The sequence below is a fragment of the Lynx canadensis genome, chromosome D1, assembly GCF_007474595.2.
Source record: "Lynx canadensis isolate LIC74 chromosome D1, mLynCan4.pri.v2, whole genome shotgun sequence".
Lineage (NCBI taxonomy): Eukaryota > Metazoa > Chordata > Mammalia > Carnivora > Felidae > Lynx > Lynx canadensis.
The window spans coordinates 9,424,572-9,562,823 of NC_044312.2; the positions used below are offsets into that span (position 1 = coordinate 9,424,572).

Here is a 138,252-nt window from a genome sequence, read left to right on the forward strand (position 1 = left end):
ACTGAACACCCCCTTTGCAGAGTGGAACTTCTCAGCAGAGCCCCTGCCCCGACCCAAGCGAAAATTTCCCTCAGAATCCCTTCACCCTTGTGAATCGCCAAATAAACATCTCTCCAGAGAAGGGCTTCTCTTATGGGGGTCCCACGTGGTATTTATGTCCATCTTCTTACAACTCTTAATGAGGGCAGGGCTCTGGACACAGCCTGAGTAATTTCTCTACTTCAGAAACCCTCAAAGTATAGCCGCGGGTCACAAAGATGAAACACAATTGTGTACACAGAAATCTGTCTGGGAAGCCGAAGGTAATTAACTCGGCTTTTTAGGCTTCAGAATCCCAACCTCAAACATTTCTGTTGTCCTCCTCCAGGCGCTCCCATTATTAGAGACTAAAATTGAAATGAAGCATCTTCTCTTTCCCATGACATTATAATTAATGGGGAAAAGGGAAATGATGTTAGTGGGCTAAGGTCTCCTTCACTTGCATCGTCGCCGCTGTTATTCATGGGGAAATGAGAAGAACTCAGTGAAAGAATTTTACTGTGGGACAGACCTAATAGCTGCACAGGGGCTAGTTCGAGGGACATCCAAAAGACCATCCAACTAAAACTAACGCCCTTTCTGCTCGACCACAGGGACTAAAATTGTCAGCATTCATTTCCAGCAAGTCACTTGCTTGCCTCTGAAAACTCACAGAGATATTACCTGAGCGGGGTGACCAGCCACCGTCACATCAGGAGAACATGCTATTTATCGGATTAGCCAGCCAGTCAGTTAAAAAGGTCCTACAGGATGGGGCACCCGGGTGGTCAGTCAGTTAAGCCTCTGACTCTTGATCCCGGCTCAGGGCATGATCTTACAGTTCGTGAGTTCAAGTCCCGTGTCGGGCTCTACACTGACAGTATGGAGCCATTTTGGGATTCTCTCTCTCTGCCTCTACCCTGCTCCCAATCTCTCTCTCTCTCTCTCTCAAATAAATAGGTAAACTTAAAAAAAAAGATCCTACAGGAATGAGTCATGGGAGGTCCTGCTTAGATGAAGGTGATGATGGCAGTGATAGCAATGATATCGTTAGTGATGACGGCGAAGATTGTGGTGGTGACAGTGATGTGGGGGTATGGGCAGTAGAGCTGATAATGACAGAAAGACACCCCTTTGAAAAACATGTAATGTGCCAGTCACTCTGATGAGCACGCTGCAGTTAATTGTTCCATTTCCGCCTCACATTCACTTTTATATATCCGTCTTATAGACGAGAAAAACAAAAGCCGAAAGAGATTAAGCGGCTTGCCCAAAGTCGCCCAGCTAAGGGAAGGGGCTGCAGCCCACCAAAGATTCAAGATGGTGCCCTAGATGGGACACCCTACATTCCCAGAGTAGGAAGCTTTCCCAGGTCCCTGCGGAGGTAAGAGCACACCAAGAAAGGAGTAGAGGGCAGGGCATCGACAGACTTAATCCCTTGGCCTCAAGTCCCCTCTGTTCACATCTTTAGGACAGTTATTCTTCAGGGAGAACAGTCAAACTGCCTTCTCTAGCATCTCTGTTGAAAAAAATCATAGGAAAGGACAGAGTCACATCTTGATGAACATGGTGTGAGCTGCTGGGTGAAAAATGTTCTTTGCGTGGAATTTTCTTCTCTGAGAAGCAAAGACAGGTTACCCATGCTGGGTACAATGTCCCTAAAAAACTTAGAACTTTGAGGGAAAAAAAAAAAAAGAGCTAGGGCATGAAGGTCACACAATTCGCGACATGTTCCATTCACCTCCCACTGTTTTGTTGGCAATACTGAACAATTTTGTGTTACATCACACTGTTACCTAACGGTATTGTTTTGTCATCTTAATCTGTTGTCTCATCTGTCTGATCTTTCCGAACAGACTTCTAACTTTTTGTGAATGGAGACCATAAAGAATCTTGTTTCTTTTATGCATCATGCCCCCTTGCCCCTGCACAGTGTGGGCGTGATGTAGGTGCCTAATGAATTTGGGTGATGTGCTTAATTGAGCACCTCCCTTGCTGCCAGAGTCAGCTACCGGGGACTCTGATGGACGCTGCGGTGTCAGAACCCAGACAGTTGGGTGAGATGATCTGGCCTCCCTACAAGAACAAAGATGACTCTCTTGATTTTTTTCTGCAAGCGCCAGGCAAGCTTTGCCAGGTTTGGTCTCTGAAGAGACTCAAGACAGTTCTCCAAGAAGTAGATTTTGCTCATTCTGAAGAATGGCCCAATATCCTCTGTGCCCAAGACTTTCCCTGTTCAGGGAGCAGGGAGGATTACCTGAGATCGTGGATGGAGGCAGGCTTTACCAGTGCACATGCTCCCATTCGCCTTAACCGCTCGGCTGTTAAGAGCACAGATTTGGAGCCGATCTGCATCCAGATGCCAGTTGTGCTCCTTGCTAGCTGTGTGACTTTGGACAACTTATTTAACTTCTCTGTGCCTCAGTTTTTCATCTTTAAAATGGATACAATACTCCCACTTGTCTCATAAGACTGTTGTGAGCTAACTATATATAAAGCACTTAGGAGCGTTCCTGGGGGCACCCTGGTGGCTCACTCAGTTAAGCTCCGACTTCGGCTCCAGTCATGATCTCACGGTTTGTGGGTTCGAGCCGCGCATCGGCCTCCATGCTGACAGCTTAGAGCCTGGAGCCCGCTTTGAGTTCTGTGTCCCCCTCTCTCTGTCCCTCCCCCACTCACATTCAGTCTCTCTCTCTCTCTCTCTCAAAAATAAATAAACATTTAAAAAAATGTTAAAAAAAAAAAAAAAGGAGAGTTCCTGGCATATAGCAAGTGCTGTATGTAGGTTAGATGCTATTACTGCTATTATTTTTATTTATTATCATCATTATTAAAGCATTTGCAGATCTAAGATATCTTCACCACTGTCACAACGTATGATGTTTCACTTTCTCCCAACAAACCCATGAGACACATTCTACTGTTATCCTCCTGTAGATAAGAGGAAATTTAAGATCAGAAGATGTAAGCGTTCACCATCTGTGCTCATTTCAATGCACCATTCTTGTCTCTCGACGACGGTGCAGTTAATAACCTTCAGGTGACAATCGGGCCCCATCCTGACTAGAGCGGGGCAGGGGCAGATGGCTCAGAACAGGCTGTTTCCCAAACAGACTGTGTCCTCGGCTGGCATCCCAAGGATCCTCTCTCTCTATTGTTTGCCCACCACATGATTAAACCCATGCTTGTGCCCAACACCTTACCTCTACTGACTTTTCCAATAGAGTCCCTAACTGCAAAGTGAACATCTATCTTTCTTATTCTAATTGGCTTCGTGGCCATTTCGTCTCATTACACCATGCCTGTATACTCTAAGTGATTTTCCCTGTTGCCAGGCTCAGAGAGAGCCTGTTTAGTTGGGTTCCAAATGAGCAGGAGGCTTGGGCTTTGGACACCTGGGTACCAGGAAGCCAGTGTCCTCCCTTTTGAGCTCTTAGCTACGGAGGGCATGTTCGCAGAAGGCCTCTGCTTGCACAGGCACTCCGAGACCACTGCCAAACTGGCGCAAGACGCTGGAAGGCTACAAAAATGCACCTGCCACGGGCAATGGAGACCCAGAGCCCAGGGATGGATACAAAGTGCACGTTGTAATATATGGTGTCTGCGCGTGATGAGGATTTAAGAAGTTGGTTGTTATAATTATTACTATTAATACTATTATTATCATATTATATCATTTATTTGCCTACTATTAAACATATAGTAAATCCATAGTATATACTACATATAGACTAGAGAACATATACTATATAGTTACACTCCATAAGTATATAACATAAATAGCACATGGCCTACATATAGCATATTATTATATTTACTTCTATTAAAGGAACTAGATATTATTATTATAATACGCTATAGTGACACCAAGGAGAAAGTGATTATATCGAGCATAATTTGTTCAGGAAACATGCTTGTAATCCAAAGAACTCGTACATCAAAGCGAATTTCGAAAACCATGGGCTCCGTTGTGATCATGTGACATTCAGCAGCATGTAGCACTCATATATTTTTTTTTAATGTTTATTTATTTTTGAGAGCGACAGAGAGAGCACGAGCAGGGGAGGAGCAGAGAGAGAGGGAGACACGGAATCGGAAGCAGGCCCCAGGCTCTAAGCTGTCAGCACAGAGCCCGACGCAGGGCTCGAACCCAGGAACTGTGAGATCATGACCGGAGCTGAAGCAGGTGCTTAACCGACTGAGCCACCCAGGCACTCCACGTACTACTCATTTTGCAAGACATTGCTCATTTATCAAGTTAAACTTTATTTTTTTTATGTTTATTTTTGAGAGAGAGAGAGTGAGAGCATGAGGGGATGAGGGACAGAGAGAGGGAGACAGAATCTGAAGCAGGCCCCAGGCTCTAAGCTGTCAGCACAGAGCCCCACACAGGGCTTGAACTCACAAGACGAAAGATCACGACCTGACCTGAAGTCAGACTCTTGACCGACTGAGCCACCCAGGCGCCCCATCAGGTTAAAATTTATTAGAAATGTTTGCTCATCTCGTGGAACACTCACAGAACAAGTTCCTTGCAATCCAAGGTTTTACTGTAGGTATGAAACGGCAGAACAGTCACTATTTTTGAAGTCTCACAATATGCTAGAGCTTTCACAAGCATTATTGCTACAACCGTCATAAAATCCCATGCATGGAGAATTGCCTCATTTTGGATGAGACAACGAATCCTTTCGGAGAGGGTAAGTGATGTGCACCACAGGTCACGGTGGGACCGAGATTCGCACCGGGGTCGGACTGCCTCCAGAGCACAAGGTCCCCAGTGGGGAGCCCGACAAAGAGCCTGGGAAAAGAATGGCCGGGACAATAGCCCAGAGGCAGCCGCAGGCACCTTCTGAAAGCCGGAAGGACAGAGTCCATCCCCAAGCCTGCGGAGGAAGGCTCTGGCAGTGGGAGCAGATGCCAGCAGGTACGATCGGTGTCTGGTAGAAGATAGAACCAGAGCCTTCCGAGAGCACGGCCCAGGTGGCTCTGAATCCAGTTGAGACAATTAGTCCCTCTGACATCACAGCGGGGCATGTGCGGAGGTGGCCCCGGCCAAGCCTTGCGGCCCTGCTCTGGGACCCCCCACCCCCGCCCTCCCCCAGCTCCCCGAGCCGCGGAGCTGTGCTGTCCTGTCCCGTCATTCAGTGAAATGTCAGTGTGGGAGCAAACCGAGAGCAAACGTGTCTTTCATTTGCCAATTAGTCACTTACCACCTGTAACTGTTCTTGGGTGTGATGTGCGGGCACGTGCTCTACATTATTTAACCTCGCCTTGATCTGGACTTGGTGCCCCCGCTCGAGTTTCGGTAAGTTCCACGTGGGGCAGGACTGTCTTCTATTCAACTGGATGCCCCGGAGCACGAGGCAGACACACTCCTGGTGATGGAGGGCCTGCTCCAGAGAAGGGAAGCAGCCCGGCCCCTCCCCGGTCGGTGGAGACGGCACCTGGGGCCGAGGTGACTGGTTCTGATCCCGGCCGTGCTTCCCCACCCGGCCGTGCTTCCCCACCGGGGCTCAGGGAATCCCTGCCCTGCCTCGCCCTCCCCTTCTGCCTCTGTGAGAAAGGGCAGCGGCACCACACGTGGGCGTGGGCGTCTGGTGTGAAGACGTTGGGTGAGTGACTGTTTGCTCTGTTGTTTTCCTGCCCTTTCCTGACGAGATAAGATCTGGACAGGCTTGCGGTTCTCTCCCACCGACCCTCAAAGGCAACACAGAAACCAAGCTCCCATTTCTCAGCCGCCTCCCCCCAATCACACCCCATTTCAATATCTGTAATGAGATCCGGGTCACTTGAAAGCAGCAGCAGAGAAAAACACAGAGCAAGATCAATGCCTCTGCGCTTCCCTTTCTTCTCGGAAGGTGGAAGGTCTCCGGGCAAAAGTGATTTGCATGGGCCTGCAGCTCCTCTCGCCTCTGCTCAGCACCTCAGAGGGAGACTCCAACTGGAGGTTGCTAGTGAAGGCCACATTCCCCAGCCCTAAGTGGGGGGGGGGGGGGGGGGGGAGCGGGGGGTGCTTAAAGGAGAACTAAGTGTGCAAGTCTTCCAGGAGCCTGGGAAGAGGGATCAGCCTGCCTTGGAGAGACAGGAGAGTGGAAAGTCACATATCCTCAGAGAAACAGCTGAAGAGCGGAAAGGGCGATGTGCACAAGCCCTGTGTGCCAGCTGGCTCCCAAATGGGATGCCAGTCGCAGGATGCCCTACGTAGGCTGACGCCTCTAGAGCCCCGCCTTGCAGAGCAGAATGCGGAGTTAGCCCCCCTCGCTAAAACCCTGTGGCCAGGTTCCTGTGGCCAGGTTGCTGACCCTCTGTGTGTCTTGCCAGCCGGAGACAACAGAAGCCTTCCCTCCACTCCTCTTCAGACTCCCTTTACTTATAAGCTGGCCGCTGGTCACACCAGTCACTAGGATGCTGAAGTTCACTGAGAAATCCGGGAAAGTGAGCATAAAAGATAGCACTGCACAGAGAGGACTCGAAAGGACAGAGGGGAAAAGAATTAGACATCTCTTCTTTGTTTTAAAAAGAATCATGTCCTTCTGGCCTTAGGTCCCAGAGGTCAGAGGGCAGGAGGAGACAGGGAGGTGGGAGAAAAGAAAGAGGTGGGGTGAGACAGAGAGACAGAGTTTGGGATTCCTTTGGATCTCTGGTGTTCAAAATAGCAGGTATTCGAAAAGGAGGCGAGTATGGCTTAAGGTCCCGTAGGACTTAGCAATGGCCTCTCTGAATGACCAGCCCGACAGACTCCCGAGACACGTCCACATTAAACAAGGAAGAAAATCTGGCCTCCAAGATGAAGTCTGGCTGGTTGCAGAGGGGAAGAGGCAGATGTAGCAGTCCCAGGGGGCTGAGGGTAGGGGAAGGGGTAGGGCTGGGGGACACACAGAGGATCCAGAGGCCCGAAGGATCCTCTTTTGGAATGTGGCAGCTCCTTTGCCGTTAAGCTTCGGGATACTTTTCATCCTGGGCACTCTAGAATGTCCAGCTGTTAAGAGATGGGCCTGGAGGGTGTGGGGGCGGGATCGCTGGGGTATTGCTGATGGTGTAGCCTGGTGGGGGGAATGGGGTTGTATAGACCGAGTTTATATAGCTTTCATCAGTTCTTTTCCTGGATCCTAGATGGAAAGAACTGAGTCTCTCTCTCTCTCTCTTGCCCCGTCTTGGATATATCATTATATTTAATCCTAGATAATATGTGCCCCTTACTTGGAGTCCCCATACATGCATACCCCAGGCCTCAGAGGACACTAGCTTCCTGAGGTCAGGTCAGAAGAACAGACCTGAGAAGCTACGAGCCATGCCAGTGCCATGGAATAATTTGGGGCCCTTGCAGTAAATCCAGAGCAAGCCTTGGGCTCTAATTCAGTATCCATGCCTCCCCCCATGTACAGCCTGGAACCCCCAGAAGGGACAGAAAGGACTTCCCCGTGGCAGGACAGGGCGACCATTAAGAGCACAGGCTTTAGGGTCAGAGCTCCTGGATTTGTATTCTGGCCCCACCATGTACTTGGTGACCTTGAGAAAGCCATTTGACTTCTCTGGGTCTCATTTTCTCAAATGTAGAAAGGGAACAATAACGATCCTTGGTAGGACTACATGAGACATTGTGCCTAGCACAACATCTATCTGAGCAGATAAAATGCTCAATAAATAACAGTCATCCTTATTATTTTTATCATCATTATTATTGTGTCCCCCCGGATGAGTAGCCTCGCTGGGCCCGCGGTAGCTCTCGCAGAGGAGGCTCTCAGGGAAGCCAGGGCCCCCGCATTTCCCTAGTCCCCGTGAGCTCTTGAAGGGGGCCGGAGTGCCCAGGTTCACCGTATGTTAGCTTAACCCGGAGGGGACTCAAAGCCCGGTGCAGCCCAAGGGTTTGGACAGAATTTGGTGGCAAACTTGATTGTCGGAGTTGTACTGGCTCTGCCTGAAGGGTTAAAAATGATGTTAACCCGCCGTTCTGACTCGCTTTCTGCCAGTCACTGCTTCGCATGGCCGCCTCTGCCTCTCTTCCTCTTCCTCTTCCTGTGCTCTCTTTGCTGATCTGGACTCAGCCTGGTATTCTTGTCACAAGGTCATCTCCCAGGTGAGCTCAGCTCGGGCGGGCGTGAAACAAAACAGCTCATCTGAAGGCAGCGCGCCGTCTGCACAGGGAGGGGGACAGCCCTCCACACTGTCCTGACCTCTCCCAAGGAGGCTCTTTAAGTTCCCTGTTGCAAAGCCGGGCGGAAAGGGTTTTAGCCTAAGCTCTTGAAACCCTCGGACAGGACGCGTGCGCTGCCCCTGATTTGGGTGCTGGGTGGTCCATCTAGGGGTCAACCGTCAGCCTTAAAAGATGTCTGGGCCCAATTTGTTTTCAAAAGCCTTGTGTGTTTGTTATTTTTTCAACTTCGGTTTTAGATCAGTTTGGGTGTTCTCCAAAGGAGAGCCACGCCGATTTGGCAAGCGACCACTCTCTCTCCCACGCTCTCCTCCCTGCACCCAGGCGTCTCGAATCCCTGCTGCGCCAGCTGCCGCGTCGTGCATCTGAGGCCTTTTCATGTTCGTGGGCCGCGGCTCGTATTTTATAAACACACGGTCAGTTTACACTGCCTGGGAACTTAGGGGCTTTCCTCTCTCCGGGAAACAGCTGTGAGGAGCTTGACCAACCTTGGCTTTGTGGAGAGCGAGGCATCGCCTCTGATCATGCACGTGGGGCAGGTGCCCTGGCCGGGTTCCCGTTGTTATGCCTGAGGATTCTCCCAGAAATGCTGAGGAGGGGAGTTCATTACGCTCTCCTCGCCCACTTCGAGTGACTCTGCATGCTATAGAACCCTGTACGTGTTCATCTTCACTTGTCTGCCAGTAGTACCTTCTAGCATCTGTGACAGGGAGGTCACAGAATCACAGAATCGTAAAGCTGGAAGGGACTTTGAGAGCGTCAACCATCCAGGGGACAAGTAAGTAGGTGAGTACTTACTATGCGCAAAGCACTGTGCCGGTTCCATGGGTGAAGGAAAGTGAGCAAGACCAAGTCTCTGCCTTCCTAGAGCAACAGACTTTCTGCTCAGCCGCCACCTCCATGAAGCCTTCCGTCACCTCCCCAGGCCAACTCAGGTTGTCTTACTGTGTAGTCCCACATCCCTCTGCTGACCACTCTCAGGGCACCTGCCCCGCTGCAGTCAAATGGCCTTTGTGACTTCCTTCCCCATAGAATGTGCGCTTCTAGTGGACAGGACCTGCCATGCTGGGTGACAATGAGATCCCGCAGTTTGTGTCACAAGGGAAACAATGGACGAAGAGACACGCTTCGTGTATTGGCCACCAGTGATGGTAGTTACTTGGCTAACCACCTAAACAAGATGAGGTTAGTGGCTGCCTGAAGAAGGCAGAACTGGAGAAGACAGAGGGACACCAGCAATGTTTTTTTTTTTTAATTTAATTTAATTTTTATTTTTTTAAATGTTTGTTTATTTCGAGAGAGCCAGAGAAGGAGAGAGAGAATCCCAACCAGGCTCCCCGCTGCCAGCACAGAGCCCAACACAGGGCTCAAACTCGCAAACCAGGAGATCGTGACCTCAGCCGGAATCAAGGGTCAGATGTCTAACCAGTGGAGCCACCCAGGCGCCCCACACCACCAGTAATCTCGAGAGTCCAAGAGAAAATGGTCAAAATGGGATCATCTAATCTACTAGCCCCTTGGCCCTTCTGCACACCTTCTCTGTTATTGCTGGAAGAGGCTGTGTTAGTTGGCTAGGGCAGCCGTAACAAAGTCCCACAGACTGTATGGTTTAAACAATGGGAGTTTATTTTCCCGCAACACTGGGGGTAGGCATCTAAGAACAGAAATGTCGATAGGATTGGTATCTTCTCAGGGTTGCTTTGCTTGTCTTGCAGACAACCACCTTCTCCTCTGTCTTCATGTGGTCTTTTCTCCATGCCTGTCTGTGTCCACATCTCCACTTATAAGGACACCGGCCATACTGGATTAGGGCTCATCTATATGACCTCATTTGTACCTTAATTACCTTTTAAAAGACTCAATTTCCAAATACAGAGCTATGCTGAGGTACCGATCGCTAAGATTTCATATGAATGTGTGGGCAGAGGGTGGGGTGTGATTCAGCCCATAACCAATGTCAACACTGGTGCTCACAGATGTGCCAGAGAGTTCCTGACAAAAGCCATAGCCAATCAGTCCGGGGGCTAAGAAGTAAGCCTGTGACTCCCTCCCTCCTTGGGTGACTTTACAACCCTGGGGGCTCAAAGCTTCATCTATCACTTTGACCAGATGTAAACATTTTACCGCCTCCATCTTTAAGTTTTTTTTAACATTTTTTTGTTCTTGAGAGACAGAGTACGAGTTCGAGTCAGGGAGAGGCAGAGAGAGGGAGACAGAAGGTCCAAGGCAGGCTCTGTGCTGTGCGTGCAGAGCCTGATGTGGGGCTCAAACTCAGGAACCGCAAGATCATAACCTGAGCTGAAATCAAGAGTCGGATACTTAACCAACGGAGCCACCCAAGTGCCCCATGACCTCCGTCCCTTACATGTGCCCCCCCATCCCTTCCCCTCCCCATGGCATTGGTGCTACCTGAGGCTTCTGTATTTGAGCCAAGGGCAAGAGTAGTGTCAATGTGGAGGAAATAGAGAAACAGATTCCCCCGGGGACTAGGATGGAAAATGACATCAATAGAGGCAATTTCCAAGGGAACCTACTGGCTCGCTTCCCGAGCTCATAAGCAGAATCAGAAAAAAGGTCCAAATGCCCTGGCTAGATGGAGGACAGCCAAGCCACCAACAAGTACCAGCGGCGGATCGCTGACTGCCAGCCAGGGCCGTGTGCTGCTAGACAGGAACCAAGATGGAGTAGAGAGAAAGGCCTGGCAGCAGGGCGACCTTCCCCTCAATGTTGCCCTTGCCCTTGGCTTGTGCAAGGCTGTAAGTCCTCAGCAGCCGCGGTTCCCAGGGTTTTTCTTTACTCTTGGGTGCCAGTCGGCTGGAACATCCCATTGGAAAAGGGTACAGGATGCGAGCTTCCAGATGAACCGACTCATTGTAACCACACTTGGCTTAGCCGGGCTGCAGCATGCCAAGAGGGCAAGGGGGATGCTGCTGATTCAGCACAGGCCCGGCGAGGGAGTGGCTGGGGGCGGAGCATGAGCAGGGCACACAGGTAGAGAGTGGCCTTGAGGCTCTGTGCGCTCAGCCGGCAAGCTGTAGTCCCGCTCTCTAGAGAAAGGGGAGTCTCCAGGCCGGCTCCTCGGCTGCCTCTGAGCCAGCTCTCAAGGTACAAAGTTCCGGAGGACTTGCAAAAGCAGAGGTGGACTGCTTCAGGAAGTATGCAGGCTTCTTCTGAAACCATCCCAACCAGTCCAGATGACCTGCTCCTTGATCTCCACGTGAAACCGCATCGAGCGCAGGGGGACCATGCTAAGAGACTCTGCTTCACTTGGAGAGAGCCGCGTGTTTCACACAAAGACCAGAAGCTAAGCATCTCGAGAAAGAAGACAGTGGGCGTGGTAGGGAATGGACCTTAGCTTAGCAGAGAGTCCGGGGGAGATCAAACAAGAGGAGTGAGACCAGTGATGACCTCACGAGAACTCAAAAGTCCCAGGAGCTGCGCGGAGAACTTCAGCCCAGCTGTGGTTCTCCCCTTCGGTCGATAAGAACACAGAACAGTATCCATACAGTCTGAGACAGCAGCCTGGCCGCTAGAAGGTGGGAGGGATTCCACTGGCAACCTGGTGACCCCATTTATTCTCTCATTCGGCTCTTGTTTGTTGAGTATCTACTTTCTGCCAGGGACTCGATGGGTGGTAAACAAGAGAAACTCCCAGCGCTCTCCTTATGAAGCTTACATTCTACAAGAGGGAGAAGAAAATAATCAGTCACACGATGCGAAATGTTTATAATTGTAGCAAATGAGACCAAGAGCTTTGAGACTGATCTGGGCAGTCTGGGAAGGCTTCCTCGGAAGCCACACCTAGGCTGGGCTCTGAAGGATGGGTGGGAATTGCCTAGATAAAAGGATGGGTTAGGGATAGGGGAGAATATGCCGGGGGGGGGGGGGGTAGGGGGTGGGGGAGGAGTGCAATATATGTAAAGGCCTTGAGATTGGAAAGAGTCCTTAGGCCTCCCCTCTCACCTTGTGTTGACTTGAAATTGTGTTGGGTCCCTCATAATCTGAAAACTCTAATCTGGACAGTTCAAGAGGTTACTGTGCTTCTAGTGAGCAGAGATAGCCGACTGATTTGCAAAGATCAAGTTTAGGTCTGCACCTGTGTGGGCAGAAGGGCGGGACGTCCCTGTGGGCTCCCATGTAGGCCACGAGTCAAATGGGGCCAGACCACTCAGCTTGCAAAGCTAAGGCGCAGGACCTACAGGGCACAGAAGCGGCTGGGATCAGCCTCTCTCCATCTCTGAAGCTTGGTGGTTCACTGCAAATTTCATCACAAACAGAAAGACAGCCCCTTCTCCATTCACCCAAAGGGAATCTCTGATCCCTCCGTCTGGTAGGATTCCCCCTAAACTGCCCCAAGCCAGCAGATCTGGTCTCTGACCCCAAGGAGGAGGGATACAGAGAAGATCCTTCCAGTACCAGAGACCTTCAGAAAAAAAGTACAGCAAATCCTCCCCTACCTCTAAGCCAGCTGTCCTCCCTGACACCCCAATCTCAACCTCGATCTTTTTTTAATTAATTAATTTAAGTTTTAATGTTTGAAGGAGAGAGAGAGAGAGAATGAGTGGGGGGAGGGAGACAGAATCTGAAGCAGGCTCCAGGCTCTGACATGGGGCTCACTCATGAACCGTGAGATCGTGACCTGAGCCGAAGTCAGACGCTTAACTGAGCCTCTCAGAGCCCCTCAACCTTGATCTTAATGCCGTCACAAAGACGTGTCTCACAAGTTACCACTAAGGGTAGAGCAGTTCTGGATGAGGCCACACTGCCCCACTTAAGCCGGGCTTCCTCCCCACTTGCCCATGAGAAATGGTCCCCAGCCCCACTCCTGCTCAAACATCTAGACGCACACCACACAGTCTCATCTCACACACGTGCAAGGCTGATGACAAACCTAATGTCCCGTCCTCGGGCTTCCCAGGGTCTCAGCACAGAACAGAGATGGAGAAATGGCTGTAGCCTCCTGCGAGAGGGGCAAGACCAGTCCATCTGAGCGTCAGACCCTCTGAGGGAGGTGGACGTCCCTGCTGCTCACCCCCACCACCTGGAGAGTCCTAGGCACACATCTGTCCCCTTAAGTGCTCAAAGCCACCCCAGGCCCTGGAAGGAAGGAGGCCACCCTTACCTTATCTTCCCCTCTTCCCAGTCTGAGGCTAGGAGCCTCATTTAGAACCTTCCTGCCTTTGGGTGCAGCTGATAAGCCAGGGCCAGGCCAGCTTCATGAGGGCTGCTCAGTGAGCAGAGAGACCCGGGCACCCACAGAGGGCACACTCGGGAGCTCCGGGAACCATGTTGGGCCCCCTTGTGGCCAGTTCCCCACAGGCGGCCCTGTGGGAGGGAACGGGGAGGGAGGGCAATTCTAGCAGCTTCGGTCTTAGTGAAGCCACACCCTCCAGCCCTTCTTCGTTAAGACACCCTAAGTTGGGATATTTGTGCGTTTTCTTTGTGTGCTTAACCCAAGCACCCTTCTAACCCCTGGGCACCAGGCACAGTGGATTTCCACTTCTTTTTCTGCTGGGGCTCTCGCAGCCCACAACTCTTGACCTAGCTGCTTTTCAGTACCTGTCTACCGAAGACAGCGCCCTTGGCCTCCTCGAGCCCCTCCTCAGACCCCCAGGCAGACCCTCACCCCAGCTGCGGCAAGAGGACGCACCACAGTGACAGAGCTCCCCCTACTGACAGCTCGCCGCGGTGCCGGGCCCGGGAAGGCTTTATGGGATGCCTCTCTGTCTAGTCACTGTGCTGTGAAATCAGGATCTGGAAATATCTTCCGCTCCCCCTCCACCTGCCACTCCCGAGTGAGGCGGCTTGATCTGGGAGATCTGGAGAAGCAGAGCCCTTGTATCACTGCCAAGGATCCGCAGACAACACAGAACTTGAAGCAGAACTTGAAATGACACCCAGGACAGGCCGCTAATCCAGCACTGGGCCAGACTGACGGGACGTGTTCCAGAGTCCTCTCTGTGCCAGCCTCAGAGAGTCATGTGTGTGCCAGGCGACTCAATTAAGTGCCCACACTGTCTGCCCCCCAGAGAGCTGGTCAAACCCTTCCCAAAGGAATTCTTAGACACCACTCATCTCTCACAGCACAGGGAGCTGAACAGAAGCCGACAACTTCTGGGACTGTCGATGTCGATGAAGTGAGTGACAGCGTAATACATGGTTCTCGAAGTACCATGACACTCATTATGTCACTTCATCCTCAGCAATGCCACTGCAACACCCCCCTCCCCATAAAGCAGATGCCACCATCCAATGAGGAAATTGAGGTGTAGAGAGATGAGGTGACATGCGGGGGTAAAAGCTCAGCTCCTCCTCTCTGATGTCACTTTCCTGAGGGGGAGGGACACTGGGGACCAGGAACGTTCTCAGGCAGGGGCTCCTTTCCCTCCCCAAGCACTAAGTTCACCATAGCAACCCTCCCCAGATCTTCACAAAACAGGCAAAGGGAATTCGCACAGGCTCATGGATGTGACGGGTTTCTGCTGTCTGACCATCCCTAGGAAACGCCTCTTTGAAAGGATCCGAGAAAGCAGTCAGCTGAGGAAATGGCGGGAGGTCCTCATGGGTTAAACTTCAGGGCGTCTCCCGTCCACAGCTCAGGTGTCTACAACCCTCTGCTTCAGAGCTTGGCATGGGATCCACCTTGATGTGATTTCTGCTGTAAAACAACAAATGCTAATTTGTGCACATTTATTAGAGTTAATTAACCCCAGCAGCAGTAGCATAAATGGATGCTAATTGGCCTCCAAGTCATTCCTCGTCATTAAAGCTGTATGTCCATGTGGTTACAAATCAAACAGGCTTGCAGATAAGATATGGATATTCATTTATTAATTCAATACATTTGACTCAGCACATCCAGGAGAAGACACTGTATTAGGTGCTTCAAAAGATGAATAAAAAACGATCCCTGCCCTCAAGTAACTCAAACCTTAGTAAAGAAAGACATGAGAAGTCTTCAAATAAAGGCGAACAATGCCAAGTGCCCCAGGAGAGTAAGAACTGGCATGGAGTCTCTCTGAGGAATCATTGAGGGCTTCCTGAAGGAGGTGAGATTTGGCCTGGGCCTTGGGAAGTGGGTAGGAGTAGAATAAACAGAAATGGTGTCACCTTCATTCCAGGGAGAGTATGTGCAATGGTGAAGGGGGGGATGGGGAAGGAAGGCTGTTCTTTGGGAGCAGTGAGGGTTCCTGGTAGGCAGCAGTATTTTGGGTGTAGGGAAGTAGTTTACAAGCATCGTTGAGGCCTTGCTGCGTGCCAGGGCCTATGTGCTATTTGTAGGCTCTGTGCAGAGTACAGGGATACACCAGTAGACAAAACACACAAGGTCCCTGCCCTCGCAGGGCTTAAAGTGCCCCCACACACAAGAATAAGGCCAAAAATGAAGACTAGAGAACCCCCAGTGTCACCCTTCTTAAATAGTTCCAGGATTTTCAGGTTGGCACTGGGGAGCCAGTGACAGTGTATAATATTGCAAGTTCATGATAAGAGCCTTTGGGAAGAGCAATCTAGCCCCAGAGTACAAAGCAAATTTAAGAAGAAAGAGGAAACATTGGAAGTCCAACTGGGCAGCTAGTGCATTAACTTAGATGAGAAATAATGATCGAAACCAGGGCAACAAGTAAGAAGGGAAATAAAGGCATGAGTGGAAGCAATACCACCCAGGTAGACTATACTCAGTTTGGAAACCGACTGGATATAGAAAGCGGGGCAAGAAAAGTAGCAAACTCACCGGGGCTGTGCATCCTGGGTGACTTAGAGAATGTTGGTGCCATCATCCAAGACCAGGGGGTCAAGAGGAGAGTGTTGGGATGGGAAAGAAAGGATGAGTTACTCTGAGTTACGCCCAGTGTTGCCCACCTATGAGGCGAGGGGTGTTCCATGCAAAGAGAGATGGGAGAAGCCAGGAAGCCAGGAAGGAGGGGTCAGTGGGAAGGAAAAGTAAATGAAAAAATAGCAAAAGAGGGCCAGATATGAGCAGTTACATCTCTCCAAGACCCTACCACCCCTTGTTCTCTGTTCATGCCACCAAAGCTCTTTGGAAAGACTCTCTTCTAAAAGCCATAGCCTCTCCTCCAGGAGACCACACAATAGAGAATATACCAGAAATATGTGTGACATATGTGGTGGGGATATCAAAGGGAATTTGAATTCTAGTGGTGATGGGCAAACAAGGGTCTCCATCTTCAATGTCCCCAGTGGCTCTAATACTTTATCTTAGTTTCTTCTTTGATAATGGTTCTCCCTCCATTCTCAGAGACCCTAACTCCTGGTCTAGAGATCCTGATTCATTGGTTTTCCCATGACCCCAAGAGCCCAGGCTGGGCTGAATACCAGATGATGACCACCACTGGCACCAGAAGGACCAGATCAGAAGTCGCTCTCTTGGCCGGCACCCAGGCCTCCTCACCTACCTCCCCTGTGTCACAGTACATCAGAGGCAGGCAGGCCCAGGCAGGTCTGGCACAGAGGCTCCCAGGTTGGGGCGGGAAAGTTGACATCTTCTCAGAGTTTACACAAAGTGCATGTGCCCTCACAGAACATGTCCTCTGGGACCTCACAGGGACTCTGAGTGCCATGATCGGGACATTCCTCGGGCTTGAAGCAGCCAGATGCAAACATCTTCAGTTCGCAATCCCACCACCAAAGTCTCAAAGACAGAAGGAAAGCCAACTTCCCACAAAGGAGTTGATTTACTTGGGAACCAAGAATTCCCTCAGTGGCAGAGTTTCTCCATGAATGCATAAGCAAAGCCACTGCTGCTTCCATTTTTCCATTGGAACATCTCTTTTCTCTATAACCCCGTTAAACAAACCCCAGCAAGTGGAGCTACTAAGTTGAAAGATCATTACCAAATGATCAGTTCCCTACTGGTCTCCAGCCCTGGAGTTTAGAAGAAACATGAGATCCATTCACAAAAAGATTATCCTCTTTCTGGAGAAATCCAGCCACACCACAGACCTCTCTGAGCTGTGAAACTGAGCAGGAGCCTCCAAGAGAGGTCGAGAGAGAGAAAGGGTCCACAGCAGGCAAGGAGAATAATCATCACTCACCTTGGCATTGCCAGTAACCCAGATGTCGGACCTCTGCTCCTCGCTCACAAAAGGGCTGCTCTTATCTCATCCAGGCAATATATGGCTAATTCCACAAAAAGGACAGAAGAATGAAAGGGATTTTTTTTCTAATAAATATTCTTTTGCAGCTAATCCGCCCGCCCTTTGTAACTGTCAGGCTTCGAGGGGCTGGCAGGAAGCCCATCAGATAAGAAATGCAGCTGTGCCCAGGGAAACGTGAGAAGAGGAGCAGGTTAATAAACACGAAAAACATGTTTGGTAACCGTGTCTGAGGGGAGTCCTCAGAGAGAGACCCTGACAGCTCGGGGACCCTGAAACCAGTGCCACCCAGCGACTGTGGCTACCCCATGGGGATAGGGGTCAGACGTGTGAGCCCCGAAGGCCGGCCGCTGAGCCTGCTTTCCTGAGCCTTCCTGAGTCAGCTCAATGGAAAATGGCAACAGAGTGACAGAGTTGCCGATCAGGAGGCACGTGCTTTTGGTGTCCCCCGCCCCCAGCATTAGAGGACACTCGAGCCCTGCAGGGAGGCAGCCCCCGCCTGTCGTGTGCTCCCCACCTGCTCTGTGACGGTCCCCTGGCAAGCAGCACCCTCTGAAGATGGAGCCGTAGTGGGAGGGGTTTGGCAGGACAGGTGACCAGGCACACGCATGGGTAAGATGGGGATATCAGGACAGAAAACGTCTGACTTAGGTTGTCCCAAAAACCCTGGGTCTGGGAGGAACGACACTGTATGCAACGGAAACACCAGTCTTCCGGGCTCGGTGGTATGGTGGGGACCGTTACCCAGATGGAAGAGGAGGAAATTGAAGGAATGGAGTTCTTCGTGTACACCTCCTCACCTTTCTCCGGTCTCTCATCATCATCATCAGTGATTACTCTAAAGGAAGATCTCCCCCAAACCAGCCCTCGGGATTTCTTCAAACCCCACCATGTGGTTCCTGAAGCCTTCCCTTGCATCCCTGTCCCGTGAGCCTACACCGCCTCTGCCAACCTACAGAATGTTCCAGAGCCTCCGACCGGAGGTCCAGCTCCTCTCCCCAGAAGGAGCTGGGGACTGCACGCTTGGGCTCCACAGTCACCACACGGAGGGCAATAGACCAGAGAGGAGACTTGGGGAGAATCGTCGGGCAAAATTAACCTTCGGTTCAGGGGCCCAGAGCCCTGGGACACAAAGTCTAACGTTACGTCCTTTTTTTGACTCCCCTCAGCTATGCAGCGGTTGCGGCCTCTTCGGCTACTCCTAGCCCCCCGCCATCAGCTGTCTGGAGAGATTCGGGAGAAGCGGGAGTGCAGGCACTCACTCCACTGCCTGAGAAGCCAGTGAGAGAGAGTCAGCCCGAGACACAGACAGCTCCGAGGCGGCTAGACTCTGACACCCAAGAAGAAGGTGCCAGGGTCCAAGGAAGAGTAGGTCCGGCGACAGACCGCTAAACAACTAAGCAAAACTACAGTCACTGTACCAGACCAGTCACCACGTTCCAGGGACTGTTCTCAACCCTTCCTAACACAGATTTGTCCTGTCTTCACAGAGACCTACTTATTTTTACTGAGGTAAAAGTCACACAACATAAAACCCGCCATTTTAACCACGTTCAAGCGTGCGATTACGTAACTGCCAGTGCATCCACATCTCGCTGTTTAATCCGGAACATTTTTATCACCCAGAAAGAAACCCGGGACCCTTCAAGCCATCACTCACGAGACCATACTTCTGAGGTAGCACCCTCTATTGACGACGTCTAACATCGTGCTCTCAGGAGCGAGACCTGCTTACAGTCCGGCCAGCATTGCAGAGCAGGTACCAGAAGGGGAACTGGTTGCTAAGAGGCACATTACTCCAAGTTCACACGTGAGGAAATAGAGCACGGGAGGTTGAGTAACTTGCTCCGGGCCACGCAGTAGCCCGTGAAGTCCAGCTCTGTGACTCCAAAACGAGGCAGACGCTCTTGTCTGGAGGGGAAAGCCTGGGAAGAAAGGTGCTTCATAGCTTCTCGATGATAAATAGTGCAGATAAGTTTCCTCGGAATTTGCTGACCCAGACCTGAATAGGAAAAAGGGACGTTTATGGGGCTTTGAACCAGGAAATGGAATGGAAGCACTCAAGAAGGTAATCAGCCTATGAAGTGCATTAGCCAGAAGAGACACACGCCCACCTACTTAGACCAAGAATTTCAGTAGCAAATAATAAGCATCTGCTGAACCGGGTGCCGTGAGAGGCATAATGGAGGGTACAAGGAAGCAACTGTCCAACTCCAACTGTCCTTTGGCTGGTCCCGGTTACTGTGTCATACACATCACTCTCCTCTGTTCCAATCCTGATGTACATCCCACTGCCCTTAGACATTCCTGAGTCTTTCCTGGCTCTATGCCGTTGTTGTTCTGTGAGTTTTTGTCATTTGTTGTTTGTTTTCCAACTACAGAGCATTCTCCCCTCCCTCTAATTATCTGAGCCTCACCCCTTCTGATTAGCAGAGGCGTCGGTGAGCTCTTTTCTCCCAAAGCAGAAAGCACCTACTAACAACAGTAGCACTTAGGGAGCGATGCTGGGCTATGCTGAGAACTCCTCAGTGTATGCCCTCACTTAATCCTCACCAGAGAACCCAGATGAGGAAACTGAGGTCCGGAGAAGTCAAGTAACTGACTCCAAGTCCCACAAGCACAAAGTGACAGACTCAAGATTAGAGGTCCGGTCTTTGTGATTCCAGAACCTAATCTCTTAACCACCCTATTAATGGGCCGCTCAACTGGGTGTGCCCATCACAATGCAGCCTTTCGTCATAAGAAGCCAACATCGTCTCCTACTCACTCCACACATCCTGGCCTTTCCTTCCTACCAGACTACAAGCACCTTGAGGGCAGGCACTGTGACATAGCTCCGCACAGTGCCTGAACTAAATGTATAGATTAGTTTCCTTCTTCTCTGTGTTTCCATAGTGTCTGTGTCAGCACTGACATGGTTCCATATTCAGAAGCAGAAATTAATGGACTTGTCTGAAAGGGGAAACCATCCTTGTACCTTCACCCAGAGAACAAAGGATTATGGGTTTCAGTATTGTAGTCAGAGGTGAGGAGGGGTTGGAGGAGTACGGGGCAAGAGCTACATACATATTGCTTAGAGGCTGACCTAGAGCCCAAGTTGAGTGTTAATGTCAGCCAACTGGTAATAACAACTTCCATTTTGGGGGGCCCCCAATACTTGTCGGTCCCTGCACTGAACCCTGAATTTACAGTATCTCACGAGTCCCCATTCCAAGCCTGCAAGGTAGTTACTGCTAGTATCACTGCCTTATCGATGAAGAAATCAAGACTCAGAGAAGGAACTTTCCTAAAGGTTCATAGATGCTAAATGGTAGACTTGGAATTTGAGCCCAGGCCTTTCTTATTCCAAAACCGGAACGGAGGGGAGATGCCCCAAACCTATTTAGGGAACAGCACCTCTCACCTAACTTCAAACATTCCAACTTTTCATATTATCAAATATACACTTTTTATAAACAAATGTCAATTGATTTGCATAAGATATGGCCCCTGCTGTCCAGAAGCTAACAATTTAGACAAGACGACAGATGAAGGGAGAGAAGTGGCATGGGGGACAGTCACCAGGGCTGGACGACGACGAAATGGGCTGCCTCGTGACAGGAGTAGAGAAGAATCATGCGGAGTTAGGTGAGCATGACTGCCAAGGTTCCTTCCAGCACTCGTACTCCATGATCCCGTTCATCAGCCCACCGTCAGCTGGAGATGTAAGAACCTGGCTCCAGCCAAGGTCAGAGCTGAGGACACATACTTGATAGCCATCGGCATGAAAAGTACTAGATGCTGCCACAAAGAATGCCTGGGATTCCTAACGGAGGACACATAGAGGGATCAGAACAGAAAGCCAGAGAACTGAGCAAGAAGGAACCCAGAGTTAGAGCCAAGGGGACTCTGTCAAAGAGGTCCCAAGGAAAATGTACCACCAAGTTAGTCAAAGGGATGCAGCGAGACAAAGGATGGCTCAGGGCGAACCAGTAAGCGCTTACGAGTACCCACTATTCATCTGATGTTCTATTCGTTCAACAAATATTCATTGAGTATGACTGGTGCCAGGCACTGTTCCCAGAGTGGGGGAGAGGGCAGTGATCACACAGGTAAATCCTGGCTCTCGGGGCACTGACACTCTTGGAGAATGCTTATGAGTAAGACGCTTCATTGTGTGGCGGCATGAAAGAATGTAAATCATGGCTTCCCTGCCCAAATCACTCATAGCTGGGCTATGGATACTAAACAAACACATGACAATCTACCTTGCGATCCAATATTTAAGAGTAAGGAAAATAAAAGACATGAGAGAAACTAGCAAGTCAAGTAAAGTTTCGTTCCACCAGGTAGAAGAGATATGAACACGTTGGGGGCAGGGGAACGTCTTAGCCAAATTTAATTATATATCGCTTCATGCTATTTAAAAACTTAAACTGGGAGACTCGGTCGGGTGAGCATCTGACTTCGGCTCAGATCATGATCTCATGGTTTGTGAGTTAGAGCCCCCACGTCGCGCTCTGTGCTGACAAGCTCAGAGCCTGGAGCCTGCTTCGGATTCTGTGTCTCCCTCTCTCTCTCTCTGCACCCCCGGCTGCTCGTGCTCTCTCTCTCTCAAAAATAAACATTAAAAAACTTATAAATAAATAAATAAATAAATAAATACAAATGTAAGCTTTGATATTCCTCAGAAATAGAACCTGATTGCTTCTGTTTCTCAAGTAATACACCTGTCTCTCCCAGAAGTAGTTCTAGAAGCCCTGTCATCGCAGCTGGGCCAAACCAGGCAGACTCTGCCCAGGAGGGGAGACAGGAAGGAGATGATACCTAGAACTCATCCACAAACCAGCATTTATTGTTGGCAATGGGCCACAGGATATAAAATGGTCATAAAAATGCACATCAAAGACAGAAGGGATTTTAAAGATCATCCAGTCTGAGTTTCTTACTCTACTAGCGAAGAAATTGAGGTATGAGGACATGAAACGGTTCGTCTGTGGTGAAAAGTAGCACTGGCACACTCGAATCCAAGCTTCCTAGATCCCTCTTCCTCCAGATCAAAAAGGACCATGCAATCAAGCGGCACGAGGAGGCAGGGAATCTCCGAGGCCCTCCGAGGCCCAAGCCCTGCACACTATCTGTATCCAACCCCCCTCACCTGTCGCTCTCCCTGCCTCGCATTCCAGGGAGAATTCCCTGGAAAGCATTCCATCAGGCGTTCCAGCTCTGGCTGCAAAACGAGAGGACCTCACCTGGCAGATCTGTACGGTTCAGATCTCACCTGCTCCTGGGACTCTCCAGGGAGATGCAACTCAGAAAGACTGGTGCACATTTGCCCAGGACTGTCTGGTTCTGACCAGAGCTCTGGACGATAGCAGCACAAGCCTTGGAAGATCCAAAACCCATCTCAGGTCCTCAAAGCACAGACGGGGACACCAGGACACAGACAATGGCAAAAGACCTCTTTGGTTGTTCTCTTTGCTGGAACGTACCAGCACCAGCACCACCCGGTGCCGGGACAGAAACCCATCAACCCAGCAGCCCAGCCCCAGCCTTCACTGGGATAAGGAAAGCGCCGAGCCCTACTCTGCTCTCCAGAGCTCAGACCTGGGATGAGAAAAACATTCAAGGGTCATGTTGGAGAACACAGGGCCTCCTTGGGGGTAGGCGGGACAGGGTGATGGGACTGGACCACCACCGGTGGCATGGGGAAGAAGGGCTCTTATTTCCCTGGAGGCTGCACCCTGCCCTGGGGAGGGCAGCTCCCCAGAAATGACACTTGAGGACCTGGCTTGGGGCCACAAGGGTATACAGCTTGGGGTTTTATTTCCCCTTTATAATGGAGGCAGGCAAGGAAAGGAATTCTTTGGCTGAGTAACATAATACTTCTGGGTCCAGCCCACCAGGCTTGGCCCTGGGAAGAACAAACAAGCTGCCCGCCCTGTCCCAACAGGTTTGTGGACACCGGCCTCAGCTGCCACTCACTGTGCTGAGGTGTGGATGCCGGGGAAAGGGAGGCAACCGATGCCCAGGATAGCGAGGATGTTGGGGAAGCTCTGTAGTCCGGTCTCACCCCCTGGCAAGGCCAGGGCCCAACGCTTAATGCCACCAAGCCGTCACATGTGACTCTGTACCCCACCCCCAGCTCACTTCCCACTTTCCTCACTGACCCAGGTCCCCGAACCCAGCCAGTCCGCGGCTTCTTCCCCGTGAGCAGAGGGACATCCCAAATACCACCTGCCCCGGGCTAGAGGTCTCCCCCACCGATGTGCATGTGTGCTGGGTGTCACAAGGCAGCAGCCATCACCTGTGGTGCAAATGGTCAGCCAAAGAGGTAACATATGAATAACAATCCATATTCCTGCATCTTCAGTGTTTTATAAAGTTGCTTTTCACAGATATGATGCCCATTCTCCCAGCAACTTGCTAAGTTAGGTATTTTTATCATCTCCCCATTTTACAGGTAGGAAAGCAAGAGGCTCAGAGACATATTCATTCAGCAGAGGGGCAAAGTCGGGCCATGAACCCCCAGGTACTTAATTCTGCATCTCCTGCTGCGAACCTCCAGCCCCCCCTCCCCCCCCCCCCACCGGGGCAGGTTATATCTAACTCTAGCTTTGCAACACCGCTCTTCGAACCCTGAATGAAGGAGAGAGGCTCTCACCTGGCTGCCTGCTGCCTGCACCGCTGGGCAGAGTCCCCGGCCCGCCCCCCGCAGGTGCCCTCTCGCCTCTCCCGCCCGCCCTCCCTGCCACCCTCCAGGCGGGCGCCCTCCTCGCGCTGTTTGTTTTCCGGAGCGTTTCCGTTGGCGCGAATGTGGGTGTTTGTTGTATTTCTCCCACAGATGGCAGACAGCGCGCCCTCCCCATCGTCACCCCACCCCAAGGGCTGTGTGGACAGCAGTCCCAGCAGAGCAGAACAAAAGCCTAGCAGGTGAACAGCCCCGTCTGCCGGTGTCTTTTATCCAACCCAAGTCCAGACAATATCTTTACAAAATTCTTTTCAACTCCTCCTTCATCTGGGGGCTCTTCCTGCCTGGCTTCCTGCCTGGCTCCTGCCTGGAGCCCCCCAGTAGTTCCCCCACCCTCGCAGAAACATCTGCTCCTCTGATGGGGCAGAGGACACACAGTTCCGAAGAGCAATTTGGTTTGAGTTTGGTTCTTTTTGGTGGGGGGGGCAAAGGGAGTCACACATCCTTTACAATCCCTCAGAACCCAAGAACCCCATGCTCTCAGAAACCTCCAACAAAAGGAGAGGACTGTACTTTGTGGAAGGTAGAAGATAATTCTCATCCTCCGGAGCTCAGATCTCCTCTCAGCAGAAGGGCCCAGTGACTCTCAGCTTCTGACTGCTCCTGAGAGGTCCCCCGAGAGGCCGGTGCTCGGATGGGACTGGAGTGGAGGGTGCTGGAAAGGGTTGGGCATCTCTCTTTCCAAAGCTAATATTTATCATTCCCAAATCTCAGGGCAAAGGGGTCACACATCCTTTACAATCCCTCAGAACCCAAGAACCCCATGCTCTCAGAAACCTCCAACAAAAGGAGAGGACTGTACTTTGTGGAAGGTAGAAGATAATTCTCATCCTCTGGAGCTCAGATCTCCTCTCAGCAGAAGGGCCCAGTGACTCTCAGCTTCTGACTGCTCCTGAGAGGTCCCCCGAGAGGCCGGTGCTCGGATGGGACTGGAGTGGAGGGTGCTGGAAAGGGTTGGGCATCTCTCTTTCCAAAGCTAATATTTATCATTCCCAAATCTCAGTGCTCCCATCTGGCCCCAAGAGCTGTGCTCCACTGAGGACTGGTTCCTGTCCCTCCAGAAATACCGTAGAGAGAGGACGGCAAGCCTCTGAATGTTCTTGCTGCCCATAACGAGATTACAGCTCCAATGGCGTGTGCCTGCGGCCATGCCTTGCACCCCTATCCCCACTCAGCAATTCAGAAAAGCAGGCTAGGGGGCACCTGGGTGGCTCAGTCAATGAAGCATCCAACATTGGCCCAGGTCGTGATCTCATGGTTAATGACTTCAGGTCCTGCATCGGGCTCTCTGCTGTGAGCACAGAGCCCACTTCAGATCCTCTGTCTCCCCTCTCTCTCTCCCCCTCCCCTGCTGTCTGTCTCTCTAAAACAAATAAACATTTAAAAAAAGAAAGACAAGAAAAGCGGGCTAGGTGCCTCAGCTTTCATCCTGTGGTCTCCTACCTGCTTCTACCATGCTATTCAATTTCTCGATTGACAGCTTGACCACCCAGGCTCCCGGGGTTTGCTTTCCAGCCTCGGTCACGTTCCTGGGTGACCTCTATCAGCAATGCATCTTGCACGATAAGCCAAGAGCTTACCTCGCTATATCCTCATGCTCAGCTCAGACCTGCAGGACCCCAGCCAGGCCCACAGCCTCTCAGGAGGAGGGTACTGATGACTGTCACCCCCGGCCTCTGCTGGGCAGCATTGTATGCCCACCTGGAATAGACCCTTGGAGACTCCAAGCTGACTGTGCTCTCATGGACCCAGAAGCAGCTGAAGACTTTGCTCAGGAAAAAAGTTAAGGGGGTGCTGCTGTACCCACAGAGCCATCAGGAGGTAGGGCTCAGAAGTCTCTGGGGCCACCCCCTGGTGGTTCCGCAGTTCCACAGATGCTGGCCCAGGGTCCCAGACTCCCTAGATCTGTCTGTGGGTTAGACTGCTGACTCCAATTTGTGCAGGCCAAATTTTAACACAAAAAGGAACTTGGGCCCAGTATGCAGAAGCTGGTTTGGCCAGTTCCTAGGGACACTATGTGACCCCGTGCACATTGCCACGCTGCACCCTATGCTTTCCTATATGGATCCCTTGGCCCGCACAGCCCCCTGCCCCTTGCCTGCCTGGCCTCCAGACCTTCAAGGGCTGGCTCATGGAATCCCTCCCTCATTCTTCCTAATTGAGGCATTTTTTTTTTCCAGAACTTTCCAAATTCCCACAGGTATTTTAGTTATCTGGGTACACATCTTATCTGTAAACTCCTGAACAACACAGCTATCTTACTCATCTCTGTTCTCACCAACCACTACCCTCTCCCCAACCCCAACACCCAGCCTTGTAACTGGCACAGAGCAAACATGAAACATTTTCTGGATCAATGAATCCAGGATAATCCCAAGTTCTTCCAACTGACCACTAGGGATCCTGGCTAGTGGTTGACACAGGAACACAATGATAGAAACAAGAAAGAAGGAAAGAAAGAAAGAAAGAGGAAAAGAAACCCAAAATATGTCCCCATCTTCTTGGCAATCATATATATATATATATATATATATATATATATATATATATTACTCTGAGTTTCAAAAGAGAAAATATCCAGGTATTATGGTCAGAGGGACCCTGGATATAAGGACATCCCTCATCCAAGGTGCACCTGGCTGGCTCAGTTGGTTGAGCATTCGACTCCTGCTCAGCTCATGATCTCATGGCTCATGAGTTCGAGCCCCATGTCAGGCTCTGTGCTGACAGCTCAGAGCCTGGAGTCTGCTTTGGATTCTGTGTCTCCCTCTCTCTCTGCCCCTCCTCCGCTCATTCTCTGTCTGTCTCTGTCTCTCAAAAAAAAAAAAACAAAACAACAAAACAACAAAAAAAAAACCATACCCCATTCTCACTGAACATTGCCCTGAATTTCTAGCATATGTTCCTAGTAGCACTTCTATTCCTACATGTCTATCCAACCATCAGAAACCTCTGAATGACATAGCAAACACTTGTTCGAAACCTCAAGTTGCTGAACTTGAGGGAGAATGGGCTTCCCCTGCCTGCAGTGTTGGCTGGGCGCTGTCTGGTCAGCACGTGTGATCGCCCCCTCTCCCACCCACTCCTGCTCTGGAAGGGCAGCTAAGCCTCTGTGGTCAGGACCCCAGTGAGGCCTCCAGTGATTTGCATAGAATCACACACAATGCCGGGCACAACAAAGCCACTCCACACAGCAGAGCCCGCTCAGCTGAGTTTAAGGTTTAATCTCCTTAATACAAAAGTTTCTGCTTTGCTTCGGACCAGTTCTGGGATTCTTGCTCATGATGCTAAACAAATAATCACCCTTTATGCCCCTCTGGAGGCTCTGCCCTGTGCATTGTGGCCGCACAGACCCCGGTTGTTGTGGTTTACGGGCTAGGCCTGCACCTGCACTGTTGGTGTGAGATCACCAGGCTCCTAGTGGTGCTCTTTATTTTTTTTTTTTTCAACGTTTATTTATTTTTGGGACAGAGAGAGACAGAGCATGAACGGGGGAGGGGCAGAGAGAGAGGGAGACACAGAATCGGAAACAGGCTCCAGGCTCTGAGTCATCAGCCCAGAGCCTGACGCGGGGCTCGAACTCACGGACCGCGAGATCGTGACCTGGCTGAAGTCGGACGCTTAACCGACTGCGCCACCCAGGCGCCCCCCTAGTGGTGCTCTTTAAAGGGAGCCGAGCGCAACAGCGGGAGGCAGAGCCAGGGAGAGGGCACCAGCCCAGGGGCTGCTTGAACCCCTGGGCCAGACACCGGCTCTAGGCTTCCCATACTGCATGGTCCCCTTTTCTTCCCCTCCCTGGCCAGTTTTCCAACCTACTTCGACACTTCAGCACTAGGGGTATCATATGGCTAGCCCAAGCAGAGAGCCTCCAGGATACCATTTTTCGAAGAGATGCTCAGGACCTTTAGTCTCGGCCATGTCATTTTGAGAATGAACCATGACCCCTGTCTCTTATATTGATGCAGGATTTGGAAGCTGATCATCAGAGAGGTGGCCTAGATAGGGGCACCCTTGGCTGTCTCGGTTCCCTGTTGCTGTGTAACAACCCCAAAGCTGGAAGCATAAAACAACGATCATTTTTATTACGACTCACAGTGTTGGAATCTAGAAATTTGCTTCGGGCTCAACTAGGCGATTCTGCTGCCCTCTGTGGCATCAGTGGGGGTTACTCTGAGGTAGTCAGCTGGAGAAGAGGCTGATGTGGGAGTCAAATGATTCTTCATGTTCAGGTCTTAAGCCTTAGTAGGTGCAGCTGGAAGGCTTGGCTTGGCTGGGACTGGTGACCAAAGGGCGTACTCGTGGCCTCTCCAGCATGGCTGTCTCAACATAGTAAGACTCCTTACATAGCAGAGCAAGCCTCCCAGATAGAATGTTCCAAAAGAACTACATGGGAGCTGCAAGGCTTCAGAGAGCTTGGGCTCAGAAATCCCAGCATCTCACTCCTGCCACATCTTATTGGTCGAGCAAATTCAAGAGGAGGGATCGTGCAGACATCTTTAACGTCTCCTTGTCAGGAGCCGCCAACCCCACCAGGAACACTGTCCCGGGCACGAAGGCTGCACAGCCTCGCCTTGCAAATAGAACTTCACGGTTACCAGGCTGCGCACCCCAGCTGCTGGCATCATTCTCACTCTTTCTCCCAGAGACTCAGGCAAACATCCCACCCCTGGCCCCAGTGCTGACCCGCTGCTTAGTCTGTCCTCCACCTGTCTTGGCTGCTGGCGGGACCTCTGGGGTTTTTTGGCTGCTGCCAGACCTAGAGCTGTCTTTTTCCGGTTTTTGTTCGCAGACGGCTTCAGATGGGAGATACGGAAGTGTGAGTCCATTTTTGCTGAGGCAAACATGCTACCACAAGATGGGATGGCGGGGAGGGGGGGTAATGCTCCAGACCTGAAGTCCTGCCTGGCCCTTGGAGAATAGCTCCAGCAGCAAGTCCCTGCTGAGGGAACGGCTTGTCTCTGTGTCACTGCTCTAAGGCTCTCTGGGAGTCCGAGGCGGGCCCCAGGGGTGTGGGGGGCGAGGAGAATGGGGGAAGGGGCAGTTTTCTATCTGTCGCACCACCTAGGCACTGAGTCACATCGACACCAAGCAACACCTGGTCAGACAGGCTCCAGCAGACCCATCTGGCCGGAACCAGATGCCCTCTACCCGGCTCCCGGCTGGGAACGGCAGGTGTCTCTGGCAGGTCGGTCTTTGCTCCAGGAGCAAGGGTGTAGGTCACTTAGACTAACACCACACACAGGTCTTTTTCATTTTCTTCATTAATGTGTTGCAAATGCAATTTTGAAATACTGAAGCCACACAAAAAAGAACAAGGAATGCAAAAACAAACAGTCGCGCAAGCGCCCCCAACTTAAGAAATAAAATGTTACCAACACTGTGGAAGCTCTCCACGCCACAGATATTTTCAGGGGGAGAGGAGGGTCCGCGGGCTTAGGGAAACAACCATGGGCACCGCCCATCCCCCTATCCCCCACTCCTGACAGAGTTTATTAAAACATCTGGATGGATTTTAAAGAGAATGAGTGTGTAACAGTGGACCAGCATATTCTTCCTTCTTTGAAACCTGGCAATAAAGAAAAAAAAACAAAAATAACTTCCCCCACCCCCCAAAAAGGGAAGAGGGAGAAGCATTGATGGAGAAGAAGGAAGGTTGGCATCAGCAATTGCTGCTCTATCCAAACGAGGACCGCTCTTTGGAGCCCCAGTCAAGGTAGATTTGATAAGAGTCTGCAAATAGATTATAGAGAATGTAGACCCTTCCTTCAACCCTGAGCTCAGAGACTTCCCAGGTCCCATAGTCCGAATTAGGAACTAGTTCCTTAGGGGTTCCTCAGAAATTGGCTATATGTCTCTATGTCCATCTAGCTCCCACACTTGACCATAAACTCCATGACTGTACATTAACATTTTTGATCTCCCATGAAGTTCTTGTGCAGAGTCAGGACTCTGTTATTGGCTTGAATGTATAATTAATTCTTAGGAAACCTCTGTGGTTGATGGGCAGGGGAAAGGAGACCTAACAGAAAAGGGAAGGAAAAGTGGCTGAAAAATAAGAGTCTAGAGTGCACCAGGCCTTGGTTTCTATTCCCATTCCTTCCTAAAAGGAACCAGGGCTCCTGGGAGAAATGGCTGATTCTGAGACTGGGGAAGGAAATGTACAAGATGAGCCCCAGGCATCTAATAGTGCCGGAAAATAAGGAAATGCTTTAAGAAAACAAAACCCACAATGATGGATTATGTCAAAGGACTCAGGAGCCAGCTGAAAGAACTCCCAATGGCTAACATTGGGTCGTTTGGAGGGAAAAAAAAAAGCTTTCAATATCCACGAGTCCATTCTGACCTAAGTAAACAATTGAATAAATAAGTAGGGGAGAAAAGGCACATCTCCCAGGAAGAAGAATTCCGTATACTTTGTGTAGATGCTCCACCATCAAGGAAGTGGAACATGGTTCTCCCATCCCCTCCAAGGAACATACTAAGGAAAGAAGAAAAACAAGAACAACTTGCCAGTGGAGAAAACCTGACAAACATGCCCTCAGCCAGGTGGCCAAGGTCAACATCAACTGTGATACTTCATGGCCATGGTATGCACTCTTGATGTGAAGTGAAGTACACATCACTCCACCCCTGTGAGCGTCCTCCCTCAAATCCATAATTCCAGCCTAATTATTAGAAAAACATCTGACAAATCCCAATGGAGGGACAATCCCCAACGTACCTGATGAGTCCTCAAAACCACCAGGGTCATCAAAAAGCAAGAAAAGTCTGAGAAACAGTCACAACCGAGAGGATCCTAAGGAGACCTGACAAATATAATATGGGATGCTGGAACAGAAAGGGACATTTGACTATAAAAAAACAAAGAAACAAACAAACTAACTAAGGAAATCTGAACAAAGTATGGACTTTAATTAACAATAATGTATTGGTGTATTTGTTCCGACAAATACATCATATTAGTGCAAGATGTTAATAATAGGGGAGACTAGATGTGGGGTATATGAGAACTCTCTACATGTCTTTGCCATTTTTCTCTAAGTCTCAAACTGTTCTAAAAATTTCAGGAAAAATCAGCATCTTCCAGGAAACAAACAAACAAACTTGAGTAAAACTGTAAAAACAGAGGGGAAAAAAAATAAGAGATAGAAAGGGCTTCAGAATCATGGAAGTGAAGAAGTCCCCAACCTGTCAGAACCAGTGAGGAATCAGGTAAAATCTAACTCCAGCTAGATCTAGAAAGATCTAGACCAGCTGAGGGACACTGTGGGGGGGGGGGGGCTCAGAGAAGGTAGCTTTAGGAGTCAGTGAACAGGGAAGTCGTAGAGTTCAGGGACATAGTACAAGAACCCGAGAGCAACAAATACAGACCAACTATCAAAGAGTGTGGTCTTTAGGGATAGACAAAAACCACAAGATTTGTCATGAGTACCAAGAAGAATGGTGCATATCAAAGCTCCTTACAAACTTTGCTAATTAAAGCCTGGTGACCACCGCCATATCTTAGCTTATGCGAAATGCAGAATCCTGGGCCACACCCCAGATCACCTATAGTACTGAATCAATCATTCAATACCAAGAAAACACATCACCCAATTTAAGAATGGGCAAAGAACCTGAATGAACATTTCTCAAAAAGAAGACCGGTATGTGAAAGGATGCTCTACATCACTAATCATCAGGGGAATGCAAATCAAAACCACAGTGAGACATCACCTCATACCTGTTACAATGGCTGTCATCAAAAAGACAAAAGATAAGTGTTGGTGAGGATGTGGAGAAAAGCGAACCCTTGTACACTGTTGGTGAAAATGTAAATTGATACGGACATTATGGAAAACAGTATGGAGTTTCCTCAAAAAATTAAAAATAGAACTACCATAGGACCCAGCAATCCTACTTCTGGGTATTCACCCAAAGGAAATGAAGTCAGTATGTTGAAGAGACATCTACGCTCCCGTGTTCATTGTAGCTTCATTCACAACAGTCAAGACCTGGAAACAACCCAAGCATCCTTCAGTGGATGATGAATGGATAAAGAAGATGTGGTAAGTACGTATGATGGAAGATTATTCAGTCGTGAGAAAGAAGGAAATCCTCACAATTGTAACAACATGGATGAATCTGGAAGACATTTAGCTAAGTGAAAGGAGCTAGAGAGAGGAAGATAAATAGGGTATTATCCCACTTATATATGGAATCTAAAAAAAAAAAAAGTTTAACCCATGGAAGCAGAGACTAGAAGTGTGGTTACGGGAGCAGGAAGGTGGGGGAAATAGGAAGTTTGGGCAAAATGATAGAAAGTTGCCGTTACATAAGATGAATAAGTCTACAGAGCTAACATACAACATGACGACTATAGCTAACAATACTATATTAACTACTGGACGTATGCTGAGAGAGTTGACTCCAGGTGCTCTCCTCACACACACAAAAAAGAAATTATAACTATGTGAGAAGTGATAGTTAGCTTGACGGTAGAAATCATGTCACAATACATATGTATATCAAATCATCATGTTTTACACTGTGAATATATACAATTTCCATGTTTTAAATGCATATATAAAAGAGAAAACATGAATGCAAATTAAATTAAAATTAAAAGAATTCCAAGCGACTGGCAGAAACAGCAAAATGTTAGGAGAATGATAACATTACACAGATGTTAATATTAATTTCCGCCAGAATAACTAAGATACTGATGCTAATTTACACAAACGTACACACACGTACACACACACATCCTCCATCGCAGCTACGTTTCCTCTTCTCTCTCCATTCAACCCACCACTGCCAACACCACCATTTCCTGCAAGATCATAGTGCCACCTTCTGGAAAGACTAGAGAGGGATGACGGAGCCGCTCAGGAGAACAGAGCAGATGACAGAGGTGATGTGCAGGGCAGGGGGGTCTCGAGGACCTCGCAGGGAAGGGGCTTTGCCAGAAGATGCCACCCTGGGCCGTCCACCATGGCAATCACTGGCCGCGTAGGGCCACTGAGCACTTGAAATGGGGCTAGTCCTAGCTGAGATACGCTGTAAATATAAAGCGGTTCCAAAGACTTACTATTGAAAAAAAGAATGTAAAATTTCATATTAGGAATTGTTATACTGATTCGGTGTTGAGGTTATATTTTAATACGTTAGGTTAAATAAAATATGTTATTAAAACTAACTTCACTTGTTTCTTCTCAGTTTTATAATGTGGCTACTGGGACACTTGAGATGACATATGTGACTTGCTTTCTATCTATATTGGACAGTACGGCTGTAAGCTGTGTTTTACAGAATATAGATTCCCAGGGATCTGAATGTCCTCTGCCTCAGGTACGTCTCTGAGGAGCCTCTGACCCTGCAGCTCGGTAATTCTCCTTCGGACCTCAGCTCCGCAAACGGCATCCGGTTCACGTAGGTATCAGCAGCCCCAGGAAAGAGCCTGGTACAGAGTAAGTGCGCACGAAATCCCTGCAGAACGAGCGAATAAATGTAGAAGTGAGTGAAGTGCCATCGAGGAGAGGGACAGCTTGTCTTGAATGGGTGCATCTCTTTTTAGAGGCAACCAAGTCACAAAGTCATTCAGAGTAAAATTTGGTGAATTAGGTGCGACAAATCAAACCAGATACATATGTATTATTTTCAAAGCCAAAGCCTGATTACAAAGTCATGCAACAAATTTTCTTAAGGCTCTCCCGACCCAGTACTCCTCAAACTTGGAGGCAGAGGTCTTACTTACGAGCTGGGTGGCCTAGAAAGTTCCAGAGTCCCAGGTCCCTTTCTTTTGCAGCCACACCTTAGCCATTAGAACGTGCTTCTGTTACACTTTATAGCTCTCCAAGCACTTCCTCACCTGTTAGCTTGATCGATTTTCAAAGCCAAGCAGTATTATTTATTATCACTTTTTTCCAAGTGATAAGTTAACTGACTATCTAATTTCCGAAGATAATTAACAACGAGGCCAGGCCCACACCTGGTTCACGGTTGTTCTCAGGGCTCACTGCCCGTTTTACACTTTCCAGGTATTTTGCATTTGCATATTCTTTTCTTTTAAGTTGGTTTAAGTTTATTTATTTATTTTGAGAGAGGCAGAGAGAGCATGAGTGGGGGAGGGGTGCAGAGAGAGGGGAGAGGGAGCACCGTTAGTGCGTAGAGCCCGTTGCAGGGCTCGAAACCTCAAAACCGTGAGATCATGACCTGAGCCGAAATCAAGTCAGATGTTTAACCGACTGAGCCGCCCAGGCTCCCCACTGTATGCATATTCTTTAAGAGCTTTTGACGGGATGTGTGAATCTGTTAAAACTTTGCATCTTACTGGCCCCAGTCTTCTTATCTGTAAAGTGAGAGGATAAAATTAAATAATCTCTAAGGTCTTTTCTAACGCTAAAATCATGTGGATCTCTGAAACTTGGCTGTACGTGCACCAAAGACAGAAGCCTGCGTCTCATTCGCCTTGCATTTTTCCTGCAGGATTTTACATAGGGAGAGTGCTTAAGTGAGGCGGACTGGCTTTGCCTTGCCCAAGGAGGAAGCTGGAACATCCTTTGTTCTCACTGAGCCCACTTCTTTTTTTCTTAATTTTTCTCACGTTCATTGATTTAAAGAGACAGAGACAGAGCATGAGCAGGGGTGGAGCATAGAGAGGAGAGAGAATCCCAAGCAGGCTCCATGCTGTCAGCGCAGAGCCCAACACTGGGCTTGATCTCACAAACTGCGAGATGATGACCTGAGCCAAAATCAAGAGCTGGATGCTTCAACGACTGAGCTACCCATGTGCCCCTGAGCCCCGTTCTGCGCGCGCGCGCGCGCACACACACACACACACACACACACCACCAGTTGCCCTAGGAAGGAAAAGGCCTATGGAGAAACAGATAAGAGGATATCTCATATCTGAGCTGTCTGGGCCAAAGGCGCCCAGAGGATCCGTATCTCAAATTTCATCTTCATGAAGTATTCAGCGAGTGCTCCCTGGAGCCTCTGTGAGCGGGGTTTCTCTCTGCAGGCAGATCCCTGTGCCCAGATCTCTCTGTACCTCTCCCATCCCTATCTCGTCCTCTCCCAGTGTTGCTGTCACTGGGTCTTTGCTGCGTCCCACCCAGCACTGGTCTTCGTCGGTGTCTTTCTCTGTGTGCATCTTCCTCCAACCTGCATGTCTGCCTCTCTCCCTGCCACCACCGCCCCTGCCCAGGAGGTGGGGGTCCTACCCTTTGGCACCCCAGGGACATGGGCCCGCGTGGCTCTCTTCTGCTTTACCTTCCAGAACGCCATGTGCCTCGGCAGGGAGAATCCTCAGGACTGTGGGAACCAGACGTCCAGTGCAGAAGAGGCGCACCAACCAGGGTGCCCAGAGGGTAGGGTGTGGGGCTGAATTTGCACCGGAAGACTTGGGGATACAGTTAAGGAGTGGGGAAAGAAAAACAGCTATGAGGGGAGATGTTGGCTTACAAAACACCTGGGCCGGGGGGCGGGGGGGCAGAAGCCCCGAGTGGGGAAAGAGAATAGTCGGGTGTTTACCTGGAGCCTCTGGGGGGAGTCACCTGCGGACCGGCCGCTCCTGGAAGGTAAGTCTTAGCGCTGACTGCCGTGCACCCATCCCCCTACAGGTAGGCTCTGCCCTGGCCCACCACCTGCCCCCTGTCCCCCTGGAACTTTCCTCTCCAGAGAAGGTCCCCACAACACCCCCCTCTGCCACCTCTGCCCTCGAGGATTCTTCAACCCCTGGCCCGGCCAAGATGCCTGTTTTCCCTGTGGTTCGGAGGCCACCCAGCCGGAGGAGGGCAAGGACACGTGTGTCTGCCTGGGGCCTGGCCGAGTGTTCCAGGTACGTTTTCTGGCGGTGGGACCCAAGGACGCGCTGCATTTCCAGGACTGTTTTGGTCAAGTTCAGCTTCGGTGTAACCTGACCAGGGTTAGCTCACATTTCCAAGTGACGTGGGGTAAGATGGCCAGGCAAATACAGGCTGCCCACTTACACCTGAATTTCAGATAAATTAGATAATTGCTTAGCATAACGTGTCTCAAAAATTGAATGAGACATACTTATACTAAAAATGTATTTCTTGTTTATTCGAAATTCAAATTCAATGGGGTGTGCTATATTTTTACTCACTAAATCTGGTAACCCTACTTAGAGGAAAGGGTAGAGTTGTCCTCCATCATGACCACTCCCAAATTACACACCCTGACCCAGATCTTTCCCCTCGAACTTTCCCTGTAAGCCAACAAATAACACACGTGAATCCTTCCTTTCCTGAAATTCCCAAATCTTTTTGACCCAAGTGTTAGCACCAGCTGGACCCTAACCAGCATGAGCCGGTAGCCTTCCCCTGTCACCTGACGCCTCTCCAGCCCTGGTGAACCTTTTATTCCCCTCCCCCGCCTTTACCTTCTGGCCCATCTCAGGCAGTGTCACGGCCAAAGGGGTGGTTCACCACAACCAGGTAGCAACCAGCCATCCCTCCCTCCGCAACCCACAGCCCAGCGATGGGCAGTGCCCCTGCCCTCCAGGCTACCAAGATGTTGGAGAGCCAAGGGGCTGTGTCCAGCGGGAGCCTAAGAACTGCAAAGATGGGGCCACCTGGAACCAGGAGGGGTTGTGTTTGACCAAGGACCAGTGGAGCCACCACTGTGCCCACGAGGTAGGAGGGGTCTATATAGCACACCCCCAGCTCTCCTGGCCCTTCAGCCGACAGTTCACATGCCCAGTCCCCTAGCCTCTGGGCTCATTCCACTCCCCCATCTATGGAAACATGGACACCTGTGCTCTATGCTCTAAAGCTGGAGAGTTGGGGGGACCCTCCCCCAGAGAGGTGTCCCTAAGAAGGTTGAGTCTCTGTGCAGGTGTGTGCCACACCAGGAGATGCCCACGGCTATGACGCAGGCCTGGGGCTCTGTCGGTGCTGGGGACAACGCTCAAGTGGAATGTGTGGTGCCCTGTGCCTAGAGGGACAGAGACACGCCCTGCAGCTCAGTTGCTCTGATGGCATCCCGCAGGTCTCCATCACTGAAGGCGCCGGGAGCCAGGTACAGTGCCCGAGGCCCAGCCCCAACGCTGAGCAGAGACCCAAGGAGCCAGCGCTCGTGGCCTCTGCTTCCTCAGAAGGGGCGTGTGTGACACGCCTGTGCACAGGGTCCTGGCACCTACTCACTGAACCCCATCGTAGGCACAACGTCTAGTGCCAGAGCAAAGGCCCCAGCATTGATTTAATTTCATCCTGCAAAGCTCCTTGAAGAAGTGATTTGTTCATGAAGGAGGGGGAACTATCTCGGGAATCTTCCCACGTGGGTGAGGGATAGCATCCAGATGAGACGTTCTCAGATCACTGGCACCGCATCCTCCCTCCATCCCTATCAGGACGCGGACAGGGCTCGGGGGAGGCCCTGTGCTTGCCCCACCTCCCCGTGGGGCCGCTGTGTCACTCACCAGGTCTTACGGGAAGACCTGACATTAGGCCTCCTCGTTCCCAGGAATTTTACCTCCTGGACAGGCCTTCCCCACCTCGTGCTGTGGGCCATCCGTGCAACTTGGACCAAAGGCAGAAGCCCATCCCTCTGTATGTGGTCAGGATGGACGGTAAGACCACTGCACAGGGGGAGGCCACAGGCTCAGGACCGCACATGGGCGATCCTCGCCCTTTTCCATGGCTCCCTCGGGCAGAAGCTGCAAGGTGACACCCCACGAGGTGATCCCTCGACTTTTAGAAAGTTGAACCCAACCACGTTCGAAGCAGGAATGGACAGTTTCTGTTGTATCCATGTGCTAGGCCCTGCGCGTTGAGGGAGATCCCTGCCTTGTTCTAGGGACTGGGTTCCTGGGCCTGATCAGACCAGGTCGTGCGCTCCTGCGTTCCCTCGGCCTGCTCGTCAGGGATCCCAGGCCCCCAGGACACGATGCAGGTGAGCAGCGCGCCTGACACTTTGTTGGGTCTCCTCTCCCGTTTCCACCGGCAAGAATCTGCCTAAACCTGACTGTTATTCTTCACGTTCTGTACCTTGCTTGCCCAGAAAATTCTAGGGAAGGACATCTGACCTCCTCTTGGTCAATGAGCCTCAACTCCACACGCCGTGGGGATCTGCCGCCCCCAGAGCCAGGCATCCGAAACCCCACCGTCTGCCTCCAGATCAATGATACGCTTGCCTTCCTGGTGACCCGTGAGCATTACCCCGAGTATGACCTGTGAGTGTCCAGAGAACACAGCCCTGCCACCATCGAAGTATTGGAGATGAGACGCTCCTATGCCCGTAGCAGCCTCCAAGAGACAACATACCGCCTCCTTTCTCTGTCCCCAGGGGCCACTTCTACAACACACTGGGGGGATTTGACTGGGGGCGCCTCCGGGCGCTCGCTGAGGAGTCCCAGCTCCAAGATCAAGAACGCTACCTCTTTCTACAGCAGTTCCAGGAGCCTGGGGTCTATGTCTTTCGTCTGAGCAGCAACAGGCATCGGAAGATGGTTTGTCTGTGATGGTTTGCCTCATTTAAGACCCTAGCCCATCATTTCCCCCTTGCCTTAAAAAATACTGCTTCATAATCATCGCAGACAGATCCCCAAGGAAGGAGATGCCCAGGTTGTCCCTATCAAAGCTTCAGGCTCCCACAGTGCTAACAGATAATTCTGGGGGTGCCAAGCGTTCACTCCAACATGTGACGTATAAGGAGGGGAAGATCGTGAGGATGAAAATAGCCCAGGTGTCCAGACATCTCTCCCAGCCCCCTGCTTCATTTCCCCTCCTCCACTCCCCCCTCTTTCATCCTGAAGGCACATACCCCGAGCCCATCTACACAGGCTTGTACCCGTGTGACCTGCATATGAGGCCACCACCGATCCAGGTGCACTGACTTGGTCACACACAGAATTTAGCATCTCATCCTGTCTGCGCAGCTCCTAAGAGGCTGTGCTGACCTTGCCCCAGAACGTGCAGACAGCTGCTCAGTTGCTTCCTGTGAATTCGTGTCCTGGGAAAAACTCAGATTCTGCTCCCCTGAGGTATGCACAAAGATCTGGACTATTTGGTTCGTGCTGACAGGCCTGGGGTCCCGCTCCGTCCCCTTGCCAGTCTCTGGCAGACAGTTGGACAAAGGCTGAACAGATTTCTTTCTGCCCAGTACGTCCGCACCCTCCCGCCAGGGGGCCGGTGCTTTGGAGAAGGGCCCTTCGCCTCCACGACTCCTGGGTATCTCATCCAAACTGGCATTGCCAAGATCCCCAGGCCCCCAAAGAGGTCTGACTGGCCGGAAGTCCTGGGGGAGATTGTCCTGCTCCTCGGGTTCTGCCTGCTTCTGTCGGTGAGTAAAATGGACAAGTGACCTCTGAGCCAGCGGGCAAGACTGCCTCTCCAATTCCACAGAAGTGGGTCTTCAGGTGCCCCTTTTGCGGTAGGCATAATAGCTGCTAAGGTGCAAAAGTGACAAAGGCACAGCCTCAGGCCTCTAGTGATCAAAGTTCCATCAGGAGAACATAGACAAGGAAACAAGTGAATGTCAGGAAACATTAGGGCACTATAATGAAAGCGTGTCCAGGGTGCCCGGCTGCACGAAGGAAGGAGGTGACTGTCCCCCCGTGGGTCAGGATAGACTTGTCAAGAGGTGATTCCTGAAAGAGGCTTGAAACATGAGACGTGGAAGAATGCGGTCCCTGTAGGAGAAAAGGGGTTGGTGAGCTGAGGGCTGGGAGAGTAATGGGCTAGGGAGGAGGGGTAGGGATGAGGGCGGGAGTATTATGTGTGAAGGCGCAGGGGCATGAAACAACATCCACCTGCTCAGGGAGCCAAACACGGGGGTGCAAGCACAGAGATGAGGCTGAAGCTGGGAGAGACCAGAGAGACCGCATGGTCCCATGGGCCCTGCTGGGCAGTGGGGACTCATTAAACCTTTTGAGCAAGAGAAAAACTCTGGTGAGACTTTTATTTTTAGTCCAGCGATGGGGTGAAAGATAGAGATGATTTAGGGAGGAAAACCACAAAGAGAGAGACTGTTGGAATAGTCCAAACAAGAGAAGATGAGGCACTCCCTAAGTGTGGCTGAGCAGGGACCTCGCTCCTCCCAGTCGTCAAAGAAGATGCTTCCCCCCGTCCTTCGCATGACCACATTATATACCATGTAGATTCAGTGTCACCGCCTGAGCTGGGCCAGGAAGGCCACTCCCAGCCCCACCTTCAGGAAGCATCAGCAAGGATACAACCTGGATGCCTACGTTTCCCCAAGACCTGGGATGACATTGGTGAGGAGGGGCCCATCACACCAAGACTCTGATACCCCCAGGGTTGGCGGAGATTACGGTGAGTGACGGAAGTGCCAGAATCCCAGAAGTGTCCCCAAACCCAATTGGCCAGATCCTGCTTCCTTTTCCCATGTTCCTAGGTTACTCAGTGTTCCCTTCTCCTCCATTCATTTATTCATTTGCTCCGTAAATATTTATCGAACGCCTATCGTATGCCAGACACTGCCTGATTCTAGAAGTGCACAGTGTGAAGGGGGGTAAGGACATCCAAATAAAAGCTTTCCAAAAGAAAAGTAACGTAACCACGTACAAAGTGCCCAAGTTAGAAAATTCTACCTAGAGGAGCAATTTGCAGAAGGCATTGATGCGTCACGCTGAGGTGTTTCACCTTCTACCCTTGCTACTCAAAGTATGGTCCTCAGATAGCAGCCCTGGAATTTGTTTGTTCCTCTCCAACTTAAATATGGTTATGAATTACCTGGGGATCTTCTCCTGCAATGGGTCAGAGATGGAACCTACAATTCTGCTTTGCAGTTTTTTAATTTATTTTGAGAGAGACCGAGAGAGCGCTAGTGGGGGTGGGGCAGAGAGAGAGGGAGAATCTCAAGCCTGCTCCGCGCTGACGCTGTGGGGCTCGAACTCAGGAAGCTGTGAGATCATGACCTGAGCCAAAATCAAGAGTTGAATGCTTACCCAACGGAGCCACCCAGGCACCCCTAGAATTCTGCATATTTAACAGGGTCCTCAGTAGAGCTGGAGCTGCTGGTACAAGGACCACACTTTTAGCCGCAAGACTATGTCTAGACCATTGACGGTCGGCAGGAAGAAGACACAGTGGAGATCTGCAGGGAGCCTCATCTTCGCCTTTCAGGATAATCTTGTTTCCCTTCCCCTGACAGGGGGGCGCTGGGAGGCTGAGGAGCAGGTAGACCTGGAGCGGTTTGACCCAGAACGTTTCTTTGCGATCCTGCTCAGGCAGTCTGTGTCCGTGACAACCAAACTCGGCCAGACCAAGGAAGAGGTAAGTGGGAGCAGCTGGAGAAGTGAGTGGGGCTGGAGACGCATCTCAGAAGGGAGCTAGTTGCAGGGTGTAGGACCTGAAGAAATCCTCCATCTACCCATAAGGAATCAGGAAAAAGAGGAAAGTATAAGGGAAGGGAGGCAGAAGATTTCAGATTGAATTTAGGGCTGATTTTACGAGATCTGGGGGGCCTCAGATCAGTGATAGGGAATCTATTAGGGCCACTTCTGGAGCCTCTCCGATCCCCATCCCAGGTCCTCGGTTGCCCAACTGGCATGAACAAATTCAGGCCGGTGGGTGACGGGCGTTGGGAGCAAAACAGAGCACACTTGTAGTCCAAGCATCTTAACTGGGCCAGCGGTCTGTGCGTGCCCGGACCTGCCTGGGCTGGTCTTCACCATTCCTTCTGAGGGTCTCCGGGCCGTGGCGCCCCTCCACCAACGGGCAGCAGAGGGCGCTGTGATCAAAGCAATGAAAGCGATCGCGTGGCTTCTGGAGCAAGTTCACAGGTGAACTCCGCCCTCTCGCACAGCTCAAACTCCTGTGCCTCAGACTCCTGAGTGAAGCCCGTTCTCTCCGGCAGCTGTGGGGTGCTGAGCGTCGCATCCCAGCCTCTACTGGCCGGCTTCTGGGGAGCCCCTCGAGCGAGCTGCAGCAGGTTGGGATGCGTTCACAACTTCCCGCCCGGTCCCTGTGCCCAAATGTGACTCTTGGTCTCCCTGAGCCCCGGCTCTAATCCTCCCTCCCCCCCACACCGCCCCCCCCACGCCCCCTCCAGCCTACCTTCTCCCCGCCCCGTGACCCCTCTCCAACTGCCCCAGGGCTCTTAGCCCCACCCCACCCGCCACCCCTGGGGCTTTGTCACCCCTTTGCCACTGCTGCGGGGCCTGCCCAGAATGTTCTGGAGCAAGCTGGGTGTCCGACCCCTGGGCTGCTGTCCCTGGCGTCTGCAGCCCTGCGGGCAAGCAGGCAGTGTTGTCTCTGACCCCAGGCTGCTGAGGCTGCTGCCAGGGCCGCGGAGGAGGAGGCGGGGCGCAGGGGGCGCCTAGCGGGCCCCTACGCAGCAAGCCTTAGTCACCAGCTGAGGCTCCTCCGCCAAGACCTCCGTGCCAGGCAGGAGCAGTGGGCCTCCTTCTGCTCGGCGCTGATGGCAGCTCGGCGGCTGCTGAAGGCACAGGCGGGCTCCAGGCCCGCCAAGTCCTCCCAGGCCGGGCCCAACCCCGAAGGGTGTGTATCCACTGAGGCTGAGGCAGGCGTGATGAGATCTGGCTTAGGGGAGGAGCGAGGGTGGCTTCGCGGGGTCCCGAGCCGGCCACGCCGCCGACGTGTCCTTTCTCCATCCCAAACTGCGCTTCCCCTTATAGGCCTCCCCCTGTGGCCCTGCAGGGAAACCCCCCAGCTGGACGCCGTGCTGAGCCGCCTGTCCCAGGCTGTGCTGCAGGAGGGCCACCGCCTGAAGGCCTGGGGCGTCCTGGGCACCGGCACTGGGGCAGAGCTGCTGCGGCCAGGTGCGTCCCGCTCGGCGTCTGGCAGGGCTCCCCAGGAAACGTGGCGCTGCGTTCAGGGCAGCAGGCCCCGCAGAAACGTGGTCCCTCCCCTAAGACACCCGGCAAGGGAGGAGGGGAGGAGAAGGGCATAGCAAAGTGGAAACCCCCAAAGTTGGGAGGGACTTCCTGTGCGGTGCCCCGGGCAAACGGCTGTGCCGCAGAAAGAGTCTCAGAAATGGGAAGGACAGAGGAGGAAACCAGCAAAACTACCACAAAGCGAAGCTTTACATCTAAGGGAGCACTTCTTGAGAGCACAAGCCTGACACATGGGTGCAAGAGGCCGCATTTGGAAAATGCTGGACTTCTGGAAGTGAAGGGTGGGAAAAGGATCCTCTTGGGTTCTCTGTGGGCACTCCGAGTTCAGGGAGTCCCCAGCCCCATCAGGTCACCCCACAGGCTGTCAAGACCATTTTCCCAGGGTCCTCCCGGGCACTGCCAGCCTGCAATACGATGCTATCGCAATGTCACGTCTTCAGTGGGAGAGCATGCCCCGCACTCAGCAAAAGACAAGATCCCCTGCCCTCTGGGAGCACTTGCTGTTGGGCTGTGCATGGGGTTCTTACCAACTCCTTCCAGGCACCAGCCCAGGGAGCCCCCAACCCGCCCCCTTGGCCTCACACCCAGGGCTGAGCTGTTGTTTGACTTCCCGCAGCCTCAGCAGGCCCTCAAGGGGGCGCCGACGACATCCGTGTGAATCCAGTCACCAAGCTGATGGTCCCCGGCCCCAACTGTGCAATGCTTCCGGCCAGTGGCCATGCAGGGTCCATACCTCCTGGCTACTTCGTCCACCCTGACACCGGGAGGGTGCTGCCTGAAGCTGGAAACCTGGGGTACGATCTGCAGGGAGCTACCCTGGTGCCCACCACTGACTTCGGTTCCGGTGAGACCCTGACCATTACGTAGCACCCGCCCGCCCAGCCCAGGTCTGCTGGTGCCCTCTGGAATGAACCCCCAGGGGGCACGGGGCAGGGAGCAGGGCTCTGTCCTTGCACGGTGGGGTGTGATGACGAGCAGAGCAGTAAACGCCTCCTCCCCCTCCTCATTTGAGCATTGTGGCTGCAGAGGGTGCCAGTTGCAGAGGGCAGCTCGGTGAAAGAAGGCTCTGCAGGGCTGGGGCAGGGAGGCCGACATGCCAAGAGGACCAACACCTCCCTGTCTCCCTGTCCAGGTGGCGTCCGAACGTCAGAGGCTGCCGTCCTCCCCTATGTGCCCTACCCGACCTGCCCCACCACAGGCTCCCCTCCAACCGCCCGCCTGCCCGTCCTGCAGCCACGAAGGACGTCACAGATGGGGGCTGTCATGACAGACCCTGCAACTGGCATCGAGGTGCCCGTGCTGGCTGTGACCCTGCACCCTCAGACGAGGCAGTGGCTCGCTCTTGGGGGCACATACTGCAACCCTCTCACCAGGACCTTGGCCCCTCTAGAGCTGGGGGGCCCCATGGAGGATCCAGTCACTGGAGGCATCTCGCCAATCCTGGGAGTCGGGTTGGATGAAGACACAGGTGTCCTGTCAGCCTCAGTGCTGTGCTCCCAGCCTCTCCTGTCCGCCCTTGGCCTCCCGTTCCCCCTGCACCCTCCGTGCTCCGGTCCAGGCTGCAAACTCCACCCCAAACCCCTCTTTCCACCCTTCCTCCTCACTCTGCTCTTACCCCACCTTCGTTCTGCATCCCGGCTTCGCTGGCCCTTCCCCGTCTCCAGCGCGGTGTCCAGGGGGGAAAGAGACCCGAGCTGGCTCTGCAGTAAAAGTAAGGGGAGGTTTTCAACCAAGAAGGGGCATTTGCTCCTCCCACCACCTCTCTACCCCTCGGCCCTCTCCCCTTCCCCCATCGTCTAGTCCCCCACGCCTGTCGCTTACTGTGTGCAGGCCCCGGCTCTCCTTCATTCCTCATATCCCTGCATCTCCGCTCAGACCCCCTTCTACCTCACCCTCTGGGGTTCCAGGTCAGGTGCTTGCCCTGGGCGGGCTGCGAGACGCCTCGGGGAACCTTATGCTGCCTGGCGACAGCTTCGAGGAGCCACTGAGCAGGAAGACAGTCCGGCTCCAGGGAGCTGCGCGACAGGAGGGCAGGACAGTGCCCCACACGGGAGGATCACAGGCCCTGCTGGATGCCAACGTGCTGGTGGCCCAGAGGCGAGTGCTTGCTGTGCTGCGCAGCTACCAGGAGAGGCCAGGGTCAAGGATGCAGGGGCCTCTGGAGGCTGCCATCAAGGACATGAGACAGGCACTGGCCTTGAGTCTGCACCATGTCCTGCAGCAGGCTCGGAGACTAGAGCGGCAGCTGGAGACAGCAGGTGGCATCGCGGCCGGCGGAGGAAGGCTAGGTACCTGTTCACCTAGACCTAGCTCTCAGGCCCTGAAACCCCAGGCCCAGGCTGACCGGGTGCTTGGATACTCTCATCTCATTAGCTCAGGGACAGGACTGCAGCCTCACAGGTCAGGTACACACGGGACCAAGGGAAGAGAGAAGGGATGTGATGACCCCATGAACGCTCGGCTTGAAATCTGCCCTCTCTCGCCAACCCTGCTGGGTCTTACGTTATGTTTGTAAAGTGTATATTCTCTCGTTATGTCACAGGGCTCCCAACACCATAATGTGTTATAACACGCACTTTGCACTGAGGAGTCTGGGCGGTTCAGGGAGTTTAGTGACTTGACCAACCAGGGTCCTACAGCTAGTGAGCTGCACAGCCAGGCCTGGGTCCTTGCCTCCCCTCTCTCCCTTATTCAACCATAACCTCCAGCTTCCCATTCATAAACTCGGGAAAGGAGTCACCCCTGCCTCCACCTCCCCTCTACCTCTCCTAATACGAGGACGAGGATGGGCAAGGAAAGGAAGTAGGAGGGACATCTTCCTGGAGCTTATCTCACTCATTCTTTCTAGAAGCTTCTGCCCATGATGTGACAGAAAAGAACCAGGGTGTGGGGACAGAACTGAGTTGAGTTTGAAGCTCTGCCCCACCATTTATTAACTCTCTGACTTAGTTTGGGCAAGTTACTAAACCTCACTCTGCTTCTGTTTTAACATCTTTAAAATGAAAATAAAAATAGTATATACTTCAGAGCTAGTCGTACACCCAAACAAAATGTAATATATGTGGACTTCCTAGCTCAGATTTCTGGTATATAGAGAGTGCTCACGAATATTTGTTTCCTTCTTTTATCTTTTTAGTGTGGCCTGGAAATTGTTCTCAGTTTCTCAAAAGTCCTGTCGTCACTCACTTTCTTCATTCTGAATTCAAAATGCTAAGCTGGGCCCCAAAGGAAACAAATGCAGTCTTTCTAGGGAAGCCTCTATGGTCAGCGTCAGGGATATAGCTCTTTGAGCCTGGAACTTGACCCTCCACTCCCCTTCTCTGCCCCCTCCCCTTGTCTTAGGAACGATGTGCTATCCAGGGACAGAGCTGTGGGTCCCAGCCCTCTATGGGATGGAGATCCCAGACCCTGAGGGCTCGGGGCTCATGGTGCCCATCCTGGGCATGGAGACTGATAGGAATTCTGGTGACCCCACACCCCTGGCGGGTTCGATGGAAGATGCGGATGGCAAAGGTAGGAGGGAACTGGGGGCCTGCGAAAGCCCCAGGGGGATCTGGAATGTGACTTAGCCCCGGGAAAGAAAACCCTGGAAAGCTCAGGAGGGGTACCCCCAACCCATTTGCTCAGGAACCACAGAATAGGGCCATTCCGATGCCTCCACTAGGGCTACTGGGACCCAAAATAAAGTGCTCAGAGATTCCAGAACCCCAGGACCACAGGTCATTTATCCCCCACCGAGAAAACTGGGTCCTTTCCAAAACCAGCACTTCAGAACCTCACCCTCAGGGTCTGTGGTCTCCAGGAAGCTCTCCAGTCCAGATCAGAACCTCTCAAAGGGCAAAAAGGGTTCTAAGGGCTCCTTTGGTTCCATTCCAGCCTTGTCTACCTCTTTCAATGACCACCCCTCCCTTCTTTCCCTCTTTCCCACAGGTCTTGTCCCAATCTCGATTGGGGCTCAAGCCATAGACCCCTTGACTGGGGAACCTGGTCCTGTCATTGGTGCTCAGACAGATCCCTGTTCCGGAGTGGTGGTGCCCATTGTCCAGATGCTGGAGGCCCTACCTCGGGGAGTGAGTGACCCCAGGCTGGTATGTAGGAGCAGTTTATGCTGTAATATGCGGCTGCGTATTAAATACCCTCTATGTTCCAGGCACAGTGTTGGGTGTTGAGATACAAAAATACTAAACAGGGCTCCTACCCTCAGGAAACTGGCCTGCCATGGCTTCCCACCATGATCATGGTTTGTAAGGGTGTTAAGGGAGCATTTAGCAGGGGGCATCTAAATCACATGGAGGAGAGCTCAAGGAAAGCTTCCCTAGAAGGCAACACTTGGGCTGAAACCATGAGTCAGAAATGGCCCCAGCGGCCAGCAAGCCCAAGGGTGGCCAGTGCGAGACCACAACATTTCCAGGAGAGTAAGGGAGGTGTTGGGGCCAAGGCAGCAGGGGAGGCCAGTGAGGAAGGGAGGAAACAAATCACAAATAACCCTGGGTGCCTGGCTGAGGCCCAGAGATACGACTTTATCGTGAAAGCCATGGGGAGCCACTGAAGGTTTCTAAGTAGACATGTGATATGATCAGATACGAATATTCTTAAGACTCTTAAATTTGGAAAACTTGGCACGACACAAAAAGAAAATAAATTACTCGTAATCCTACATTTTTTAATGTATGTAAATGAAGAAGCACGAGATCCCTCTTCCTCATTCCTGTTATCCCATCTGCCATCAGTAGCCCCCCACTCAGACACTACTCCCCTCACCCCCGTCTCCCACAAAATGCAGCCACTATTAACAGGTTGGCATACCTCCTTCCAGACATCTTTATGTGTGGGCGTGTGTACATATAGTCAGCATTCTAGAAAGTTCCCTCTGGCAGCAGTGCAGAGGATGGATGGGAACAGGGCCAGGCTAGAGCAGGAACCCCGTCGGGAGGTTATTGCAATAATTCAGCCCTTGGCAGGCCTCCACGAAAATGGAAATAACTTAGGGTCCTCCTGTTATGTTCTCAGCCTAGTGCATTTAAGGAACAAAGATGGATATGCTGTAAAAGATTCTCGCTAGAAGCCAAGACATTTTAATTGTAGCCCCGACTCACAGTTTCCCAGATGAGTATAAAGGGGTGATAGGAGGGGATGAGAATTTCCTGCTGTCATGCACCCACCTGCCCTGGCCTCCCAAGAGGAAGGTGGGAACAGGGGGCCAGGTGGCTCCAGAGAATCCGGGCATTGGAAGGAGCGAGAAGGAGACTGGGAACTTGAAGAAGGCACTTGGTTATGACTTTTCCGTCTACAACCAAGTCGACCGCCCCGCTAAGCTCAGTCATGGACACCCGGGGGTGAGGGAGGCCCGTGTCTGGAGAAGCTCGGGGTCATCAGCCAGACCTCAGGCCACGAGGAAAAACCAAGTGCGAGCCTAAAACAAGCCGGATGTTGCAGCTGGACGCCCTGGAGAAGGAGCTGAGAGCCCGGGAGCAGTACTGGCACCGCCGGGAGCAAGAAGAGGTGCGTCTAGCGGAACACCTGGGGCACCTGAGCCAGGAGCTCCTCTCCGTTCCGGGCAAAGATGCCCAGCGACAGGTGAGGCCCAGAGGTGCCACTTCATGGTCCCCACACAGACCTTTACCCAGACGACGACACAGGTTTCTTTTGTAAGTGTGGAGCCTTTGTCACGCCTGCTGACAGAAAACACGGAACCCATGGCAGGGCAGTCAGAGGCCTGGGATCCTTGGCTCCAGGCCCTAGACTCTGGTCACCCCTAAGCGTCTCAGGACAGAGGAGGAGGAGGAGAAGGAAGAAGAGGAGGAGGGGGAAGGGCCAGCATGAGGGGGCCCAGCCCAGAGCTCCTGCCTTCCTCTCGAGGCCTCTTTCTGTGCGCTTCCTGCCCTGTGTAGCTGAGGGCTGCCGAGGAGGCCTGTGCTGCGCTGGAGTCCTGCCACCTGCAGGAGACTCAGAGGAGAGCCAGAGCCCTGAGCATGCAGAGTGGCCCAGAGCGGGGCCTGCTCTCTCGAGGTGGGACAGCATCCCCTGGGCCCAGATCCCCAGGGCAGAAGTCTCGGGAGTGGGGAGCCCCTCCTGCCCTCTGAATGTGCTCACCTCCCGGGCTCCCAGCCAGGCCCTGGCTCGGACCTGGCAGGTGCAGTAAACCACTGTGTCTTTTCTTCTCCCTGTCCCCAGACATGGCTGCCGCTACATGGCTCTTCTCTCTGCCCCTTGCAGCAGACAGAGAGGAGGGGGAGCAGGAGGCACAGGTGGCGCTAGGCCTGCAGAGAGTCCTGCAGAGTTTGGGACACGCAGCAGAGAAGCTGGGGCAAGCGGTGCGCCGGCTGCGGGGCCAGGAGGAGGAGACGTGGCTACAGCAGAGTAGGGGTCAGCGCCCCCAGATCTGGAACCGTCTCAGGAAGGTGAGGCTCGGAGGCTGATGAGGGGACCCATGTACAATGCGCGCATCCTCCTATGTCGCGAGATGCGGTTCTTCGGGGCGACGTAATACTCAGGGATGGGGGTGCCCTGAGGAGAAGTGGACGGGCTGGGAGGGGAACAAGAAGAGAGAGAAAAGCTCTGTTTTCATTCGGGCGTCTCATTTCCTGTGCTCTAGGTGGTTCGGCATCTCTCTGATGAGTTTCAGGAGGTGGTAAGGGAGAGACAGAGCTTTCTCGATCGAGCCCTCGGTCACTTACAGTACCAACGGGAGCTTAGCCGCCTCCACCTCTTGCACACCCAGGTACGGACTCTGGACTCGGCCAAGGAGATCTGCATGTCCAATTTGGTGGGGGCTTCAGCGAGAAGCTCCCAAAGCAGCCACATGGGACAGGTGGGAACCCTGCACGGAACCAGGTGCTGACTATTTTGTCCTAGATTGTTGCCTCAGGAGCCCCTGCGTGTTTGGAGAATTACCCTGGAGACAGATTCTATGGAACAGTCACGGCTTCTCTAAGGGACCAGGCTGCTGCCTGCCCACTCTTGATCCCCTTCCTGAAGAGCCTCACTGCAGCGCTAGTGGGGGCTCAAGGTTATGGTCCAGGACCAGAGGATCAGGGGCCAGGAACAGGTAAGGCTGGTCACTGGCCCAGCATTCATTTCTGCTGCCAATGTTGGCCATGTTTTGGTAAGTTCTAATAAACCATTAGGGCTTCTGGCACTGTAAGGGTGTGGTCACAGTACGTTCTTCAGGAGGAATACAGAGAAACCCAACGTGTTAGTTATATATCGCTGTTACCACAGACTCCCAGAAAATTCTGTGGCTCAAAACCACAAACATTTTTTATTTCACAGTTACTGTGGGTCACGAATCTGGGTGCAGTTTAGCTGGGGGCCAGTGCCTCAGGGTCTCATACAGGCTGCATCAAGGTGTTGGGCCAGAGATGCGGTCATCTCAAGGTTCACCTGGGGAATCAATTCCCTGCCACCTGGACTTCACAGGACAGCTCACAACATGGCAGCTGGCCTCCTTCAGAGCAAGCAAGTGGGAAGGGGCAAAAAAAAAAAAAAAAAAAAAAAAAATGGAAGCCACAGTCTTTCTGTATCCTGATCTCATTACTTGAGCCATATTTGATTCATTAGAAATGAATCACTAGGTCCAACCCACACTCGACCAGAGGGGATAACACAAGGGGGTGGATACACATAGGGGAATCGGGGGCCATCTTACAGGCCACCTGTCACTTGTAACACTACATCTGGCTCTTTCTCATTTAGCCCCAGTCCTGTGCTCTTACTGCAACAACTACCCCCCGTCTCTGTGCAGATACAGATAAAGGTGACATCGCGTGGACCTCACCAGTCTTTTCTACCCTGAAGAAAGTAGACATCTGGTCCCAAGCCCGCAAGGAGGAAGCTGAACTACAAGCACAACTGCGTCACCAACAAGGTAACCTCCTTTCCCTGTAGCCCCTGCTTGGAACTTTCATGGCGCACTGAATGTGTTCGATGGTGTGACCCCAGGGACTGGGAATGTCAAAATCTTGCGTCACCGATTATCCCTTTCCCCTCGCCCCCAACCTAAGATTCCTAAGAGATTTTTCTGTATAAGGAATAACAAATAGGAGTCAGAGTTCCACTGTAATCCTAATATGGTCAGTTTCAAAAGGGAATTCCTAAAGGCCTTCTATCTTTCCACTAAACACTGAATCTAAATCTTGGGACTTTACCCCATGCTGGCCAGCCACATGTTACAAGGAGTTAATGGAAAGTGTGAGACGCGGGGAGATAGGCAGAAGACAAAGAAAAGGAAGACCTTGCACCAAAAAGGGACTCCAGATCACTTTACCAATACCACCCCTTGACATTTGCAGTCAAAAAAAAATGGCTGGCCTTGCCCTGAAGAATTAGATCTGTTTCAATCCACTCAGTGCCCAAGTGGAAGAGGATTAAGAGGAGATACCGTACGCCTTTCAGTTGACCACAATGCAAGCCATTAGTCAACGCAGTTCCATAAACATCCTTGAATTTGACCAGGGATCTGCAAACTATGGCCGGCAGGCCAATTCCAGCCAGCTCTCTGTTTTTGTGTGACCCACGAGCTAAAGATAGTTTTACATTTGTAAATGATTGGGGTGGGGGAAGTCAAAAGAAGAATAACATGTGTACGGAGGGCTTTGCAATTTGTCATGCGCTCTCCTCACTCTTTGGATACGTTAGCTCCTTTAATCTCTACACCAACCCAGTAAAGTAGGTACTTTTACTCATTTCATAGAGAGGGAAGCTGAGGCGTCCCAATAGGTCCAGTGAGTTGTCAAAAATCAAGGAGTTCAGCTGGAATTCAGTCCCGCGCAGCCTGTGCTCTTAACCTCCCTACCCATGTGGACAATTATCCAACGCTGCAAAGGCACTGCCAAAAGGGGGTGCAGGCGGTATATGGTGGTGAGTTCCCAGGAGGACACATCACTGCGTTTCAGAGAAGGGAGGGAAGGCGCCATGGGAGAGGGAGGCCCCACTTCCAGCACAGCGATGGGAACGCTGAATTTGAACCCCAGTTTTGCCTCTTGGCCAGCAATGCCTAAAATGCTTATTTTTTTGGACCCTTTACAGAAAATGTTTGCTGACCCAGAACTCGACTAATTAATTAATTCCCCCTCCTTTGGGGGGAAAACTAAGAAGAGTGTGAACAGAGAAGTGGCTTCTCACCCACACTTCAACCTCCATTGTCTTACGATGGTATTGACTTTGTGATGTTGAAAGCAATTTTTCATGCATTGTCTTATTTACACCTCGTAACCCAAACTCTAATTCTGTAAGATGGCGAAAGATTATTAACGTATGTTTTATAGATGAAAGAGCTGATGTTCAAAGAAGTTTAGTGTCTTTCCCAGGGTCTTCCAAAACCTGGACCAGAACCCAGGTCTTCTAGCTACTAGCCCAGGATTCTTTGCTATGCCATGCTACCCAAGCTTTTTTCATTGTCTTCTCAAAAATAAAAAGATCATACAAAATGCTTAAACACCCAAGGCCCATTAGAGACAATCTGTGAGGAAGTAAGATTATTTTGTTAATAGAGCTAGCATTTACTGAGTGCTTGCTATGTACCAGTCCCAGTTCTGAGTACATTACATTTAGTGCTCCAAACAACCCTATGAAACACGTAGAAGAAAATCGGTTGCCATCCTCTCCAGACCCTCATCTTTTTGTTGTTGTTCTGGGCACCTCTGTTCCTATTGACTGAGGCTCACTTGCTTTTCCATGAAAATGGGTAGGAGGATCCAAGGCACAGTGTACGTACGTATCTGGCATGGGTGGATGGACCGATCGATGCAAATACACCTTTTCCTAAGCTGAATTGTGTTGTTGTTGCCCTTACTAAAATCATCACTGTACAGAAAAATCAGTGGAATCGTTACTGTGTTCTCTTTACCTCTGTAGCCTCAGAAAACTGTTTGCAGGATGTCCCGAAACCTCAGATAATGCTGAAGGAAGAGCTTATCGCTGTGCAAGCCACAGACCTTTCTGCCAGGGAGTTTGTGGTTTACCAGTATGGCCTCTCCATCCTGGACCTTCTCACCCCCCAGCTTCAGGTAAATCTGGTTTCCTGCCTGTCTATGGAGCAATCATCATGCAGCCAAGAAGGTCAAGGTGACCATGAAGGAGGCTTTCAGGTGGTAGATATACCTTAGGATTAAGCAGCTGGAACAGAGTACTTAGTAATCTCTCTTTTAAGGGGACTGATAGAAGTCATTTTACCAATCTACAGTCCAATGTCTCAAATGATGGTGAGGAGAATCAATTAAGTACTTTGTACATGCCAGAAAATGTTCTAATACCTTGCATGAAATAACTCATTTAATCACGAAAACCCTCTGCCATACTATTATTTTTTTCTCATGTTTTTGTTCAAGTATAATTAACATACAGTGTTATATTAGTTTCAGGTACACAAACAATGTAGTGATTCAACAATTCTCTACATGACTCAGTGCTCATCATGCTAAGTGTACTCTTAATCCCCTTCACCAATTTTCCCCATCCCCACCACCACCTCCCCTCTGGCAACTACCAGTTTGTTCACTATATTTAAGAATTTGGTTTCTGGGGCGCCTGGGTGGCTCAGTCGGTTAAGCTTCTAACTTCAGGTGATGTCATGATCTCGCAGTTGGTGGATTCAAGCTCAGAGCCTGGAGCCTGCTTCCGATTCTGTGTCTCCCTCTCTCTCTGCCCTCCCCTGCTTGCACTTTGTCTCTCTCTCAAAAATAAATAAACATTAGAAAATTTTTTAAAAAAGAATTTGGTTTTTTTGTCTCCTCATTGTTCATTGTTTTGTTTCTTAAACTCCACATATGAGTTAAATCATATGGTGTTTGTCTGTCTGACTTACTTCACTTAGCATAATGCTCTCTAGGTCCTTCTATGTTGTCACAGCAAGATTTCATTCTTTTTTATGGCTAAGTAATATTCCATGATATAGATATATAGATATAGATATAGATGTAGATGTAGATATAGATGTAGATATAGATACAAACATAGATACAGGCATCTATCTATAACTATGTCTATATCTACCACATCTCTTTTATCTAGTCATCTATTGATGGACACTTGGGTTGCTTCAGTATCTTGGCTTATTATAAATAATGTTGCAAGAAACATAGGGGTGCGTATATTTTCTCAAATCACCATTTTCATTTTCTTTGTGTAAAAATCCAGTAGTGGAATTACTGGGTCATATGGTAATTGTATTTTTTTAATGTTTGTTTATTTATTTTGAGAGAGAGCAAGAGAGTGTGTGATCAGGGGAGGGACAGAGAGAGAGGGAGAGGCAGAGAGAATCCCAAGCAGGCACCACGCTCGGTGCAGAGCCTGATGCAGAACTCGATCCCACGCCGCTGGGATCATGACCTGAGCTGAAAGCAAAAGTCAGACGCTTAACCAACTGAGCCACACGGGCACCCTGGTAATTGTATTTTTAATTTCTTGAGGAACCTCCATATTGTTTTCCACAGTGGATGCACCTGTTTGCATTCCCGCCAGTGGTGCACAAGGATTCCTTTTCTCTGTGTCCTTGTCAACATTTGTTATTTATGTTTTTTTTATTTTAGCCATTCTGACAGGTGTGAGGTGGTAACTCGTTGTGGTTTTGATTTGCATTTTCTGGAGGATGAATGATGTTGAGCATCTTTTCATGTGTCTCTTTGGCATCTGTATGTCTTCTTTGGAGAAAATGTCTATTCATGTCCTCTACCCATTTTTAATCAGATTGTGTGTGTGTGTGTGTGTATGTGTGTGTGTGTGTGTGTGTGTGTGTGTGTATGTGTTTGGTGTTGAGTTGTAATGAGTTCTTTATATATTTTGGATATTAACCCCTGATCAGATATATCATTTGCAAATATCTTGTCCCATTCAGTAGGTTGCCTTTTTGTTTTGTTGATGGCTTCCTTCACTGTGCAAAAGCTTTTTATTTTGGTGTAATCCCAATAGTTTCATTTTACTTTTGTTTTCCTTGCCCTAGGAGACATATGTAGAAAAAGGTTTCTATGGCAAACATCAAGGAAATTACTGCCTATGTTTTCTTCTAGGAGTTTTGTGGTTTCAGGTCTCACATTTAGATCTTTAGCCCATTTTGACTTTATTTTTGTGTATGGTATAAGAAAGTGGTCCATTTTCATTCTTCAACATAAGTTGTCCAGTTTTCCAAACACCATTTGTTAAAGAAGCCTTTTCCAATTTTATATTCTTACCTCCTTTGTCATAGATTAATTGACCATAAGAGTATGCGTTTATTTCTGGACTCTCTGTTCCATTCCATTGATCTATGTGTCTCTTTTTATGCCAGTACCACACTGTTTTGATTACTACGGTTTTGTAGTACATCTTGAAATCTGGAACTGTGATACTTCCAGCATTGTTTTTCTTTTTCAAAATTGCTTTGGCTATTTGAGGTCTCTTGTGGCTCCATAGAGTTTTTAGGATTATTCATGCTAGCTCTGTGAAAAATACTATTGGCATTTTGATAGGGATTGCATTAAGTCTGTAGATTGCTTTGGGTAATATGGACATTATAGCAATATTAGTTCTTCTAATCCATAAGCATGGAATATCTTTCCATTTGTTTGTGTCATCTTCAATTTCCTTCATCAGTGTTCTATAATTATCAGAGTACATATCTTTCACTTCCTTGGTTAAGTTCATTCCTAAGTATTTTACTATTTTCAGTGTAATTGTAAATGGGATTGTTTTCTTAATTTCTCTTTACACTACTTCATTATTAGTTATAGAAATGGAACACATTTCTGTATATTAATTTTGTATCCTGTGACTTTACTGAACTCATGCATCAGTTTTAATAGTTTTTTGGTGGAGTCTTTCGGGTTTTCCATATATAGTATCATGTCACCTGCAAATAGTGAAAGTTTTCCTTCTTCCTTACCAATTGGGATACCTTTATTGCTTTTTCTGGTCTGATTGCTGTGGCTAAAATTTTCAGTGCTATGTGGAATAAAAGTGGTGGGAGTGTATATCCTTGTCTTGTTCCTGATTATAGAGGAAAAGCTCCCAGTTTTTCACCACTGAGTATGCCGTTCGCTGTGAGCTTTTTATATACAGCCTTTATTATGTTGAGGTATGTTTCCTCTAACCTACTTTGTTGAGGATTTTTATCATGAATGGATGTTGTACTTTTCCAAAGCTTTTTCTGCATCTATTGAGATGATCATACGGTTTTTATCCTTTTTTTGTTCATGTGATATATCATGTTGATTGATTTGTGAATATTGAACCACACTTGGCACCCCTGGAATAAATCTCACTTGGTTGTAGTGAGTGATTTTTTTAATGTATTGTTGGATTCAGTTTGATAATATTTTCATGAGGATGTTTGCATCTATGTTCATCAGAGACATTGGCATATAGTTTTTTGGGGGGAAGAGTTGTAGACATTTTTTCTGGTATTGGTATCAGGATAAGGCTGGCCTCATAGAATGAATTTGGAGGTTTTCCTTCCTCTTATATCTTTTGAAATAGTGTGAGAATAGGTGTTGCCTCTTCTTTAAATGGTAGAATCCATGTGTGAAGCCATCTGGTCTTGGACTTTTGTTTGTTGGGAGTTTTTTTTTTTTAATTATTACTGATTCAATTTGATTGCTAGTAATCAGTCTGTTAAAATTTTCTATTTGTTCCTGTTGAAGTTTTGGAAGGTTATATGTTTTTAGTCATTTATCCATTTCTTCTAGGTTGTCCAATTTGTGGGCATGTAATTTTTCATAATATTCTCTTACAATCCTTCGTATTTCTGTGGTGTAGGTTGTTGCTTCCCCTCCTTTATTTATTTGAGTCATTTCTTCCTCCTTCCCTCCCTCTTCATCTCTGTATATTTTTATGAGCCTGGCTAAAGTTTTATCAATTTTATTGATCTTTTCAAAGAACCAGATCCTTGGTTCATTGATCTGTTCTAATTTTTTAGTCTCTATTTCATTTATTTATACTCTAATATTTATTATTTCCTTACTTCCACTGGCTTTGGGCTTTGTTTGTTATTCTTTTTAAAGCTCCTTTATTTGTAAGGTTAGGTTGTTTGAGATTTTTCTTGGTTCTTGAGTGAGGCCTGTATTGCTATAGTCCTTCCTTTTACAACAGCTTTTGCTGCATTCCAAAGATTTGGGACCATTGTGTTTTCATTTTCATTTGTCTCCATATTTTTTTAAATTTTTTCTTTTATGTGCTGGTTGACTCATTTATTGTTTAGCAGCATGTTATTTCGCCTCCATATAGTTGTGTTCTTTCCAGATTTTTTCTTGTGATTGACTTCTAGTTTCATACCATTGTGGTCAGAAAATATTCATTCTATGATTTCAGTCTTTTTTAATTTTTTGAGACTTGTTTTGTGGCTTTAACATGTGATCTGTTGGGGAAAATGTTCCATTTGCTCTTGAAAAGAATCTGTATTCCATTGTGTTGGGATGAAATATTCTGAATGTATCTGTTAGATCCATCTGGTCCAATGTGTCATGCAAAGCCACTGTATCCTTGTTGATCTTCTGTCTAGGTGATCTATCCATTGATGTAAGTGGGGTGGTAAAGTCCTCTACTACTACTGTATTACTTACTATTGATTTTTTCCTTTATGTCTGTTAATAGTTGCTTTATGTATTTTGGTGCTTTCATATTGGGTGCATAAATGTTTACAGTTGTCATATATCCTGGTTGGATTATTCCTTTTATCATTAGGTAGTATTCTTCTTTGTCTCATGTTATAGTTTTTGTTTTAACATCTATTTTGTCCAAAAGAAGTATTACTACCTTAGTTTTCTTTTTGCTTCCATTTGCATGATAAATGTTTTTCCATACCTTCACTTTCAATCTATGTCTTTAGGTCAAAGTGAGTCTCTTGTAGGCAGCATATAGATGGGTCTTGCTTTTTATCCATTCAGTCACCCCATGTCTTTTGATTGGTGCGGTTGGTCCATTTACATTCAAACTAATTATTGAGGGTATACAAGTAGCTGTGTTCCCTGCCAGAACGTCCAAAGTAATTATTGATAAGTATGTACTTTTGCCATTTTGTTACTTGTTTTATGATTGTTGTGTAGTTCTTCTCTGTTCCTTTCTTCTCTTACTCTCTTCCTTTGTGGTTTGGTGGCTTTCTTTGGTGATGTGCTTAGACTCCTTCCTCTTCATTTTTTGCTTATCTATTATAGGTTTTTGATTTGTGAATACTCTTAGGTTGATATATAGCATCCTATGTATATAGAAGTCCATATTAGGTTGATGATCACTTAAGTTTGAACCTATTCTAAAAGCACTAAAATTTTACCTCCCTCCTCCACATCTTATCTATATGATGCCGTACTTTACATCCTTTTACTTTGTGAACACTGGGACTGATTTTTATAGATAGAATAGATTTTACTGCTCTTGTGCTTTAACCTCCATACCAGTTTTATAAGTGATTAATCTATTTTTATTATGTTTGTATTTACCTTGTATTTACCTGTGCAATTTTTTCTTTGCTAGTTTTTTTACTCCTGATTGTGGCCTTTTCTTTCCACTCAAAGAATTCCTTTTAATGTTTGTGGTAAGGCTCATTTAGCGGTTATGAACTCCCTTTACTTTTGTCTTTCTGGGAGACTGTTTATCTGTCCTTCTTTATGAATTATAGCATAGCTGGATAGAATATTCTTTGTTGCAGGCTTTTCCTTTTTAGCCCTTTGAATATATCCTGCCACTCCCTTCTGGCCTGCAAAGCTTCTGCTGAAAGATCCACTCATACATAGCCTTATGGGGTTACCCTTGTTAGGTAATGCTTTTATTTTCTCTTGCTGCTTTTATTTTCTCTTGCTGTTTTCCATCTTAATTAGGATGTGTCTTGGTGTAGACTTCCTTGGACTGATTTCACTGGGGGCTTTCTTTGCCCCCTGGGTCTGGATATCTGTGTCCTTTCCCATCTCAGGGACATTTTCAGCTATTATTTCTTCTAATAAGTTTTCTGTCCTCTGTCTCTCTGTCTTGTCCTGCATCCTCTGATCTGTTCTTGATTTCTTCTGGTGGATTTTTAATTTCAGTTACTGAGTTATTTTTCTATTATTGGTTCTTTTTTTAATTATCTATTTGTTGAAGGTCTCACTGAGATCCTCCACTGTTTTCTCATGTCCAGTAAGTATCTTTACGACCATTCCTTTGAATTCTCTATCAGGCACATTGCTTATTTTCATTTCATTGAGCTCTTTGCTGTGGTTTTTGTCCTGTTCTTTCATTTGGAATATACTCCTCTGTCTCTTCATTTCGTCTAACTTTGTGTTTTGTTCCTATGTATTAGGAAAGTCAGCTAAGTCTCCTGCTCTTAAAAGTAGGGGCCACATGAAGAAGAGGTCCTCTAGTGCCCTAAAGTAAAATGCCCCCTGTTTAGCAGACCAGATGCTTCAGCGGTATCTCCTGTGTATGCGGTGTGCACCCTACTCTTGTGACTGAGATGTGTTTGCCTTCAGTCCATTCAGCTGCAATGACCCACTTTGCCTGTTGTGGACAGGGTTTGGTCCCTGTACTCTTAAGGGGCTAGTCTGGGGCCGCTTTGGGCTTATAGTTGTATCAGACCAGATGCCTGCCCTCAGCTCATTTGCCAAGGCTTTAGTCACCCTTAACTGTAGGGTGTGTTCCCTGTGTTGTCCTTGAGAGGCTTTTGTTGGTGAGACCTGCAGTCAGACCAGGTGTCTGCCCCCCGTCCCTCTGTTAGGGTTGCAGTGACTCTGAACTACAGGGCTCTCTCCTCGTCCTGCCCACTGTGAGATTTTGCTGGTAGGTGGGATTAGCAGTCATTTGAGACGTCTGCTCCCAACCCTTTGCTGGGGCTGCAGTTGAACTGGTGTGTGGTTTTCTCCCCGTTTCACTGGGGGTTTCGTTCCCAACCAGGTCCCCACCCCTCCTACCGTTTTGGATGTGGCCTCCTCTCTATGACTAACTGTGAAGAGTCTGTCCTACCAGTCTTCAGGTCATTTTCTGGGTCAGTTGCATTGATATGGCTATTATCTAAGTGTATCAGCAGGATGAGGTGAGCTTAGGGTCCTCCTACTCTGTCATCTTCCCAGGCTCCTATATCTATTTTTTTTCTCTCATTTTAAAAATAAGGTGGGAAAATACAAAGTGGTTGAGTTAACTTACCCAACATCACACAACCAAAAGGGTAGAGCCAGGTGAGGACTCAAGCAGCATTCTTCACAACCCCCATGCCTGACTGCCACCCTCGAGTTAGAAAAGTAGTAAGTTAATGCTTATAATTAGCATAAATATCGAACACAGAAATACTCTTTCCACTTTCCTTTAGTGTATACTGAATCTCCTTATCCTGTTACACTTTAAATTGATGTTCCAACGCATTTACTTCCCATTAATTTGGTTGGTGCTACGGAGCTGAGCCGCATGAGAATTTTTTAGCAAGAGGATGGGTTTGGGTTTGGGTTTTATTTGTTTCTTATTCTTTTCAGGTTCCTGAAATCACCCTGCAGATTGCTTCTCATCTGCCTGCCATGGAAGCCTCAGACAATGCCTTCGAAGGCTCCTTCTTCTTTCAGGTGCTGCAAATTCAGCCCCAGAGGCGGGTTTGTAAAATTCTAGGGTCTAAAGAGATAGAAGCAAAAAGAACAAACACTATAAAAACATTTTTCTCTCTCGAGTCCTGACATACTTTATCCCTCTTGGTCATAAGTCATTTAGTAAGACATAATAAATGTCACCACGTAAAAGCTTTCTCTTAATTAGTGAAATGAGTATGTCCCGGCTTGTGTCCAGAGAGAGAATCATAATGGCTTTGTGCCTGTTGATGAATCTCTGTCGTCAAAGTCGGTGGTTCCAGACTGGTGTTTCCCATAAGGGTCATGGTTCCAGCCTCTGCAAATCCTGCACCATCAGCATCTTTCCGCAGGAAGGGATCGAAATTGTTCTTGTGCTTACAGTACCTCCAATATGTAGGATTGGCAGTGCCTTGGTGGTAGCCCTAAGCCAGTATACACAGACCTGAAACACTGATAACGGTTCATTGGTAAACAGTGATTGTGAGAGGGGGCACTGCTAACCAATGCTAGAGGACTAGGATGTGGGTCACACTTGACCACTCGATTGTTGGGAAAGTTAATTAAGACCAAAATAACTCCCACACTGTACCCTCCAGGCATCATTTCACTTGATCCTCAAAGCTATCTATGAAGTAGGCAAGAATTTAATCCCATTTTACTGATGGGGAAACAAACTCAGGATTCACCGACTACTGGAGTACTGTGTGTCCAGCATTTGGCCACGTGCCTTACGTGCATTATCTCATTTACAGCTTACAACAACCCAACCCTATTGGGCGACTACTCTTGTGACCTCCATTTTATGAGTTAAGATATTGAGACCCATTGAGGCCAAGTGATTTTCCCAAGCTCACAGTGTTATCAAGAGTTTAAACTCAAGTCCAGGTGTATTAGAACACCAAACTCGTTGTTTAACCACTATTCTGAGCTGTCCCCAGAGCTCATTCCAGAACCAGATCTCAAGACTATCTGACTCCAAATTACTTAATGCTTTTTCCAAGCCAACCTATTGCCTGAACAAGGGAGTTATTTCAAGTCAATTAGACAAGAGAGGATATTTCAGAACCCGATTACAATAAAGGCATGAAAGACAAAGTCAGAGAGCCCTGTCAGGCACTGATTCTCAAACTGAGGTCCTTGGACCTCGTGCATCAACCACCTGGGGAGCTGGGTAAAAATGGAGATGCCAAGGTTTTTCCTAAACCAGCCAATAGAACCAGACATTCTGGGGTGGGCCCCCAGAATAGTATCACTCCCTTGCGATTCGAACATGATTTATTCCGGGAGTTGAACTAAAGCAATAGTTTTTACCTCATCATCAGTAAATTTCCATTAAGCCTGGGGAGTCTCTGACTTTATGATTCCAAAAGTTAATTTAGACCACATGAAAGTAGGAAAAGAAAGAGGTAGTGGAGATGTTCCCTGAGGTTGATATCTCCGTATTTGGGTATCTCCTCTACTAAGAGCGCTGAAAACATACTGTTTGTTGGGAGAGAGTCTTTGGCATCTGTGGGAAGCTTCATTCTGCTGCTGATCTACTGCCTGGCCCACATCGCTGCCAAGGACTTCCACCAGGACTCAGACCCTGCCTTTCTGAGGTCATTTTACAAGGTATTTCTAAAATGCACCGGATTCTTTGCTTCTCTCCCAGAATGACGGATTTGTTAAGCTGTGCGACATTTCAAAGCTACTTAGGTCCCATTGTTGGCCTCTGGTTCCTACTGCCTGGCCAGGAGGAAGGTTTTCCTGGTCTAATTTCCTGTGGTGTCCTATAACAAAATGCGTGTACCACTCTGTAAAAACTCAAAAAGAAGTGGCCTTCCTATGAGAATGGCATCACAGCTTTCTTGGCTATTCCCTTGCCAACACATAAGCCTCACCAGAATTGCAAATGACAGTAATAACCCACGGTAAGGGCAAGTGAAGATGATGGGTATCAAACCCCATCTTTCTTTCAGCTATTATTTTGAAGCTGCATAATAGTCATTATCTAGAATGGAACTGATTTGGCCCCCCTCACCTTTTCCTTGACCAGGGCTTGCAGGCTTATTTCAGGGAAGCATTCTCTATGGCGCTGCAAATGTCAGCGGTTTCCTGGGACGGTAAGCTTGACCGAAGCATAAGTGCTATTCTGCTGGAAGAGCAGCCCGTCTCTGAGAGAGGAAGAGATCTTCTCTCGAAACTCATTGAAAGGAAGTGTGAGTCTCACTTGGAGCCAGAGTCATCAGAAGAGGTAACCAACTTCAACTGGTGTAGCACATGTTGGTTAAAGATCGACTTCTTCATGGACTAAAGGCCTCGGTGTCCGACCTGTTCAGATATTTCTGGCCTCCCCTGGTGGTACACTGCCTTGACACCCAGGCCGCTCCTCAAACCACATACCACAATATATTTTTTAATCCTGTGCCCTGCCAGGCGGACAGTAGGTATCTGGCTGTTTGAGTTCGGGGATTGCTAATGTGGCCCCATAGTTACTTAACTCATATCCCACTAACCTATTTATCAATTTGCAGAATTCCATCTTTAAAACTACGGTGACTCAGTGACTAAATTTAGATGCCCAGGTGATGGCTTTTTTACCCAACTTGCAGTGTGCTCTTTTCTATGCAAGCCTGATAATGGTATTCTTAATACTGTGTTATTTAAAGTGCTTTTATGAGAATACCATCGTATTTAACTATTAAAAATATCACAAAGTTTAAATCTGGGATCTTGAAATTGTTATCCTTCATGAAAGATCAGTTCACTCTTGAGTTGCATCTTTTTTCACATTATTTATATAAACGTTTATAAATTTCGAAGCATTTTTATGTATATGTTCTCTCATATATTCTCTCTCAGCCAGCAATCCTGCAGAATAGGTAGCAGACATATTTTTAGTCACATTTTGAATTCAAGGAGAGATTAAGCAATTTGCCCCAAATCATGAAGCTATTAGTAGTGGCAGACCTGAGATCAGATGCTCGATCTCCTGACTCCTAGTAAATGTTCCATATACACCTATCTATGATCAGATCCCCATTAGTTACCAATCAGAGATTTATTTTGTGCTCGTTGATGGTGATGGTGACAGTGGTCATCCAGACTCCAGAATCAATCACACCCTAGCCCCCAGAGACCCCAGAGAATGCTCAGTTCTCTCTCTGCATTCAGCACCAGCATCTGACACATCTGATTCCTTCCTTGTCCTCAGTACAATCTTGGCTTGGCTCCAAGGACCCCAGAGTCCTCTGGTTTGCCTCTACCTGTGTGGCCGCTCCTTCTCAGTCTCCTTTGCTCGTCCTGCCTCTTCTCCCTAGGCTGTTCATGTTGGAGGGCCAGGATTTATTCCTGTCCTCTTCTCTTCTCTGTCTATATTCGCTCCCCTTAGGGATCTCAGCCCATCTTCAAGCTTCAAATCCCAACCATATGTCAAGGAATCTCAAATTTTTTATCTCCAGCCCCGCCCAACTCACTAACTCAACTCAACTGATTATGGGCCGTCTCCACTTCCGGGTCTAAGAAGCATCTCAAATTCATTATGCCCCCAATCTGTCTTCCGTCCAAACCTCCCCTACTAGAAACCTTCCCGATCGCCGTTGGTGGCAACTGTATTCTTCTGGTTTCTTAGGCCAAAGTCTTCCTTGAAACCTCTCTGTTACAAACACCCTGTAACTAATCCATCAGGAAATCCTGTCGCTCTACCTTCAGAGTATATTCATAATAGGACCACATCTCGTTGCCTACAGTGCTACCAGCGTGGTGCAAGCCCACGTCATCTCACCTGGATTACTGTAATACTTACTAACTGGTCCCCCCTTCCGACCTTGCCTCTCCTCAGTCTACTCTCAGCACATTGGTCAGAGTGATCCTTTTCAAATGACAATGGATCTGTTTAAAATCCTGCCGTGGCTCCCCATCTCACTTAGCGTCAAAGCCGAGGAAACCAAGTCCCCTTCTCTCTCACGGCCTCACTTGCTACTCTTCCCCTTGGTCACTCACCTCCAAACTACACTTTCCTCCTTGCTGTTCTTTACGCACACCAGGTGCACTGCCCTCTGCCTGCAGCGGCACTGGTTCTCAACCAGGAGCAGTTTTATACCCCACAGGACATTTGGCAATGTCTGGAGACATTTCTGATTATCATGCTCCAGGAAGGGGGCTACTGTAATTAACTAGTGGAGAGAGGCCAGGGATGCCACTGAACAGCCTGCAATACATAGGACAGTCCCCACCACAAAGTATTATCCATCCCCAAATGTCAGTAGTGCTGAGGTTGAGAGACACTGGTCTATGGAGTTAGAGCATGCCCAACTCCCTCACCTCTTCCAGGACTTTGTTCAAGTGTCACCTTCTCAGTGAGTGCCGCTCTGACCAGCCCATCTTCATCTGCAACCCTCTTTTCTCCTGTTCATCACCTTCTCCCTACTCGGCTCTAATTTCCTTTCTCCTGTATCACTTCCTAAACCTACTGTGTAATTTACTTACTTAACCTTGTTTAGTACATTTCTTCCCCTAATAGAACATAAGCTCCATGAGGGCAGAGATGTTTGTCTGTTTTGTTTCCTGATATAGCCCACATTCCAGGCTTAGAAGTAGGCTTTTAATATATTTACTATATTAATGAAGGGGTTTGTGTAACCCCTGATGCTATCTACTGAAACATTCCAATCTCACCAACCTCACCCTGGTAACTCCAGGGCAGGGAATAGCAGACGTTTATTACATACTTGTCACGTGCCAGCTGTTCTGCTGAGAGTTTTACACGCATCTCATCTATGCCCTTATAAGGTAGATGCTACTTTTGTTCCTAACTTACAGGTGAGAAAACAGGGTTAGGAGTGGTAAAAACTTGCCCACACCAGAGATCATTGTGGAGCTGGAATGCTAGTCCTCTGTCAGCCACCATTTAGGGAGAGGTCTTGCTTTTATTTTAAAAGCAGAATTGCATGTACTATGCTCAGATCCAGAGTCTGGCTAAGAATATCCACGAGTACTTAAAGGAAATGGGAGCAAAGGCATTAACTCTCTCCTCCACCCTCTCCACAGTATATTAAGAAAAACAAGGATCTTCTCCTCTTCACCAATATGGAACATCTTCTAAAAAGCCTCATTGCTGCTGAAAAACAGATACCAAGAAAACGGAGAGATCAGAGTGAGGACGAAGATGAGGTGAGATGGCCTTATGATCTACGGCATTAAGACTGCTTTGCTCTACATCTTGAAACACTTCATCATGTGTTTGGAGCCATATTTGTAAGTGGAAAAGTCAGCAGAATGAAGGATTGGAAATTAATGGTGGTATGAAAAGCTACCTGATCCATCACCCTATTGAAGAGTTTTCCCAGTACCGGGAGATGGTGGATCTTAGATCTCAGTTAGAAAGGAGCCAAAAGATTTCACCCTTTGCCTTCAGGTGGGTAAAGCCCTGAAGTGGGAACCGAGACGCAGAATTTCCCTGTTCACCCAGCTGGACGAGAACAGGAAGTATCTAGAACTGGGTCCATTACCCTGCCATTCAGGGGTTCTCTTGTTATACCTTATGATACCTGCTGCTCTTGTATAAAAGGTGTTTGATCATAAGCATGTAAAATGTTATATATTTAAAAACCAACAAATATTTTGGCTCCAAATGACCAACACCAATACTTCACTAATACTTCGCTAACACAACACTAATATCCATAAGGTATATGGATAACTAGCAAAGAGAAAAGCCCCAAACATCTTCATTTTTTCATGCAGCGTGGTGACCTTATGGGTCAAGATTGAGATCAGAAACTAGCAAGCTGGAAAAATAACTGAACACTGACTCCAGTCCTGGGCCCCAGTCTACTTTATTTAAAGTTATCACCCATGTCTTGGGTAAAAACTACCTTTGAAACTATATTAAAATATAACACGGCTTTTAAAAGTGCATATATCATAAACCCACTCCTCATGAATTGTCCAAAGTGAACATTTCTGTATAAGCAGCATCCACATCAAGAAAGGGAACATCACTAGTTTCTCAGAAGTGTCCCCCATGTCCCTTCCTTCCAGTCATCTGCCCCCCAGGAATTACCACCATCCTGACTTCAGACACCATAAACTGTTTTTTGCTTATTCATGAACGTCACATAAATAGAATCATAAAATATGGATTACTTTTGCTCAACATCATGTTTGTGAGGCTTATCCACATTGTTGCATGTAGCTGTCGTTTGTTGATTCTCTTTTGCTATAAGACCCCCATTGTATGGATTTGTCAAAATTTACTCTTTCCGATACTCATGTGCCTGTAGGTATCTTCCAGTTTGGGGTTATTACAGATAGTCTTGTGTACCTTTTGGTGACTATATGTGACTATACTGAGTCAGGTATTACTTAGAACTAGAAATTGTAGGTCTTAGGGTGTGGCTATGTTTGTCTTTAGTAGAAACTTACAACTGGATGTCCAAAGTGATTGTCTAAATATCTACTGCCAGCAGAAGATTATCAGCACTTAGTTTTTTCCATCTTTTTTATTTTATGCATTCTTGCATCCTTCTGGGTATGTGGTATTTTTGTTTTTGTTTTGTTTTTAGAGAGAAAGAGAGTGCACAAGCGGGGGAGAGGAACAGAGGGGGAAAGAGAGAGAATCCTAAGCAGGCTCCACACTCAGTATGGAGCCCAGCATGGGGCTAGATCCCATGACCCCAGGATCATGACCTGAGCTAAAATCAAGAGTCAGATGCTCAAATGACTTAGCCACCCAGGCACGTGGTATATGATTTTAATTTGCATTTTTCCAGTGGCCATTAAAACTGAGCACCATTCCTGTATTTATACATCATTTGAATATCTTCTCTTGAGCAGTGCCTATTCAAGTATTTTGTCCATTTTTCACTGGATTCCCCGTTTAATTTATTTGTAGGAATTCCTTATTCTGCAACTATTTTTCCTTGTTCTGTGGATTGCGTCTTTAGAGGAATAACTACATGTTTCTTTTTCTGTTGTATTTTTACATCTAGAAAGAAAATGGTGATATCATTTCAGTCTGCATGTTTAAAACATGTTAAATATGTAAATATATCTGATAAAGTTATTAAGAGGATTTTTAAAAACACTCATTCATGTGTAAATCACATAATCTTGGGTGGATATATAACATAATAGATGGTAATATCTGGCACAGATGATAACATGCTGACGCTTTCAATGTGACTAAAAATCATTAGACCACATATCTTATTAAAATGTTCATTATTTAAAAATACTGAACCTCTTTCTAGAAATGTCAATTTGTGTATCTGTATATATAAGGCTGACTAACTTACGTAAAATTGTCTGTTACTGAGTCACACAAAGTAGTCAGGTATATTGGTACAATATCGGGTGATCCGGAATGAGAATTTGGAGATCTGGCGATAAGATACAGGCCATGTGGCCCACACAGAAGTCACTTTGGAGACTCTGGCTGGAACACCTCAGAGAGATGAGGAGTCATCTGAAACTGACGTTCAAGTGCTAATCAGGAGGGACACAACTGTCCCATGAATTCAATGTAAGCCAGAAAATTCTTTTGCAAACACAAACTTCGTATCAAAAGCCAGCTCGGAAGACAAATCCAATGACAGCCGTTCAGGCTGCTCCTCACATGGATAATTCTCTTTATTGTACTCCCAGATGAGTAGCAAGCGAGGTTTATTTTATGTAACAATTGTTATTGAGTCTTTCAAGCAAAGTGACAAAGGAGCAGGCTAGTCGAGAAAATTTAACAGGGGGCGCCTGGGTGGCTCAGTTGGTTAAGTGTCCAACTCTTGATTTCAGCTCAGGCCATGAGCTCAGCGTTCATGAGATCAAGTCCCACGTTGAGCTCTGCACTGACAGCACAGAGCCTGCTTGGGATTCTCTCCCTCTCTTTCTGCCCCTTCCCCACTCTCTCCCAAAAATAAATGAACATTTAAAAATGAAAAATAAAAAAGGTTTAACAAATTTTAAAAAAGATTTATAATTAAGGTTTAACAAGAGTTTTCAGTCCAGCCACAAGGAGAGCATCTCCGAGTCAATTCACTGCACACAGATCTCCAATCTCTGCCGTCTTACACAGACAGTGAGTCCTTATTTCTTTGCTGCTAGTGGCTGGTCACTCAGTCATCTCAAAGACTCATTCAGTTTAAAACATTAGCCATCAGGCAAAGGAAGTACCACATTTGTCAGCCTTAAAACGGTTTCCTTAGTTATTAGCTCAATTAAAAGTATCTACTGCCCTCGTGGCACAGATACCAGTAACATGTAGTTGCCCTAAGACTGGCCTGTGAGGGAACCATTCTCCTGTCTCTTTGATGAACTGCAATTCATAAACAAAGCACCCCCCACCCCCACCCCCGGCCTCAAGTCAAAGCATAGTAATTTCATAGGGTTAAAGACTCCTCCAGTACTTTGAGAACGTAAATCTTACTTTGATATGATAAATAATGGGTGCATATCCTCGAGAACTTTATTTAGCTATTTGCATAAGTTACAAAATGCATTTCCCAAAAAAGCAGAGTGAAGATGAATTAAACCAGACGCGTAAGACTATATAAAGTAGTTAGACCAAGCGTCCAGGGCCTCTGAGACAGGTGACAAGGAAAAAGTCATGCAGGAATTAAAGAGCTTTCCTCTATATTCCTCATTCTTGGCTGAGTGGGGCACCAGCCAAAACATGATCCTATTAACTTCCTGGCTGACTTCTCGGGCCTTCCATCTGATTCCACTAATATGCTAACAGCTGCCAGCTTTTTGGTAAGCACCGATTTTTAATGGAAATGCCACAGATTACAAGACGGGGATCATGATCTCTTTTCTGCCGCATTATGTGCACTTACTGCTGTCTCTTTTTAAAAGTTTTCAGTTATCTTCAAGGTATAATTTGTGTACACACGCATATACACAGACATACACAGTCTATGTCTGTGTGCTGACAGCTCAGAGCCTGGAGCCTGCTTGGGATTCTGTGTCTCCCTCTTTCTGCCCCTCACCTGCTCATGCTCTCACTTGCTCTTTCTCAAAAATAAGTAAACATTAAAAAACAAAACAAAACAACCTCACACACTTCAAGAGACACTTTGTTAATAAAATCCTGTGTAAAGGTTCTTAGAAACCCATTCTTCCTAAGTATTAGGTTGTTTTACGTATAGTAACTATCTTATACAGTTTTCTTTCATTTTCTGCTCAAACTATACATGTGAATAACTCCTACAGAGAAGGTCACTGATTGAAATCTAAAATATCATTATGGAACTAAGAAATAGGTAGAAATAAGAAAGACCAGACAGGAGTAAGAATCAAACTGGCACAAGGAAGACTTAAGACAATCATGGTTTTAAAAAAAGGAAATAAAGATATTAAAGCAATCAGATAGACAAATAGTAATGATCCAGCATCAGGAGAGTTGGTATCCCTGAAATGGATGGACAAAGAAAGTATTAATATTGTAGAAGATTGGTCTAGAAAAATTACATCTTCAGATGAGAAAGGGACACCGTATTCTGGGAAAAACTGATGTAAAATGACTGACAGACACATGGACATAGATTTCTAATATGGAGGAAAAGGTTCTCAGACTGGCAGGCAAAGGAAGCCACCGAAGATGTTGATATGAGTGGTGGGGAGTTGGAGAAATCCAACTGGTCTCAGCTTTCTCCACGGTATAGTGCCAAAAACAGTTTCCTGTAAGGTTTATGAAATTATAAGAGAAAGAAAGCATAACCTAAGATTTTAATATCTCACAACTTGTCCTTCAGGAAAAAAATTAAGAACGCTTTCTGCAGCTTGATAGCAACAATTAATACTGTATAAGATTGTCAAAGTTTTAAAGATGATTCCAACCTCCTGGTATTTTCTTTTTTTTTTCCCCCCCATTTTTTTCTGTTTTTTTTTTTTTTTCTGTTTTTTTGTTTTGTTTTGTTTTTTAACTTCAGAGAAAACCTTTGGAAAATAAAATATATTGTGGTAGAAACTTTCATGAATATTTCACTCTCAGTTTCTCCATTTTGCTGAGATAACTAAAATGAAAAATTAAAATAGGTCCTAAAAATTTAGTAACTCCTATAGCATGGTTTTATTAAATTAATTGTGTATCAGTTCTTATATATGTAGGATGACTGGAAAGATGGTCACCATTTGATGTTAATAATGGTAGTTTCTGGCTGGATGGTAGGGATTTTTTTTTTCTTGGTGCATTTTGTTTTGTTTTTGTGCTTAGCTTGAATTTTTTTATCAAGTTTTTTTATTTTAAATTAGCTTGAATCCTTATAATGAGCAGGTATCACTGTTAGGAAAGTCGTAATTAAGTCTATTAAGAGTTTTAGAAATGGATGAAAATTTTTGAAAGACACACAAGCAAGGGAATTTTCTATCTTGAAGAGTAATCTTAAAACAAGCTCCCAATGGCCTTGTGAAATAGAGCAGTGATGGCAGGTAACAAAATGGAACCAGGAGACTGTATCATGAGGCTCACACTTTGCCAAGTGAAGTTCTATTTGTTTTAATGGCTAATGAAGAAACACAAACTTTCGAAGCTTTCTGGCAAAAAAACCCAAAAACAAAAACAAAAAGAAAAAAAAAAATCAAAAACCAAAAACAAAAAACTGAACTAGCAAGTTATTAAAAACATAGTACGTTTATTTAAACCGTTACTTTTCATAATTCATTGAATCTCATCACAGGTCACTATCTTCATTCCATTACCTTACTGAGTACATTCATTAGTGTTACATAAAACTTCACATAAAATTAAGAGTTAAAAGTATAGCTAAGAACACTGTTATGATCTGCACTAGAGGATTTGCCATTACGCCACTCTAGTCCCTGAGATGGTTATTTTTTGTTTCATGGGCCTCTCAATTTTAGACTCCCTTTTGTTATAGAGAAAATGAAGCCGCTCCTCTGAGCTCTATCCCACGAGTGCCCGACCACTGCATTATCGGTTAGTGTTGACCCAGTGGTACCTGTCTACCCGGTAGATAGCAGCAGGCCTCTGACGCTTATGATTTTTATGCAATGCATAAGCATTTCCTAGGAGGCCCATACGGCCATCTGCCATATTCTTTTTGCGGGAGACATGGAACCAAGATTGAAAGGACTGTTTAAAGTTTTCAACCTGAAAAAAAAAAAAAAAAGTATCAAAGTAGGCATGAAGATCTGTAAATTAAGAAGCTAGACTTAAATACTAAACACAAACCCATGACTCACAAGGTAAGCCTTTACAAAGCAGAGTACAAATGAATAGAAAACACAGTAGATAATAAGCCAGTGGGAGGGGTGGTTATAAAGTCCTATCTTTTAAGAAAATTAAATCTTTAACACAACTAAAATACTTAAAAACACATCTTCAAATTTGTGTATATTCTTGGGTTCTCCTCTACCCCACCCTCCCTCTCTGGCTTAACACCGAACTGTCTAATCATGATCTTTTGGGCTAAGGTCTAGATATATCCATTTTCAGCATCCCAAATAACCAATACAGATGTTTTACAGATCACACTCCTAAAGTACGTTGCTCTACAAAGTATATAGCTGACTACAGATCTGATCCCTAGGTGGAAGGAAATCTTTCTAAGCATAAGAATAGAATTAAGGGCATCTATTTCAATATATGATTTTAAACTTTTACACATGTAGAACTATACAATAAACTATAGTTTACAAACTACACAAGCTATAGAAAAATTATTTGCCAGTAATATGAAAAGGGGTTAAAATATTTCTAACCTTTGAAGAGCCTATAATAATACATTAAGACCTCAAATAATTCGTGAGGAGAAGATTCGTATGCTAATAAGTACCCAAAACATTTGGGCACATGGAGATTTGTTTTTTAATGTTACTTAAAGTAACCGTGTCTAGAACAGGTAGCATCTTTAGTAAATTATTTTTAAGTAAGAATAACCAATTTTAGGAAAAATGATACAAGAGACACTTTCATTACATAGAGCTAGTTAGACTACAAATAAACAAAACCTTTAGATGCTACTTTGGCATATATTCCGAACAGGCAAATGTCCGTATGACCCAGTAACTCCATGTCTGAGAATCAAATCTCCACACTAACTTAAAATACAGTCATCTCTACCAGTTATCAACTTTTTTTTGCATCATAAAAATGTGGAAATAATCCAGATGAGTGCCAGTAATTGGTTGGTTAAACTACAAGGGAAAAAAATGCCAAGATGTTATTTCAATTGTTCTAATGTTACAACAGAAGTGATTAATTTCAGCAAACGTACAAACAAGTATATACATACAGTGTCAGTTAAGATTCTGTCTAGAGTAATGTTTTTCAAATTGTGGGTTGCAACCATTTTTGAGTCATGAAATCAATTTAGGTGGTTGAAATCAATTTAGTAGAAAATATTGGGGACATTATGCCAAGTAAGGGTAAGTATTATTTCTTTAAACCTATTTCCAACATATAAATATGCTGACCTTTCTGTGGGTTGTGGTTAAATATATATATATATGTATGTAGTATGTACATATATATAATATGAATATATTTATGTTTAATATACATTTAATTAATAATCTACTATGTATTTAAATTATGTATTTTTTTAGAACAACTGTTCTCATGGTGAGATTACAGACCTTTGACCATTTCTTAATATTCCAAATTTTCTACAAGTGGTAGGTTATTTTCTACTAGCAAGAAAGTCTGCTAATTTTAATATTTAATTATGAAGGAATTTGGATTAAAGGAAACTTCTGTTCAAATAATATGGAGAAACAGTCCTATGTAACTCCTGAGGACTCCACCAAGTAAAGAAACTACACGAAGAAGAAAAAAATTTTCCTAGAATGTTAATAACGTGATTTTAATCTTTACGGTTTTGTTTCTGTTTTCCATTTGTTTCTTTTACAGTGAACAAATTCTTTTCAGAATTAGGACAGAAAAAAAAAAAAAAAGCATCGAGAACTGGACCACACTTCACCTGATAAATACTCTTTGGATTGCTGACTTTAGGAATGATCTGCGGTTCTTTGTTACAACTTTCTTCATCAGAGGAAATGCCAGAGGCGTAGTCTAATGTAGCTCGATTAACAGCACAGCTGACCTGTTGGGAAAGCTCCCATTCGTCCCATCTGCCTTTAAAAGAAGCAATTGTAAATGGATGATTTTTCTCACCGTACCTAAGTAGAAAAAGAAAATTTCTTTATTAAGGATTCAAAAATCCAAGTTTTTTTTTCATCTCTAACCTTTTCTACAGACCCCTCAACCAATCTGCAAAAAGTTATTTTAAGAAACAAATTGAAATGGCTTGACAGCAAAGCAAATTGCAAGACACTGTGACCTTCAGCTTCCACGGGATAGTAATTAGTGAGGGTATTCTGTAAGGGCTGGCTTGGTGAATTTCTCTGACAAAGATAAAAACTAGTCTCTTTTGATTCAACTAATGAACGGAGTTCCAATTCCTCTGCCCCCTTGATATTGCCTGTAATACTTAGGCCTTACAATCTATAGTTGGCAATACAGTGCAGTGATTGAAGTCAAATTTCAAATACAGGAAAACCTTAGTTTGCGAGCATAATTCGTTCTGGAAACACACTTGTAATCCAAAGCACTTGTATAGCAAAGAGAATTTCAAGAACCATTGGCTCAATTATGATCATGTGACATTAGGCATCACATACTACTTGTATTGCAAGGTATCACTCATATCAAGTTAAAATTTATTAGAAATGTTTGCTGGTCTTGGACAACACTCGCAGAACAAGTTACTCGCAAATCCAAGGTTTGACTGTACTGTGTAAAGTCTCTGTGCTTCCACTGTGTCCACTCCTACTGGAAGTCTGTGCTAAGAAAGTTTGCATCTGAAACCTTAACCAGCCAGTGCCCTCACCGCTAATGCAGGGCTTTAGTGGATCATCTCTCACCAAGGTGCACAGAACTGACTCTATAACCCATGATTCCAGGGATCACAGAGCACACCGCCTCCAGTGAGATTACTCACCTACAGCACACTTCAAAGGGATCTACCCATATGGTCATCTCCTTTGGAAGTCCCAGGTGAGAAAAATCCACGTTACTTTCAGCACAAGCCCTTTCTAGAATGGGATCTTTATCCTGACTATTATTTATCCTGATACACCTTTAGAAAGCAAGGAAAGGGAAACAAACACTTGGTGACAGGCGCCTTGGTAGACGGGAATCATGTGGTGGGCCAACTGCTCTCATACCGCTGACCCCCGCCCTGTCCCTCCACGGCTTTCCGAGTAGAACCATCAACATCAGCTACTCACAACGTTACATCACTAAGTCACGCAATTGGTTTTGCCGAATGTCCTCTGCCGATTTTTCACGGTAAACACAAGTCAGAGATAGTTTAATCCACCCCACGTAAGGGGGGGTTGCACTACAGTTTTCAACGATGTTGAAATTGTATAGTTTTCTCTATGCACTGCCACTTGCTGCATTTCTTCCAAGCCCAAGCTCAAATAAATTTGAGGCCATAAAGCTTTTGTTACTCATAGACCGCCAGCAGAATCACTGCCAATGGTTATTGCTTGCTCGTTAGTTGCCCTTGTCATCCTATATGCCAGCTCTCACCTGAACGCTTGCCCTTTAGAAGGGCAGTCGGCGTGCCAGTGACTTCTGTAGGTTTCAAACAAGATTGTCGTCAGCTTTTCTGCAAAGTCTTCTATTTTCTGTTTACTCAGTTTATCATGTTTTTTCACCAATCTTGTGACAAAGAAAACGGCTGTTGCAATTTCATCTCTCATGATTCAAGAGAAAGGAGGAGGACTGCAACCATTCAAAGGAAGTGAGAATAAATGAACTAGAAACAGGATCAAGCTTACAATCAACATGTAATTGCCATTTGGAAGTTTTATATACCTGAAACATAGAAATCATTTGCTGGTCCTTCGTCAACTAAATAAGTGTGTCAGTAGAGTCCACTACCAAAACAGCCGTGAACACCAATTCCTCAATTAGCCAGTTTTTAATGTTTTCAAAGAAAAAAAACCCACTTTTTAAAACTTTAATATACTTAAACAAATAAAACACCAGTATGCAACTTAAGTTAAAAAAAAAAAAGTCTGGATGCGGGACAGTAAATTACACCCGAGCACCACTTTTTAAAAAGGTATTTACAGAAAGCAGAACATTTCAGGGTATAGTAGTTCTAAAATGTGACTCTCAGGTTGCATGCTTTAAGTAAAAGTTAAGGTTAATCAAACATACACTGTATTTGCCAGAAAAAGTGCTTTAGCCCCAACAACAACAACAACAAAAATAAAAGTGGGCCAGAGTTAGAAAACACTCTCCCCCACACCTGTTTTGTTAGTTTTAGGCTGAAGTTTATATAAGCCTGGGTCAGAAGCCTGACAGGTGTTTAACCTTACACAGGTGCTTTCCTTTAGGTTAATTAGATAGCTTCTTCCACGTCCCCCTCAGATTGCTCCCTGGTAGATGTAGAATGAGTTCTTTAAAATGGTCAAAGATTTCCACCTGGATTTGTCTCTTCTGTTTTGCTGTTAAAATCTTATCTCTTATGACACAGATTGAGAATCAAGCCTTCCCCTTCCATATCCTAACATCCTACATCCCAATACTTTTGTCTCTAATTGTAACTGTCAACATATTAAAGAATTTTGCCTTGGATCTTTTCTGAAACGGAAGGCAACTTTCTCTGAACAATCATTATGTTGACTATGCTCATTTTTTTACTAAAATGTTTATTTGTCAAATAAGTGGAAGAGATCTTGGAGTTTATCCAGTCTCCCTGGTTCTCAAAGTGTACTTCACTGACCACCTCATTTGGAGCCACTGGGTTGCTTGTTAAAAATGCAGATTTGTGGCCCTTTCCCCAGGTCTACTGAATTGATACTTCTGTAGGTGAGGTCTGAGAATCTGTAATTCACAAACTCTTTCAGGTGATTCTTATACCCGCTAAAATTTAAGGACCACCGCACCTGACATAGAGGTCATTCAGGCTCTTCATCAATGACAAAGAATTCGTTCTCTTACAAGGAAGCCCTTTTCATTTCTAGAAACCTGCAAATACCAGGCAGTACCTCCTCCCTCCTAAGGGAAGCCTTAGCTCTTCCCTCTGGAACCACTGACTGTATCTAACTTTCCATCACATGCAGACGCTTCAAACCTTAGCTATTCCATCCCTCCTGAGTCTTCTCTCTTGCACAGCCAACCTCGACTTTTTAACAGTTCTTCCCATAGACACGTTACTCAGACACTTCATGCTCGGCCCTCCCCTGCGGATGAATGAGTTTCAGGCATGTCAGTAATGCTCGTTTAGAGTGTGGAGCCTGGAATGACCCTGGAATGTCCTTAATGGCCCAGGTAAGCTCTGCCATCACAGATTATAGTGGGACTGTCTCCACCCTTACTACAAATACTGTGTTTCTAGAACACAGCCTCGGGTGGCATTCACCTTGTTAGCAGCGATATCCCACCGCTGCCTCGCGCTGAACTTGCAAGTAGTCTTTTTCACTAGTGCTGTTGGGGTTTGTTTGTTTGTTTGTTTACATCTTTCCCTTTCTGCATAGCATAATGTTGAAGAATATGGGCTTTGGAGTTAGACCTGGGTGTGAGTTGCAACTTACGACTCACTGTCTGGGTAACCTGGAGGAGCTTGCTTACCTCCCAAACAGGTTCTGATCTACGAAATGGGAGGGATAAGAGTGACCCCCCCGCCCCAGGGTTGTTAACAAGATTGCAATCAATAACACGTCAAAGCACCCAGTCCAGAGCCTGCCTAGCAGTTGTTACAGGAAGGCAGAGCAGTTAAGAAACTAGGGGGACCTGGGTGGCTCAGTGAGTTAAGTGTCTGACTTGGGCTCAGGTTCATGGGGTAGAGCCCATGGGTTCTCTGGTTCATGGGTTAGAGTCCTGCAGGGGACTCTCTGCCGTGAGCACAGAGCCGGCTTCAGATCCTCTGTCCTCTCTCTCTCTCTCTCCCTCCCTCCCTCCCTCCCTCAAAAATAAACATTAAAAAAAGAAAAAAAAAGAAAGAAAGAAATCAGCTGTAAAATCAAGCCTTGGGATTGAATCCCAGCCCATCTTTAACCAGAAATTTAGGGAAGTTTCTCCATCTCTCTCATCTTCAAAATCTCATCTGTGAAAAAGGAGGTAAAAAGTGTACCCAAGGCTTTGGAATCAGGCTTTCAGATCTAGAACACTTTGTAGCGTTGTTATGAGAATTAAGTATAAGATGCCTCAAAGAGCACCAAGTTCTCAGTAAATGATCTGTAAACGATAGATATTACTACTATTGCCTTATGAGCTTCTTGTCAAGATTAAATTATAAAATTATATGAAGGATCCAGCAGAACGCCAGGCTTATAGTAAGTGCTCAAAAAGTGGTAGCCTTTCTTATTAATAAATAATAACTTTATATTTATTTTCTTAGAAGTCTTTCCTGGGGCACCTGGGTGGCTCAGTTAGTTAAGCGTCCGACTCCAGCTCAGGTCATGATCCCACAATTCATGAGTTCAAGCCCCGACTCGGGCTCTATGCTGACAACTGAGAGTCTGCAGCCTGCTTTCGATTCTGTGTTTCCCTCTCTCTCTGTCCCTCCCCTACTCGTGCTCTTATCTCTGTTTCTCAAAAGTAAATAAACAATAAAAAAAAAATTTTTTAAGTCTTTCCTGATGCTTTACGGATTAAATGACAACTGCATATTGCAGTGTACCTATCATATTTCATTGTGTTAAATCTAGAACATCACTATAAGGAATTGAGATTATTTATGACCCTAATTTTGTCATTCAGTGAATTCTCTCATCATTTTGACTACCTGCTATTTGTCAATTTGACAAGAATGTGTCTTGTTACTAACAAGTTGAATGGAATAAAGATCAAGACAAAATCCAAGGGACTCTAGAACTCATTGGAATATATTCTAGAGAGAGCTGGATGGATACACATTTTTTATAGTATTTTCTTAATGTTTATTTATTTTGGAAACAGAGAGAGAGAGAGACAGAGTGTGAGATGGGGAGGTGCAGAGAGAAAGGGAGACACAGAATCCAAAGCAGGCTCCAGGCTCTGAGCTGTCAGCACAGAGCCCAACACAGGGCTCAAACCCACGGACCACGAGATCATGACCTGAGCCAAAGTCGGAGGCCCAACTGACTGAGCCACCCAGGCGCCCCAGGATATACATTTTTAAATGTCATTCTGTAGCCTGTTTACAGTAATATTAGTATTACTCTTTCGAAATTTTACATAGAAAAAGAATAGAATAGAAACATATAAACATTTGCTATTGTTATGAACTAAGATTTTTAACGTAAGGAAAAAGGATAAAAGTGTGAAATCAAGGAAATTAAGAAAAATCCTATGTTACATTTGAAATGGTAATAGTAACATAAACTTGAGGGTTTTTTCCCCCCCAAAATTTGTATGTTAATTCTGTCCTACTGAAAGGCCTAGAATCAACAAACAATCCCATGGCTCATTTTGTGGTCTCTAAATACCATTTCTCACTTAAAAAAACAAACGAACAAACCCTTAGCACACCAGCTGATTCCAGTTCGAGTTCAGGAAATCTATTAGATGAGCCTAGAAAGTATTTTACCAGAAAGCAAGAAAGCTACACAAAACTAGCGGGTCATGTCAACAGATACAAGGGCCTACATGAAGGGCTCCCAGTGGCCAAAGAGAAGTCATTCTGGACACTGTAACAGATACCGAGGCCCTTCAACCAGTTCCCCTCTTCAGCGTCAACACCATCCTCTCCCAACTGCTGGAACTATCAGATGCTCATGGCTCATAGCTGTGTCTCTCACTGGAACTTACTCTCGGAAACTACCTCGCAGAAAAGATATCCTCCCCTCCTCTGCAAGGGGCCACCTGCAGCCATTGACGGGCTAATGTGGGGATAAGAAAACCTGGCCCCCTTGCAATTCTGAAGAGCCGTCCCATCTCTAGAGCTCCCCATAAAATAGGCTGAGTCCTCAGTTGCGAGTGTATCACTAGTCCGCCTCTCCCTATCTCCGTCCTATGTTTCCAACTCCCTTGCGGGTGTATCTCTCAAGAGAACTCCCTAAGAAACCTTCTGCATGTAGTCTCCCCATCTCAGAGTCTGTTTCTAATAGAGGAAGCCGATCTGAGACAGATGTTTTAAGGAAATAGACTCTACAGTAGAATTTTGGAAATGAATTACTCCCCTGTTGGCTGGGGTAAAAACTTCATTGTTGGTGGTAGTGGGCACGCTGGAGTGGTATAACTTAAAACGTTCACCAGTGACGAACTGAGATGAAATATCGATACTATTATTGGAAACACAGATAGGATTGCACTGGCTAGGGTAATATCTTTGATACTTAGGAGGTATGAGAAATGATAATATAAGGACAATGGAAATGGTCCCTGAGCACCTGCAAGTAATGATGTGATTCAATAAGGCTAGTTCAACTAGCATTTAATTATCTACTCTATGCCCAGAACATGTAAAAATAAAATTAAGTTGCAACCGGGACCTTAATGATCTTTCTTTTTCGTAGCATCTTATTGATTTCGGCTTCCCGTGGCATATTTCTTATTCCCCTTACTCAATTGCAGGGTTGGCAAACTGTTGCACTTTGGAATCGCCTGAATATCTTTTAAAAATACTGATGCCCGACTCCTCCCCCCAGAGATTCTGATTTAAGTGGGATAGAGTACAACCAGGACATCAGGACTTTTAAAAGCTTCCGCAAATGATTCTTATATGCAGCACAGGTAGAAGCACATTAAGAGAGAGAGCGCCTAGCTATTAAGATTTCCCATTTATTTTATACTCTTGATTGCTTCACAATGCCTTAAGGTTAACACAGATTATTATCACAGTTTTGCATCATTTCTTCTCCTTTTCTAGGCTTTGCTGGGATTTGCAAAGGTTAATTTTTTTTTAATTTGTTAGAAGTAAAAAAAAATTGAAAACCAGGACAACTACTCATATTGCTGAAATAAAATTTACATTAAAACTAAAGGCACAATATGTATTAACATATCCTCCATTTTTTCCTTTTCAAATGGTTTAGTGTTTGCATTTATAATACTAAAATGGTGCCAGGTGTTTAATCATTCTTTGATTATTTCACCTTCCCGGATGCCACACTGCTGTACTGCATTTTGAGCTGGTGAAACACATTAGCTGATGAGGCTTTGAACCCTCCCTAGCATTATTTTCTGAAACAGGCCCAGGCAGGCCTTAATGTTATGAATAGAACAGCAGAATAACAATGTACTTAGAGTTCAGAAAGAACAAATAGAAACTAAACATCATGCAACACTTCCTTCAGTTACTTGTTTATGATGATTTTAAACACCTTATTTAAATCACCTCCTATACATAATGACATCTATACCTTCTATTATAATTCATATTCAATCCATGACTATTTACTGACCATCTACTACATATTAGATGCTGCTCAGTGCCATGGGGGTAAAAAAAAAATTCAGCGGGGGCGCCTGAGTGGCTCAGTCGGTTGAGCATCTGACTTGGGCTCGGGTCATGATGTCACAGTTGGTGGGTTCGAGCCCCGCGTCGGGCTCCGTGCTGACAGCTCAGAGCCTGGAGCCTGCTTCGGATTCTGTGTCTCCCACTCTCTGCCCCTCCCCCACTCACACTCTGTCTCTCAAAAATGAATAAATGTTAAAAAAAATTTTTTTAATTCAATTTTCTTTTCAAGAGGCTTATAATCTGGAGAAGGAAATCAGATATGTACACAAGTGACTATTTGGATGCAACCTTTTGAGAAATGGGATAGTCAAAAATCACTCCAAGTTTCCAGCATTAGTAACCAAGACAATAATGTTATCACTGCAATAACTGAGTTCAGCAGAAGAGCTGGGGTCAGAAGAACAGTGCTTGGTTCAGACTGAGTGCTCTGTTTTCCATGGCAATTAAACACGCAGGTAGTAATGATGCTCAATGGCAGGATATTAGAATTTAGCAGAAGATTGAGACTGGGCCAGCCTAAACCAACCTCATATATTTTCTTAATGTTTATTTATTTTTGAGAGAGAGAGACAAACAGCTTGAGTGGGCAAGGGGCGGAGAGAGAGGGAGACACAGAATCTAAAGAAGGCTCCAGGCTCTGAGTTGTCAGCACAATGTCCGACGCAGGGCTCGAACTCACAAACTGAGAGATGGTGACCTGAGCCAAAGTCGGAGGCTTAACTGACTGAGCCACCCAGCCACCCCTAAACCAACCTCATATTTAAGTAGAATAGAAAATGGATGTGGAGGGGCTCAGGTCATGATGTCATGGTTTGGGAGTTCAAGCCCCATGTTGGCTTTTGTGCTGACAGCACAGAGCCTGCTTGGGACTCTCAATCTCCTTCTCTCTCTCAAATTCAATACACAGACCTAAAAAAAATTTTTTTTAAGAAAATGGATGCAGAAATTTAAGGACAAAAAATAGAAATAAAACATCTCTTGCACCACTTTTATGCCATGTCTACAATTTCCATTACAAGGGGCTCCTAGGTGGCTCCGTCGGTTGACCGTGAGACTCTTGGTTTCAACTCAGGTCACGATCTCATGGTTTCCTGAGTTTAGGCACCGGTTGGGCTCTGGGATGGCAGCACAGAGCCTGCTTAGGATTCTCTGTCTCCTCTCTCTGCCCCTCCCCACTCATGCTATCTCTGTCTCTCTCAAAATAAATAAAACCTTAAGCAAATTAAAAATAAATAAAAATAAAATAGATTAAAATAAAATAATGATGAGGCATTTAGTCCCTTGACTAGACGTTGTCTTTCAGGATTTCCTTCTGAAAATGTCAAACGAGTTATTCTCGGTACAAGGAAAGAATCCTGTTCTGTCTGGAGATGTTTTGGAAATAGGGGAGGGAGCCCAAGGGGAAGCACCATGGAAACATGGAAACGGGGCAAACATGAGGTTTCTGACCATGAGGTTTCGAATGTAGACGAAGAACAGAAATAAGGGGAAGTATATCAAAGACCTATTTTACCTTCTGATTAAGACTGTAACAGAGAGTCAAATGGTAGAAAACAGGAAAATGACCGAAATGACCTTGCACAAGTTAGCAGTTTCCGGAACTGCATTTCCTCATTTTAGCGTGAGGGAATTTCAGCTGGATCGCTAAGGTACCTTCAAGCCCAAGGTTCATCGATAACAGTAAACCTTGAAAATCTGATTCTGCATTTGTCTTCTTGATCTTAGCTAAACCTTGGTATAAGATGAAAATATTTATGCATTTAATAATTTAAAAATAGGCAAAATAATTTTATAATGTCATCTATGTTGAACATAACACTCACTACATTTTTTGATGTTATAGCCAGTCTTATCATCAGACCGATGTGATTTCATTAGCTTCCCTTACTTAAGTTGCAAATGATGTCCATATGCAAATGCACATCGTTGCTAATGAAGAAAAAAATACAGATGTTTTAGCAGAAATCCCACTTCTGACAGAAAGTGTATTTTTTTTTATTTTTTTTATTCTTTATTTTTGAGAGAGAGAGAGACAGAGTACGAGCAGGGGAGGAACAGAGAGAGGGAGACACAGAATCTGAAGCAGGCTCCAGGCTCTGAGCTGTCAGCATAGAGCCCGACGCGGGGCTCAAACCTACAGACAATGAGTTCATGACCTGAGCAGAAGTCTGACACTTAACCAACTGAGCCACCCAGGAGCCCCAGAAAGTGTATTTTTTAAATAACCTAAGTAAGTAGCACTGTTTTATAAAGCCTCCAGCAGATGCTGGAGGGTCAGTGAAAAATAAGACGTCACACCTGTCTTAGAGATCTCATTTATCCTCGGCACTTTAACTATTGCACCTTTAGAATAACTAAATCTCTCCTTTCCGGAGTTGCAGCCCCAAATATCCACCTTTACCAAGGTCCTTTCATCACCTAAACATGCCTGACTGTAAATGCATCCTGATTAGCCTCTGACTACTTTTGCCTCCCAGCGTCTTCATTTGTCATTGGAAACTGGAGGTTCATCTTGGTCTCTCTCCACTTTAGTCACCAGGTCCTGTGCACTTTCCTTCCCCAAGCCTCTACCATTCATACCATATTTTCTACATCACTGCATGCCAAGGCCAGTAAAATAATTGCCTAAATGGACGTTGAGGCTCCTCAGTCTCTTCCTCTTCTAATCTATGCCACTTTATTAATCTCCATAGAACAACACATCATGTAAGTCATAGCCCCATCAGAAGAATGAGATTAAAACTCTCTGGCCTGACACCTAAAGTCCCCCACGATCTATTTCTTACTTACCCACCTCTCTAATCTTATTTCCCCAAGTGCGGACACACTCATTGCTCTCCCAACTGACCGTGTATGTTATGGTCTCCATGAATTTGATCGTTATGTTTCCTTCATGAGTTGTTCCTGCTACCAAGAACATCCACCTCTGTCTTCTCCCCTTATCTGAGTCCTACTCTTTCTTCTAGACCCAGATTGATCCCTTATTTTCCATATACCCTTCTCCATGTCCCCACCTTTGGTGATTTGCTTTTTCTTTTTTCCTAAATACTGGCAATAATGACACTTATGTAAATTGTGCAGCCACTATAAAAAACACTATGAAGATTGCTCAAACAAAATAAAAATATCATATGATTCAGTAATTCCAATTCTGGGTATTTATCCGAAGAAAACAATTAACACTGATTTGAAGAGATAAGTGCACCCCTATGTTTACTGCAGCATTATTTACAACAGCCAAGATAGGGAAGAACCCAAGGGTTTATTAATAGATGACTGAATAAAAAAGATGTGGTGCATATATAGATATGCCATGGAGTATTACTCAGCCATATAAAAAAAGAGTGAAATCTTGCCATTTGTGACAATGTGGATGGACCTAGAGGGCATTATACTAAGTGAAATAAGTCAGACCGAAACACAAATACCGTATGATTTCAGTTGTGTGTCAAGATAATTATCTATTATTAATTAAACATTAAAAATTAAAAATTAATTTTAAAAGAACAATGAAGCTTACATTAGTATTAAGAAGTCTTGAAGCATCTATTAATCTAACCATCTTGGTACTTAAGTAATAATATATAATATAAACATACAAATAATATATGAATAGTATATTGTATATATTAATATTAATATAATTACTAAACCCTTTCTTAATTAGCTGTGTATACAACCTGTCTATCTCTCCAACTAAACCATAAATCCCTGGACTGTGTTCTTTCAAGATGGTTAATAAGAAAAATGTTTGTTCGTACCGTTAAAACCTTAACAAAGAGCTCAAGCAATTTTAATTACGAAGTCTATTTTTTAGATTGTTTCTGATTTACTAAAAGATAAATTAATTGAACATTTTCATATTGAAAGCAACAGTATTGATTAATCAATAAATATAAATAAGAAGCTAATGAATCTGGGGCACTCTTACTAATGAGAGCACAAGGAAATGGAATCAGAAGTATGAAATTATAAAAACTCCTGACAGCTCATTTTAGCTGGAAAGAAAATCTCCTGTCATAATTAAACAGATTCATTAATTTTTAGCTCTTCAAAGGCACTAGGTTGACTTCAATCTAGTCTTGCATCAACATATACACTAGTTCTTAATAGAGTAGCGTGAATGGTAATAAGGTAGTCTGACATTTATTGGTCTATATAAAAATCAAAACATGGTGTTATATTTCCTAAGAGAAAATATGCATTTAGAAAGTGGGTTTAGGAGAGGCTGGGTGGGTCAGTCAGTTAAGCATCTGACTTCGGCTCTGGTCCTGATCTCGCGGTTGGTGAGTTCGAGCCCCACATCGGACTTGCTACTCTTAGCACAGAGCCTGCTTTGCATCTTCTGTCCCCCTCTCTCTATCTACCCCTCTCCTGCTCATACACACTCTCTCTCTCTCTCTCTCTCTCTCAAAAATAAATAAACAATTAAAAAATAGGTTTAAAAATAAGCTGCTAAGCAGAGCCTAGGTGGCTCAGCTAGTTAAGCATCCAACTCTTGATTTGGGCTCAGGTCAAGAGCTCATGGTTTGTGGGTTAGAACCTCTGCTGTCAGCACAGAGCTCGCTTCAGATCCTGTCTCTCTCTCTGCTGTTTCCCCGCTTGCACATAGTCTCTCTCTCTCTCTCTCAAACAAAAGAACATTTGAAAAAAATGAAAAAACTAAAAAAAATCTTTCTAAAATAAGCTGCTAAACTCCAATAAATTTCTAATCAGTCTGATTTTTCACTTCTTCCTCTCTAACGGCATCCTTCAAAAGCTATAGAAGATAGAATATGTTCAGATGGTGTGTCTGTGTGTGTTAAAAGAAGAAAGTAAGTTTGTCTCCACCTTTTGTAATTCCCAATCCCCATCACTCTAGTCTTTCATCTAGGAGTGGTAAATTTAACCAACGCAAGTTCTCCAAAGCTAAAGCAGAAGGTGTATGTTTTCTATACTCTTCTTGGTTTCCTCCTGATCATTAACTCTCATCGCCTCCCCTTAGCAATCCTTCCCCATCACCCTAATCACCAAAAGCTCAGAAATTCAATAAAACAGTAAACACTCTCCCTGAAAGGTACCTTCCTGGTTTTGTCTAAAACAAATGCAATCTTCTGTTTGGTATTTTAAAACACCACAAGCATTCTTACTTAGATTAAATCATGGGTCTCCCTGGTCTCCAGGCATGCCTAGACATGAACCATAAAGGGAATGAGATCCTTGGAGTTTCTCTAGTAACTACAGGCCAAGTCAACAGCAACCCTAAGAACAAGCATTCTTTAAAAAAAAAAAAAAAAGACATTTTTTTCTTGTTATTTTACTTTTTTTAGTTGCACTACCTGCAAAATGAACTGCGTTTAAAAAAAAAAAATCTATTTCTGGAGACAATGCATCTTGATGACTTTTACATATGTTTTCTTTATTTTTTTTTATCATCCTTGAAGAACAGCCCTAAAAATATAAGTTTCAAGGCATCTACTGCAACCAGTGCTTTGGATGGCAGCAATCCAACTCAGGTAAGACATGTTAGATGCAACTAATGATCCTAAAACATCAACCACGAAGAGGTATTTAATATTGTATTGGGTAAATTGACTCGCAATTTGAAAAAACAGAACTGCTTTTATAATTACGTCCTAACCAAAACTTGTAAGTCTGCATGTTGTTAATGGAATGAAAGCTATTTCGCTCCTGCACTCATTTATGCGTGTATATTTAACTACAAAATACAAAATTGGCTCTATAGTTATCTTTAGAAAGCTCACAGGTTAATAAGCTCTGATTCCAGCATATTGCCCAGTATGGCTTGGTTTACTGTACGTGTTAAAGAAGTGTGAGGGATTTGTGTAATATGTTCCACAACATTGTGCCTCTCCCAACCATAAGATGAATGCAAATTATTGTTAGTTATAAATGACCTGTTTTTTGCAATTTAACTTTATAAGTTGATCTTGACAATTAATGTTTTCTGTACCATACATTTGGTACAGTAAAGTTGGTTTCTTACTCTTCACTTTGGTGTTGTCAGAATAAATGATGCGTGCGGCAAAAAATGTGTGTTCATATTGAAAGATAATGCTGTAATACCGAAAACACATCATTGGAAAGTTCTTCTGGTGGTTTAATAGTATGAGTTTAGAATTTGTTTTGAATGATCTAGATGAGTTGCTCCTAATTCACACTATTAGAGGCATCTATGAAACCATTTGCTGGGTTTAGGGAATCAATCTATAGCTGGGAAGTTTTCCTCTGTGGGAAATAATTTAGAACCAAGCATTTGGGGTCAACAGTGAGTGTTCTATACCAGATGCGTGAAGACCATACTGGGGGTGGGGAGTGGGGGGCTACTCCCAACTGAGTTTCACTAAACTGAGGTTATCCTCTCCTGACTTATTCATTGAAGGAAAAGAGGGCATGGAGTAAGACAAGAAGTATTCCTACAGGTCTCCCAGAAATCCTCTCGAACTGTCCTTTTTGTCCAGTCTACTCCAAATACACACATAAATACATCTACATTATCACATGTGGAGTTGTGAGAATAAGAAAAATGTAACTGGTCACAAGACATTGTTTCTCCCTGAATATCCAGATTTAGTCTTGCTTGGGGGACCTACTCAAGCCTCAGCTCCTCCATGAACCTTCCCTGACAATTACAGTTCTCACTGATACCCAACCTACCCTCTTCTATTTCTGCCCAGTTTAGTAATTTATTATATACTGCCTTGAGGGATAAACAATGTGTTCACGTTGTGTTACCACCTAGATTATACACATGGAGGGTAGAATAAGTGACCTTAGGTGCTGAATATATACCAGGTAATTAAATAAATACGTGAGGCCCAAGCTTTGATCTAACAAACGAGTTGGCTGACTGGCTATTTGACTAGAAGATCCAACCCTCCACCTCATTGCATGGCCCTCCAAGACTGTAAGAGGAGCCCAAGGAGAAGGCAAGCGTGCGGACGGGATTCTCAAAGGCAGTCGTCCCACAAGCCAGAGGCCACCCAGGCCTATCTCCATCTGGAAAATTAGAGCCTACAATTTGGTACGAGGCCAAGTTGTTTTCTCTGACGGAGATGGGCATGAAAACTGGGTGGGCGTGTGGGGCTTCTTGGGGAGGGGTAGGGGAAAAGGAGCTCTTTGTCCCTCCTGCCCTATCAGGAAGAGAAACTTCTCAGGAATCTGTGCCTCGGTCTCCAGGGCTTCTTCCCCGCAAGGACCCGCCCTCGGCCCCTACTGGCAGCTTCCGCCCCTCCCCCAACCCACCCCCACCTCGCGCGCGCCCCGCCCCCTCCGCCTCGGGGTTCCAAGGGCGGTTGGCCCGCTACGGCCACGGTCACTCGGCCGTTTGGAGCTGCGGGGCGCACGGGGTTGAGAGAGCCGGCTCTAGGGTTCGGGCTGGGGCCTGAAGAAACGTTTTTCTGGGGCGCACCGGACCCGGGAGTGAGGGAGGTGGGAGCCGGCCCCAGAAAGCGTACAGAGAAGGAAGGGAACCTGAGGGGGAGGGCCCCGGGAGGCACGGGGGATCGGCGCTGGGCCTCGGCGGAGGCTGGGATGAAGCCACCTAGGGTTGGGGGGGGGGCGCGGCCCGCAGGTGCAGGTCCTTTCGGAGCGCTGCCCGCTGGCCCTGCCACGCCAAGTGTATGCGGGGGCCCGGGCAGGGGCCAGCGCATCCCGCGGGCCGGGCGAGGGTACCCGGGGAGTCCGGGACCCCGCGCCCTGGTCCTCGCGTCCGGGCACCGTCGGTCGTCGCCAGAGGGGAAACGAGGCCCGGACCCCGCTCGGGGCCAAGGCGTGGGCGCCGCCGACCTTCCCCAGAGCTGCAGCCCGCGGGCGCCCGGTGCTCGGTTTGTAGGCAGTGTAATTAGCTGATTGTACTCTGGTGCTCACAATCACTAACTCCACTGCCATCAAAACAAGGCACAGCATCACCCGCCGCCCCGCGGGCCGGAGGACGCCAGCCACCCTCGGCGGCAAGCGGCGGATCCCGAGCGTTAGGAGAAAGCTGCGCTTCGAGACTCGATGCGTCAGCATTTGCTGGGCACAGCGCTGCTCGCGGAGCACATGGTCGGCTCTCGGGGGAAATGCCTGCACCCCAGGGGGGCGGCCGCTGCTCCGTGCAGTTAAACTGTGAGCTACCCCGGGGAGTCACTGCGAGAGTGGGCCATCTCCTGCAAGCAGGGCGACATCTGGACAGTTGAATGGCATTAATGTAAGCTATAATGACTTCTAGACTCAGGGGACGAGCCCTGAACTTGACGTTTAATGCTGTATGATGTGATCTGTTGTGCCTTTTTTTTTTTCTTTTTTCATGAGTAAGGTCATTTTCACCAACCCACCAACTAAAGGGAGCTACAACTGAAACCATGATTTGCCTATCACCACGTTTGGGGCACCAACTTGGTCTGCAGTGTGTGATGGAAGTGAACTTTTTTTTACCCCCTCTTTGAGTCTAGTTACTAGGCAGTGTAGTTAGCTGATTGCTAATAGTACCAATCACTAACCACACGGCCAGGTAAAAAGATTTGTTAATTGTCCAAATGAGCTGCCTATGCACATCAGTGTGTTTGGGGTGGGGGAGGGGGGTTGGAATACCCAGATACTCCCCATTGCCTATGAATAGCTTAGCCAAGAGAGAAATCAGTATTTTAGCTGCTAAATATACAATGTATTATATATATATATGTTTTTATAATTTTTCAACTTCCTTGAGGTGCTTAACCCCCCCAAAATTTTAGATATATTGGGGAATATAATTTTTTGCTTAGTTGATCTATTGCCATTGTATAGACTTGTGATCATCAACTTTTGAAACTATCTTTCTGTGAGGCTGTATGAAAATTTTTGAAAGATTAAAAAGTGCCATCAAGTTGTAAGTTGTGGTTATTACCAGGTGTCCCCTTTCCTTTCCTGAGTTGGCTGTAGGCCATCCATGTCAATTCCTGCCATGGTAATCACAACTTTGCTGTTGGCCGAAATAGTGAGATTGTTCCTAGATTAACGAAATCTCCCAGGAAAGTGATTCGCTCATACTTCATAATGGTTTTTTTTCTAAGAATACATGAACATTTTTCACAGTTTATTTGGACCGAGTCCACACATGAGCCATAGCCCCTTCTTTTAAGTAATCATTTAAGACTCTTGCAGAGCATACAGCTTTTAGCCGGACTGATGAGTAAATGCACTTAGGATCTAAATTCAGCTTCTTCCATTAGATTTCCCTGAAAGGATAGGGCGGAGGGGACTCTTTAACAAAAATTTTACACCTAGGTGCTTATCGCCCCATTTGGACCTCTGGGCTCCCCTAGGCTAGGATGTTAGCCTCCCTGTTGGATTCTCCAACCAATATCCACATAGGGCATGCTGAGCTGTGGCAATCTGGTGTGGAAGGAGGGGGTGGGTTCGGTGGCAGAGCAAAGAAATTGAAAGCTTTATTTAGATATCTAGATATATTTGGGGGAGAGGGAGCTGGGTGGGAGGTGGGTCGAAGTCTGACTGGGGATGTGAGAGCGTTGAAGTGTTGCCCCACTGACTCCCAACAGGAAAAGAAACGCCCCCAACTTGATGTTTTGACTCTGCTGTCTGGACTCGCAAGGCTTGGACCCACCCTAAAGCCTGTGGCCCTGAAGACGTGGGCTTTCGGATAGCCCATGTGCAGGCGCTGCACCCCCACACCTATCCAGGAAAACTAAGGACTTCTGGCGCGGTTGTTGCCAATCTGACCGTTCTCTACAAGGCGGGGCTGGGAAAGAAGCCAAGGGAGCTTGGAGAAGCGTCCTGAGTTGCCATGGAAACAAAGCCCGGCGGCAGAGGTCACCCTGGCCTAAAGGAGTCCGTTGAAATTTGCCCTCAGGGATTACTGGTGTTCACGGGGTCTTCAGAACAGGACTCCAACTTGGCCAAGCAGTTCTGGGTGGCCGCGTCGATGTATCCCACCAACGAATCTCAGTTGGTGCTGTCCAGAGGTAGCAGTCAGCGTCTGCCGGTGGCCAGGGCCTCCAGGGGCGGTGCAACTGGTGAGTGGATGCCTCCTGTCATCATCACCAACCTGGAGGATTGCAGAGCTCCTCCCAGAAGTAACTGCAGAACCGAATTCTAAAATAAGAATCTTTCGTTTCACATGTCTAAAACCCTATACCCACAGCTTTTCAAACTTCTCAGCACTCCTTCCTCAAAAGCACCACTGGTGTATTTATTACATCTAACATCACATCTGAAAGTATCTCTTGAGTTATGGCAGCTCTTTGGCTAAAAGGTAGAGAATAATCTGAGAGAACGTTACATGTTGACTGAATGGGGTGTTTACGTAATCAAGTTCACACAGGAAAGCCTCCGAGAAAGTTGAAAGCAGAATCAATATTGGGAGCCAAGTTCACAGACGTGTAAGACATTAGTAAGCAGATATGCAAACTGCTATTATGCAATTTTTATAGGTCTAGAGAGCTTAAATACCTTTCATGCCGTCGTCTTTCCAATAATTGCTTTACTTCCCCTTCGTATTTTTTAGAGAAAATTTACTTTCAGCCTTTTTTCGCTGGGAAAAACATTAAGTACCAAGTTTTATGCATTTCAACATCCTGATTCCTAGATTCTTCAGAAACTAGGTACTAGGTATAAGGAGATGACTTTACACTTTGGCATAACTTTCTGAATTGCATACCAAAGCTCTGTCTCAGAGACCACCCTATCTACCCAGAGGAGAATGTCTAAATTCCCTACCACATTGAATAGGAATTTAGAAATTGGAAACTCTGATACTGCAAATGTGTTCTCTTCAGAGACCTTCTCTTGTCTCTGGACTCTTGTCTTACCTTCTAAAGAGATTAGAGGTTCCCTTTGGCCATAGCCAATTATTCAGTCTCCGATTATTTATGAATCTGGTTTATAAAGTTTCAAGACAGTACATATTTGTGTCTACCTTCCCGCTCTATTACCTTTTAATATTTATCCAGTTTCATATCAACCTTATTATAAAATCAGGATAAAATTATTTCAGGTTGAATTTGACTTTGTTTCCTTTAGAGAGTCCAGACATCACTGCTGAAACCCTAAAGACTCAGCAATCTGAGGACAAAGAAAAGTATCTCCAAAAGGTAGGCCAATATTTCAAGGTCATCTGATTTTCATTAGAAATTCATTATTATTTTCTAAATAAGCCTAGTCATTTGAGTCGCCTGGGTGGCTCAGTCGATTAAGTGCCCAACTTCAGCTCAGGTCATGATCTCGCAGTTTGTGAGTTCGAGCCCCACGTCAGGCTCTGTGCTGACAGCTCAGAGCCTAGAGCTTGCTCTGGATTCTGTGTCTTCCTCTGTCTCTGCTCTTCCCCTGCTCATGCTGTCTCTCAAAAATAAATTAAAAAATGTTTAAAAAATTATATATATATATATATATATATATATATATATATAGTTATTCTTTTCTAAACACATGTATGTAAAAATTTTCTACTTCTTGTATGTCAGCTTGAGCAATTAGAGAACCTTTGTTAGAATTATAATTAAAGATTAAAAACTTCTATTAAGTTTTGGCTATTCTCAGTCTCTGCAAAAGCCCACAGAATCAGAGGGAAATGGGGGAAAATGGCTTCACACATTTGCCATCCAATAAATCCCCAAACCATATACAGTGTTCTAAGAAGGTTGTAAGAACTGGAAAAATCTAATAGAAATGGCTATCTTAATAGGTCAGAATTAAATGATCAGAGGGATGAGTCTGTCATCTAGAACCACAGCGACTAAAGGGTGAAATTGAACACATTAGCACAGTCAAATCCACTGAGCATATCTCTTTTTGGCAACATCCCTCCTTTCTTAAATGGCACAGGCACAGACTTTAACTCCTCAATTAATATGGTGATTTATAGGAACATTTTGTTTGGTTAATGGATAAATTCCATTCCTGTAACTGCTGCTGCACTATAAAAGCAAAGATAGAAGATTGGTTTGGGCCTAATATCTTTAATCATTGGTGTACTGGCAAACTCTGAAAGACTTATCGGGAATTCTACATAGATTACAGAATAATGCATTTCAGTTTGCTGATTACATTAATTCACTGTATAGATTTTTGGTGATTCTTCCAAACAAATGAGGTGATTATGAATAGTCAGCATTTTCTTCTTTCTTGAGGCTATTAGGCACTGTGTATTTATACCAGGACTTAATGGGTGGGATGGAACCTAATTTTTAGTGAGGTAAAAATCATTCAAGTCAACTTCCTCAGTACTTTTTAATTTCATTTTTGGAAGATATGAAAAACAAAAGATTAAAGACAAACTATTGTCAATTTTTATCACCTTTTGCCAAACAATTAAGATGATGTGAGTTACAGTTGCACGTTCTGCTGATGAATTTTTTTTTTAATGTTTATTCATTTTCAAGAGACGGAGACAGCACAAGTGGGGCTGGGACAGAGGGAGAGGGCGGCACAGAATCCAAAGCAGGATCCAGACTCTGAGCTGTCAGGACAGAGCCTGATGTAGGGCTTGAACCCACGAACCACCGGATGATGACCTGAAGTCAGACGCTTAACTGACTGAGCCACCCTGGCACCCCTGCTAATGGACTATTATATCAGTAGTCTTAGAACTGGTTTCCTTGCCTCGGGTCCTTCTACATTAATTACTTAACGCTACAGATATTTATTGAGAAGTACCAAGTGCCAAGTACCATACCAGATGCTGGGAACACAGAGAAAGATGTGGTCTGTGATCTAAAGGAGTGTGCAGTCTGGTGGTAGAGACAGCCAACTAAAGACAAGAATTATGATACATCATCAAGATAGTTGTATGCACATAACACCGTGGGAACACATTGAAAGGCATCAAAATGAAGCTTAAGGAATCAAGAAATCTCCCCAAAGGAGCTGAGTTTCAAAGAATATATCGATTTGACCAAAGAATATGCAGAGCAGTCCTCCACAGCGCACCGGTCGTCTTCCTAAAACCCAAATCCAGTTACGCTTCTCTCCTTCTGTATCAGCATGCTAGGGTAACAAAATAGCACAGACTAGGTGGCTTAAACAGAATTTTATCTTCTCAAAGTTCTGAAGGCTCAAAGTCTGAGATGAAGGTGCCATCAGAGTTGGCTTCTGATGAAACCTCTCCTCCTGGCCTGTAGATGGCCAGCTTCTCACCGGGTCCTTACATGGCACAGGGAGAGAACTCTGGTGTCTCTTCCTCGTCTCGTCTTATAAGGACGCCAGTCCAATCATATTAGGGCCCCACCTTCGTGACCTCATCTAACCTGAATTACCCCCCCCCCAAAGGCCCTCTCTCAGAATACAGTTACACATGGGGTTAAGGCTTCAACATAGGAGTGGGGGTGGGGAGATGAACGACTCAGTCCATCCACCTACTTCCTTTTTTTCCTTGGCTCTCCATTTCTGCAGGATGAAGACCAAATCCTTCAGTATGTTAAGTTCCTTTTTTTTTTTTTTAAATTTTTTTTTTCAACATTTATTTATTTTTGGGACAGAGAGAGAGAGACAGAGCATGAACGGGGGAGGGGCAGAGAGAGGGAGACACAGAATCGGAAACAGGCTCCAGGCTCCGAGCCATCAGCCCAGAGCCTGACGCGGGGCTCGAACTCACGGACCGCGAGATCGTGACCTGGCTGAAGTCGGACGCTTAACCGACTGCGCCACCCAGGCGCCCCTGTTAAGTTCCTTTTTGATCTGACCGTAACCTGACCGACTTGTACCATTCTCCTCCTCCTCCCTGAGCCTTCCCCCACCCCCAGTGTAGCCCGCACTGCACAACTGGTTCGCAACCACTAGGCTAGGGCATACTCCATAGCCTCCCGGTAGGTACTAGCGAATTGGAGACTGGGTAAAATAATTTTTGCAGAGCCTAAATAGACAGATTATTCTGTGATATCTGCCAAATTGGACATCAGCTCAAGTAGGTGTGCAATGCGGTAAAGAAGATTCTATTTGTTGAGAGCAGAAGAGGCCCAACAAAACAGCAAGCCCGCAGGAAAGAAATAGAATGTCACTGAAGCTATGCCTTGTGAGTACATTGAAGAGCTTAGTCAGTGCAGCATAGTAGAATGCTGTTCAGACAGTGCCCTGGTACAAAAGGCAAAGGAATCCTGCGGTATATTTCAGATACTACTGTGATGTAGTGTCCATAACGGCCAATTTAGTGAGTATATACCATGTGCTAGAAACTAAGCTGAGCAGTTCCCTTGTATCAGCTCCTATTTGCCTTACAACAGTCTCATGACGATGATTCCCATTTAATCCAACAAGGCTTAAGTGATCTTCTGGTTCCCACAAATGGTAAGTGGCAGAGCCTAGATTCAAAGCCTGTATCCTCACTTCAAAGTCCGTGAGACTCATTTGTGTGATAATGATTTTGGCCATGGCACCGTTCGGCTCTGCTCCCAAATAAGTTAGAATTCAGAACTGTAGTGTAAATAAAACGTGTGTGAGAAACACTGTTTCCAGCCCCGTGAGACTGTAAGCTGTTTCTTCAACCTGCAATGCGCTTTGGTGTCTCTACCTGAAATGCTCTTCCCCATTTACCTCCAAGAACCTAGCTCAAGTGCCAGCTTCTCTGTGCCGGGAGAGGCGACCTAGACACTAGAAGAATGAACGGCTTCCCCCCGCATGCTCCTATGGCAAGTCACGTACATCTTTCTCACGGTGTTTATCACAGTCTCTGATCTGTGCTATGGGCCTTTGTGTGTGTTCCCGTCTTCCCTGCCAGATTACAGGCACCATGGTGTAGTGGACTTCAGAAACAAAGCCAGTTTGGAAGTCCAACTTTGCCACTTACTATTTGCATGACCTAGAACAACCTATGTAACCGTGAGTCTCAGCTTCCTCAGATAGAAAAAGAGGAATGATGAAGATGGCCACTTCATACACTGATACAAGTCATGTGACGCACCTGGCCATAGTTTGCCTTCGACAAATGTGAATTCTCCTCTCCTCTGTGAGAATAGAGGTCATTTCATAGTGCTTAAGCCCGATGCCTTTCTGGTTATTGAAACACAATACATATTTGTTGATTGAATAAATAAATGCATAAGTGAATGAATTAATGAGTGAACATATGGTCTATACAATGATGTTTCCAGTTTGTTTAGCCTTTGCCACGTATATCCATCTGGCAAATTTTTCTAGGCTGATAATTTTTGCAAGAATGCTCCCCAAAGCTAATCTGTTTGCAAGTTGGCTTTAGGAGTATGTTAGCACATCACTTCTATTCTCAGTTTTGCTTTTATCTCATGGGTCTCTATGTGGTGGGAGAGAATGTGACTCCGTGTAATTATGAAAACATAGAGTCAGTTTTTGGATTCTACCGTTTTTCTAAGTCTATTGTGCCCCATTCGTGTTGCTGCCATCACCATTCTAGAAATTTTAGCTCGATGACAGAAAAAAAAAGTGGCAGTGGGTGGTTCTTTTTAGCTAATAAAAATTTTACAATGATCTGTTTAATTTCAGAGAATCTTCTACATATCTTGAACATATACATTGATAAGTAAATACCTAGTGTGATTTTCATGTTAAAATAGGGGGAAAGTATTTCCCATCAATTCTCTGAAAGGTTTTTTCTTCTGCTGTTCCTTAAAATTAATGAAAAATCTAAAAATTTCATTTCCATATATCTTAAAGGTACCTTTATAAAAGCTTTTTCTCCCGACTGATATTGATTTTTTGGTTGTTGAACTTTTTAAAAACTGTAACGTTATCCTCCATTTTGGAATATTCTCCAGGTATACATTATAAATGCTTTTGGTTAGTGGTCAAAATGCTATTAATCACAACTACTGTTTCTTTGATGGATGTACATGGCAGAAAATCAAAAACAGTTGAGTCTGTCAAGATTAAATGTCTTACTCTGTCCATAAAGGAAACCTTATAGCACTATACTGGACCATTATTCTTCCTCTGAGAGTTCTAAAGTAGTCTGCAAACATTATAATAAATGAATAGTCAGCTAATTTTTGAAGTCATAAAACTAATTTGCTTTTTAGTTTTGCCACCTTTAAGAAAGCTCTTTAGCTGATTATCTCTTTATGAAAAGAATTATAAATAATTCATTTGCTGGGAGAAGGAAGAAGAGATCAGAACAGTATTTTAAGTCATATAAATAGATGACTTATTGGAAATGTCCATCTGAAATCAGAGTTCTCACATGAGTATGTATAAACTGAAGATTTCTACAAGGAAATTATTCATCTACAGAACAACATCCCAGATATACTCTTTATAGGGAATGGGGTTTTAGTCCATCCTCTCACATAACCTATGCAGCCAAGACTGACCATAGTGTAAGTCTTCCTCAAAAGTGAGCTTGCATATATATGGCATTTCCATGAACCGGAAGCAAATCATGCCATGAGAACATTCTTAGGAGAAGAATCTAAGAAGCTTCACAATACTTTTATTCACTGAATTATGAAACAGCATGAAAGTGGATAACCTTAACGGCATTCTCCATTATCCTATATCCTGTATATATATCCTATATACTATCCTATACTTCAAAGTAATAAAAGGGATACTTATCAGTTTCATAGATCCAAACCAAAGATGTAGGAAATTTTCTCAGTGTCCTTACCATGATGCTCACATAAAAAAAAAAATCCTCTTTGCTGTCAAATTGATCAGAATTGGCTACCCAGACAAACCTAAATTTTCTCAGTAACAGTGTTATTGAGCACTTTTTTAGTTTTGCTATCCTGCTCTAATGTAATATTAACGAAGTTCCTTTTCCTCCATAGAACCTTAGGAAATGGTAGGTTTCTCCTTCACCAACAAAAGATACTTAGTCATTTAAATTCCTGTTGTTCCTAATTTGTCAAAGAATTCAAGTGAAAGAATCATAAAAATAGACTGTGCATTCACAGTAACAAGCAAATATTTTGGTAGCAAATGATAATGAAAAGATTACATAAATATGTATGAATTACTCTTTTATATCATCTATAGAAACACTTTGTTTTCAAACATTATTCAGACTTGGGAAACATTTTCAGCTGACAGATGAGGTTCCCCTGTTAATCTTCTTTGCAACTTCTACAGTCCGTGAAAACATACTTGGAGGAAAAGGGATCAGATAGACGAGATTTGCAATCATTTACACGAATTCATTGCCTGATACAGACACAGCCCCAGAGTTCAACAGGGACATGTCCCAAATCTTTTCTTCTTTCTTCCCTAAGATTTACGTACTTTGTCTTCTATATACATTCACCTTAGGAACAGAATAAAAACATTTTAACCCCTAAGATACACCTGGTCAAGAACCCATACTAATTATCTGCTTGTGAAACATGACTAAATGAAACTATTGAGTGTAGGATGAAACACAATGGGATTATGTAGGTTTTAAAATAATTGACAAGGCAATAGTGGAAATACAGTTGATAGGACAAAGTCACAGTAGATGAGCATTGTATGTTTTCCAAAGGAAGTGATACCAGGAAAAGGCAACAGATGGAAATGGAATTAGAATACGAGATCAAGAGTAGAAAATAAGGCAGGACCACTGTCCTGGAGTATCTGGGGTACTAGACAAGGAAACAAGAAAGAAATTGAACAGAGAAGACAATATTCCATGTACTAGAACTCTGATACAAGAGAAAGCCTTGGCTATAAACAAGAAAGCAGAGTCCTAGAAGCATAAACCCTTCTCCCCAACAATCACAACGTCAAACATTTGTGTTATTCCCCGCTGCCATACCCAGAAAACTACTTTAAAGCAATCAGTATACAAGATAAACAAATTGACATATGGCATTTTTCTAAGTTTATTTATTAGCATGTGTGTGCACTGCGTGAGAGCAGGGAAGGGGCAAAGAGAGATGGAGGGAGAATCCCAAGCAGAATCCCACATTGACATGTGGAGCCTGACTTGGGGTTTGATCCCACAAACCGTGAGATCAAGAACCTGAGCTGAAACCGAGTTTGACACTCAACCGCTGAGCCACCCAGGTGCCCTAACCAATGGTAATTTCTTTTAGCCAAGTCAAAAAATGTTCAGAAATCAACTTACAGGGGTGCCTGGGTGGCTCAGTTTGTTAAGTGTCTGACTCTTGATTTCCACTCAGGTCATGATCTCATGGTTTGTTAGATTGAACCCCACGTTGGGCTCTGCACTGGCAATGTGGAGCCTGCTTAGGATTCTCTCTCTCTCCCTCTCTCTCTCTCTCTCTCTGCTCCTCCCCTCCCCCCACCTTTCTCTCAAAATAAAAAAAAACATTTAAAAAAATCAACCTACACACAGTTGTTCTATTATAGAGATAAACACTTAAATAACTTTTTGAGGAAAAAAGACATATTTTCATAGTTACCTTAATTCAGTAACTTATTAGAGAAAACTTAGCTGTTATTTAGGACAGTATATCTAAGTCTTGAAACTTTTATTATAAAGGATACATTTTTAGAGCACTGAATAACTAAAAACAGAAAGAAAAAAGATAGTTTTTAATGATGCTTATCATGTTTTATGTATTATCTTTGCATTCTCTGGAGTTTATGACCATAATGCTTCCAGCAGACATAATGTAAATGTTGGTATGGGTACAGACACTCGCCTGTAACGCAAGGTTGAATTCAACATTGTGTAGGGCCCACCCCATACAGGTGAGGCTCTATACTGAAATGTAAGTCAGATGGGGCCAAGCTGAACTTTACGTAATGTTCGCCCAAAGCCGCCGAAAACTTGGTAGCCTTAAAAAAAGATGTAAGCAAGTCAACAGTCATAGCTGAAGAGGCAAGGCCAAGCTCAGGCAAGAAGAGGCAAGCAAAGCCATACAGTATAATGAATCATGAGGACAAAACTTAGGAGAATATGTTTTGGAAGAACTGGGCAAGATTCACTCAACAAATCTTTTTTGAGTGCCTCTGTGTTCCTGGCACTGTGCTGGGCACTGGAGTCCAGTGGTGGAGTCACCAACATGTTGTAAAGATACAAATTCTATCCTTATATGAAAGTTGCAGTCTAATCAGGGAGAGAGATATTTGTGAAAGAGTTCTACGTGGTGTTGGGCTGACACTGAATAGGGCAGAGTTGACCCAATCAAGGGAACAGGAAGGATTTCTGCAAAGACTGACCGGAGATTTGAAGGAAGAGTGGGCATTCATTAGGCCAGAAGCAGGGGTGTTGGGAGCTTTGGGGGAGAGCATTGCAGACAGCAGAAGCAGCTTTGCAAAGACCCCGTGCTTCGAAAGGCATAGGGCATTTCAGAAGCTGAATGGCCAGCAATGCAAAGCTTAGGCCACCGTAAGAACAATAAGAAGCCACTGAAGGGTTTTACATCGGGGGGGGGATGATAATATCGGATTTGTTTGGAAAAGTCAGGAGACTGACTATAATACAGAGAATGGTTTCCATTAGAATACATATGACAGAACTGAGAATGGATTGGAAGTGGCCAGAGCGGAAGTGGACGAACCAGAGTGGAAGCCATTGCTATCATCCTGCTGGGAGGTGATGGTAAGCTTGGATTAGGAAAAGTAGGTTTGGGAGAGATTTAGGAAGCAAAATAACCAAGACTTAAGTCCTATACTGGGTAGGAAATGTGAGACTGAACAAGTTATCGAAGATAACTCCGAGTTCTCTGGATTGCACAAAAGGTGCCGTTCTCTGAAACAAGGAGCATTGGATAGATGAAGTTCAGGTGTTGCGTTGCTGTTTTGTTGGAGTGGGGAGGGGTTGAGAATTCAGCTTAGACTGTACAAGTGTGGGGTGCCTTTGAGAGAAGCAGGTGGAGTTGCCAGGCCCGAAACTCAGGGAAGTTAAGGGCCGGGGATGAGATTGGAGAGCCATCCAGTAGGGAGTCCCCCACCCCCTCCTTCTTGCAGCCTAATGGGCAGGACAGGAAAGACACTCCTGAAAGGGAGGCCAGCGCTATGAACACACTCACCTTATCTATACGCATCAATATGATGAAAACCTGAGAGACTCAGTAGTTACTTGTTTGCTGAAGACAAGCCTTAATAATTATTGCAGACTGAGCCATCAATAGTCTATAATTCAATCACGTGTAGAAGTACCCTTAATACATCTATGCTCTAGTGAGTTTTAAAATGCAATGCTCATTTTGTGCTCCTATTTTCCCCAACATTAAAATTCAAATCTCACTTATTGCTTTTTTAAAAAAATAAGTGCCTTTGAAAGCCACATTAAGCAGTTTTAAAAATCACTTGGACTTTTGTGCGTTTGTTTTGCGTGAATGTTTTAAAACAAGAGCTATGCTCTGCAGATAATTAGTACCGATTTCCATTAAAATATGTGTAACAGAACCAAGAAAATAGATTTCTTTTTATTCTTCACAATAGATAAGTTAATATTTTATTGGAATCTACATTTAAGAAAAACTGTGTATTGACTGTCTCTTATGTAATGACTGATATGTTTTTCTCATTTTAGTAAGCTGTCATTTTTTAAATGAAAATTATATATGTCAGAGCTTGGAACTGAGCCAGGATCAAGCAATTTCCAGGAGGTATGGAAAGGTGCTTAGATATGCATCTTTTTCCTGCCAGTCAGCGTTCTTCCTCCAGTTAATAGCCCTCTGACATCCTCCATCCACTCTCGTGGATTACTGCTGGTGGGTTTGCCTCCTAAAATTCAGACTGGAGAAAGCCTTTTCCTTGATTATTCACGCTGTCTTTGAAAGTACATAGTAGATCATTTGAGGTCCAACAGTTCAGTATCTTACTACATAGCAGGTATAAATTTACTATACAGAAATTATAGAATCTACAGAGCAGAGTTCAATTCATAGGCACAGGGGATGGTAGTAAATTTATAGAGTAAATTCATAGTTGAAGCATTCTGTTATCAAAATCAACATGCTAGCAGTTACATACTGCCTTTTGGAATCAAGCCGAGATGTGAGACTTTTTACCCATACCTAGTTGTACCTAAAGCCACTGGTAATTTGCACCTTCCTCAAGTTGGCATGGCACGTGGAAGAGACACGGAACCTACTGAGGATTGCATCTGTAGAACAAGAACTAGAATTCCCTAGTGCTCCTGTTGGACTCCCAATCATAGGCATAGAATTAAAAGTTAAATTTAGGAGTCTCAAGAAAAAAGATCAGCTAATGTCCTTAACTTGTGTTAAACTATAGAGCCTTGGCTGAATATTATAAATTTGGAGTGTGATTCCCATTTAATAGTTAACTTTTAATCAAAAATCCTATCATGAATTTATATTATTTTTATAATATGTTATAAAAATGTATTTATATTAAATAGGATCTTAGCTCATCAGTTTAAAAGTACTACTGTAATTCAACTATTCGTTGCCCTTCAACCACTTTTTGCAAAGGGCTACATGGTAGCATAAAATAAATAACTTTGATCAAAGCTGACCTGAAGCTGGGTTAGCTCCCCACTCTGTGTGTTCCCATTTTCTACTAGAATACAAAGTTTTTCTGAGAGCAGACTACATTTGTCTTATTCACCATGGTTAATCTGAATTAATTCTTCATTTTCAAAATGAAGACTGAATGAAGAAATCATCTGTCACGGTGTGTGTGTGTGTGTGTGTGTGTGTGTGTAAGTGTTCCAAAATCTCCAGGATGTGTTCGAAGTACTGTAGCAAAAGAAGCAGAGGATATGGAGTCAAACAAACAGTGTTGGGAATGAGCTTGAATCCTTGGTCCTGCCAGTTACTAGTTAGTTACGTGACCCCAAGAAAAGTGGTTAATTTTTATGTGGTTGAGTTCTTTCTAGCTGTAAAGCATTAATAATAATAATAATACCCATTTCACTGTGTTATGAGGGTTTAATGAGTAATCCCTTGCACAAGGCCTGTCATCCAGCAGTGACTCAGTGAAAGTCTGTTTTATCTTCTCTGCTCTCCCTTTCTATTTTCTTTTAACCCATAATTGAAAGGTTAGAGTACAGCCAGGTATAAACCAAGCTTTAGGATTAAATGAGATGCTTTGGGGGCGCCTGGGTGGCGCAGTCGGTTAAGCGTCCGACTTCAGCCAGGTCACGATCTCGTGGTCCGGGAGTTTGAGCCCCGCGTCAGGCTCTGGGCTGATGGCTCAGAGCCTGGAGCCTGTTTCCGATTCTGTGTCTCCCTCTCTCTCTGCCCCACCCCCGTTCATGCTCTGTCTCTCTCTGTCCCAAAAATAAATAAACGTTGAAAAAAAAAATTAAAAAAAAATAAATAAATGAGATGCTTTGACTAACAGGGTAAAAGGGTGATGATATAGATTATCAAATGATGTAGATTGTCATCCAGACATGATGAGTAGATGACGAAAGGCGCCGTCCCCCAGGTACCCATGTCCCGATTAAAAGACACAATCAAGATTGGCTTGCCCATACTGTTAAGGAGACTCTCATAATGTTTCCCCATAATCCTATTTTATGTACCACCTGAAAAAAAAATTGTCACTGAAAATAAATTTGGAAATATCAACTATGGAAAGTTCACCAAAAACGTGTGGCCAAAGTTAGTTAACCCTTGCAGGTAAATACTGCCTCTCTATGCAAGTATAGATTAAGAGGTGAACATCATGGTGAAGGTCTGGATCAGTGGTTCTCGACCAGAACCCTATCAAAAATCCACTGGGACAGGAATATTTTCAGCTATACAGACCCTTTGCAATAGTTCTTGGAAACCTAGAAAAAGACTCTAGTATAGAAGCTAACTAAGTGAAGCCAACACGCTATTAGAGGTGGTAAATAGCAACGACAATTAGACCCAACTCAAGCCAAGGCAAACCCGACTGATGAGCTAAATGGTGACCAACGTTACAGTCACCATTAAAATTTAAATTACAAATATGACCCTAAACTGAGTGAGTAGTATAGGTTTGGTTTGCTTGTTAATTTTGTTTTTGGGTTTTAGATGGATGAGACGGTTTGTTATGTCTTGGATCTGTTTGCTAAGTTTTTTTTTTTCCCCTAGGAAATTGTCCATTTCGTCTACATTTGCAAATTTCTTGGTGTAAAGGATTCATAGTGTTTTTTCGTCATTTTTAAAAATTTGTTTATGCTTATTTATTTTTGAGAGCAAGAGAGACAGAGTGGGAGCAGGGGAGGGGCAGAGAGTGGGGGAGACACAGAATCCGAAGCAGGCTCCAGGCTCTGAGCTGTCAGCACAGAGACCGACGTGGGGCTCGAACTCACGAGCTGTGAGATCATGACCTGAGCTGAAGTTGGATGCTCAATTGACTGAGCCACCCAGGCTCCCCTTTAGTCATCTTTTTAATCTCTGCTATAGCTCTAGTTATTGCTTCTTTTCATTTGTAATCATTTGTATATTTTTCTCAATGGTTTTTCCAAAAGATTATCTATTTTAATAGTCTTTTTCCAAAAACCAACATTTGGCTTTACTATTCTCCATCATATTTTTGGCTTCTACCTTACTATTGATTTGTGTCACTTCTTCCTTCAATTTTGGGTTTGTTCTTATTTTCTTTCTACCTTCCTTCTCTTTTCAGTTTGTTTCTTAATTGTCCATTTTATGTCTTTTCTAACATAAGCACAACTATAAATATCCCTCAAAATACTATTTTTGCTTCACCTCACAAGCTGGATAGTATTTTCATTATTATTCCATTTTAAGTATTTCTAAATTTCTATTTTGATTTCTAATTTGTCCCAAGAATTATTTAGAAATATGCTTTTTTAAAAAAATTATTTATTTAAATTCAAGTTAGTTAACATACAGTGTAATATTGGTTTCAGGAGGAGAACCCAGTGATTCATCACATACATACAACACTGAGTGCTCATCCCAACAAGTGGCCTCCTCAATGCCCATCCTCCCTTTAGCCCATCCCCCCACCCGCCTCCTCTCCAGCTACCCTCAGTTTGTTCTCTGTATTTAAGAGTCTCTTATGGTTTGCGGGGCACCTGGGTGGCTTGGTAGGTTAAGTGTCCTACTCTTGGTCTCAGCACAGGTCATGATCTCACAGTTCGTGGGTTTGAACCCCATGTTGGGCTCTGCACTGACAGTGCACAGCCTGCTTAGGATTCTCTCTCTCCCTCTTTCTCGGCCTCTCTTTCTCTCTCTGTCTCAAATAAACTAAAAAAAAAAAAAAAAACATACAAAACTGTTTTTATTTTATTTTTCCTTCCTTTCCCCTATGTTCATCTGTTTTGTTTCTTAAATTCCACATATGAGTGAAATCATATGATCTGCGTCTTTCTCTGACTCACTTATTTCGCTTAGCATAATATACTGTAGTTCCATCCATGTTGTTGCGAATGGCAAGATTTCATTCTTTTTGATCACTAATATTCCAGTGTGTGTGTGTGTGTGTGTGTGTGTGTGTGTCACATCTAGAAGTATACTTTTTAATTTCCAAATGTTTGAAATATTCTTAAGATACCTCTTTTTATTTTCTAAATTATATTGTGGTCAGAAACATAGTTCCCATTTTCTACTAAACCAAGCTTAACCAGAGCTGTCTTTATGTCAAGTTCCTCAATATGATGCCATTCAACTATCCTACGCTTTATACTCCTCTTCCCCCAAAACATGCATCTTGCCCCAGGAAAGACAGGCTTATCATCATCTTTAAGCATCTTTCAGCTCATTCCTATTTCCATGTCTCCATTTATTTTTACTTGGACTGTTACCTTCGTGCCATTGCTGAGCATGCTTTATCTACTGTGGTCATTAAGTTACCCCAATGCTGCTCTGACTGCCTTTCTCCCTTTGATGCATAATTTTTTAAATCCTTAGATTGCTTATTTTGGAGCTCCTTTAAGGTTCTCATGAAACTTTCTACATGTTTTAAAATTCTAAACTTATATTAAGATTTTAGATCCAGCAATGGATATGTTCAAATATTATTTTTTATGTACTTTTTTTCATTTTCTGATGTTTGGACCATGAGTATATATTGCATTTATATTCAATGGAAAGAATTTGTAAAAAAATTTAAATTTCCATGTAAATTAATATATTTACTCCAGTATTTTTTAGTCTATTTTCTTCATGTTTTTTTTTTCCTTTCAGGAGGAAAGGAAAATCATTGTATAATATAATACTTTGGGAACTAAAAAAAAGCACATATGCTGTAAATCCTTTATTCACCTCCTTATGTAATCCTCAGAACAACTCCGAGAATTAGCACAATTACCCCTATTTTATAGATGAAGAAGCTTAGGCTGAAACATGTGACTTTTTCAAAGTCACACAGCTAAAATCTAGCAAAGGCAGTTGGAACCCAGGTCTATCTGTCAATGGAACCAAGGTGCTTAACTACTATACCCTACTGGTTCCAAGAGTTTTGAGATTCTCTAAGTATTGGGATGGTTGCCAGCAACTAGGCAAAGAATTGGTTTTAAAATCAATTCAGTACTCTTCTAAGATCATCTTAAGATTAAATTCAGTAGTTCAGCTTATGCTGTGGTCATCTATATTCTTTTGGTAATGTAGATAAGTAATCAGAGAATTACACACGTATGCTATTTCTGATGAATGTTTCAGTCAAAAAACTTCAATCATAATCCAAAGAAGAAATGGATTTTTCATATGAGAACCAGGTCTTGAGAAGAAAGGACCTTTCTTTCAAAGACTAGTATTTATTAAGAGTTTCTTGTATAACTGAAGATTAACTAGGGAGAAAGTTTATAATGCACTGGAAGTTTTGTGGGCAGAGGAATTTGCACTGCATAATTAAGGGCAAATAATCTCTTCACTAACCCTCCTCATCTTCCCTTTCTTCCATCCAACTCTATCCAGCAGCTCACCCATAGGCCAGAGATGGAATCATCAGTATCCTCCTGTCTACACAGGATGGGCAATCCATCCTCCTTTTCCCACTTTTCCACATTTTGAAAGCATTGGAAGAAAATTTTTCTCTAATAAGAGTAATAATAACGATAATAATGACTACCGCTTATTAAATGTTTACCATATGCCATGCATTCGGTAAAGCAATTTGTATGATCTCCAGTTTTCACAACAACCTTGCTTGGAAATGAGAAATCCAAGACTCAGAAAGTGGCTCTTGGTTTTGCCCAGGATCACAAACCTCTAACCTGTGGGTTAGTGATTACTGTCAGAGGGAAGAAAGGAGGAACAGGGAGGGCTATTGAAGGTACTACATGCCATTAATCATACAGCAGAACTGAGATTCCAACCCAAGTGTTTGACTCCATAGTCTGTGGAGCCGCCCATGTTGTTTGGCTCTGAAAAGTCAAAAAGAGAAAACTAAGCCCTTTAATTCTTGAAGTGACACCAAAATGTATTAACCATCTATGAGATAATTCTTGAAGTGACACCAAAATGTATTAACCATCTATGAGATATTAACTATCCTAGTTTCCTGGAACCAAGTTTTAGTCCATAATTTATTTTTTTAAGAATAGTATATAAATTAAATGTATAAATATAGAAGAAAATACTATGTTAAAATATTTAAATTTAGGGGCGCCTGGGTGGCTCAGTCGGTTAAGCGGCCGACTTCGGCTCAGGTCATGATCTCGCGGTCCGTGAGTTCGAGCCCCGCGTCGGGCTGTGTGCTGACAGCTCAGAGCCTGGAGCCTGTTTCCAATTCTGTGTCTCCCTCTCTCTGACCCTCCCCCGTTCATGCTGTGTCTCTCTCTGTCTCAAAAATAAATAAACGTTAAAAAAAATTAAAAAAAATATTTAAATTTAAATTCTGATCTCCCTATATTATTATTTGAAGAACTAATAAATCATATGGCTAAAATTTCTTATCCCATTAATGAATACAACCAGAACACTGTGCGTAGAAATGATTAGTCTTTTGTTGTTATGAAATTAACAAGTAAATTATTTATCCCTACCAGTAGGTTAAATTGTAGAGATTTTCTCTTACCGCTGAATTTGTTTAATTATCAAGGCAGAGATTTATTAGAATAGTTGGCACTGTTTTTGTTCTGATGACACGGTTGCCTGCGGTAGTTTTTTCTTATTCATTCCCAGGAAGCACATCCAGAAAGCAGAAATCAAATCATATCTGAAAGCTTTGTTTCTGGTGCATTATATTATAAAACTGATCAGTCACTAAAATCCATTATAGTAAAAAAAGGACCTGAAATAAAAGGACAAATCAATTTCTTTTTTAACATAAAATCTATTTGAGTTATTTTTTTTTTTTTTACCAAGAAAGGCAGGGCCAGGGGATGTGGTGAGCAGGGATTCAAGGAAGGGGGTGCTGGGAGCCACCATATGAGTGAGGTAGGGGCCCCCTAGCAGGTGCCCAGCTGACCAGCCCAGCCAACTTGCTCCATCCCTCACTTAAAAAAAAAAAAATTCTATAATTAAAGCCCTGGGTGATGTTACACATGCCATGAGAGCACAGTCTACACCATGGTGCTGGTGCCTCAGTGCTGGCCAAACTCCAGAGCCAGTGACTCTCCTACCACGAATATGTACTTGGTCTGGACTGGTCATAGAATAAACGCATCTCTCTTTTTAAGACAGGTGAATTTTCAATTTTACTATCATTTTAGATCTTGTAACTAAATATGTGTCTGTACGTGAGAAGCATTATGTCAATACAACTTGCCTATGGCTACCCCATAGTTACACACAAAATAATCATGTAGTTTTGTCCATAAAGAATCTTCAGAACTATCCGTTGTTTAATTTCACTTTCTAAAACGTTTTTCTTTTTCTTCCTCTTCTTTTTTTTTTAAAAATATCCCCCTTAGGCCAATAATTGTGTATTAGAGCAATAGTTTCATTCACATGTTGTGACTCAATCAATTCAGCCTAACAAAACTTCATGGAATGTCATCTGCAAGGCACCGCTAGGCTCTAAAGAAGGTTAAAGAGAAGGATAATACCCTGAAAGAGTCATGGTAGCAACTATGAGATAAAACAAGGAAAGTAAGATCCATACCTTAATAAAGGTACAAAGTGCTGTGTCATCACAGTACGGGAGCCATTGATTCCCGTCGAGCACACGTGTAATGGGAAAGTTGGAGAAGAAACCAACACAGAACACCTACATTAAAAACATCCCCGGTCCTTATCTACAGACATTATTTTATCCAGTCCCTAGCAAGTTTGACAGGTGTTATGAAATTCAGCTCCGTTTTTGCAAGTATCCTGAATTAGTTTTCTTTCAATAACCGTGATGTCATGTGAGACCTAAAATTCAAGTGAAAGGTAGAAATCCTGTCCCCAAATAAAAACTTCATGGGCTTATAAGAGGCAAGATTCACATGACGGGAGCAAAACGAGGCAAAGCCAAGGCACAGGTGGACCTGGCCCAGCTGCTGATTTCTCCTGCCCCCTGGGCTCCTTTCCTCCAGCGTCTCTGTGGAGCTCACCCCGCGGTCGTAGCTTCGCCTGCCAGTGGCGCCGGGCCGAAGACTCGTCCTGAAGAACTACTGCTTAGCGACGCAGCAGCCTCCAGGGCTTGGCACACCCAGCTTCCTCCGCCTCAAAAGCTTTCATCCCCGTCCTGTGTCTGTTGCTTTCTGGTGACCACCACTTGGAGGAGCAAGCTTGTCGCCTCTGGGACATCTTTGAGTCTCCCCTAGAGACACACAACCTCCGAGTCTGAATTAAGGGTCCCTTGTCAGGTCTCTTGATTGCAGCCTATACAAACGCCTTCATGGCACAGTTGAAAGTATTGTCTGCAATTACCTTGCAAGCAGGAATTGTGCCGTTCAGCCCCTAGCACAGTGATGTTACATCACAGGTGCTCGTCACGGATGGAAGCGCGTCTCCCCTGAAAAAAAAGATATGTTCGAGTCGTAACCCCCAGTATTCTTCAGAATGTGAAATTATTTGGAAATAGAGTCGCTGTAGATGAAATTAGTTAAGGTAAGTTATTACCGGAGTAAAGTGGGCCTTATAAGTGTCCTTCTAAGACGTGAAGACAGAGATACACAGCAAGAAAGCAACATGCCTATGAAGGCAGAGATTGGAGGTCTAGAACTGCAAGCAAGGAGCGCCACAGATGGCCAGCAGCTACCAGAGGCTGGGCAGAGGCCGGGGGGATCCCCTACACGTCTCAGAGGGAGCTTGGCCCCACCAGCCCCTTGATTTTTGACAGAATTGCGAGACAGCCTCCAGAGCTGTGAGGCGATAAATATCTGTTGTTCTAAGTCGGCTGGTAAATGATGCTTTGTTACCCCAGCCCTAGGAAAAGAGTGCAGTGTTCAGTCAATTCGGATGGATGGGTGACTTCCGAGTTTTTACCTGGCTATGACAAATCTGTGTCTGTTCCCAGTTATTTCCTGGTTGTAGCCTTGATCTGAACAGAGCTGCTTTCATTTTATTTGGCCACTCAAAGCTACAAATTTTATTTGTCTGATTTTCAGGTTCTTCTTCCGTTCTCAAATACTCTAGATGCAATGTTCTCCCTGGCTGTCTCCAAAACTGAACATAACTGGATTTTATGAAAGAAATTTTGTACCCACACTTGCCTCTTTTTATATAGTCTATATGTTGATAAATCTTCATGCCTGCACTAAATTAGTGTTTTAAGACATAGGAAAAGTTACCTGAGGGTGTCCTTGTCTCAGTATCTAAGGCAGAGGAGAGATGAGAGAATGAGGTTCCATTCCATGTGCGCACTGCTGAGAGCTGTCTTGTTACAGACTTAGGTTGTGGCCCGCTGTCTGAGTTTGCTGATCTTGCGGCTTACTACCATTTGATGGCAATTTAGTGGGGTGGACGATAGCTTGGGCTTTGTTGTCAAATAGAGCTGGGACTGACTCCAGATCTGCCATTTAGTGGCTTGGGTAAGTTATTGAACCTTACTAAACCTTGTTACCTCCTTTATCAAGTGGGGTAACAGTAGTGACGAACTTCTGGGTTATTATAAGAAAATAATGGCATAATGTACATGAAGTTCTCAGCATAGTTTGTGTAGTAAAGTCTTAATAAAGGTTATTATTAGATTATTAGATGGACACAAAAAAACCCTTCCATTTAGTATGAAAATCATATTATTTTGTAAAGTAGCATCTTCTGGAATAAACTGTGTTACACATGAAAAGTAAAAATCTATCATGGAAATTAAATACTTTTAAATTCTTCCAAAGAACACCGGAAGGCAAATGCAATGATATCTACCCTTCACAGACAAAACCTTTATTATTGAGTCAAAGACTCACTCACTTTTTTTTTTTTCCTTTAAACAGGCTAAAAGGAGAGATGAGATTCTCCAACTCTTAAGAAAACAAAGAGAAGAAAGGATCTCGGTGAGATCAACAGGCTCTCAGATACATTGATCTGGAGGGGCGAGTTACGGCACATGCCCAGAGGTTTATAGATTGTCCCCAGATATGTAGATACTCATGGCCCAGAGCCTTCTATCTACTGGAGTGAGGGCAGGATATAGACATCAGGTAGTTTTGCCGTCTCCAGAGAACGCAGGTCTGCTGACATAGAAGCAAAGTGATGTGGTCAGTGGCTCTGCCATCACGCGTTGTAAGGCTATCGGATATTCCCATGGGCCCCCGCAGTGCTGATCTTTGTTTTCCAGTGATCGGTCTTGCTTGGATCATACCAAAACAAATGCTAAATGAAGAGAAACATAATAAAAATAGGAAAACAATAATAGCACCCCCTAAACTTACGGATGTACAAACACCTGCTCTCGTGAATGAACCCTACCTCTCTTAATCTGGAACATTTCTAACCCCACAGTCCCCAGATTTAAGAAGCCAGTCTGTGTAAACTCCATGGTAACTCTCCCTCAGATTTTTTTTTTTTTTCAAGTAAGGAAATTTCAGTCAGCGCAAGAATTAAAAATTTTCCTTTCTGAGTTCTGTTTTGTTTTTGTTTTCAGAAAGAGCTGGTTTCCCTTCCTTACAAGCCAAAGGCCAAAGGACACAAAGCAAAGTAAGTTTACTTCTGTCAAAAATATTCTTACCTTTCTAGATTCCCCCCATAGAGAAGCACTTCTTTTTTTATACTCCCTTTGCCCCCTGCCCTCAAATCTTCTAAAAACCCACCCACTGTATTTACGGGGCCTTGAATAAACCTTCTCCCCCTCCACTTTAAAGCCTGTGTGCCCACTTGCGTATCTGGGCGATATGCCAGCATGAAGTGGTGCAAACAGGACAACAAATGAAGCCTGAATCTCTGTACACATTCCCTTCCCCTCCTTTCTCATTCCGGGCTACGGTACCCACCTGCCACAACGCCCTCTCAGCTCCCCACTCCCTTCCCCACGTCCAGCCCTGTCATCTTTAACAACTCAGCGGGTCTTTTCGATTACCAGCTCCGATCCCACCAAAGCCGCATCTAAGGATGCGAAACCTAGGTTCATGTAGTGGGGGCTTTAGCCTCACGGTGAGGGGTTAATAGCCTTATCCCTGCAATCATGTTAGAGCAGGAGGAGACACTGGTCCGGAAGAGTTTAAAGGAAACACCCTATTTAAAAAAAGAAGCCCTGTTTAAAAAAAAACTCTACATTTTTTGTTATTATGACTGAAAACTAATGTGGCTAACTCAACATTAATTTTATAAATATTTATTTGCATACTGTATTCAAGGAAGAACAGAGAGTAATAGAATTTTGGTTCTTATCCTACTGGTATTGAGGCTAACTCCCTTTAATATTATCAAAGGAGTTCTCTTTTAAAAATAAATATATCTAGGGGCGCCTGGGTGGCTCAGTCGGTTAAGTGTCCAACTTCAGCTCGGGTCATGATTTCATAGTCCATGAGTTTGAGCCCCGTGTCAGGCTCTGTGCTGACAGCCCAGAGTCTGGAGCCTGCTTCAGATTTTGTGTCTCCCTCTCTCTCTGCCCCTTCCCTGCTCATGGCTCTGTCTCAAAAATAAATAAAAACATTTAAAAATTTTTTAATAAATAAATAAATAAAAATAAATATGTCCAAACTAGTTTTTTTTTTTTTTTAAGTCTGAAAGAAATGAAAAGATCATTTAATCACCTGGCTTTGTTGTCCACATACTACTCAGCAACTTAATTTCTTACTTTTTAGCCAGATGATTTGAATAAGCTTCTAAGGGTGAAGCAAAACTAGTCCAAGGGGAAGATTCATTTATCCGATTCGAATAATGGGTGAAGACTGGTACTTAACTAGCATCGGCTCATCGGTCTGGGCGCTTCAGGTTTCTGTGCATATTTTTACAGGAATGCTCAGAACATTCCTGCTACCACCCATGTTGATTCACCTACAACATCATTTCAGGCTTGAGCAGATAATGCTTTACATGCCTGCCTAACTCCTTTTGTATACGAGCTTACCCATTTTCCCTCCTCAGCCCTGGAGCCTTAAATGTCATTCTGTTCACAGGGATCTTCCTTTCCTGAGCTTCTTCTGCAGTCACTGTCTGCACCATTCTTTTGGCAAATAACCACACGCTACTTTGCACCCGTGTTTTATAATCAACTCAACTCATTAACTCCTAAATTATTTAACTTTTCACGTACTGTGGGCTTGTCTGCCACTGCGTTGTAAGCTCAGTGAGAAACTGGGCCACCCAAAGTGCCTGACACGCTGGCTGCATGTGGGAATTCAGAAACTATTTGTAACAAAAAATTTTAGCTCAAAAAGAGCATGTAGTTCAGTATTAGCTAATTTAGAAGGTGATGCTTTTATAGTGCACATTGTAAACATTTTAAAATTTTTGAAATATTTTAGATACAATCGTAAAGTACTTAAATTTGCCCTCTTCCTCCTCCCTCCATCCTTTCGTGTCCGCCCAGCCTGCCCCCCCTGCACACACAGATACACCTTCACCATGCTCCTGCAACAGATCTGATGATAATCTAGGTCCTCTTCGGTCAGAAAGAACTAGAAAGTGTGTTCCTGCTAAGGTTTTAGTATCAATATGTTTATTGCCCACCCCAGAAATATTTGCATCTCAAAAGAGGTCTGACTAGAAGAAGCAATGGGTAATCCAAAGAAATCAATAATCAATGATGAAATCTCAGAAGTGTCACTCTCAGGTGAGCAAAATATATTTAGGGTGGGCAGTCTTCTCCCAAGCCCTTCAAATCCCACCTCACTGCATAACGACCCCTCCTCCCACTTGCACGTTGATACTTGGTTGCAAAATCTAATGCATCCCCAGAATCCAAGACAGTTACTGGGGAAACTTTGAAAAGCTGTTTCCATGCTACATTGTGTTTACAACCACAGAGTTCTGTGTATTAAAACTGATTCATGTTACTGCCCACAGGAAAGTGATACCAGAGTCAGACAAGGAAGACCAACAGGAGGTCAAAGCCTTGGACTAACTTGATGGACAAATGGGAGAGGATGGCTCATGTAGATCTTTACTTTTGAAACAACCTCTTCAGTCAGGATCATTAGGATCACCTTGTTAAGATAGACAAAGAAATAAAAGTTAAATGCGCAGGCTTCTAGGGATGTTACCAGTTATTGAAAGCTTGTGTCTGTTTTACTTGGTGGCTCCTACTGTGTTTGGCATTACACGATCATCTCTCCCATCTTACACTTCTCTAACTCCTATGTATCTTGTTCTCATCTGAAGGGTATATCCGGAACTGCCAGATTTGATTCTGTATTATGAATATCAGATAAACAAGAAACAGGGGCTTCACATGCCCCAACCTGAGACCATTAGTAAAAACCATAAGGACATGGGGATGAAAGGGCCTTCCTGAAAACCTTAAAGTCTTCTTGCTGTAAAAAATACATATAAATAAAAATAAAATCCATTTTCAAAAATTTAGTTTACTCAGTTTCTGGAACATGTCTGAAGTCAGAAATTAATTATGTCTAGTTCTGTAAATAGCTGGCTTAACATTGAGAGATCTAACACACATGCACGTAATCCCATTGCCAACCTCCCTCACTTTCAAAGGCACATACTGGAAAAGAGAGGGTTAGGTATTTGATTCGTCCCTTCTGTGTTGCCTAACTGGCAGTCTTAACTCAGGGTTGAACGCTGTGCTCCGTGCTCAGCCGAAGCTCCCTGCTCTATTAAGGACCACCATTCACTTCGCTCTTGGCCCCCACCTGCCACTAATGGACATGACCCCCATCAGAGGCAACTCCCACCCAACAGCACCCACAGAAGAGTGGCTGACCCACTGGTCAGAACTCAATCACAGGGACACGCCAAACTGCAAGGGAGACTGGGAAATGGTCTTTAAGTGGGGGACCATCTGCCTCGTTAATATTTAGGACTCTCACTAAAAGAAGTGGCAAATGGATACTGGTGGACAACTAGTTGTTTCTGCCACAACACTCTTTGGAGAAAAATGTTTTGAACCAAGGAGTAGTCAGGCCTAGAAAAGGGAAATTTAGAAAATGACCAATCGGCAATCCCATCTCAGCACTATCAAGAATAAAAGGTACCCCATCAGGGTGATTGATAGATTTGTCTGCCAGATAGACATATATCTCTTGTAAAGTTGGACATTGCAAGCTGTCAAAGCCTAAACTTTCAAATCATATAACTAACTCCCTTTGTTGTGATTCCATGCTCGCTGAGAAATCTCTTGCCTGGAGGTAGAGTATGTTCTCAACACACTAATGCCAAGATCGGTTTGCTTGACGATAATATTTCTCAATGTGTGTGTGTGTGTGTGTGTGTGTGTGTGTGTATGGCTAATATATATATATATATGTATATGTATATGTATATATATATATATATATGTATATAAGTGTGTATATATATCCATCTGTTAGATTGTGTTTGGGCTTGTCAATCTAAGGATGGGACCCTGGACCAAGATAATTTCACCAAGAAAAATTCTTGCAAGTGAGCCAGCCAGCCTTCCCCAGTTGGCAGGGCTCTGAATTACCTGGTGTAATGGTTGGTATTTGCTGCAACAATATAGCAAAGTGATCTGCAACATTTATTACTGCTCACACATCAGCAGGGTAGCTGGGGGGGGGGGGGGCGCGGGGGCTAACTGATCTAGGCTTGGCCCTGGCAGCTCTACCGGGGATGTCTGCTTCTCAGGTCTGTTGATTGACTGACGCAGCTTTGTTCCATGGGTCATCTTCTTTGGGATGTACATGGACCAGTGGGATATTTGAGCCAGGTTCCTCTCAGACCGTGGCAGAGAAGCAAAAGAACAAACAAAAACATGTGAGACCTTTTCCAGTCTAGGCTCAGAAACCTCTGACTTATTCCTTTGGCCAGAGAAGTCACATGTCAAACACAAAGACAAGGGGTAGGGAAATCCACTCAGCCCCTTTAGTAGGAGAAGTGCAAAGTCACACGGTGAAGGGTGTGGACACAGGACCTGTGGAGAATTGGAGTTGCTGACCACATTAGGCTGACCACGTACCTTAACAAAGGCAATGTGAACCAAGGGCCAGAGCATCAAAGGGAGAAGTCAGGGCACAATTTAATTATTTGAGCCAACATACCAGCTCCCCTATGTTGTAACAGATGCTGTAATACTGGAAAGAAATCCTTTTCAATGGACATTTAAAAACCTGGTATCTGCACACTTACATGTCTGTTTGCCCCGTCAGACCTTCTCAGAACTCTTAAGGTAACCTTTAGTGACACCAGGAGTTCACTGATAACTTAGACAAAGGGATTGCCAAAGGCCACACAGACTTTGAGGAAAAGCAGAATATCAGATGCCACCTCGAGTGTTTCTGTTCACGGTAGCAGTCCCCTCCTCATTTTGAGAACCAGGAATTTCTAGAAAGGATGAAGGTTGGATATGAGATCTAATTCAGACGTAAAGACTGCTGTAAATAAGCTTGCCATGAAAGGTCAGTCCTCCTCCTGCTGACCCTTTTTTTCTACAGTGGTAGGGCTTCCTTACATTAGCAGCTGAGACCGAAATAGATTCCCTCCCACCCGCACCCACACCCACCCACCCAGGGGCTATATTCAGTCCTTTTCCTCCAGAATTGCGGTGGCTCCAGCTGAAACCAAAACCCGAAGTCCGCGGCCGACACAGGGCTTCTGCGTGGCTCCACAGCTGCACCGGGGAGAAGGCAAGGAAATCCGAAGCACCTTCGGCCACTTAGTAGCACTTTAGTTTCGGTACAGGAGGCTCGCCTCGTCACTGGAGTACGTTTGAAAACACTGTTTACTCTAAGCAGCAAATGTGAAACACGACTACTGCGCAGTTTAGAAGAGGGAGCACACGCATCGAGGGCTGAGTTGGTGAGGAAATCTTCACAGAGGGATCGCTCTGTCCTAGGGAGGCTCCTCCCTCTCCTACAATCCGCCCCCACCCTCAACAGGTGCTCTGCAAAGAGCGGCATTTTTTCCGGGCTGGGTTCAGGGACACTCACTGGCTTCAGGTGCAGCGACACTCTTCTCAGCCAGAACTCCAACTTAGCCACCGCCTCTGGACACTATCCACTCTGCCCCGTAACTTGTCCGGCCACTGGCACACTGCCCACTTGAGCATCTGTTCTCTGCACCCACCCTTCCTCTCTCGGGGGTAGCGCTGAGCACCCGGACTGCAGCCTACGCAGCCCCAGGGAGGTTTTCGGTGCCTCGCCTGTCCCACTGGGCCACACTGCAGAGCCTAGGGCGCTGGGTGAATCTGGCCAAGTCTCCCGGGCGTGGGGTTGAGATGCGGTCGTGATCTTAGCCACAGTGCTCTCTTCATCAGATTTCCGATAAACCAGACTGGGACGGCCCTCGGCCCTGCGCCCTGGGCAAACGCAGGATCTCCGTGGGCAGCTCGGGGCGGGGCCGGCGGGGGGTGTGGGGGTGGGAGCGGGGAGCGGTCTCCCCTCCCCGGCTCCCTCCTCTCCGGCCAGCCGGGTCTTTGGCGCTGAGCTCGCCGGAGGAGGCCGTCGGGGGGCGGGCTCGGTGACGTCCCAAGGGGCGGGGGGCGGCGCGCTGGCTCCGCGCCCTCCCCGCCTCCTTCGGGTGCCGGCTCCGTGGGTCCTCGGGAGATGCTGCCGCCGCCGCCGCCTTTGCGGTTTCCGTGCACGCAGCTGCGGGTCCCTCCGCTCCACCGCCGAGGCGCCGCGGCGTCCGAGGGCGCACCCGAGCCGAGCCATGCAGCCGGGAGCCGCGCTGCAGGCCATGCTGTTGGCCGCGCTGCTGGCGGGGCCCCGGGGCGCCACCGGTCGCCTGCTAAGCGGTGAGTGAGCGCGCTGGGGCGGGGGCTGGTTCCAGGTCGGGTTCCGCAGAGGCACCGCCTGCACCCCACCTGCTGCTGGCCGTCTTCGAGGCCGCGGCGCCTCTCCTGCGGCCCTCTGCAGGGGCTGGGGGCGTCCCCGCCCCGCTGGTGGACCCAGCCCTCCTGCGCGCCCAGCTTGCTTAGCCCAGCGGCTGAGACCCGCGCGAGTCCCTGGGTATCCTGGAACCCTCAAAGGCCGTTCCCCGCCCTGAGTTCCGGGCGGTGGGGGACATAGGCGGGGGGCGGGGGCGCAAATCTGCCCCAGGAGGTGCCCCCTCGGCCCCCCCTCTGAGTGCAGCCCAATAGTTGCCAGGACCCCGGCGCTGGCCGGGCTCACCAACTCTCCTCCAGCCCACTGGGGAGATCTCTTGCTCCTGGAGACGGCGGGTACAGTGGGGATTCTGGATCGGCTGTGCGCGGGGCACCCAGCCTGGTACCTCTAGTCTCTTCTCGGGGTGATGGGGGGCGCGGTGGGGGGAGGATGGCCAGATCCAGCTCTGGAACCAGAGCGCTTAGAGATCGGGAAAGAACCCTAGTTAGCGCGGGACAAGCCCCGCCTGACTCAGGGGAATGACTGTCTGCTTCCTTCCTCCTGTCGTGCCACTGCAGCCTCGGACTTGGACCTCAGAGGAGGTACAGTGCTCTGGCTTCTAGCCTCTTGCGTTTGGTCTGCATGTCGGGGGTGGGGGGTGGGGGCGGAGAGAATGTCCGTGCCCCTTTCTCAGGTCTCCGGGGCGCCGACAGATTGGCGGTAGGGGATGGCGGAGAATGGCAGCCGCCACTGCGTTATCCCTGCTTGCGGAGCTGATGGAAAGGACCCGCAGTTGCTTTCAGGATGGGGGTGGACTGCCTGGTGGCAGAAGGTGGGGGGTGGGAGTGCATCCGAATAAAGCTGCCTGGGTCAGGGCTGCATAGGCTTTGTCCTAGGTCGTGGGGAACAGAAGCCCTCGCCCTTCCCCTTCCTGCAAAAGAGAAGAGAGAGACACTTCCTGAAGGCAGGGGAACCAGATGCGCCTCAGGCATCCTTCCAGCTCTGGCTCTCTGGCGCTCACCCGCTGACTTGCGCTGAGGAGCCGGGCTGGACCATACAGGAAATTCGTTTAAGGTGTTATTTGTTCCCTTGGTAAACCCAGGGCAGAGAAGTGGGGACTGCCAGTAAATTCAACTCCAGTTTCTGTCATGCTGTGGCCAGGTTGTAGGTCCCTGGGGCTCATTTTCCGTCCGCCCCCTCATTTGGAGCCACCTTTAAAGAATCACAAGAGCTGGGCTAGGCCAATACCCTCTCCAGGCAGCATTCCAGCCACAGCGTCTCTGCCCTCACCCTCCCTGGAACACCTTCTTAGTGCGAAATGTCTTGCTTTTGAGGCCTCCTAATTTGCTAATGTGCCAGTCCTGTTAGAGTTCTAGCAATAACAGAAGAATAACAAAGAAAGGGGAGAAGATGCAAAACTCTTATAACTTGTTGCTTATTGAGGATGTCCTTACAAAAGCGGTAAAAGAAGCAATAGAAACAAGAATTCGCAGGAGTCTTCTGGGTTATCTGTATGTGCTCCCTTCCCATTTAGCACTGAGAATGCCGTTAAGTGTAGCCTTTGCCCCGTATTCTGGACACTATTGGGAATAACGAAAGCTCTCTGTTCGCCGCACGGCTGCAGAACAAATTAGGAAAATGAGAACGTTCCTTGAGGGCTGGGAAGAGGCTCCCGAACCAGAATCCTTCATCCTTCTGTCTGTGGTAGAAATTCACACCCACAGCCCACAGTCTGGCTCTGACATTGCGAGGGACTCCCCTTGTTGAAATGTGGTTTTCACTTGTACGCTCAGGTCCAGAAACATACGCTGTGTGCTTCTGCAGGCCAGGAGCTCGTATTTGTATCTGTATTCCCAGGACCTAGCACAGTGCCAGGCACAGAGTGGACACTCAGTACATGCTGGTCGAACAAAGTTCCAGTGCAGCAAGGCTTCAGGCACCCAGATGCAAGCTAGGGTGGGATGTTGTTCCTCCTCAGTAGAATCCCACACATTTGTCTCAGTGTGGGATTCAGTCCTTCTGGTGCTCAGTCCTTCTGGTGTCGGTCAGATACCACACGTCACATAGGCTCCCAGTGCAGCCTGAAACTGCGGTGGCGTGGGCACTGGGCAGCATAGTTCAATGGTTATGGGCTTGACTCCGTAACCAGAATGGCCTTCCAACTCCAGCGAAGATACTGATAGCTGTGTGACTTTAGCCAGATTATTTAATGTCTCTGAGCCTCAGTTTTCCCATCTGTAAAATGGGGCATAAGCAAATCTACAGCACAGGATGATCAGGAGAGTTCAGTGAGATAACATATGTAAATGCAAAAGCCCTTAGCGTAGTTCATGCCACATGGTAGGAATTCAGTACAACTTAGCTGTGTCTTGAAGCAAGTTCAACAACAGACAACCCGCACCGACCTGATGCTCTTAGCTTCTGCTCACACCACAGACTGGGTGACATCTCAGTCCTACTACCTAGGCAGAGGGTTCCAGGATAGAGGAGCCCACACCCAACTTCAGAATACCTCTCTTACCTGAAGGAAGCACCAAACAGAGGTAGCTCACGCTGAACCACACTATCCCCTGAGGCTTCCCGATGATGTGCCAGTGTTAGATGTGTGGCTTGGGGTGAAACCGTAAATCTTCATCTACCTGTGCTCTAAAGGATAGTCAACAATGTCTGCTTTTCAAGAATCTGTAACGGAACGAACGAAACGTGGAGTTCTTACACAATATAAGCGTCAGGGTTTAAATCACTGCATCTCCATGCCGGAAGGGGTGTTAATTTGCTCTGAGAAGCTAAACGACATTACACAGTCCACCGATGAGTAATCAGAATCCCTGCCCAGGGATAGCGCCATTCCCATGCCCTGGTATACTTCGGGGAGTCCTGAAATAGGCTGGCTTCTATCTTCTCTAGGGCAGCCGGTCTGCCGGGGAGGGACACAGAAGCCTTGCTATAAAGTCATTTATTTCCACGACGCTTCTCGAAGACTGAACTTTGAGGAAGCCAAGGCAGCCTGCAGGAGGGATGGAGGCCAGCTGGTGAGCATCGAGTCTGAGGATGAGCAGAGACTGATAGAAAAGTTCATTGAAAACCTCCTGGCGTCTGACGGCGATTTCTGGATCGGGCTCAGGAGGCGTGAGGAGAAACAGAGCAATGGCACAGCCTGCCAGGACCTTTATGCTTGGACCGATGGCAGCACGTCAACATTCAGGTAAGTGTGTGGAATCCGCGGCAGCCAACTCACTTGACGTAACTCAGAAAGGGGTTGGGCTGAATCCGTGGTGCCAGGTCAGTGGGGAAGAGGAGAAGACCCAGCCAGGCAGAACCCTGAGGGGACAGCACCAGAACAGCCACTGACCAAAGCAGTGTGGTGCAGGTGGTGGGATCTGTGCCCAACTCATGTCCCAAGAGCTCTGTCCAGGTGGCCGTGGCCCGGAAGCGTTGTTTTAATAGCAGGTGATGCCTGAAGTGAAATGGTTCTGGCTGTCCAGCCTTTTGGATTAGAACCCCAATGAGAAATTGAAGGTCTGTGGAGCTAAGACTCAATATAGGGCTCCCGACCACAGGGCCCGGATGGACCAAGAGGGGACTTGAGGGATCCCGCATTTTGGAGGGCCCTTGTAAACCCACAGCGCCAGGACTTACTGATTTCACACCGCACCCTGGCACCATGGCTTTGCCACGGTCCCTCCCTAAGAAATGCAGTGACATGGATAAACATCAAAAGGTAGCAAAGTCAAGAGGCAGACATAGACTGGAAAAGTGTAACAAACTACAGTGTTACTAGATAGAGAGTTTATAGAAGTCATTAACACACTAAGAGTTTCTGTAAGTCAGTAAAACCCCAAAATATAAAGAGGCCAAAGACCTGAGCAGACCGTTGAAAAATAGAAAATCTAACTGGTGAACAGTCACATGGGGAAAAGAAGTTTGAACTCATGATCAGTCAAAAGAATGCGGATTAGGGGAGCCTGGGTGGCTCAGTCGGTTAAGCGTCCGACTCTTGATTTCAGCTCAGGTCATTCATGATCTCATGGAATCGAGCCCCGAGCTGGGTGTGGAACCTGCTTAAGATTCTCTCTCTCCATCTCCCTCTGCCCCTCCCCTAACCCCTCCCCCCAAAAAACAAAGAATGCAGGTTAAAATACATGATTTTACCTGTTACATTTAAGACAGCTGATCATCCTCTGTCAAAGTCTACCCATTGCGCTGACCACATCCACACCTTCCAGGAGTAGGAGTAGCCCCTACAGGGTTCTGGGCCTCTCTTCCTGGGAGAAACTTGAAAAAGGCAAGTTCTTAGGATAAACTGTACTTCCCATCACTGTCGCTAGTCCCAGGGCCACAGCTGATACTCAGTGACCTCCCTCCTCTACTGCAGCCCAGATTCCCCTCTCTCTCTGCTCAGGGAACCTCCAAGGCTTACCTCGTGGCAGGGACCCAGACCCTCAGCCCTGAGGAATGTGAAGCCCCAGTCAATGTGCACTTCTCAGGCTGGAGTGACTGCACTTTTCCATCTGCCATCCAAATTGGGTGTGTGAATACCCACAGGAACCCAAGGAGACAACCTGGATGCCAAACATTTCTCCCTGCCCAGGATAGGTGATAGCATAGCTACATCCTCCTGCAATGGGGGCCCGTTTCCTCCTACAAAGGTAATCACTGCTCCTCTTGCCCAAGTGGCAGCCATCACTCCTAGTTTAATAAGACTTTTCCAGGGGCGTCTGGGTGGCTCGGTGAGTTGAGCGTCCACCTTCGGCTCAGTTCATGATCTCACGATTTGTAAGTTCAAGGTCCATATCAGGCTCGCTGCTGTTAGCCTGTCAGCGCAGAGCCTGCTTTAGATCCTCTGGCCCCTCTCTTTGCCTGTCCCCCCATTGCACTCTCCCAAAAATAAATAAATATTAAAAAAAAAAAAAGACTTTTCCTAGATCTCCTGGGGGAAGTATTTCCCCTTTGGGTCCTGGGACATCTAAAACCCACAGAGCCCAGCATTGCAGAGACAAGAAGCACGGATTCCCCAGAGGGTCACTACCAGTGATGGTAAGCAAGCCTCCTCCTGTTTCCACCCCCTGGCTCCCAGATCCATGTGTTCTTGCTCTTGGGGATACGGGATGATACTTGAGCCTTGGAGGATGTTTTGGAGGATGATCCTGCCTCCCTGCAAAAGTATTGCCTCTAAGCTAGTGCTTCAGCTGTGTCGTCCATCATTCTGTCAGGCTGGCAACTTCCAGATGCTGCAACATGTCATATGACTAGTAAATGCCCCAGCAACAAGCCCCTGCCACCCCTCCTTTGCTATAAAGTAGGTCCCATGGTCCAATGAGGTGTCATTTGGGATTCTGTCCTGGTAGATCTAATACTACGTAAGCTCTGGATAGCGGTGCTGACTGAGGCCCTGCGGCAGGAAAGGCAAACCCGTACCCAGGTTGTACGTCTATCCCTGTCAAAGTGAATCCTTGCCCCTTTCAGGATGGAAGGAGTCCAGTGCAGTCAACTTGCCACCGAACGCCAGGCTGGTGTTCTAGGATTGGTGTTCCTTTAGGGACTTAGCTTTGGTCTCCGTTGCTGGAAGGGTCAATGTTTGGCAGTAGCTAGATCAGCCTTGGTGAGTGGGAGTGGGTACTGTTGAACCCATGCATAGTCTCCATCCCTGCCACCACGGCTACTGTAGTGAGTGTCTGTTGTGCCCCAAGGCAGCTGATACCAGGCTAGCTGACATCAACGGGCCGAGTCGTTTGTCTCCCTGGTCGTTTAGTGCCTCTTCAGTGCTCGAGGCTTTCTGCCGGGTTTTAACGTGTGATAGATCCTCATACTTCATACCTATTCCCGTATGTCTATTCGCATCTTCCTAGCCAAGAGTTCCCTATCCCCAAACTTCCCCTCTTTCTTTCTCCTTTTAGACTCCTGATCCGCTGGCCAAGTTCTGTGCCTTACCCCTGAGTCCCTATATATTCTGACCTCCAGTAACTTCTCTTTCTGTGCCAGGTAGTTGACTAAGTATACCATCTAAGCTCTGGCCAATGGGAGGATGTCCCATTACCACTCGGTCTTTCAAGGCCAACTCTGAGTGGGGTTGTAGTGCAGCAGCCGTCCATTTGGAATTGTACTCACATTCTTGGCTGATCTATCAATGAACCGAACTCAGGCACCTCTATCAACTAGTCATAAGGGGTTCCCTTATGCAGCTATTGGTGTAAGCTGATGGAGAGTCTTTGGAATGACAGTGCTAGAGGCTATGGCAGCCTGCTCTACGTGCTCATACAGTGCCCTTTGGTCCTGAATATATATTGATTCTGGGCCTTCCCATCCCAGGACTGGGTGTGTCCAATAGTACCTCACTCACAATGGGTAAGTTGAATTGCACGGTCTCTTGGTGCTCCCTGCCTAGTAGCAAGCCAGCAGCTGCCTTGCAAAAGGTGATTATCTCTCTGTTTCAGAAGACATGACCTTGCTATAGAATCCTAGGGGTTTACATTGTGATTCTCGCATTGGGGCTTGTTACAAATTCTGTGTGGCATTATTTTTCCCATCTGGATACCTCTGCTAATAGGATCTGCTAGATAATAAGTCTGCTTGCACTACAGCCTAGACCTGCTTCAGGGTCCTTTTTCTGCTCTTGACCTCACTCAAAGCTGGCCGTCTTTCGTGTCAGCTTATATATGGGCCAGAGCTGTGTGTCCAAGTGAGAAATATGCTGTCTCCAGCACCCAAAGGTGTTACGCTTCCTACTTCACATTACTCTAAGATGCTTCAAGATGCAATATTCGTCCTTTAATATGAAAGGGATGATCTGGAATTCCCTAGATCACTAGAAACCTACACATTTTCATGAAGTGGCAAGCTCTTGAATCTTCATAGCGTTGACATGTAATCCTCTGGAGCACATGAGTCTTCCTAAGCTCTTCTGGTTCAATTAGCATGATGTCAGAAATATAGCAGACCAGTGTGATTTTCTGCAAAATGTGTAGGTAGTCCAAATCTCTTCATACCACATTATGACGGAGGGTTGGAAAATTAATATAGTTCTCAGGCAAGATGATAAATGTGTATTGTTGTCCATTCCAAGTGAATGCAAATGGTTTTTTATTCTCTTTCTGATGGAAAATATTGTGTTTACCAGATCTGTATTGTGGGTACCCAAGGGCAAGTTAACCTGCTCTAGCAAAGACACCGTAGATGGCACAGAAGCTGTAATTGAGGCTTCTACTTAGTTGTATTTATGCTGTTCTAGTGTCATCCTTCAGGATGCATCTGGTTTTTGTAGGAGCCGGACTAGTGAATTAAATAAAGGTACGATGGCGAATAAGACCCTTGCATTGTCTAGAATGGTGGTACCATTTTCTGTGATCTTCCCCTCGGTAAGATACTGGTTTTTTTATTTACTGCTTTGGAGATGTTGGGGAAAAGCAAAGTCTCAGAAGCTTCTACTTGACCTTGTCCACTATTACAGCTCTTACCTCACAGGCTAAGGAACCAACGTGGGACTATACCAACTACCAACTATGGCAGTTCAAGTCATATATCTGCAGACTGGTAAATGACTGCTGGGTGGGTCCCACTGTGAGCTGGTCCTGGGCCAGAGCTCTACTCAATACCTGGGCTCAATATGCTCCCACTCTAATGGGTAGTCTTGATGATGTTTCAAGTCTTTGAATATCAATGTCACCTTGCATCCTGTGCCCAACAGTCCTTATGATATTTGGGTATCTCCTTTCCCCCAGTGTATGGTTACTCTACTAAATGGCCATAGGCACCTTTGGGAGAACAGGAAAATTATCCCCATGTGTACCAACCATGGCGTTGCAGGGTCCTTCCTCCTGACGACCTGGCCTCTTCTTCTATCAGTGAATTCCAAGCCTGAGACCTGGCTCAAGTCCACAGACCAGGTGCCAGGCATAAAATTCCACCCATTCCATCATCAGTGCAATGAAATAACATAAAGCCATAAGGCCAGTGGGGAAGAGAACAAGGCAAGTCAAGTTAGGAGGTCCACCAACTGGGTTGGAAAATGGCCTGGAGGTAACTAATGGAGTAGAGCCCAGCCCAAGTCAGGGCCCCCAACTGCCCAGGCACAATGTCCAAATAGTGCTGCGAGTTCAGTTATTGTCCAGGCAAATTCAACCCCGTAGGCATAGCAAAGGACCTTCCCTTTGGTGGAGGGCAACACGGCCCTCAAGCAGAGCCGTACTGAGGTGCTGCAAGGAGACCTGTCTCTCAGCTGCCTCTTAAGGAGGGGCTCTGACAAGATCCAGGCAAAGCAGCAGGGCCCAGCTAAATAATCTGAGCATGAGGGTGAGATCGGGGCCTCAGAAGGAAGCAGCTCAGGTGGGTAACCACGCAGACTATAAAACCCAGCCCTGAATCACTGCATGCAGTGAGTGCTCACAGCATTCAGACTCTCTGTGGAATCCAAGGCCCTAAAATGGGACCCATATACTCAACTGGGTGGCGGCACCATTTAATTCCAAGTACCACCGGATAGTGGAGCTCAGGCTGCTAACGGAGCTAGGAAGACAAAGGCAAGAAATGTGGCAGCAGAGGCTGAAGGAGGGGCTCATCCGCCTGATGAAGGGAAAACAAGATAAAAGCTGAAATTAGACTAGGGGGGCCCTCTGCTCTGTCCCTACCCCCTCACCTGCCTTGACGGCCTCTCCATTTTGGAAGGTCTTGCTCAGATGCTCGAATTTTCCCTCTACTTCGTAGGGCTAGAAAGGCAGTTATGACGGTTGAAAAGCATAAAGAGATATGAGCGAGGCAAGCTCTGGCTGAGAGGAGCCATGCCTCTTGTCAGTGCGTCTGATTTCTACAACAAAGAGAAACAAAAGCCGGTTCGCAAAAAGCAAGCATAAGATCATCCCAGACTGCTTCTTCTCATAATTGCTTTGCAGACGTCATATGGTAATATATTCCTCCCCGCAGAGAGCCTGTGGCAAATGTCAGATGATTGGTTGAGATGGCCACCTTAGAAAGCACGTGGTTCTCCATACTGGCAACACTTCAATTCCTCCCTGTGTTCCTGTCTCCTGACGCAGAATCCTACGTCCATGGTTCACTGGAACTCGATGGGAAAAGTCTGGGGCTTCCTTCTCCAATTGTCTCCATTGTTGACCCCTTTCCTGCAGGAACTGGTACGTGGATGAGCCTTCTTGCGGCAGCGAGGTCTGCGTGGTCATGTACCATCAGCCATCGGCACCTGCTGGCATCGGGGGCCGCTACATGTTCCAGTGGAATGACGACCAATGCAACATGAAGAACAATTTCATTTGCAAATATTCTGATGGTAATGAATCCTTCCCCAAGTCATGTGGCTGAATCCCCAGCTGCCTCTCTTATTTCATAAGCAGCTGCTAGTTCCCAGAATTTGTTATGTGGTCTCTGAGAAAGCTTGTTGGGAATGCCAGCGGTGTTGAGCACTCGGGAATGCAGTGACAGTTCCTAGTGGAGGAGTACTTCTAGCAAAGGAGAGGAGTGTCTGATGCTAAGAGAAGGGATGAAGAAAAGAAAGGGTCTAATTTATGTCTGACAAAGCGAGAATCATGACAAGTTCAGGAAACAAAAAGCCCTCTAAGTGGACAAATTCTTATTCTTTCCACATGTGAGGTTGGCTGTAGGAACTTGGAAAAAAAGAAATATGAAAGGAAGCTGGCCATTGTTCCTGCAAGTCTTCTAACAGCCATGTGACATTATTTTCTGGGGCTTTAAGGAAACAGAATAATGACCCGAGGAGGTACATAATGGAGTACACCGATTTCACTGGCCTTGGACAGATAGCGGTCACCTTGAGGAGCAGGCTTAAACCACCTTGCAGATTCACCTGGCGTTGGCTTCTAGGTCTGTTAAGGTTTTTCAATTGGCTACAAGCCTGCAGTCTCACTCTCCTGGGGTTTCCCAAACTCCCCCATCGTAACTGGCTTAGATCTAAACTTAGGTGATTTTTTTTATCTGTCCCTGAAGTTTCTCAGATCCCTAAAGCCAACAGCTGGGTCCCAGCCCTCACCTTTCCTGGTGAGAATAATCCTGTCATTCTAAACTCTTTGAACTGGACTATGCTCTTGCCCTGGTTTTTGCTGCTTAAGGTGTTTTTCCTCCCTCTCCCCCACCTCCGCCCCACCCCAGGGGAACTCCTCCCCACAGAGACCTGGCCCTTCCTGCCACACAGAGCTGACTCGGGCAGGGAGGTGGCTGAGATGGGGCTGGCTTAGCAAGTTGCCTCTTTAGAGCAGTAAAAGCAAAACTTTCCAGGGGCGCCTGGGTGGCGCAGTCGGTTAAGTGTCCGACTTCAGCCAGGTCACGATCTCGCGGTCCGTGAGTTCGAGCCCCGCGTCGGGCTCTGGGCTGATGGCTCGGAGCCTGGAGCCTGTTTCCGATTCTGTGTCTCCCTCTCTCTCTGCCCCTCCCCCGTTCATGCTCTGTCTCAAAAATAAACGTTGAAAAAAAAAAAAAAAAGCAAAACTTTCCATCGCTCTGTTAATTATGTCCTATCAGCTCTGTGGTTTCAAATGTTGTAGTTTTTAAACATTTTTTTGAAGGAAATGTGCGATTTTAAAAGTTCTTTTCATACCTTTTAATTTTTGGACTTTGAACCTAGCGTGTATATATGTGTATATGTGTATATATACATATACATACATATATACATATATGTGCATATATGTACATGTATGTACATATATGAAATATTCATAATATAATATTCATATATATACACACTATTCTTTGTTGCTTTCGCTATTACTTTTTTTTTTTCAACGTTTATTTATTTTTGGGACAGAGAGAGACAGAGCATGAACGGGGGAGGGGCAGAGAGAGAGGGAGACACAGAATCGGAAACAGGCTCCAGGCTCCGAGCCATCAGCCCAGAGCCCGACGCGGGGCTCGAACTCACGGACCGCGAGATCGTGACCTGGCTGAAGTCGGACGCCTAACCGACTGCGCCACCCAGGCGCCCCAACTTTTGCTATTACTTGAATGACACCGAGTCCTGACAGGAAAAAGATGAAAAAAAAAGATGTACAGGATTAATGAGGAGAGTATAATAAAAGGATATTTACAGAAGTGTGGCAAAGAGAAAGAGACGGTGAGGGGCCCAGGGACTAGCCACAGGAGGACGCTGTTACTACCCCTGAGCCCAAAGGAGCAAGTGGAGAGAATGGTTTTAGCAGAACCCCGAGCTCCCATGAGCTTGGAGTCATGGAATAGGACCCACCCACCAGAAGCCATAACCATAAAATGCAGCGACTGTCAAACCGCGGTGGTGATGCAGGAAGGGGAGTAAGCCTGGGGAGTAAAGCCTGGGACCTCTCTCTGCTCTCCTGCCTCTGCCTCCCATCAGCTAAGCCCAGTCGGAAGTGAAAAGGCAAGGGAGTCCCAATAACACGATGCATAGACGTCAGCCTCCTGGGACACAGAGGAGGGCAGACTAGATCTGGCAGAGGGAGGTGAGCACGTGGAGAAAAACCAACACGTTGTCTTTATGTGGCCACCCATCTCCAGGATGAGTTCATGCACCTTAGCCATACAAGAAGCTGCACGAGCAGCTCTCTTCACCTCCACTCCCCCATTCCCCTGTGCACGTTGTGAAGCTGTCCACCCCCCCCCATTCCCCTCTGCACTCTGTGAAGTTGCCCAAGAGCTCTTGACTGCTGTTCCCTGTGCTTGAAACACTCCTCCCCTTTCCCAGACAACTCATCCTCACCTTTGGGGTTCACGTTGAACATCACCTCTCAGAACGACTAAGTGCAACAGGTGATCGTGAAGTAGATCCTGGAGGATGATGATGGTTTTGTATAAAGCGCAGCTTTAGGACAATTGGCAGAATTTGCATAAGGTGCATAGATTAGGTAATAGACTATAAATGACAATATCTTGGTTCTGATCACTGTTACTGTGGTTATGTAAGAGAACCCCTCCACACACATATGCATGTGTCTGTATGTGTTCTTCGTACATATGTGGGTGTATATGTAGGTATAAGTAAGAATATAGATAGACATAGAGAGATACAGAGAGACAGAATAATTAAATAAATGAAATATGATAAAATTGTAACTTATGGGTGAAGGCTATATGGGTATTCCTTGTAGTATCCTAGCAAATTTTCATAAATCTGCATTTTTTCAAAATAAGAAGTTAAAAAGAAATCTCCTCTGGGAAACCTCCCAAGGGCCCCTCAAAACCAAGTTAGGTGTTCCTCCTGGGAGGATCAGAGCACCTCACACACACAGTATTTTAACTGCCTATTTATAAGTTTCTGCCTTTCACTACCTGGTTGACGTGAGGTCTGGAAACATGCACTTTGGAGCAATGAATCCCTGCACCTGATGGGCTAGGGGAAGGTCGTCCAGGGCGGTCCCAACAGGAAGGCACACCATCTATTATGCTAGAGTAGCAAGAGACTGGTTGAATAACATCTAAAACTAGACAGCATGACCACGTAGAGCAGGTGGCACGCTAGCCAGGGCTGAACTCTGGCTTACGTCTGAGGTGCGCGAAAGGCGTAGGTGTATCCAGTGAAAATGAGAGACAAATCATCTGAGGCAGTGCATTGCAGATACATCGTAGGGAGTGATGGAATGCTGCGTTCGTGTTGTGCCATGTTTAATGCAGTTTTGCACCGTGGATGGGACCATGGAGGGACAAGAAAATGAATACATCATGTGATGTTCTTGAATACACTATGTATTATCATGTAATGTCACAAATTAGTGTTTGTTAATATCATCCTGTGTTTCCATATGCTATGGCCATCCCAGAGAGCGTAAGGACTCTTCTCGTTTGCTGTTGCGTCTCCAGTACCTAGCTGAGTTTGTCTCCTTGCAATTTTAATTTTCACATGAGTCGTTTGGGTCAAATCCCAGTTCAGCTGCTCAATAGCTATGAGATTCGGACAAGTTATTTACTCTCCCTGTACCTCAGGCACCTCATGTACAAAACCACCGTAGTAAGAGCAACCACCTCATTAGGCTGTTATCAGGGTAAATCATGTTCGTTTTTATAAAACACTTAGAACATGATGTTTCTATCATATAGCAGGAACTATATAAGTGGGTTTTTTTTTTTAAATAAACGAATGGATTTGCATTGCACACACACTTACAGGAAGATGATTAAAAGTTTCCTTTCTGAATGAAACTTCAGAATGGCCTTGGCATCCTGGGCTTAGGACTGTGAATTCCGAAATCACACCCTTAAGGACCCCATCCCTATGAATGCCAGAGCATCTGATTAGCATGAGAGATTTACTACCAGTACCTGAGGGTCACACACTCTCAGCCAAAGGTAAAAGTATTCAGTGTAGATGTTCTGTGCAACCTGATTGTCCTGAGGCTCTTTGCAACATTTTGAATGACTCAGGTTCTGGATCACCAGTGTCTGCCTTGGGGCTGGCAGTGGTCTGCTTACCTACCCCCCTACAACCACTTCCACTGCTTGGACATTGTGTTTGTTACCCTCTAAAACATCCCTAGTGAGAGTTGTTAAAATGTCTTGGATTGCTTTTTCTTTTCTTTGCTTTTCTTCGTCTTTTTTTTTTGGATTGTTTTAAAATTGAGGCCTGAGTGTAGCTGGGGAGGGATAGGGATTACTGTTGAAACTGGATTAGCCATATGTTGGGTGATGGTACATAGAAGTTCATTATACCAGTCTTTCTATTCTTGTTTATATTTGGAAATTCCCATATTTAAAATTTTAAAATACTTTGGGGCGCCTGGGTAGCTCAGTCAGTTAAGCGTCTGACCCTTGATTTCAGCCCAGGTCATAATCTTACGGTCATGACTGCCTGCATCAGGCTCTGTGCTGACAGCAAAGAGGCTGCTTGGGACTCTCTCTCTCTCTCTCTCTCTCTCTCTCTCTGTCCCTCCTCCCCTCCTCTTTCTCTCTCAAAAATAAACTTAATGAAATAAATAAAATTTTAAAATACTTTTTTTAAAATACCCAAGTAAAGCTGGGGGAAGGCTAGTCTTGGTGAAAAAGTGATTCTTTTGGCTTGCTAACCCAGTTCCTAGCATTGAGTAACACAAAATAAAGTTTATCGGAAGACTGAGTAAATAAGTGGATGCCATTATTTGGCCAGTTTCATTCAGATGGCATGGAAATTTACTTATTATTTTCATATTTGTTTCTTTCTGCCACAGAGAAGCCAACAGCTCCTTCTACAAAGCCTGGAGGTAAGCTATCATTTGAGTTGGGTTCATTTGGACTGTTTCACAGGCCCCCTTTATGGGTTTAGAACCATAGGTTCTTTAGACCAGATTTTCCAACAGAAAGAGCGCGGGTGTTAAGTCATGCCTTTCGGAGAGGTAGATGCCGCGTGCAACCCTGTCGAGTAGTTCATTAATCTCTCCCTGGCGTTGCCGATTTCTCCCAGAGCTGAAAAGCAACAACCACAAATTCAGTTTGGGATGTGACTTGTCATTACTGACAATCTGAGAGGAATAATTCCATCTAATGAGAAAAGAAGTGAGCCAAACGGATAATTTATGCTCCTAGAAGTGAGTCATTGGCCCTTCCCTTTGGCACCTCTGTATCTTATGTGCCTTGACGCCAGCTGCCTGCTGTCCGTTTCAGTACATGATTCTTGGCAGCAAAGATCTCCCCAGGAAGATGAAGGCAGTTGAACCTGTAGGCCGGCAAACTCAACCCCTAACTTTTCTATGCTTTTAAATGGCCCAAGTCAAACTGCTCCTCTTTTTGGGGGATCCCACCCACAACCTGGCCACCCTCAGAGACTATCTGGATTATGAGGCCTTTTCTCTGGGGTCTCAAGTCGGTGTGTCTGTCTCCAGGTGAAGGAACAGAGCCAGCAACACCCATGCTTCCAGAAGACACAGGGAAAGAAGATGCCAGAGAGACTTTTAAAGGAAACAAAGGTATGGACCCAACTCTCCTGGGGGAAATAGATGACGGGACTCTCCCGATCACAGATGACCAAGGTTACACTTTCTACTTTGTTCTGTCCTGTAGCCACTTAAAAAATGAACTAGACAGGGCATCTGTGACTTTGCAGAAAGTGCACGAAGTTTTGGGGTTTGTAGTGAAACCACAGGGGGAGAGTAGTCGGCCAGGAGGTGAAATGCCTGCCTGAGGATGAGGATAGATAGGGCTGGGGGACGCCCAGCAGTTGTGGGTGGGGGCAGGGTACCGAGAGAATGGCTGTAGAGGAACAAAGGGGAAAAACCCAGGCCGTGAGGCCAACAGGTCCGACCTTGACATTCGCTTGTGAAACAAATAGAGGAAATGGACACAAACATTTCACAACTGGAATCAAGAAGGATCAGAGAAAAGGGGGGTGATAACTGGGAGCGCTGATGGAATTTCCACCTGGACTCTCTCCTGGAGTCTCAAAGAGGGAGATCTGGGTTTATGTGGCTGGGCAACTTTTAAAAACCACTTCATTTCTCTGTGCTTTAGTTTTCATGTTCTGCGTGACACAAGTAACGCCATGTGTCTCACGTATCCGAGAGCCTCACTGTGGCCGTCAAATGAAATCGGATATTGTAATACTGCAGTTCAGTTCTGGCATTAGCCACGCCAAGCTAGGACAGAGCCCGCAGGTTAAGGGCACAGTCTACAGCAAGTCACTTCAGACATCAGTCACAAGTCCAGGGGTCCCCAGGCCACCCCCACTTCTGGTCAGTTGGCTACAAATCCAGAGGATGCCCACAACCCCCTCAGGTTTGATAGCTCACTAGAACAACTCACAGAATTCAGGAAAACACCATACGTAGGACTGCATTTTATTGTAAAGGATACAGATCACCACCAGCCAGCTGAAGTAACAGGTAGGGTAAGGTCCGGGAGGGTCCTACGTGGGGAGTTTCTGTGTCGTCTCCCTGGGGAATCAGGATGCATAATCACCCTCCTGGCACATCAACGTGTTCATTACATAGGCATGATTGATTTGGTCATTGGCCATGAAATTGAACTCACTCTTCACGCCCCCTCCTGTCCTGAGACCCCCGAGGAGCCCCCTTCCTGAGACATCTTACCAGCATAAACTCGGATATGGTCGGAGGGGCTCCTGAATAATAAAGTTACCCCTATTACCTGCAAAATTCCAAAGATTTAGGGCCTCTCTTCCAGAAGCAAGGTCAAATTTTATTATACAACCAATAAAATGTGTTAAAATGCTTTGAAAAAAGTACAAAGGGCTCTACAGAGGTGGGTGACGTTTTCAGTGCTCATCGGTTTTATGGCGGCATTTAAAGTGGGTTTTGCTCTGGGCTCTTTGTTTGTGTGGTTGTTAGGTTTGCAGCCTCACAGGAAAACAAAGCAACAGCTTCCAGAAGGTTGGGAACCTTGGACCAGTGGGAGGAAGAAAGGGGTCAGGCCCCAGTCCTTGATTCCTCCTCAAGCCCCATGACAGAAAATTCTTTGGTTCTAAGTCTTAAAGGATAGGTCGGGATAACAGACCTCTGAATGTCCTCCACAGTCACTGCTCTTGGTCCCAACTGGATCCAATTAGTCTTAGTCAGATTTGTTGGAAGGTTACAGTCTGATTCATGGGCTTCATGTGACCTTCTCTTTCCTGGTAACAGCACTGAGACTCAATTCTTCTTCCCTCCCTCTCTTCCCCACCCCACCTTGGGAACTACCATTTCTGTCCCGAGAGCCAAAGACATCAACACTGCCCAAGCAGCCCCTGCTTTGTTAAGGGACAGGAAGGATAAGAAAAGAGAGTATCTCTTTCCTCTGGGGAAAAAAAAAAACAAATTTAATTCAAAAAATGCCTTTCTGATATTTTGCAAGAGACTCCAACACTTAAACTTCTTTTCTCTATTACTTAGGATAACAAGATAGGTAGAAAACGCTCACTTATTGAAACTAGAAGACTTTGCCAACTGGGTAACTGTATACCTATTTCCTTCCAGGAATGCGCTCTTTGAAATACTCTATGTTGATTATGCTTTTTTAAGTCTGTTTTGAAGCATGTAAAAACCACTGATGCTGATAATACGCAATTTTCTTTTCAGAAGCTGCCTTAAATCTTGCTTACATTCTAATCCCCAGCATCGTCCTTCTCCTTGTGGTCATCACAGTTGTGTGTTGGGTTTGGATCTATAGAAGGAGGCAAGTAAAACTGTCGTTGTGTGAGTCTTTGTATCTTCTGGACTCTTTGAGATTTGGACATTGCTCTGTTTACTTCATTAAAAAGCCATAGCGGCCCCAAGAGAATCACCATTGCAGATTTGAGAGTATATTCTCCGATGGGCTCAGGACATTCAGAAGTACTAAGCATTTGTGCTTAGTTGTGACTAAGAGAGTGATCTTATATTCTTTCATTTTTGTGTAAGGAAGATTTTACATGACTTGAGGGGTGAAACTGTGTTATTTGCCTACTTTGTATACACACATCACTCAGCACAGTACTTCCATGAATGAATACTCTCACTCCAAAAATGTTTGTTAGTTGGGGGAAGGAATAAATAGTGAGCCATTGAAATATGACTGTTCCAGAGCCTTCTGGCAAACACCTGCAATGAAATCACTTTATTAAAAATGAAATAGCTCAGTCTCTTAAATGGACTTTCTTTTAATTCAATATACAATTATAGATTGCTACCAAATAGCTCCACTAAGTAGCCTAGAGGACCTCTATTTATGAATCATGGGCCACCATTTTTGAGGGACCCACAGCTATTCTCAGTTGCTTTTTTATTCCCCATCATCATGCCATACATAGAAGAAGGCCAGTATGCCCATTTTACAACAGAAAAACTAAGGTCCAGTTTAAGATTTGGCTCCCTTCGATGACCATTTTAAGATGAATTAGTAAAATACCAATGCTTAAGATTTGACTTGTGTAAACCTTTGTATTTGCTTTAAGTTTTGACTTGTTTAAGATTTGACTTTTTAAGTTTATAGTCTTGATTGGACTTTAAGATTTGACTCCCTTTGATGACTATTTTAAGGTGAATGAGTAAGATATCAATGCAGAGTTGACCCTACAACAACAAGGGTCTGAACTGTGTGGGTCCACTTATACATGTTGTGGGGTTTTTTCCAGTAAATACAGTATAGTACTGTAAATGTTTTTTTTCTTCTTTATCACTTTCTTTTTTTTAATGTTTATTTATTTTTGAGAGAGAGAGAGAGAGATCACAAGCACAAGCAGGGGAGGAGCATGAAGAGAGAGAGAGAGAGAGAGAGAGAGAGAGAGAGAGAATTCCAAGTGGGCTCCATGCTGTCATCACAGAGCCCCACATGGGGCTTGAACCCACAAACTATGAGATCATGACCTGAGCTGAAGTTGGACGATTAATCGACTGAGCCACCCAGGCACCCTGTGATTTTCTTAATAACATTTTCCTTTCTCTCCCTTACTTTATTGTAAGGAAACAATATATAATACATATAATATGCAAAATATGTGTTAATCAACTATTTACAGTATCATTAAGGCTTCGGGTCGGCAGTAGACTATTAGTGGTTCAGTTTGCCGGGAGTCAAAAGTTACATGAAGATTTTCAACTGTGTGGGGGGTTGGCACCCCTAAGCCCTTCATCATTCAAGGGTCAGAAATAGAACCTGCTTCATTTAATAATAACTTCCTTATAGGATCATTAGAAGGATTAATTCATGCAGAATGGGCTTACAGTAAGCAGTCAAAAATATTAGCTCTTACTATGATTATTTTTATTAATTGATTCTCTTTGATCTAAAAAGAGAATTCAGTTAAAAGTTACAAATATATTTTCCAACCGCTTACTCTGCAGTTGTTTTTGTTTGTTTTGGTTTGGTTGGTTGGTTGGTTGGTTGGTTTTAATTTCCCTTCCTTACTCTATCTATTTAACACCTCGCCAGGATTTGGGAATTGTGACTTTGAAGCTGGAGTCTATCTCAGGGGGTTTTACCTTTTTTTTGTGCCACAGACATCTGTAACAGTCAAATGAAGCCTATGGACTCCTTCCCAGAACAATATCTTTAAATATATTACAATAAAATATATTGGATTACAAGGGAAGCCATTATACTGATACAACAGTTTAGCAAAATATTTCCAAAAATGATTGTGATTTGGTAATACACGCATTTCTTTATTAATGCTTCCTTATCTAGTAGTGGATATGATTACCATAATTTTGAAACAGAGATGAGTGTAAAATATTTTAAGGCCTCTATGGCAACTGTGATGTGATACGAAAATAACCTGTGATTTCTGTTGGTGATCGAGTCAAAGGTATTACTAATTCTACTCTAGTTTGTTGCCTACATTCAGAATTGAAGGACAGGCTCACTTTCACTTGGAGATGAGTTTTTTTTAACGTGATATTTTTCCCCATCCAATTCTATCCATGGACCCTCTGGGAGCTCTGAGGAGCCCGGGATAACCACCTCTGTTCTATGCTCTTGCAGCAGTGAATGATAGCTACACAATCGCTTTGAATACAACACTTCCCCGTTTTGTTACCCCACCTCACCCCACCCCGAAGCCCTGACCTGTAAGTTTCGGTAGGTGAGAAGGACAGTGTAGTGATTTCCCAGGCTGGCTTTCTCCTGCCTGAACAGGAGACACGGGGATATTCTCAGTCCCCTCGTCTAAAATACTTGGCCCCGCTTTTCTCTCCTCCTAGGAAAGGGGAGCAGCCAGGCCCCAGCACGAAGGAGCAGCACACCATCTGGCCCTCTCCTCATGCGGGTAACAGCCCAGACCTAGAGGTTTACAACATCATTCGAAAACAAAGTGAAGCCGATTTGGCTGAGACCCGGCCAGACCTGAAGAACATTTCATTCCGAGTGTGTTCGGGAGAAGCCACTCCCGATGACCTGTCTTGTGACTATGACAACATGGCCGTGAACCCATCCGAAAGTGGATTCGTGACTCTGGCGAGCGTGGAGAGTGGCTTTGTGACCAATGACATTTACGAGTTCTCCTCAGACCGAACGGGGAGGAGCAAGGAGTCTGGATGGGTGGAAAATGAAATATATGGTTATTAGGGCACATGAAAAACACTTGAACAAATGGAAATGGGAACGAAAAGAGGAGCAAAACTCTCCTATTTTCTGTGAGGAAAAGAGAATGTGTATGAAAATGCTCAGTTCAGGTCTTGGGGGTAAGCATGTGACCCCCATTAGCCCCTGTTGGATCCCCAAGTTTGGCCAAATCCCCAACCCCAGCTCCTCACCCAGATCAGCCTTATGAGAAAGCACCTTGCCCACGGTCAGGCACTTAGTAGAAAAGAAATGTCAATCGACTGGTTCTATCTGACTTTCAAGGGAGAGTGACTTCCCTGGCAGGGATAAGTTTGGGGCTGTGGGACTTGGGAAAGCCATCTCTGGGTTCTGGTTTTCTCGCTCTGCTCTGTTTTATATATATATATATATGTATATATATATATATATATATATGTGTGTGTGTGTGTGTGTGTGTATATATACATATATATATATTATATCTCGGCAGCAGATATAATCACAACGAGACAGAAATTACAGAATCTTTTCAAAGCCCACGTACTGTGGCATCAGGCTGGCCAGTGTACGGACAAATCTTAGATCTGTTTTGTTTTGTTTTTTTTTTTCAAAGAATCAAATCAAAT

At 45.9% G+C, this 138,252-nt stretch overlaps 5 protein-coding genes across 9 annotated transcripts; 4 read left to right on the plus strand and 1 right to left on the minus strand.

Annotated features, from left to right (window-relative positions):
• Positions 1–42,403: 42,403 nt before the first annotated feature.
• LOC116738341 lies at positions 42,404–48,510 on the plus strand. Its single transcript, XM_032594980.1, has 8 exons — positions 42,404–42,509; positions 42,621–42,764; positions 43,456–43,683; positions 43,972–44,307; positions 44,747–45,127; positions 46,182–46,352; positions 46,770–46,927; positions 48,276–48,510. The coding sequence occupies exons 1-8, from the start codon at positions 42,404–42,406 to the stop codon at positions 48,489–48,491; spliced, it is 1,740 nt and encodes a 579-aa protein (XP_032450871.1). The 3' UTR covers positions 48,492–48,510.
• Positions 48,511–48,770: 260 nt separating this feature from the next.
• On the plus strand, positions 48,771–73,898 carry LOC115525385. 3 transcript variants are annotated; one of them, XM_032595001.1, is made up of 10 exons: positions 48,771–48,848; positions 49,056–49,240; positions 49,435–49,560; positions 49,695–49,887; positions 50,584–50,706; positions 52,695–52,846; positions 60,242–60,328; positions 61,793–61,939; positions 62,364–62,561; positions 65,357–66,834. In XM_032595001.1, exons 1-10 carry the CDS (start codon positions 48,812–48,814, stop codon positions 65,507–65,509), a joined length of 1,401 nt encoding a protein of 466 aa, XP_032450892.1. In that variant the 5' UTR covers positions 48,771–48,811; the 3' UTR covers positions 65,510–66,834. The 3 variants fall into 3 exon arrangements, with proteins under 3 accessions (XP_032450892.1, XP_032450891.1, XP_032450890.1); XM_032595000.1 differs by lacking the exon at positions 48,771–48,848 and adding an exon at positions 73,176–73,898 and having other exon boundaries at positions 48,906–49,240; positions 65,357–65,479; XM_032594999.1 differs by lacking the exon at positions 48,771–48,848 and having other exon boundaries at positions 48,906–49,240.
• Positions 70,916–75,232, minus strand: BTG4 (BTG anti-proliferation factor 4). The gene is made up of 4 exons (XM_030333115.1): positions 74,862–75,232; positions 74,266–74,403; positions 73,246–73,444; positions 70,916–71,414 (listed from the first exon to the last, which is right to left on the minus strand). Exons 1-4 carry the CDS (start codon positions 75,032–75,034, stop codon positions 71,235–71,237), a joined length of 690 nt encoding a protein of 229 aa, XP_030188975.1. The 5' UTR covers positions 75,035–75,232; the 3' UTR covers positions 70,916–71,234.
• Positions 75,233–85,958: 10,726 nt separating this feature from the next.
• On the plus strand, positions 85,959–114,264 carry HOATZ (HOATZ cilia and flagella associated protein). 3 transcript variants are annotated; one of them, XM_032595035.1, is made up of 7 exons: positions 85,959–86,219; positions 90,246–90,719; positions 91,726–91,796; positions 100,055–100,153; positions 110,771–110,830; positions 111,421–111,473; positions 113,784–114,264. In XM_032595035.1, the coding sequence occupies exons 2-7, from the start codon at positions 90,491–90,493 to the stop codon at positions 113,839–113,841; spliced, it is 570 nt and encodes a 189-aa protein (XP_032450926.1). In that variant the 5' UTR covers positions 85,959–86,219; positions 90,246–90,490; the 3' UTR covers positions 113,842–114,264. The 3 variants fall into 3 exon arrangements, with proteins under 3 accessions (XP_032450926.1, XP_032450925.1, XP_030189405.1); XM_032595034.1 differs by lacking the exon at positions 100,055–100,153; XM_030333545.2 differs by lacking the exons at positions 85,959–86,219; positions 100,055–100,153 and adding an exon at positions 88,067–88,155.
• A 6,306-nt stretch (positions 114,265–120,570) lies between these two features.
• LAYN (layilin) lies at positions 120,571–138,009 on the plus strand. Its single transcript, XM_032594981.1, has 6 exons — positions 120,571–120,923; positions 126,838–126,995; positions 131,848–131,880; positions 132,499–132,582; positions 134,686–134,782; positions 137,287–138,009. The coding sequence occupies exons 1-6, from the start codon at positions 120,571–120,573 to the stop codon at positions 137,648–137,650; spliced, it is 1,089 nt and encodes a 362-aa protein (XP_032450872.1). The 3' UTR covers positions 137,651–138,009.
• The last annotated feature ends 243 nt before the right edge of the window (positions 138,010–138,252 follow it).

What these genes read in the sequence shown, in the direction of transcription:
- LOC116738341 (XM_032594980.1), top strand. Translation starts at nt 42,404, where the DNA reads ATGGCAGCTCGGCGGCTGCTGAAGGCACAGGCGGGCTCCAGGCCCGCC. An exon ending in GGCAGAGCTGCTGCGGCCAG is followed by an intron (nt 42,765 to 43,455) that starts GTGCGTCCCGCT and finishes GACTTCCCGCAG; the next exon opens with CCTCAGCAGGCCCTCAAGGG. An exon ending in GGCCGGCGGAGGAAGGCTAG is followed by an intron (nt 45,128 to 46,181) that starts GTACCTGTTCAC and finishes CCCTTGTCTTAG; the next exon opens with GAACGATGTGCTATCCAGGG.
- LOC115525385 (XM_032594999.1), top strand. Translation starts at nt 48,923, where the DNA reads ATGTGCTCACCTCCCGGGCTCCCAGCCAGGCCCTGGCTCGGACCTGGC. An exon ending in TCCACCTCTTGCACACCCAG is followed by an intron (nt 49,561 to 49,694) that starts GTACGGACTCTG and finishes ATTTTGTCCTAG; the next exon opens with ATTGTTGCCTCAGGAGCCCC. An exon ending in AGCCAGAGTCATCAGAAGAG is followed by an intron (nt 62,562 to 65,356) that starts GTAACCAACTTC and finishes CCCTCTCCACAG; the next exon opens with TATATTAAGAAAAACAAGGA.
- BTG4 (XM_030333115.1), bottom strand. Translation starts at nt 75,034, where the DNA reads ATGAGAGATGAAATTGCAACAGCCGTTTTCTTTGTCACAAGATTGGTG. An exon ending in CCCTTTGAAGTGTGCTGTAG is followed by an intron (nt 73,445 to 74,265) that starts GTGAGTAATCTC and finishes TTTTCTACTTAG; the next exon opens with GTACGGTGAGAAAAATCATC. An exon ending in ATCCAAAGAGTATTTATCAG is followed by an intron (nt 71,415 to 73,245) that starts GTGAAGTGTGGT and finishes TTTTTTTTTCAG; the next exon opens with GTTGAAAACTTTAAACAGTC.
- HOATZ (XM_032595035.1), top strand. Translation starts at nt 90,491, where the DNA reads ATGGAAACAAAGCCCGGCGGCAGAGGTCACCCTGGCCTAAAGGAGTCC. An exon ending in CTCCAGGGGCGGTGCAACTG is followed by an intron (nt 90,720 to 91,725) that starts GTGAGTGGATGC and finishes TGTTTCCTTTAG; the next exon opens with AGAGTCCAGACATCACTGCT. An exon ending in GCCAAAGGACACAAAGCAAA is followed by an intron (nt 111,474 to 113,783) that starts GTAAGTTTACTT and finishes TACTGCCCACAG; the next exon opens with GAAAGTGATACCAGAGTCAG.
- LAYN (XM_032594981.1), top strand. Translation starts at nt 120,571, where the DNA reads ATGCCCTGGTATACTTCGGGGAGTCCTGAAATAGGCTGGCTTCTATCT. An exon ending in GGCAGCACGTCAACATTCAG is followed by an intron (nt 120,924 to 126,837) that starts GTAAGTGTGTGG and finishes CCTTTCCTGCAG; the next exon opens with GAACTGGTACGTGGATGAGC. An exon ending in TCCTTCTACAAAGCCTGGAG is followed by an intron (nt 131,881 to 132,498) that starts GTAAGCTATCAT and finishes GTCTGTCTCCAG; the next exon opens with GTGAAGGAACAGAGCCAGCA.